The sequence below is a fragment of the Musca autumnalis genome, unplaced genomic scaffold (assembly GCF_047663935.1).
Source record: "Musca autumnalis isolate F117 unplaced genomic scaffold, ASM4766393v1 scaffold_4, whole genome shotgun sequence".
Taxonomy (NCBI): Eukaryota; Metazoa; Arthropoda; class Insecta; order Diptera; family Muscidae; genus Musca; species Musca autumnalis.
In genome coordinates this window covers 30599580-30743758 of record NW_027411977.1, presented here as the reverse complement: position 1 = coordinate 30743758, position 144179 = coordinate 30599580, and the positions used below count along the sequence as shown (strand labels likewise).

The 144179-nt window shown below is 35.7% G+C and overlaps 9 protein-coding genes across 16 annotated transcripts; 5 read left to right on the top strand and 4 right to left on the bottom strand.

The window, feature by feature from the left end:
- Positions 1–45292: 45292 nt before the first annotated feature.
- On the top strand, positions 45293–46414 carry LOC141403368 (uncharacterized). Its single transcript, XM_073985681.1, has 2 exons — positions 45293–45365; positions 45493–46414. Exons 1-2 carry the CDS (start codon positions 45348–45350, stop codon positions 46147–46149), a joined length of 675 nt encoding a protein of 224 aa, XP_073841782.1. The 5' UTR covers positions 45293–45347; the 3' UTR covers positions 46150–46414.
- Positions 46415–52184: 5770 nt separating this feature from the next.
- On the bottom strand, positions 52185–53582 carry SrpRbeta (signal recognition particle receptor beta). The gene is made up of 4 exons (XM_073987240.1): positions 53336–53582; positions 52962–53268; positions 52740–52865; positions 52185–52663 (listed from the first exon to the last, which is right to left on the bottom strand). The coding sequence occupies exons 1-4, from the start codon at positions 53439–53441 to the stop codon at positions 52468–52470; spliced, it is 735 nt and encodes a 244-aa protein (XP_073843341.1). The 5' UTR covers positions 53442–53582; the 3' UTR covers positions 52185–52467.
- A 3359-nt stretch (positions 53583–56941) lies between these two features.
- alpha-Spec (alpha spectrin) lies at positions 56942–91041 on the bottom strand. Of its 7 annotated transcripts, none has more exons than XM_073982671.1 (9): positions 90863–90995; positions 78214–78303; positions 74108–78140; positions 72821–72898; positions 64111–66034; positions 63176–63779; positions 62993–63022; positions 57679–58279; positions 56942–57609 (listed from the first exon to the last, which is right to left on the bottom strand). In XM_073982671.1, exons 3-9 carry the CDS (start codon positions 78095–78097, stop codon positions 57481–57483), a joined length of 7356 nt encoding a protein of 2451 aa, XP_073838772.1. In that variant the 5' UTR covers positions 78098–78140; positions 78214–78303; positions 90863–90995; the 3' UTR covers positions 56942–57480. The 7 variants fall into 7 exon arrangements, with proteins under 7 accessions (XP_073838772.1, XP_073838773.1, XP_073838774.1 ...); XM_073982672.1 differs by lacking the exon at positions 90863–90995 and adding an exon at positions 78400–78541; XM_073982673.1 differs by lacking the exon at positions 62993–63022 and having other exon boundaries at positions 90863–91039.
- dlt (codanin-1 like protein dlt) lies at positions 83879–90994 on the bottom strand. Its single transcript, XM_073982678.1, has 2 exons — positions 90863–90994; positions 83879–88184 (listed from the first exon to the last, which is right to left on the bottom strand). Exon 2 carries the CDS (start codon positions 88047–88049, stop codon positions 84012–84014), a length of 4038 nt encoding a protein of 1345 aa, XP_073838779.1. The 5' UTR covers positions 88050–88184; positions 90863–90994; the 3' UTR covers positions 83879–84011.
- Positions 91042–100310: 9269 nt separating the features above from the next.
- On the top strand, positions 100311–104623 carry LOC141403986 (uncharacterized). The gene is made up of 9 exons (XM_073987133.1): positions 100311–100935; positions 101002–101049; positions 101741–102118; positions 102299–102421; positions 102851–102931; positions 103761–103838; positions 103893–104027; positions 104100–104159; positions 104224–104623. Exons 1-9 carry the CDS (start codon positions 100597–100599, stop codon positions 104431–104433), a joined length of 1452 nt encoding a protein of 483 aa, XP_073843234.1. The 5' UTR covers positions 100311–100596; the 3' UTR covers positions 104434–104623.
- A 2266-nt stretch (positions 104624–106889) lies between these two features.
- LOC141403859 (uncharacterized) lies at positions 106890–109926 on the top strand. The gene is made up of 10 exons (XM_073986902.1): positions 106890–107532; positions 107591–107641; positions 107697–107825; positions 107893–108012; positions 108082–108141; positions 108247–108621; positions 108697–108816; positions 108912–108980; positions 109422–109490; positions 109557–109926. Exons 1-10 carry the CDS (start codon positions 107173–107175, stop codon positions 109791–109793), a joined length of 1590 nt encoding a protein of 529 aa, XP_073843003.1. The 5' UTR covers positions 106890–107172; the 3' UTR covers positions 109794–109926.
- Positions 109927–120533: 10607 nt separating this feature from the next.
- Positions 120534–124732, top strand: LOC141404281 (uncharacterized). Of its 2 annotated transcripts, none has more exons than XM_073987716.1 (9): positions 120534–120969; positions 121032–121109; positions 122443–122829; positions 122899–123009; positions 123065–123145; positions 124008–124061; positions 124126–124257; positions 124326–124394; positions 124466–124732. In XM_073987716.1, the coding sequence occupies exons 1-9, from the start codon at positions 120637–120639 to the stop codon at positions 124703–124705; spliced, it is 1485 nt and encodes a 494-aa protein (XP_073843817.1). In that variant the 5' UTR covers positions 120534–120636; the 3' UTR covers positions 124706–124732. The 2 variants fall into 2 exon arrangements, with proteins under 2 accessions (XP_073843817.1, XP_073843818.1); XM_073987717.1 differs by having other exon boundaries at positions 120572–120969; positions 122446–122829.
- A 5097-nt stretch (positions 124733–129829) lies between these two features.
- On the top strand, positions 129830–130542 carry Lamtor4 (Late endosomal/lysosomal adaptor, MAPK and MTOR activator 4). The gene is made up of 2 exons (XM_073981743.1): positions 129830–130041; positions 130106–130542. The coding sequence occupies exons 1-2, from the start codon at positions 129908–129910 to the stop codon at positions 130335–130337; spliced, it is 366 nt and encodes a 121-aa protein (XP_073837844.1). The 5' UTR covers positions 129830–129907; the 3' UTR covers positions 130338–130542.
- On the bottom strand, positions 130480–135836 carry Ccz1 (vacuolar fusion protein CCZ1). Its single transcript, XM_073981741.1, has 5 exons — positions 135523–135836; positions 135359–135456; positions 134988–135300; positions 134728–134903; positions 130480–131227 (listed from the first exon to the last, which is right to left on the bottom strand). Exons 1-5 carry the CDS (start codon positions 135604–135606, stop codon positions 130498–130500), a joined length of 1401 nt encoding a protein of 466 aa, XP_073837842.1. The 5' UTR covers positions 135607–135836; the 3' UTR covers positions 130480–130497.
- Between the last annotated feature and the right edge of the window lie 8343 nt (positions 135837–144179).

Below are 144179 nucleotides of genomic sequence, written 5' to 3'. Positions count from 1 at the left end.
GAATTTTGCCAGGAGGCATGCACACAGACACACACACGCACACTCTAAATCGCAGCAGACATCATCAGACAACGGCTGAAATGGAAAGTATCAAATTATCGCATGAAACCAGACACAAAAGGTCAAAAACTGAACTGAACATTTAGTCGGAAAACGTTTAATGTGCTGATTTACCGTTAATTTTATGATAATTAAAAAAACATATTAAAGAACAAGCCAACTGAAGAGCACACATTCTCGATCGACCAATATAATAGTTCCGGCAGAAAAAAATTAAATAAATTTAAATTTATTGAAAACAAGTAAGAACAGACTATAGTCGGACGGGGCCGACCATGTGATACCCTATACCACTATCCCTGTGCACTAGCTTTCCGGGCTAGCTGTTATAAGATGTGCATTAGAAATTTTACCAATTTTCACACAAAAGTTTTGATCAATTTAACCCGCTAAATATTATCCGATCATACCGTTGACTTGCACGCTACTTCTTCATCTCAAACCAAAACTACGTTTAAAATTTCGCGCCGATCGGACTATTATTGCGACCTACAGAGCGGCTACAAAATCGAGCAAAAATTTTGTTTTTGGTCCATTTCATCCCTTTAACATTTCACGATCATCGCCAAAAACTAATCAGTTCTATTCTGGTCCAAACCCGACCTCCATACTAAATTTCGTGACAATCGGTCCATAATTGCGGCCTCTAGCTTGATTACAATTTTTAATGGACGGACAGACGGACGGACGGACGGACGGACACACATCGCTAAATCGCTTTATCTTGTCGAGATATGAGGTTTGGTATACCACATGAGGGGTCTACGACGAATATTTCGCGGCGTTACATGAATTTTTGGGAAAACAAACTTATTATACCCTTTTCCACATTGTGGTATAGGGTATAAAAATTGTTTTTAGGATTACTTAGGATCTAGACCTGACATAAGAAAACCTTAAGGAGGTTGTCTTAATTAGAAACGTTTTAGCACTTCAAGGTTTACAGCCAAGATACATGGTTATCAAAAATGGCCTATAGCAATTAAAAGTTGTTAAGTAATTTATCTTACTTGGCAGCTGATCCCTGGAAAAAAAAAATTACGCAAGTATTGTGTTGATTTAACAGAGATGGGATATTAATATTTTAGCTGGATTGCATGTTCATAAGGGATATACCACTGTTTCCGAATACCCTATGTCCCATAGGCTATGGGCAATAACCAAATTGTCCCAAATATAACGCTACATTCCAAGGTTACTTACTTACTTAGTTGGCCTAATACAGAACATTTGTCATATAAGCCTAACTAAGAAAAGATTTCCATTCCTCTCTGTTTGTTGCTTTGCTTTTTGGAATTGCGCGACTTTCCATCTCTTCTTCCATTTGCTTACTGCACTCCAACACCGAAGCCTTGGCCTGACAGTAGAGCAGGCCTACTATCGATAGTCAGACTATCGTTTTGATTGCTGTCTTAAAACAAAGCTGATGTCAGTCACCAAAACATATTGTTTGGGTTATCTGTCGTGTATTATTTAAAAAATAATTACTTTGAAGTCCGATATGAAGATAACTATACGACAGCTATCAAAACGATAGTCTGACTGTCGATATTTTGCCAGCTCAACCTGCCAGCCCCGCGTGTACCGCATAAGCAAGTAACCTGTGGCTATTGGTTAAATTGTGACATTTCTTCCAAGGTTGGCTATTTATAATAAAACATCCTACTAAGACGTAGGGGAGGAAATATACCAAGCAACGGTCCTGACCGGCTTTAACACGGCAAAGCCCAGGAATATCTTGATCCCCCTATCATTTCATGTGGACACTGACCTCCCCGTGGTGTCACCTGAGGAGCTGCTGTTAACACCCGTTAAAGGTTGTGAGCTAACATGAGGGAGTTGGATTAGGAACTTATCCTTCCAAAAAGCGACATGCTATGAAAAAACAAATGAAAAGAAAAACAAATTCCTCTAAAGCTGACGACCCCCGCACATATTCTAAAGACCATCATCTGCGAATCTGCACCTGGAATGTTCGCACTCTTTATAGAGATGGTGCAGTTTACTCCTTGGCAGATGTACTTGAAAAGTACAAGGCCGACATTACTGACATCCAGGAAATACGATGGAATGGGAAAGGCGTCACAACAACACCTAAAGGTGACGCACTGTATTATAGCTGCCATGACACAAAGCACGAGTTTGGTTGCGGATTTGTAGTTGGTCGGAGGTGAAAACATCTGGTCTCCAGCTTCACCCCAATGAATAAAAGACTCGCTGCAATTCGATTAAAAGCAAAATTCTTCAATATCAGCTTTATTTGCGCTCATGCTCCCACTGAAGACAAGGACGAACAGACCAAAGACATATTTTACGAGCGCTTAAAAGAAACTTATGACCGTTGCGCTGCCCATCACATTAAAATTATACTAGGCGATTTTAATGCCAAAATTGGAAAGGAGAATATCTTTGGCCCAACAGTCGGGAAATTCAGTCTCCACAGTGAAACATCTAACACAACATTTGCAAAGTCTATCAACCTCATACCATGATAGACTTTGCAGCTGCAAGAAACATGGTAGTTAGCAGTACCAGATTTAAGCATCTCGATTTTTATAAGGGCACCTGGCTGTCGCCAGATCAAAGAACACGAAATCAAATTGATCACGTTGTGATAGATGGAAGACAAGCATCAAGCATGTTGGATGTACGATCGTTCCGAGGTGCAAACATAGGCTCGGACCACTACCTTGTTGCAGCAAAGGTACGTACCAGATAAAACGTATCAAAGAAAGTGCGAACAGACACAACACGGAAGTTGCACATCGGTAAGCTGCAATCACAACAGATAGCCACATCATATTCCACTCAACTAGCCCAAGGCACTCCCCATCGCGATAATATATCAGGACAATAGCAAAACATTGCCCACTCCATGCAAACCGCCGCAAAATCAGTACTTGGATACCAGAGACCTCCACCAAGAAATCCATTGTATGACCAGGAGTGTCGTGCTGCTACCGAAGAGAAAAATGCGGCATATAGGGCTACTTTGCAATCAGTAGCAACGCATAGCGCACGAGAGAGGCATCGCGAGAAAAGGAGAGAGGAGAAACGTCTTTTCCGCAAGAAAAAGAGAGAGATGGAAAAGCGGGAGTGTGAACGAATCGAGATGTACAAGAGAGAGAATGAAGTCCGAAAAATCTACCAAAGAGTGAAACATCAAACTGATGGCTTTGGAACTGGCACATCCTCTTGTAGAGACCAGCAAGGTAATCTGGTAACTGATAGAGATAATGTGCTAGGGATATGAAAAGAGCATTTTTCCAAACTGTTGGTATCCAATAGTAGCGAAGTCGACGAAGATACCGCAGATCCAATCCCTGAAGATGGTATTGAATGTATACCACCCGCTCAAGATGAGGTAAAGACAGTAATAAACCGGCTGAAGAATAATAAGGCAGCAGGAGCTGATGACCTACCAGCCGAGCTGTTTAAAACTGGAGACGACACGCTGATAAGGTGTATGCATCAGCTAGTTGGCTCCATCTGGCAGAAAGAACGCGTACCCGACGATTGGAACCTGAGCATCCTTTATGCTCCAACTGTAGGGGCACAAGTCTTCTCCCTATCGCCTACAAGATAGTGTCAGGGATATTGTGCAAACGACTGAAGCCCATGGTCAACGAAATAATTGGACCATACCAATGCGGCTTTAGACCTGGCAAGTACACCATTGACCAGATATTTAACCTGCGGCAAATCCTGGAGAAGACCCAAGAGATGCAGATCGACAACTACCATATTTTTGTCGATTATAAAGCAGCCTTCGACAGCCCGCTACGTTCAAAGGTATTCCAAGCAATGTCTGAATTTGGTATCCCCGCAAAGTTCATTCGGCTTTGTAAAATGACCGTAACTGACACAAAATCTTCAGTTAAAATAGGAAAGTACCTCTCCGAAGAATTTTGTACCAAAAGAGGTTTCAGGCAAGGAGACAGCCTCTCGTGTGATCTCTTCAACATCCTGCTGGAAAAGGTTATTCGAGAGGCAAACGTCAGCTACATGTTACTTATGCTGATGATATAGACATCATGGGACGATCAGTAAAAGAAGTAACCGATACCTTTATGAAGGTCGAAGGAGAATCTGCTAAAGTGGGTCTGGTGGTAAACGTCGTGAAGACAAGCTGATGATGTCGACGCGCAATGCGTCCATTGAGATCGGACCAACTGTTGAAGTTGGTTCCTATAATTTTGAGGTAGTAAAAGACTTCGTATACCTCGGCACCGCCGTAAACACAACAAACAGCACAGTTGTGGAATAAGAAGAAGAATTGTATTGACCATCAAAAGCTACTTTGGCTTAAGTAATTGGTTTAAAAACAAAGCCACATCTCGTCAAACAAAAATAACGCTTTACAAAACACTGATACTACCCGTGCTGATGTATGGTTCCGAAGCCTGGGTACTTGCGCAAGCAGACAAGGCAGTGCTTGGTGTGTTTGAGAGAAAAATTCTTCGAAAGATCTACGGACCAATCTGCGTTGACGGTGAATATCGACGTCGTATGAACCACGAGCTGTATCTGCTATACAACGACTCCAGTATAGGTAAACCCATCGAGATGCAACGATTGCATTGGCTAAGCCATGTCATAAGAATGAGCGATGATGAACCCGCTAACAAAGCGTATAAACACGTCCCACATGGTGGTACATGCAGAAATGGCAGGCCAAGGCTTCGATAGAGCAAACAAGTGGAAGAAGAGATGACAAGGCGCGGTATTCCAAAAAGCGAAGCCACAAATAGATAGAATTGGAGATCTTGTCTTAGTTCGGTTTATGGAACAAATGTTCTCTTATGGACCAGCTAAGTAAGTAAGTTTGGCTCTTAGCCAATGTTGATATGCAAAATCAACTTCACCCTGCAAATTTACGAAAAATCCCATCTCTGTGATGTTTGTTGAAAATTATTTCCAAAAAAATCACTTTGTTTGCTTTTTGACAAATGATTGTCATTTCGAAAACCCACAATACTGAACAAACAAGAGTATGGGCGACTGGTTTTTTTTTTTCGTTGTCCTAGATTTGATGGATGCATAAGTAAGGCCTTTCATTTCGCAATTAATATTTCTTACGACCACCGAAACCTATAATCACAATTATTAGTAGCCTCAATTTCGTGCAAACAATGATGACAGCAGCAAAATGTTAGTAGATGCACAACAACAAGGTGTCCGTTCCCCCAAACCTTTTGCAAAAGGTGATATTTTAGGTTTTGTGGATTTTTGTAATACCTGAGCAGAGTGTAAACAAGGATGCTGGACGCTGGTTGCAACCAACATCGAAAAAAATAAATTAAATTTTTATTTCAACACATCGTTATGGCTAAGTGTGAGCCATACCACCAATGGCATATAAATCTTGACGCGGTTACACCATAATTATCACGTCACGAACAAGGCGACGAAAGTATTTCAAAACACCCCTAGGCAAGTGTCTGTGTGTAATTGGCGGTCATTTAGCACCTTGTTGAGGCAGCAAAGGCTGTCTGCTGTTTCCATAATCATCATCATCAACGGTATAGCCTTGTTGCAGAAAAACATCCTCACGCGGATGTTGAAAGTGATGATGATAATGAGCTTCACTAGAATTGCAATCACCATCACTGAGAAATGCTTGTACAAACCTCTTTAGGCCAAGTTATTGAAATTGAGCCGCCAAGCTCTGTAGCCCAATATTGATGAAATCACTTTTGTTTGCCATTCCATTTTTTTTGTTCCTTTGTGACGGCGCTTTCGCCATTTAAATCAGTCCATCAAAGTGTTGGCAAGTGGTGCGAATCGCATCCTTCCTTTTTTCGTGGCAACATTTGCTGCAAATGAGTTGCCATAAAAAAGAGAAGTGTTAAAAAGCCCACTTGTTGTGTGATCGCCCCATCCTAACGAGAACTATTATTATGTACCGATGAGTCCGACAATGCAAACGGTTTATCATTCATTCAATACCATTGCCACTTAACGCACACCCATTAAAATGTATGAAGTCGGTAATGTGAATTTCCCTTTTTTGTACATGGTTATGTGGAGCATCAACTGTGTGTGTGAGGGAAAAGTGATAAGTGAGACCACATTACTTGATTCTTTGTAGAAGAATACCTTGGTAACATCTATAACAATATATTGTTGTGGTGGGTAATAAAGATTTCCTTATGGTCGCCTATATGGACTTCTTTGTTAACGACTAAAAAGAAATTTCTTTAACCATGACGTTTATAAAAAGTCCCTTCTAGTTGTCTCATTCTTCTGCTTATTCTGACTCTGGGTCTATCTCCAGTTCTAGGAATGTGGGATGTAACCACCGACCTACTGGAGTTAGCTGAGTATGTTTGGCAGGGCAGTTGAAAAAGTGCAGTGTGTCGTGCGGGCAGTTGAAAAGGTGTAGTGTGTCGTGCAGGCCTGTGCCGCGTGCTGGGCAGATGTAATGCATGGTGCGATCGATCTTTGCCCTATAGGCAATACCCCAGCGTAGTTGAGCTACAACCACTGTGGTTTGTTGTGGGCGCTGACGCTTCTCAGGGGATGTACTCCAAGGACTTCATTCACACTATATCTGCTTATGGCCTTAGAAACTGCGCCCGTGTGAATGCTATGTAAACCTGCTTGATATGCCTGTTGATCTAGGGGTTCTCTCACCAGAGACCGACCTATCGCGTTATATGTGCTCAACAAGGTTTCTTCATCTGCACCCCAAATGCTGCTTCTCAGTTTGTCGCCGATAGTTGTGGTTTGTTCGCCCGACTTGAACGTTGTGTGGAATGTGACCCCGAGAATTTTGGGGCAGTTTGTGGTCGGAATTCTGCTACCGTCGACCACTACATTTAACTCTCTTCCAAACTGTGCCGTCTATGTCGTGAACAGAGTGGCCATAGATTTAGTGGCGGATATCTGCATATTCCTCGCGTGGAAAAAGGTGGTAAGATCGGTGAAATAGGAGTTCAGTCTCTCACAAATGTCACCAGAGAAGGTACTTGACGCCAGGATCGTGCAATAATCCGCATACGTTACGATTTTGATATCGTTTTGGGGGGCATGGGGCGGACTTGGGGGCTGGGAATACAGGAGAGATAGTGGTTAAACAGTTACGGAGATATCATCCCACCTTGGGTAAATCCCTGTTTCATTCTACGGCGTTTGGATTTCTCGTCCCTGAATTCGACGTACGACTGTTGTCCACACATATAAATGACTATCCAACGTTTCAAGCTTGGCCGCAGTGTTGCCTGCTCAATGTCCTCAAACAGCGTGGAGTGCCTGACAGTATCACTTTTCTGCCAAGCGGCCTGCTCTGGTTAAGTCCGCGACTGATATGTGTGGAGATGGCGTGCAGCACTGTTGTCATGCTGTGCTGCTTACGGAATCCATGCTGATGATCGGCAACTGGATAGCTATTTCTGAGGCTGCGGAGGACTACGACCTCAAGGGTCTTTGCTACGGGCGACAAAAGCCTTGCCTGGCTTCGGTAGCGGGACCACCCTGCCCATTTTCCAGCCTTCGGGAACATTGAGGGTGGTAAGCGACATATTGAGAACTTTAGTGAGAGACTTCACTCCCGCCTCGTCTAGCTGTTTCCGCATTACCATGAAGATTCCATCAAGGCCCAACGCTTTAGAAGATTTAGCGTTCCTGATTTTATTCGCAATCCTCGACAGAAAGATATCTGATGCGACATAGTACTTTTCTCTTTGCCCTATCACTCCCCGGGATGCTCGACAAACTGTTGATTGAAATAACTTGCGCACCACTTCGGGTCAGTCAATGTAACGTTCTATCTTCCCTCCTTCCAAGGTTCGAGTGTGACTTAACCGTTGCCCACAATTCACTTATTCTGACCCTAATATTGCAACACTTCAGATGATTTAACCACTTCTTCGTTTATGCTCACCAACCAACTTCCAGTATCAGCTCATTGACTCTGGGGTTGGCACGACGTACCTCATCACACTAATTTGCAAGTCCCGTCACCTCTGCTGGGAAGTTTGGTCTGACTTCGGATATTCGACCAGCAGGTATAAATTAAATTGTCGCTAACCCCTACTGATACCGCAAGGTTCAAGGTTCATAAAGACTCCCTTTCAGTTGTCTATAAAGGTCATTTCTAGGTTACCTACCTTGTACTTACTTACTTAGCTGGCCCATTACAGAACATTTGTTCCATAGGCCGAACTAAGAAAAGATCTCAATTTCTCTCTATTTGTTGCTTCGCACTCTGGAATACCGCGCCTTTCAATCTCTTCATCCAGTTGTTTGCGCCAACTATTCCTTGGCCTGCCAATTCTGCGTGCACCGCCAAGCGGTCCGTGTTTATACACCTTTTTAGCGGGGTCATCATCGCTCATTCTTATGATATGGCCTAGCCAACGCAATTGCTGCATCTCGATACATTTATCTATACTGATGTCGTTGTATAGCAGATACAGGTCGTGGTTCATGCGACGTCGATATTCACCGTCAACGCAGATTTGTCCGTAGATCTTTCGAAGAATTTTTCTCTCAAACACACCAAGCACTGCCATGTCTGCTTGCGCAAGTACCCAGGCTTCGGAGCCATACATCAGCACGGGTAGTATCAGGGTTTTTTAAAGCGTTATTTTTGTTTGACAAGTTGTGGCTTTGTTTTTGAAGTGCTTACTTAAGCCAAAGTAGCATCTGTTGGCCAATACAATTCTTCTTTTTACTTCACAACTGATGTCGCAGTCTTGATGACGATAAACTTTTAACCTTTCCAGCAGGATGTTGAAGAGATCACTCGAAAGCCTCTCTCCTTGCCTGAAACCTCTTTTGGTACAAAACTCTTCGGAGAGGTTCTTTCCTATTTTAACTGAGGACCTCGTGTCAGTTAAAGTCATTTTACAAATCCGGATGAGCTTTGCGGGGACACCAAATTCAGACATGGCTTGGAATACCTTTGAACGCAGCGGGCTGTCGAAGGCTGCTTTATAATCGACAAAAAGGTGGTAGGTGTCGATCTGCATCTCTTGGGTCTTCTCCAGGATTTGCCGCAGGGTAAATATCTAAAGCCGCATTGGTATGGTCCAATTATCTCGTTGACCATAGGCTTTAGTAGTTCGCACAATATCCCTGACACGATATTGTAGGTAATAGGGAGTAGACTTATGCCCCTATAGTTAGAGCATACAGTCTTATCTCCCTTCATGTGGACGGGGCACAGGATACTCAGGTTCTAATCGTCGGGTACGCGTTCTTCCTGCCAGATGGAGCTAACTAGCTGATGCATACGCCTTATCAACGTGTCGCCTCCGGTTTTGAACAGCTCGGCTGGTAAGCCATCTGCTCCTGCTGCCTTATTATTCTTCAGCCGATTTATTGCTGTCTTTACCTCATCTTGGCTGGGCGGTATAGATTCAATACCATCTTCTGGGATTGGATCTGTGGTATCTTTGTCGTCTACGCTGCTATTGGATACCAGCAGTTTTGAAAAATGTTCTTTCCATATCCTGAGCACACTATCTGTATCAGTTACCTTGCTGGTCACTACAGGAGGATGTACCTGTACCAAATCCATCAGTTTAATGCTTCACTCTTTGGTAAAATTTTCGGACTTCATTCTGGCTCGATTTTTCACACTCCCGCTCTTCCATCTCTCTCTTTTTTTCCTGCGGAAAAGACGTTTCTCCTCTCTCCTTTTCTCCCGATATCTCTCTCGTGCGTCGCTACGGATTTGTAAAGTAGCCCTATATGCCGCATTTTTCTCTTCGGTAGCAGCACGACACTGCTGATCATACCATGGATTCCTTGGTTGATGTTTTGGTATCCAAGTATGGATTTTGCGGCTGTTTGCATGGAGTGTGCAATACTTTGCCATTGCGCTGATATGTTATCGGGATGAGGAGTGCTTTGATTAAGCAATTGGGCCAGTTGAGTGGAATATGCTGTGGCTATCTGTTGTGATTGCAGCTTACCGATGTCTGACTTTCGTGTTGTGTCTGTTCGTATTTTGTTTGCTACGTTTAACCGGGTGCGTACCTTTGCTGCAACAAGAAAGTGGTCCGAGTCTATGTTTGCTCCTCGGAACGAACGCACATCCAACACGCTCGATGAATGTCTTCCCTCTATCACAACGTGATCAATTTGATTTCTTGTTTTCTTATCTGGAGACAGCCAGGTGCCCTTATGGATGTCGAGATGTTGAAATCTGGTGCTGCTAACTACCACGTTTTTTGCCGCTGCGAATTCTATCAGCCTCTACCATTGTCAGATGTTTCACTGTGGAGACTGAATTTTCCAACTGTTGGGCCAAAGATATTTTCCTTTCCAATTTTGGCATTAAAATCGCCTAGAATATATTCAATGTCATGGGCAGGACAACGGTCATATGTTTCTTCTAAGCGCTCATAAAATATATCTTTGATCAGTTCGTCCTTGTCTTCAGTGGGAGCATGAGCGCAAATAAAGAATTTTGAAGAATTTTGCTTTTATTCGAATTGTAGCAAGTCTTTCATTCACTGGTGTGAAGCTGGAGACCAGGTGTTTTAACCTCCGACCGACTACAAATCCGCAACCAAACTCATGCTTTTTGTCATGGCAGCTATAATACAGTACGTCACCTTAGTGTGTTGTTGTGACACCTTTCCTAACCCATCGTATTTCCTGTATGACAGTAATGTCGGCCTTGTACTTTTCAAGTACATCTGCCAATGCGTAAACTGCACCTTATCTATAAAGAGAGCGAACATTCCAGATGCAGATTCGCAGATCATGGTCCTTAAAACGTTTGCGGGGGTCGTCAACTTTAGAGGGATTTATTTTTCTTTTCTTTTGTTATTTCATAGTAGGCTGCTTTTTCTATGGGAGGGTTACTAACCCGACGCCCAAACACAAGTTTTTAACGTTCTTATGGGTGAACGCGCGGCACATGTTAGCTCACTACCTTTAACGGGTGTTAAAGGCAGCTACCCCAGGTGACACCACGGGGAGGTCAGTGCCCACTTGAGATGAAAGGGGGACCAAGATAAATCCTGGACTTTGTCATGTTAAAGCCGGTCAGGACCGTTCCTTGGTATCTTTCATCCCCTACGTCACCCACTTACCGTGTGGTCGTCAATAAAGATGACGTCGTCGCCCATGAAGGTTCCATAGTGCTCAGCAAACCAAAAGGTATTCCATCGGAACGAAATCAGCCCGAAATCTTGCTGCTTCATGCGCATTTGGATCCGAAATCGTGGAGGTTAACATAATTTCAGAACAGAATACCTGAGGGAAATGTGGTGTTTTTCCGACAGCTTGTTTCGAATTCGCACCGAAAATCGGATGAAACATCATAGGTCCCGGTCCACACTAGCGTGAATTTCATTAAAAAATTTCGTAAAATTAGGTGTTCTTAAATCGAATTCCCCACTACAACAATTTTATGATTTTACTTTACTATGGAGGTCGATCTAGAGACGCATAATTTCATGCAATTTTTTCAATGAAATCACTCTAGTGTGGACCGGGACTAGGGAGATCGGAAGTGAAATTTGTTGATACCAAACTCGGGCCAAATTCGGATTCTATATCTGAACGGATTTGCGATAAATGTCGTAAGGAAATTTTAAATTAATTTAGTTTCAAGAATTTTCTAGAACAAAACTAGTTCCATGTCTCAGCAGACCCTTCCCCATGGAACGCAAAGGCAAAAATTAAAATTTCATTTGTTCTTATTTCAGACCATTTTGAAACAAATTTCTGCCAGTTGATTTGCAGTTGTGTTCTGAGTTCATGGCTATGTTGTTGTTGTTATATTATCTAGACCTTTATTGAATGGATGATACACGTTTACAACACATCCAATATTATGGTTGTTAGCAACATAATTGATAATGATGCATTCAACGCGGAAACGAGGTCACCCAAAAGGATACAATTTTAACACATAAAAAGAGAGAAGAAGTAAAAAATTAAAAAAAGGAAGAATAAGTACTGTTTTATTGCGTCAATTTAGGGCGTAACAGATTTGCAACAGATAATTTGCAAACAATTATTGGAAATATGTACCAATACTGTAACTGAAATATAGTTATGACGACCTACACCACTAAAGGTAAATAATTCTAAATTTATAACAATCTGGTGTAGATTGCCCAGGAAAACACAAGCGAGGATTGATGAAGATGAGCCGGATGAGCAAATTGTCTCATTGTGATCTTATCTGATTGTTATATAACGTATTAGAATGGAGATCACTCTTTGTGGTTTTACGTGATGATTAGAGCGTTACTCTTGATCAACAACTGAACGACTTTATTGCATTTTATTCTTCTTAAGTGCTACTTATGAGAAGTGGCAATACGTCAAGTATAGAGTTATGTATTTTAGTAGTAATGGATAATAATTAGTTGTATTGTAATAGTAGTATAAACAATTTACACGGCTGCATTTAGCCAGTTGACTTTCAAATTAAATGAATCAATCACAATAGAAAATAGGAATAGTCACAAATTCACAAAAACATTTGTAGAAATGCTTTAAAACGGATACTATTGGAATGTAGAGGGTTAATAGTACAGTTACATTCGAGTTTTTGACGGGTTAACGCACTTCATGAGGGTTTATTTGACGTTTGTTCTATTGAATTGGCATTTGAGACCCAAACCCACTGCGTTACTACGGTTAAGTGTAACCGTGGTATTAAACTGTATGGTTTGCTTCATATTTCAATTTAGTTTGGTGCAAATTTTTGACACAATTTCAACATAATATTAACCCTTTTCCGTGGAATTCAATTCTACCTCCTATACCTCCCAATTTGCAAAATTTTACTGCAACAGGTCAGTGATCCAAGACGATTCTATGGATCTTTCATACATCCAACACATTCAATTGGTAGCTCTGTTCCTTAACGTGCAAGAATCTTCAAGTTTTACCACTTTTTACTCGAAAAGCGTTCCTTTACTTCATAGACCATACAATTCATATGGGAGCAGTTTACAACTTTTGCTACTTTTGCCGGTTTTACCACTTTCAAAAGTAAAGGAACAGACCAGTAGTGCGATTCTCTAACACATTTTTTGAGTTACCGACAAAAATCGGTAAAATTAAAACCCAAAATTATGAATGAAAAGTTCAAATAAAAGTTGACAACACTATTGCTATCCGTAGAACTGTACGATTGCCTTTTATTCGTCGCTAATTTAACGAAAAACATGGGTAGTTACCGAAATTATAAGCATTTTAATTTTACCGACAATTGTCGGTAACTCAAAAAATGAGTTAGAGAATCGCACTACAGGTATGTTCCTTTTGAAAATGGTTAAACCGGCAAAAGTAGTAAAAGTTGTAAACTGCTCCCATATGAATTGTATTGTGTCTGAAGTAAAGGAACGCTATTCGTGTAAAAAGTAGTAAACCTTAAAGATTCTTGCACGTAAGGACAAAATCTATAAATATGCGTGTTGCGTGTGCGTTAAAAAAAAAGAACAACAAAAACAAAATACATGTATTTCAATTTGAAATATCACAACATTAGTTTTGTTCCTTTCATTTTTTATTGGTAAAAGTGGCGGAAAACAACTGTTTTGTTGTTGTGTGCCCTGCAATTTGTTGTTTTCCTTGTGTCTCTGAGCATGAATTTCTCTCCCATGCACGATGGGGCCGATGATATGTTTTTGAGGCAAAAAATCACAGGGGCAAGCTAGACCTTCAAAATTTCGTGCAGATGTTTATAATCGGCCTAGAAGCTAATCTGCCAAATTTGGTTGATATCGGTTCATATATAGATATAGCTCTCATATATATGTTCGCCCGATTTCGAGTAATTAATGGACCAAACACGAAAATTCTGTCCAATTATGATGATATTTGCGGAATTTGGACTGGAAATGAGTTTGCCAAGTTATTTTGAAATCGGTTCAGATTTGGATATAGCTCCCTTATATATTTTCGCCCGATTTGAGGTATTTCGTGCAACAAACACGCAATTTCTGTCCAATTTCGAAGAAATTTGAAACGTGTGACAGGATTTGGTCTAGAAATATGTTTGCTAAATTATATTGAAATCGGTTCAGATTTGGATATAGGTCCCATATATATTTTCACCCGATTTTAGGTATTTGGTGCAACAAACATGCAAATTCTGTCCAATTTCGATGAAATTTAAAATGTGTGACGAAATTACGTCTAGAAAAAAAAGTATGCCAAATTATATCGAAATCGGTTCAGATTTGGATATAGCTCCCATATATATTTTCACCCGATTTTAGGTATTTCGTGCAGCAATCACGCTATATGTCCAATTGTGATGAAATTTAAAGTGTGTGACGAAATTTGGTCTAGAAAACATTATTGAGACATCATATTGAAATCGGCTCAGATTTGGATATATCGTTCATAAATTTTCTCTGTCGAAGTTAATTGTTTTCTCAATTTAGTTGGTTGATACCGAACTTCCGTGAGAACATAGTTTAAATATTTTTCTTTTGACAAATTGGCCGAAACAGAGGCGGCATGAATGAAGGATTTGGTACTGTTGCCGTGTTCATAGCAGACTTCCGAAGCAAGTTTTCTTCCTTCACTATAATCCACATTAGGGCGCCCTCTCTTCTTTTTATCATTACCTTGTTCTAGCGTAAATACTCTGTCGCTACCTAACCATAAGCTTTCAAATTGTAATACACGACTTTTTGACCTCCAATTTTTTATCCATTTTTGGTTAAGGCGTGCACAAATATTATAAATTTGCTTTTTAACTTCCGACATGAAGTTGTCTTTGACACCTCGATTAAATTTTTGCAGAAATCCATTCTATAAGGAGTTTAGGTTTTCGCTGATTTTCCAACCAAAAATTAAAAATATCTAAGTTTTTAAGTTTTACGAAATCTGGAAGTTGATAATTTTTTTATTCGCAAGTATACGCAAAAATTCTTTTCAAAATCTGTTAGCCGACATTGTCATCTTTCACCAGATACATATTTTTACGAGAAAGCACCCTGAAGTCGAAAGTTCTACTCCAAAGAACACATGGACGATACCACAGACTACATCAAAAACCATCACTTACTGACACAACAAATTATTGACCACATCTAATATTACATTTACACTTTTAATAATAATCTTAATTTACATAAAATTTCCCGTATTTTCAATTTTTAAAAAATAGATAATATCAACAGATCAGGTTTTGGCGCCAAAATACTTAAATTGTTTAATTACGACTGAATGTCAGAAATAAACGGAATCATAATTATGACATCTTTGACAGCTTGGCATGTCGCCGTGGGTCGTTGCCAGATTGTAATTTTTTGGTTTTGGAGGTTTGAAAGTGTTAAGAATATAATTCCGTTATTATTTGATTTCAATCGCTGACTTGAAAAAATGACTTTTTGCCTCAAAAACCTGCCATTGGCCCCATCGTGCCATGGTGGAATAATAAGGTGTAGCCCCAAAAACAGCTAATCTTCATACCAGTTGTCAAAATACGTTATTATGAATAAAATCACATACAAAATGTAAACAAGCAATTCAAAGTAATGCTAAGTTTACATTTACGAAATCCACTCGATTTCAATGTCAAATCCATAGGTTAAACGTCAAATGAAATCTCATCTGGATTTGACGTTTAACCTATGGATTTGACAGTTGAAATCGAGTGGATTTCGTAAATGTAAACCAAACATAATGCCATGGTACAATCATTACAAGGTAGGACACAGCAAACATCTGATTACAATGTTTTCCTATGGTCCTCCTATTGTGTCAAAACAGTTTTGACAAAATTGACAAACAACAAAATAAATTTATTTAAAATCAAATTGGAGATGTACAAAAATAAGTATAGAAGATGTACAATTTTGAAAACAGAAATAACTTCAACATTGTCGACGGGTGCTTTCATTAAACAATTGGGCCAGATGAGTGGAATAGGCTGTGGATATGTGTTGTGATTTCTGCTTACCAATGTCCAACTTCCGTGTTGTGTCTGTTCCTACTTTATTGCTACGTTTAATCGGATCCGGAACGATGAATGTCGAGATGCTTAAATATGGTCTATCAACCTGTTTCGTTTGTCAGAAGTTTCACTGGGGAGACTGAATTTTCGGACTTTGGGCCAAAGTTGTTCTCCTTTGGCATTAAAGCCGCATAGAATAAGTGTAATCTTATGGGCAGGACAACAGTCATGGGTGTCTTCTAAGCACTCATAAAATATATATACATATGTGTCTTTGATCTTTTCTTCCTTGTCTTCTGTGGATTCATGAGAGCAAATAAAACTGATGGTGAAAATGTTGCTTCTATACGAATTTTAGCAAGTCTTTCAATCACTGGTGTGAAGCTGGATACCAGACCCTTATAAATCCGACCAACTACGAACCCGCAAGCAAACTCTCGCTTTATGTTACAGCAGCTATAATACAGTGTGTCATCGTTGGGTGTTGTTGTGACATATTTCCCAATCCATACATGAAGGCAGTAATATTCGTCTTGTATTTTTCAAGTACATCTGCCAAAGCGTAAACTGCACCTTCTATAAACAGTGCGAACATTCCAGGTGTAGATTCGCTGTTTATAATCCATAAAGCTTTTGCGATGTCGTCAACTTAAGAGGGGATTGTTTTCTGTTTCTTTGTTTTTCATAGTACGATATTTGGAGAGATGGGTTATAACCCCAATATTATGAGTATATATGCTAGCTCACTATCCTTAACGGATGTTAAAGGTAGCTCCCAAGGTTGCACCACGGTGTGCTCAGTGTCCTCCCCCGTCAAGTTTTCTGAACTAAAATCTGCAGGTACGGTTATATGGGGGCCATAGACTAAAGAAACATAGACAAATAATCGCTCTCAATTTTTGTTTTCGAATTTTCGAAGATAGACAGATGGCGTTCGGGAGCAGCATTCTCTCATTAAAAAACATTGAGTGAGACTTTTTCAAAGAATTGAGTCATTTTGTGAAATAATGTAGATGGTATTAGTGTATTTTAGATAATTTTATCTTGATTTTGTTACTTTATTTTGAGGGGAAATTTAAAAAAAAACTTTTATAATAAAAAGCAAATGAACTGGAAATTTTAATATGAATTCGCACTTCGTGTTAAATGTAAAAAATAGCGTTTTGGTAAATTTTCATTTTGTGTTATAGAATATAAGGAAAAACATCACAACTTAATGACCATTATTATACATATGTATGTTTCCTTTTGTTTTTGGATGGATTTTCAATTGCAAAATAAACACAAACTTTAATTACAAGTTAATTCTGAGGGCGCCGCCCTAACATCTTAACTTAAAGATAACCCGAAAGCTATAAACCTTTTCGAAGAATCCAAAGTATAACAAAGGGAAGCATCTAACATCCTAACATCTTAACTTAAAGATAACCCGAAAGCTATAAACCTTTTCGAAGAATCCAAAGTATAACAAAGGGAAGCATGTAATAATTGGGGTAAGATGATGGATTTGATGGATTACATGTAATAAAAATAAATTGTTTTTGATAATTGTTCTGCGGATAATACTTTAGAAGGTGCAGAAAGCATAGACTAATAAAAACATAGACGTCGGGTATGTTCGAATTGAGTATGCTGAAAACGCACCTCAAAATAAAATGCCAAAATACAAGTTAATAAATATTTTGTTCTGGCAAAAGACAACTTGGAGTTAGTTTTTGATGGGAACAATATCCTCAGACAAAAATATCCAAGAAAATATTGTCATTTTCCCCAAAAATCGTCTTCGAACATTTTTTGAGTTTTCGTGTTTGAGTAGCTTGACGGCGCAAAATTGAGTATTCCTTCGTCTATGTTTTCTTTAGACTATACAGAAAGTAAGAGCTCGAACAAATTCTAAGCTGTTGATATTTGAATTACTTTTAACGATTCCGCAACATTTTGAGTTACAATATGGTTTCTAAAGTCATCCACCGGAATGTTAATAGTTGCGATAATTAAGTTGTTTAACTTCTTTTTTAATCAACAAACATCACAATTGTTGGTACTAAACTACTTTCCAAATGTGTGGTAAGATAAGTGTATTATGATATTTTCCCCAAGGTATCGTAAAATTGCTTTGAGATGGTAACCCTGTTGGCATAACAAATGTTTTATCTGAGCAAATAGATTCTCCTGCCTTTTGAGTTAATGTAAAATAACTCAATTCAAAAACATTTGTGTACAGATCTAACTCAATAGCTTAAGTTTGTAAGAGAGATATCAAAACAATTGGTCTGTTCCAGTACTGTAAGAATCTACTAATTTTTACTCTTTTTTCTATATCATAAAGAAAAATTGCTATGGATGTACAAAATAGCAGCTTCTTGCTGGTTCTGGTACATTGAAAAATGATTTGAAACTAAAAAAACTATTTTTGGAAAAATGTTAAAATTTTCGAGGGTTGGTCAAGGAGTTCGCCATATTCTCATGATTGTGTATGAGCCACATTTTTAGGTTCAACGTTAATTAAAAATAAATGGAAACCATGGAAGTAGATTGTTGGTGGAATTATGTATATTAATTTTCTAAAAGGTAGTATAAATGAAAGGAAATCGCATCATCGAATATTGCAATGAAAAAAGTTTTTTGGATAAAATAGTTTTTAAAACAAACTAATCTATGGTGGCATGAATAAAAGGCATACGAATAAGCTGGACGACATTCATGATTAAAGCTGGGTACACATTGTCAGTTTTGAATGACAGATTTGTTGTTGCTTGCTAGTGTGGCCGTTCATTTTTGTCATTCATCATACAACCACAAAATATTTTGTGGTTGCTGGACGTTTGGACAGTTATCGATAATTGCAAAAAATCGTCATTCAAAACTGACAATGTGTACTGTACTTAAGTCATCCTAATTAAATCAGTAATTCGACACTGTATGAGTTTGAAACTGACAGTATGTTACTTCAATTTCCGTCGGCCTATGACTTTAGCAAAAAGTGCTATTCTGATTATTTGGATTTTATTCTAAAAACACGTAAAAAATTGGAAACGACCAGCAAAATCAGACATTCAAACTCATTCCTTTTGAATTTCATAAATTGATGGTCGGCCATTCAGTGTTCTGTTCACAACTTTTGACTACAAACATAATACAAAGACATAAATACAATACATATGTATATGTCTTTGCATAATAGATTTTACATTATTGTGATTTAAGTTTCTTTGTAATTTAAATCACAATAATATTTTTGACATGAAACGATTATTTGTTAAATATCTGCCATAAGCATCATCTTTCGTCCTCGGCAGGCAGACCGGCTCTTAACCTCCAGCAATTTCAGGTGGTATGTCATTTACATTTATCAACAACAACACATTTAGATATCCAATGAGCTTGATGAACATGTGAAAATCCTTCAATGTATTCTCACATTGTGCCGTATGGTTTGCTGATCTTTGAAACTTTCCCATTTTGTGAATCCTTCTCTGATGACTAGGATTTGAAGCACAACTTCCACTTTTTGTTAATGGGTTTACATTGGATTCGAAATCTCTCTGAACTTTATACCATCTTGGAAAAAAACTATTCTGAAACATACAAAATTCAATTATTGTTTTGTCATGTTCATTTGGTAATTTCTGTTGTACCAATTTCATAACCGCTAGCGATGGTCACTTGTGTCTTTGTTGAGACAATAGTGCATATTTCAATAATAGATTCCAATGAATATAGATTTGGATTTTCATTTTGGAGAGCATACTTGTGACATCGCATTAATCCGTTTATGAGATTTGTGTGTATGGAATTTTTGTTAATTTTTCAATGGATTTGCTGCTTCCCACGAATATATTGGAGATTTATCGCCACTGCATTTACTTATTGTCTATTTTCCATCCATCCTCTTACTTTTGTCTTCGCCGAACACCAACAAAAATCAAACTTAAATAACTCAAACACTTGACATAGGGTTCTCTTTACACATTAAAACTCACTTGAACCATAGACTAATAAAAAGATAGACGAAGGAATGCCATAGACTAATAAAAAGATAGACGAAGGAATGCTCAATTTTGCGCCGTAAACCTACTCAAACACGAAAACTCAAAAAAGTTCGAAGACGATTTTTGCGGAAAATGGCAATATTTTCATGGATATTTTTGTCTGAGGATATTGTTCCCATCAAAAACTAACCCCATGTAGCCTTTTGCCAAAACAAAATATTTATTAACTTGTATTTTTTGGCATTTTATTTTGAGTATCTCTGTAAGCATACTCAATTCGAACATACTCGGTGAGAGCATTCCTTCGTCTATCTTTTTATTAGTCTATGGGAATGCTCTCACCGAGTATGTTCGAATTGAGTATGCTTACAGAGATACTCAAAATAAAATGCCAAAAAATACAAGTTAATAAATATTTTGTTTTGGCAAAAGGCTACATGGGGTTAGTTTTTGATGGGAACAATATCCTCAGACAAAAATATCCATGAAAATATTGCCATTTTCCGCAAAAATCGTCTTCGAACTTTTTTGAGTTTTCGTGTTTGAGTAGGTTTACGGCGCAAAATTGAGCATTCCTTCGTCTATCTTTTTATTAGTCTATGATTCCTTCGTCTATCTTTTTATTAGTCTATGATTGAGCAACGTTCGTATGCACAGATTTATTTTTGAGTATAGTTGCTGCGTAATATCCATCTGTTGGAAACTTGCCGCATTACACATTAGATGTCTATATATTTATTAGTCTATGATGGGGGCTATACCATAACGTGGACTTTATAAACAATTTTTGGTAGAAATGTTTTTTTTTACCTCTGCAAATACAAAATCCTAAATTGAAAAAGTCAAATTGGGCTAATATATTCAAAATTCATATATGTGAAAATTCGCGTTATATGGGGCTATACCAAAACGTGGACATACATACATAAAATATTTCATTTCAAATATTTCAATTTAAATATTTGACAATATTTCAAATAAACAAAACCTGTTGATTTTGTTATTATTCATTTGAAGTTATAAGCAAACCGGCATCAGAGTTGTTTTTTAATAATTTCATGAACCTGCCATGGCAGAACTACCAGGTAGTGGCATCACACCAGCTGATCGAATATGAAAAGTCAAATCCCTTTATAAAAAAAATATTTTTGTTGTAATTTCCCCAACAACATAAAGAAAGTTTTGACATAACATATTCAAACTTTTACGATGCCACTACCTGTTTAATTGTGCCATGGAACCTGCCCAACCTTCTAATAATTGAACCATGGTTAGATGTAATTTACAGTAGTTATCCCTGTTTATTTTTAAATGTTTACGTTCCTGGGCTTGAGATGTCGGGATGGAACCTGCCCTCAGAGAGTCGGCGTTTGTCAGGACATCTCCTAGCCGAGACAAAAAGGGACACGTAACAGTTTTGGAAATTAGTACTTATGTGTACGAAAAGCACTTAATAGTACTAAATTTGGTAAAATTTGGATTTGGGCGAACGTGTAGAACTGAAATCCTGAAATTTGGAATTAAGATTACTGTTGAAGTGTAGGATTGAGGGAGTTTTGGAAATTCGTACAATGGGTACGAAAAGTACTATATTGTACTAAATTTGGTACAATTAGGATTTAGGTGAACGGGTAGAGCTGGAGTCCTCCAATTTGGAATTTACATTACAGTAAGAGTGTAGGATCGAGAAAGTTTTGAAATTTCGAACTTATATGTTCGAAAAGTACCAAATGGTACCAAATTTGGTACGATTTGGATTTGGGCGAACGGATAGAGCTGGAATCTTGAAATTTGGAATTAGGATGACTATTGAAGTGAAGGATTGAGGTAGTTTTAGAAATTCGTACTTATGGGTACGAAAAGACTAAATGGTACTAAATTTGGTAAAATTTGATTTTGGTTGAACGGGTAGAGCTCGATTCCTGAAATTTGGAATAAAGATTATTGTTGTAGTGTAGGACTGAAGAAGTTTTGTAAGTTCGTACTTGTGGATACGAAAAGTACTAAATGGTACTAAATTTAGTACAATTGGGTGTGGGTGAAGAAATAGAGCTGGAATCCTGAAATTTGGAATTGAGATTAATGTTAGAGTGTAGGATAGAGGTAGTTTTGGAAATTCCAACTTATGTGTACTAAATGGCACTAAATTTGGTACAATTTGGATTTGGAATCCTGAAATTTCGAATTAAGATAACTGTTGGAGTGTAGGACTGAGGAAATTTGGAAATTTTGATTTGGGTGAACAGATAGAGCAGCAATCCTGAGATATGGAATTAAGAATATTGTTGAAGTAAGGATTGAGGTAGTAGCATGGCACAATTACCCAGGTAGTGGCATCGTAAAATTTTGAATATGTTATATCAAAACTTTCTTTATGTTGTTGGGGAAATTACAACAAAAATAATTTTTTTATAAAGGGATTTGACTTTTCATATTCGATCAGCTGGTGTGATACCACTACCTGGTAGTTCTGTAGTTTTTGAAAATCGTTCTTATGGGTACGAAGAGTACTAAATTGTACTAAGTTTGATACAATTTGGCATTGGACGAACGAATAGAGCTAGAATTCTGAGATTTTAAATTAAAACTACTGGTTATTTGGTGCTAATGTCAGTTTACGGTTGAGATATGCTGTCCAATATGTACCATAAGTATACCACACTTACAATTTGTTGTTGGGTGAAGGGACAGGTCTTAGTACTGTTGTTATACCCTACACCACTATGTGTGGGGGGGGGGGGGGGGGGTGATTATAAGTTGGTTTTGGCCAAAAACGCATCGAAATAATGGTCGTAGACCCATACTTATATATACCAAAATGAATGTCTCGACGAGCTGAGTCGGTGTGGCTATGTGTGTCCGTCCGTCCGTCTGTCCATCTAAACCTTGTAATCACGCTACAGGTCACAATTTTGATCGGATCATCACCAAATTTTGGGTGTTGATGGGGGTCCCGGAGGGGAAGAAGCCTATTTTGGTGATGGTCGGATAATATTTAGGGGTCGGAATGGGCAAAAAACTTATTTGGATAAAAAGACAACGTTTTTTCCAAAGCGAATATCTCAGCTTCTATAAGGGGTATACCAAAAGCAAACCTGACAATGAAAGTAGAAAATATCACCTTTCTAATGATGTAAAGTAGGTAGGTCAAACAACGAAGATATCACAATAGTCGCAAATTAAACCCAAATTTTAATTTTTGCGATTTTAGTTATAATGACGAATATTACAGCTTTGGTTGGCGACTTTCCGTCTTTACAATGATGCAAACTAGGTCGGCGTAGGTGACCAAATAACGGAGATATCTCAATAGTCGGTAATACATCCCATTTTTCCATTTTTTGGAAATCACGCTACAGGTCCCAATTTTGATCGGATCGTCACGAAATTTCTAGGATTACTGAGGGTCTCACAGAGGAAGAAGCCTATTGATTTTGTTGATGGTCGGATAATATTTAGGGGTCGGAATGAACAAAAACTTTATTTGGACAAAAAGTCAAAATTTTATTCCAAAGCATATATCTCGCCGTCTATAAGCGATATACAAAAAGCAAAAGTAGAAAATATCACCTTTACAACGATGTAAAGGTTGTCGTAGGTGGTCCAACAACGAAGATATCGCAATAGTCGCTAATAGAACCCAACTTTTAATTTTTGCGATTTTAATAATAATGACGGATATCACACCTTTGGTTGGGGACCTTCTAAAAGCAAAGCCTGACTAAGAAAGTAGAAAATCCCATCTTTAAAATTATGCACAGTAGGTTGGCGTAAGTAGTCAAATAATAGAGTCAAAGATAGATATCGCAATAGTCTTCAATGCGATCATCATCACGAAATTTTCTCACAGAGATAGAAGCCTATAATTGTAGGTGATGTCGAAAGTAGTCAAATATAAAATTAAATATTAATTATTTTGGATCAGTTCGCCTTAAATCATTTGGTATAAAAACTTTCGTATCTCCATAAAAGAAATGTTTTCGAGTGAAAAGATTATGCACAGAGGTAGTGGTGTAGGGTATCACATAGTCGGCCCCGTACCGACTATAGCCTTTTCTTACTTGTTTTTTCTTTTGTTTTGTTTGTTGCAGTCAGGGTGAGTGTTGTTGGTTGTAATGTTGGTATATGGAAGTGGTTTAAGAAACACGTATCATAAATTTACGAAAAGTACTAAATCGGTCCAATTTTGGTATTGGGAACAGAGGTGGAATTCCAAAATGTGTTCTTGGTGACAATGTTGGTAAAGGGGTGGGAATTTACAAATATTAAGAGGAGGTTTCGTGAATTCATACTTATATGCTGTTTATATTAGAGCTTTTTGCAGGGTTAACCTTCTTTGAGAGGATTTGTTTGAAATATAAGCAATGGAATTGACATTTAAAACCCAGTCGGTTTGTTAAATCCGGTTATATATAAACGGGGTATTATGTATTTATATGTAAAGTACTAAATACACTGCACCCCGGTTATCTACCTCTCTGCTTAACTGCCTTTCCCGTTTAATTGCCTCACAACTAAAATCCCCAAAGTTTTTTCATATAAATGAGTTCAAACTTTCCCGGTTAACTACTTTTCTATAAGTACCCAATTCGGATATTTGCCCGTCAAATATTTTCCCCAAAAGGAACATACAATAATACTTTTATCGGTTTATTACCCACACTGGTGTATTTTTGAGATAATCAATTTCGATGCCTACCTGAATTGTGATGAATATGTCCAGTGATATGTTATGTTCGCTGATGACTAAATTTCTTATGGGTTAAATAATATAACTTATACATATTTAGACTTGAAATGAACTATTCTACTATACACCGTTTTGTTTTTTGATGATTATGTTCCAATTGTTGTCATTTTTGTAAGGTTGAGATGAGATTTGTATAACTACCCATATGAGGTAGCTATGCGGGATTTTCGTAACTGCCTTTCCCGCATAACTGCCTCATTTTTTTGGAATTTTATGAGAGGTAGTTAACCGGGGTGAAGTGTAGTTTTACATTTGGTTTTGGGGGAATTGATAGAGTTGGAAATGATAATCGGGGTTGGTATATAGGGTATAGATATTTTTTTTTTTTTTTTTTTTTTGAAGGATATATACAGTTGTAGGAAAAGTACTAAATGTGGTACCATTTTGGTATAGCATGAACACTAATATAATGAGTTATTTTAATGCGTAAAAATTCTGAAATTTGGTATGGAGATCGCCGAGGGCTGAAAAGGTATTGGAAATAACTACTATAAAGCAACGAAAAGTATTAAATGGTTCTAAAATTGGTATTGGGTGTACGAATAAAGCTAGAATAATATATAATTTGAAATGACGCTGAGTACGTTAGACGTACTAATTAATATTAAACATTGGAGCACTGATATTAATTACCGAAATTATAAGCATTTTAATTTTACCGATTTTTGTCGATAACTCGAAAAATTAATTACAGAATTCTACTACTAAAATTTTTTATGAGGATCACTGTTGGGACTAGATCTGAATGGTTATGAAAATTCCCACTTAAAATGCTATGCTTATGCATTAATATCCATTGGTAGTGGGCGAATAAGTAGGGCTGAAGCTGTAACATTTGAGATAAAGTCCTGGGTTTTGGTCTGGTATTCTACCATTGGCTTTAGGTGAACCGTCTTCGGTTTCTATCTTTTCAACAAAATTGTTTCTTTATTCTGAACGGTTTAGTCATTTCATTCGTTTTTTTGGGTGAAATGCGGCTGGTTTTTCGAAAATCCGACTAAAGTGATACGAGCAGAACTTAGTATTTAGTAGAATAAAATGTTCAGTGTTCACCATTTCCGTATTATATATTTTTTATTTGTTTTTATATCATTTCCGCATACGAAGTAGCGGGCACTTTACTAGTGATCAGTAAAGTTTCCTGTAACTAGATTAGGTGGCAACCAAGTGACTTTGAAAACACCATAAAATGTCATATTTCTTTCGAGGCGTTCACAAAATAAATATTTTGTCTGGTCATAATTGTCTGCGGCTGCTAATTCCTTATATACCATTGAGAATCTGTACCAGATTAGAACTTTCTTTATAACATTTTCAAAAATCTTCATTAAATAAATAAATACAGTCGAAATCGCTTATAACGTCGGTCAAGGGACCGGCCAAAATCGGACGCTATAAGTGATAGTCGTTATAAACGATTTTTATAAAAGAGGTAAAGTTATATTATGTATAGTGACTTTTGGGTATAAATACGGTGTTTTATGAAGTAAATAAATAAAATTAATTCAATTGTTTACTTTTTCTCTATATATACCTAAGTATAAATGACTAAAAACAAAATAATAAGAAATAACGATATTAAATTCATTCTTCAGCAGATGTATCATCTTAAAATAGGATATGGTTCTATTTCTAATAGTCTGTTATTTTAGTTTGTGCTTTTGAATTCCGACATAAGTTTTAAATTTAACTCAGATTTTAAAGGGGGTTTCAAAATACATTTTTGTTTGTAACATCCTCCGACTAAATACACTTTTGAAGGGTTTCTACAGCTTGACATGCCTCTGACACTGACGGCCTTTGAAATCTCCGAAATCTCTTCGTCACACTTGCCTCCATCTAAAACTTGCAACATTATGTCGTCGTCATTATTTTTAGCAGATGTGAAAACGTTGTCATCGATGGCAACTAATTAATCAATCTCTTCTAAATTAGAATGTCTTCAGAATCGTTCAAAGGACCATTAACAATACCACATGATGAAAACAATTTCCAATAACAGAAGACGTTACATTTTTCCATGATTCATCTAAAAACAACACGCCATCCAACACATTTAATTTCGTACTTTGATACTTTTCCATTTTTGCCAGGATAGTGGATATTTGCCAATCCGGCAATGCGATTTTAATGATTTTATTCCACCTTGGTCACGGGTTGTAAAACAGATGTAACATTGGGTGCAAAAATTCAAGCTTAATTGACCGTCATCTTCGAACATGTTGTGCATAAGTTTGGTATTTTGTTGTTGTTTGAGTTTGAAAAAATATACATATTGAGAAAAAATTGCCTTCTTCGTATGATTCGACGTTATAACCGATAGCAAAATTCAAATATTTCACAAAAAAAACCGACGTTACAACCGATATGACGTTATAAACGATGACGTTATAAGCGATATTTATTTCTATGGAATATAAAGGGCAGAAATTCGGGACTTTTGGATTTCGTCGCTATAAGCGATATGACGTTATAAACGACGACGTTATAAGCGATTTCGACTGTAAATTGATTTCAATGAAACGCTTGCTCCACCTACAATTTCTAAATGGAACTATATTAGTTTTGCCTTACATTGGCAACTCACTCACTCATTGGTAACTCCATAGACTAATAAATATATAGACATCTAATGTGTAATGCGGCAAGTTTCCAACAGATGGATATTACGCAGCAACTATACTCAAAAATAAATCTGTGCATACGAACGTTGCTCAATCATAGACTAATAAAAAGATAGACGAAGGAATCATAGACTAATAAAAAGATAGACGAAGGAATGCTCAATTTTGCGCCGTAAACCTACTCAAACACGAAAACTCAAAAAAGTTCGAAGACGATTTTTGCGGAAAATGGCAATATTTTCATGGATATTTTTGTCTGAGGATATTGTTCCCATCAAAAACTAACCCCATGTAGCCTTTTGCCAAAACAAAATATTTATTAACTTGTATTTTTTGGCATTTTATTTTGAGTATCTCTGTAAGCATACTCAATTCGAACATACTCGGTGAGAGCATTCCCATAGACTAATAAAAAGATAGACGAAGGAATGCTCTCACCGAGTATGTTCGAATTGAGTATGCTTACAGAGATACTCAAAATAAAATGCCAAAAAATACAAGTTAATAAATATTTTGTTTTGGCAAAAGGCTACATGGGGTTAGTTTTTGATGGGAACAATATCCTCAGACAAAAATATCCATGAAAATATTGCCATTTTCCGCAAAAATCGTCTTCGAACTTTTTTGAGTTTTCGTGTTTGAGTAGGTTTACGGCGCAAAATTGAGCATTCCTTCGTCTATCTTTTTATTAGTCTATGGCATTCCTTCGTCTATCTTTTTATTAGTCTATGGTCTATGATTCCTTCGTCTATCTTTTTATTAGTCTATGATTGAGCAACGTTCGTATGCACAGATTTATTTTTGAGTATAGTTGCTGCGTAATATCCATCTGTTGGAAACTTGCCGCATTACACATTAGATGTCTATATATTTATTAGTCTATGATGGGGGCTATACCATAACGTGGACTTTATAAACAATTTTTGGTAGAAATGTTTTTTTTTACCTCTGCAAATACAAAATCCTAAATTGAAAAAGTCAAATTGGGCTAATATATTCAAAATTCATATATGTGAAAATTCGCGTTATATGGGGCTATACCAAAACGTGGACATACATACATAAAATATTTCATTTCAAATATTTCAATTTAAATATTTGACAATATTTCAAATAAACAAAACCTGTTGATTTTGTTATTATTCATTTGAAGTTATAAGCAAACCGGCATCAGAGTTGTTTTTTAATAATTTCATGAACCTGCCATGGCAGAACTACCAGGTAGTGGCATCACACCAGCTGATCGAATATGAAAAGTCAAATCCCTTTATAAAAAAAATATTTTTGTTGTAATTTCCCCAACAACATAAAGAAAGTTTTGACATAACATATTCAAACTTTTACGATGCCACTACCTGTTTAATTGTGCCATGGAACCTGCCCAACCTTCTAATAATTGAACCATGGTTAGATGTAATTTACAGTAGTTATCCCTGTTTATTTTTAAATGTTTACGTTCCTGGGCTTGAGATGTCGGGATGGAACCTGCCCTCAGAGAGTCGGCGTTTGTCAGGACATCTCCTAGCCGAGACAAAAAGGGACACGTAACAGTTTTGGAAATTAGTACTTATGTGTACGAAAAGCACTTAATAGTACTAAATTTGGTAAAATTTGGATTTGGGCGAACGTGTAGAACTGAAATCCTGAAATTTGGAATTAAGATTACTGTTGAAGTGTAGGATTGAGGGAGTTTTGGAAATTCGTACAATGGGTACGAAAAGTACTATATTGTACTAAATTTGGTACAATTAGGATTTAGGTGAACGGGTAGAGCTGGAGTCCTCCAATTTGGAATTTACATTACAGTAAGAGTGTAGGATCGAGAAAGTTTTGAAATTTCGAACTTATATGTTCGAAAAGTACCAAATGGTACCAAATTTGGTACGATTTGGATTTGGGCGAACGGATAGAGCTGGAATCTTGAAATTTGGAATTAGGATGACTATTGAAGTGAAGGATTGAGGTAGTTTTAGAAATTCGTACTTATGGGTACGAAAAGACTAAATGGTACTAAATTTGGTAAAATTTGATTTTGGTTGAACGGGTAGAGCTCGATTCCTGAAATTTGGAATAAAGATTATTGTTGTAGTGTAGGACTGAAGAAGTTTTGTAAGTTCGTACTTGTGGATACGAAAAGTACTAAATGGTACTAAATTTAGTACAATTGGGTGTGGGTGAAGAAATAGAGCTGGAATCCTGAAATTTGGAATTGAGATTAATGTTAGAGTGTAGGATAGAGGTAGTTTTGGAAATTCCAACTTATGTGTACTAAATGGCACTAAATTTGGTACAATTTGGATTTGGAATCCTGAAATTTCGAATTAAGATAACTGTTGGAGTGTAGGACTGAGGAAATTTGGAAATTTTGATTTGGGTGAACAGATAGAGCAGCAATCCTGAGATATGGAATTAAGAATATTGTTGAAGTAAGGATTGAGGTAGTAGCATGGCACAATTACCCAGGTAGTGGCATCGTAAAATTTTGAATATGTTATATCAAAACTTTCTTTATGTTGTTGGGGAAATTACAACAAAAATAATTTTTTTATAAAGGGATTTGACTTTTCATATTCGATCAGCTGGTGTGATACCACTACCTGGTAGTTCTGTAGTTTTTGAAAATCGTTCTTATGGGTACGAAGAGTACTAAATTGTACTAAGTTTGATACAATTTGGCATTGGACGAACGAATAGAGCTAGAATTCTGAGATTTTAAATTAAAACTACTGGTTATTTGGTGCTAATGTCAGTTTACGGTTGAGATATGCTGTCCAATATGTACCATAAGTATACCACACTTACAATTTGTTGTTGGGTGAAGGGACAGGTCTTAGTACTGTTGTTATACCCTACACCACTATGTGTGGGGGGGGGGGGGGGGGTGATTATAAGTTGGTTTTGGCCAAAAACGCATCGAAATAATGGTCGTAGACCCATACTTATATATACCAAAATGAATGTCTCGACGAGCTGAGTCGGTGTGGCTATGTGTGTCCGTCCGTCCGTCTGTCCATCTAAACCTTGTAATCACGCTACAGGTCACAATTTTGATCGGATCATCACCAAATTTTGGGTGTTGATGGGGGTCCCGGAGGGGAAGAAGCCTATTTTGGTGATGGTCGGATAATATTTAGGGGTCGGAATGGGCAAAAAACTTATTTGGATAAAAAGACAACGTTTTTTCCAAAGCGAATATCTCAGCTTCTATAAGGGGTATACCAAAAGCAAACCTGACAATGAAAGTAGAAAATATCACCTTTCTAATGATGTAAAGTAGGTAGGTCAAACAACGAAGATATCACAATAGTCGCAAATTAAACCCAAATTTTAATTTTTGCGATTTTAGTTATAATGACGAATATTACAGCTTTGGTTGGCGACTTTCCGTCTTTACAATGATGCAAACTAGGTCGGCGTAGGTGACCAAATAACGGAGATATCTCAATAGTCGGTAATACATCCCATTTTTCCATTTTTTGGAAATCACGCTACAGGTCCCAATTTTGATCGGATCGTCACGAAATTTCTAGGATTACTGAGGGTCTCACAGAGGAAGAAGCCTATTGATTTTGTTGATGGTCGGATAATATTTAGGGGTCGGAATGAACAAAAACTTTATTTGGACAAAAAGTCAAAATTTTATTCCAAAGCATATATCTCGCCGTCTATAAGCGATATACAAAAAGCAAAAGTAGAAAATATCACCTTTACAACGATGTAAAGGTTGTCGTAGGTGGTCCAACAACGAAGATATCGCAATAGTCGCTAATAGAACCCAACTTTTAATTTTTGCGATTTTAATAATAATGACGGATATCACACCTTTGGTTGGGGACCTTCTAAAAGCAAAGCCTGACTAAGAAAGTAGAAAATCCCATCTTTAAAATTATGCACAGTAGGTTGGCGTAAGTAGTCAAATAATAGAGTCAAAGATAGATATCGCAATAGTCTTCAATGCGATCATCATCACGAAATTTTCTCACAGAGATAGAAGCCTATAATTGTAGGTGATGTCGAAAGTAGTCAAATATAAAATTAAATATTAATTATTTTGGATCAGTTCGCCTTAAATCATTTGGTATAAAAACTTTCGTATCTCCATAAAAGAAATGTTTTCGAGTGAAAAGATTATGCACAGAGGTAGTGGTGTAGGGTATCACATAGTCGGCCCCGTACCGACTATAGCCTTTTCTTACTTGTTTTTTCTTTTGTTTTGTTTGTTGCAGTCAGGGTGAGTGTTGTTGGTTGTAATGTTGGTATATGGAAGTGGTTTAAGAAACACGTATCATAAATTTACGAAAAGTACTAAATCGGTCCAATTTTGGTATTGGGAACAGAGGTGGAATTCCAAAATGTGTTCTTGGTGACAATGTTGGTAAAGGGGTGGGAATTTACAAATATTAAGAGGAGGTTTCGTGAATTCATACTTATATGCTGTTTATATTAGAGCTTTTTGCAGGGTTAACCTTCTTTGAGAGGATTTGTTTGAAATATAAGCAATGGAATTGACATTTAAAACCCAGTCGGTTTGTTAAATCCGGTTATATATAAACGGGGTATTATGTATTTATATGTAAAGTACTAAATACACTGCACCCCGGTTATCTACCTCTCTGCTTAACTGCCTTTCCCGTTTAATTGCCTCACAACTAAAATCCCCAAAGTTTTTTCATATAAATGAGTTCAAACTTTCCCGGTTAACTACTTTTCTATAAGTACCCAATTCGGATATTTGCCCGTCAAATATTTTCCCCAAAAGGAACATACAATAATACTTTTATCGGTTTATTACCCACACTGGTGTATTTTTGAGATAATCAATTTCGATGCCTACCTGAATTGTGATGAATATGTCCAGTGATATGTTATGTTCGCTGATGACTAAATTTCTTATGGGTTAAATAATATAACTTATACATATTTAGACTTGAAATGAACTATTCTACTATACACCGTTTTGTTTTTTGATGATTATGTTCCAATTGTTGTCATTTTTGTAAGGTTGAGATGAGATTTGTATAACTACCCATATGAGGTAGCTATGCGGGATTTTCGTAACTGCCTTTCCCGCATAACTGCCTCATTTTTTTGGAATTTTATGAGAGGTAGTTAACCGGGGTGAAGTGTAGTTTTACATTTGGTTTTGGGGGAATTGATAGAGTTGGAAATGATAATCGGGGTTGGTATATAGGGTATAGATATTTTTTTTTTTTTTTTTTTTTTGAAGGATATATACAGTTGTAGGAAAAGTACTAAATGTGGTACCATTTTGGTATAGCATGAACACTAATATAATGAGTTATTTTAATGCGTAAAAATTCTGAAATTTGGTATGGAGATCGCCGAGGGCTGAAAAGGTATTGGAAATAACTACTATAAAGCAACGAAAAGTATTAAATGGTTCTAAAATTGGTATTGGGTGTACGAATAAAGCTAGAATAATATATAATTTGAAATGACGCTGAGTACGTTAGACGTACTAATTAATATTAAACATTGGAGCACTGATATTAATTACCGAAATTATAAGCATTTTAATTTTACCGATTTTTGTCGATAACTCGAAAAATTAATTACAGAATTCTACTACTAAAATTTTTTATGAGGATCACTGTTGGGACTAGATCTGAATGGTTATGAAAATTCCCACTTAAAATGCTATGCTTATGCATTAATATCCATTGGTAGTGGGCGAATAAGTAGGGCTGAAGCTGTAACATTTGAGATAAAGTCCTGGGTTTTGGTCTGGTATTCTACCATTGGCTTTAGGTGAACCGTCTTCGGTTTCTATCTTTTCAACAAAATTGTTTCTTTATTCTGAACGGTTTAGTCATTTCATTCGTTTTTTTGGGTGAAATGCGGCTGGTTTTTCGAAAATCCGACTAAAGTGATACGAGCAGAACTTAGTATTTAGTAGAATAAAATGTTCAGTGTTCACCATTTCCGTATTATATATTTTTTATTTGTTTTTATATCATTTCCGCATACGAAGTAGCGGGCACTTTACTAGTGATCAGTAAAGTTTCCTGTAACTAGATTAGGTGGCAACCAAGTGACTTTGAAAACACCATAAAATGTCATATTTCTTTCGAGGCGTTCACAAAATAAATATTTTGTCTGGTCATAATTGTCTGCGGCTGCTAATTCCTTATATACCATTGAGAATCTGTACCAGATTAGAACTTTCTTTATAACATTTTCAAAAATCTTCATTAAATAAATAAATACAGTCGAAATCGCTTATAACGTCGGTCAAGGGACCGGCCAAAATCGGACGCTATAAGTGATAGTCGTTATAAACGATTTTTATAAAAGAGGTAAAGTTATATTATGTATAGTGACTTTTGGGTATAAATACGGTGTTTTATGAAGTAAATAAATAAAATTAATTCAATTGTTTACTTTTTCTCTATATATACCTAAGTATAAATGACTAAAAACAAAATAATAAGAAATAACGATATTAAATTCATTCTTCAGCAGATGTATCATCTTAAAATAGGATATGGTTCTATTTCTAATAGTCTGTTATTTTAGTTTGTGCTTTTGAATTCCGACATAAGTTTTAAATTTAACTCAGATTTTAAAGGGGGTTTCAAAATACATTTTTGTTTGTAACATCCTCCGACTAAATACACTTTTGAAGGGTTTCTACAGCTTGACATGCCTCTGACACTGACGGCCTTTGAAATCTCCGAAATCTCTTCGTCACACTTGCCTCCATCTAAAACTTGCAACATTATGTCGTCGTCATTATTTTTAGCAGATGTGAAAACGTTGTCATCGATGGCAACTAATTAATCAATCTCTTCTAAATTAGAATGTCTTCAGAATCGTTCAAAGGACCATTAACAATACCACATGATGAAAACAATTTCCAATAACAGAAGACGTTACATTTTTCCATGATTCATCTAAAAACAACACGCCATCCAACACATTTAATTTCGTACTTTGATACTTTTCCATTTTTGCCAGGATAGTGGATATTTGCCAATCCGGCAATGCGATTTTAATGATTTTATTCCACCTTGGTCACGGGTTGTAAAACAGATGTAACATTGGGTGCAAAAATTCAAGCTTAATTGACCGTCATCTTCGAACATGTTGTGCATAAGTTTGGTATTTTGTTGTTGTTTGAGTTTGAAAAAATATACATATTGAGAAAAAATTGCCTTCTTCGTATGATTCGACGTTATAACCGATAGCAAAATTCAAATATTTCACAAAAAAAACCGACGTTACAACCGATATGACGTTATAAACGATGACGTTATAAGCGATATTTATTTCTATGGAATATAAAGGGCAGAAATTCGGGACTTTTGGATTTCGTCGCTATAAGCGATATGACGTTATAAACGACGACGTTATAAGCGATTTCGACTGTAAATTGATTTCAATGAAACGCTTGCTCCACCTACAATTTCTAAATGGAACTATATTAGTTTTGCCTTACATTGGCAACTCACTCACTCATTGGTAACTCCATAGACTAATAAATATATAGACATCTAATGTGTAATGCGGCAAGTTTCCAACAGATGGATATTACGCAGCAACTATACTCAAAAATAAATCTGTGCATACGAACGTTGCTCAATCATAGACTAATAAAAAGATAGACGAAGGAATCATAGACTAATAAAAAGATAGACGAAGGAATGCTCAATTTTGCGCCGTAAACCTACTCAAACACGAAAACTCAAAAAAGTTCGAAGACGATTTTTGCGGAAAATGGCAATATTTTCATGGATATTTTTGTCTGAGGATATTGTTCCCATCAAAAACTAACCCCATGTAGCCTTTTGCCAAAACAAAATATTTATTAACTTGTATTTTTTGGCATTTTATTTTGAGTATCTCTGTAAGCATACTCAATTCGAACATACTCGGTGAGAGCATTCCCATAGACTAATAAAAAGATAGACGAAGGAATGCTCTCACCGAGTATGTTCGAATTGAGTATGCTTACAGAGATACTCAAAATAAAATGCCAAAAAATACAAGTTAATAAATATTTTGTTTTGGCAAAAGGCTACATGGGGTTAGTTTTTGATGGGAACAATATCCTCAGACAAAAATATCCATGAAAATATTGCCATTTTCCGCAAAAATCGTCTTCGAACTTTTTTGAGTTTTCGTGTTTGAGTAGGTTTACGGCGCAAAATTGAGCATTCCTTCGTCTATCTTTTTATTAGTCTATGGCATTCCTTCGTCTATCTTTTTATTAGTCTATGGTTCAAGTGAGTTTTAATGTGTAAAGAGAACCCTATGTCAAGTGTTTGAGTTATTTAAGTTTGATTTTTGTTGGTGTTCGGCGAAGACAAAAGTAAGAGGATGGATGGAAAATAGACAATAAGTAAATGCAGTGGCGATAAATCTCCAATATATTCGTGGGAAGCAGCAAATCCATTGAAAAATTAACAAAAATTCCATACACACAAATCTCATAAACGGATTAATGCGATGTCACAAGTATGCTCTCCAAAATGAAAATCCAAATCTATATTCATTGGAATCTATTATTGAAATATGCACTATTGTCTCAACAAAGACACAAGTGACCATCGCTAGCGGTTATGAAATTGGTACAACAGAAATTACCAAATGAACATGACAAAACAATAATTGAATTTTGTATGTTTCAGAATAGTTTTTTTCCAAGATGGTATAAAGTTCAGAGAGATTTCGAATCCAATGTAAACCCATTAACAAAAAGTGGAAGTTGTGCTTCAAATCCTAGTCATCAGAGAAGGATTCACAAAATGGGAAAGTTTCAAAGATCAGCAAACCATACGGCACAATGTGAGAATACATTGAAGGATTTTCACATGTTCATCAAGCTCATTGGATATCTAAATGTGTTGTTGTTGATAAATGTAAATGACATACCACCTGAAATTGCTGGAGGTTAAGAGCCGGTCTGCCTGCCGAGGACGAAAGATGATGCTTATGGCAGATATTTAACAAATAATCGTTTCATGTCAAAAATATTATTGTGATTTAAATTACAAAGAAACTTAAATCACAATAATGTAAAATCTATTATGCAAAGACATATACATATGTATTGTATTTATGTCTTTGTATTATGTTTGTAGTCAAAAGTTGTGAACAGAACACTGAATGGCCGACCATCAATTTATGAAATTCAAAAGGAATGAGTTTGAATGTCTGATTTTGCTGGTCGTTTCCAATTTTTTACGTGTTTTTAGAATAAAATCCAAATAATCAGAATAGCACTTTTTGCTAAAGTCATAGGCCGACGGAAATTGAAGTAACATACTGTCAGTTTCAAACTCATACAGTGTCGAATTACTGATTTAATTAGGATGACTTAAGTACAGTACACATTGTCAGTTTTGAATGACGATTTTTTGCAATTATCGATAACTGTCCAAACGTCCAGCAACCACAAAATATTTTGTGGTTGTATGATGAATGACAAAAATGAACGGCCACACTAGCAAGCAACAACAAATCTGTCATTCAAAACTGACAATGTGTACCCAGCTTTAATCATGAATGTCGTCCAGCTTATTCGTATGCCTTTTATTCATGCCACCATAGATTAGTTTGTTTTAAAAACTATTTTATCCAAAAAACTTTTTTCATTGCAATATTCGATGATGCGATTTCCTTTCATTTATACTACCTTTTAGAAAATTAATATACATAATTCCACCAACAATCTACTTCCATGGTTTCCATTTATTTTTAATTAACGTTGAACCTAAAAATGTGGCTCATACACAATCATGAGAATATGGCGAACTCCTTGACCAACCCTCGAAAATTTTAACATTTTTCCAAAAATAGTTTTTTTAGTTTCAAATCATTTTTCAATGTACCAGAACCAGCAAGAAGCTGCTATTTTGTACATCCATAGCAATTTTTCTTTATGATATAGAAAAAAGAGTAAAAATTAGTAGATTCTTACAGTACTGGAACAGACCAATTGTTTTGATATCTCTCTTACAAACTTAAGCTATTGAGTTAGATCTGTACACAAATGTTTTTGAATTGAGTTATTTTACATTAACTCAAAAGGCAGGAGAATCTATTTGCTCAGATAAAACATTTGTTATGCCAACAGGGTTACCATCTCAAAGCAATTTTACGATACCTTGGGGAAAATATCATAATACACTTATCTTACCACACATTTGGAAAGTAGTTTAGTACCAACAATTGTGATGTTTGTTGATTAAAAAAGAAGTTAAACAACTTAATTATCGCAACTATTAACATTCCGGTGGATGACTTTAGAAACCATATTGTAACTCAAAATGTTGCGGAATCGTTAAAAGTAATTCAAATATCAACAGCTTAGAATTTGTTCGAGCTCTTACTTTCTGTATAGTCTAAAGAAAACATAGACGAAGGAATACTCAATTTTGCGCCGTCAAGCTACTCAAACACGAAAACTCAAAAAATGTTCGAAGACGATTTTTGGGGAAAATGACAATATTTTCTTGGATATTTTTGTCTGAGGATATTGTTCCCATCAAAAACTAACTCCAAGTTGTCTTTTGCCAGAACAAAATATTTATTAACTTGTATTTTGGCATTTTATTTTGAGGTGCGTTTTCAGCATACTCAATTCGAACATACCCGACGTCTATGTTTTTATTAGTCTATGCTTTCTGCACCTTCTAAAGTATTATCCGCAGAACAATTATCAAAAACAATTTATTTTTATTACATGTAATCCATCAAATCCATCATCTTACCCCAATTATTACATGCTTCCCTTTGTTATACTTTGGATTCTTCGAAAAGGTTTATAGCTTTCGGGTTATCTTTAAGTTAAGATGTTAGGATGTTAGATGCTTCCCTTTGTTATACTTTGGATTCTTCGAAAAGGTTTATAGCTTTCGGGTTATCTTTAAGTTAAGATGTTAGGGCGGCGCCCTCAGAATTAACTTGTAATTAAAGTTTGTGTTTATTTTGCAATTGAAAATCCATCCAAAAACAAAAGGAAACATACATATGTATAATAATGGTCATTAAGTTGTGATGTTTTTCCTTATATTCTATAACACAAAATGAAAATTTACCAAAACGCTATTTTTTACATTTAACACGAAGTGCGAATTCATATTAAAATTTCCAGTTCATTTGCTTTTTATTATAAAAGTTTTTTTTTTAAATTTCCCCTCAAAATAAAGTAACAAAATCAAGATAAAATTATCTAAAATACACTAATACCATCTACATTATTTCACAAAATGACTCAATTCTTTGAAAAAGTCTCACTCAATGTTTTTTAATGAGAGAATGCTGCTCCCGAACGCCATCTGTCTATCTTCGAAAATTCGAAAACAAAAATTGAGAGCGATTATTTGTCTATGTTTCTTTAGTCTATGATGAAAATGCCAACCAAATTTTAATTCAAGATAGAATCAAAGACCTATAACATGTATATGTTTTACACAAACAAATAACGTTGTTAACTGGCTTGCAATCAGGTTTCCGTGCGGGTCACAGTTGCATTACAGCCTTGGCAGAAGTTTCGGAGTCAATAAGAAGTAATATTGACGACAATATGGTATCCTTCCTCGTCCTTCTCGACCATTCAAAGGATTTTGACACCGTCGATCACCAAAATCTGCTTCTCAAACCTCGCAAATTTTTCCACTTTTCTTTGACGTCGACAAAGCTTATAAATTCTTACTTAATGAATCGCTCACAATCGGTATACATAGGAAACAAAAAATCTGAGTCTCTGCCAGTTCTCAAAGGAGTTCCACAGGGTTCCATAATTGGCCCGCTTCTTTTCTCTATGTATTCTAATGACCTTCCTCTACATTTATCCAACTGTCGAGTTCATATGTACGCAGATGACGTACAACTTTTTTTGAATTGCCACATAATTAACATGAATCAGTGCATTCAAAAAATAAACGACGACTTACTCCAGGTTCACGAATGGGCCAATGCTAATGGACTATTATTAAACCCGAAAAAATCAAAATGTTTAGTAATACACAATAATAAGCGTATATCCTTCCAAGACATAGGCATCTTTGTAAATCATGAAAAGATTGAACTCGTTACAAGTGCTAAAAATTTGGGAGTAACATTCAACAGTTCTCTTTCATGGGAAAATCATGTTAATGTAGTCGTTGGCCAAACATTTGCTAAACTTCGTGCTTTATGGCTGTCTCATTCTTATACCCCCATTAGTATTCGTTGCCTCTTGGCCAAATCATACCTAGTGCCTGGGTTGTTGTACGGTTGCGAACTATTTGCATATTGTGATTCGCTAAGTCGAGACAAATTAAATGTGGCTTTTAACAGCATCATACGATACGTCTATGGTTTAACTAGAACACAACATATCTCACATCTTACAAAGTCTCTTTATGGATTCAGCCTTAATACCCTAATGAAAATTAGGTCCTTGCAGTTTTTGCACAAAATTATTACTACACATTCACCTAACTATCTTTACCAAAGGATTTCATTCAGTAGATCATATAGAGGGAGAAACATCAAACCCAAAAGAAGAAAAAGTCTCGTCTCAAAATGGCATTTTTTTATTGGCGCTACACGTCTTTGGAACACTCTTCCACACGATTTACAACGCATCAACAACGTATCCACTTTTAAACATAAACTGGAACATTTTTTTCTAAACACATTATTATAACGTTTAATTTCTAATTATATTTTTTATTCCATATTGACTTCTCACAAATATCTGTAACTTTTTACTTTGAACATCCCTTAGGTTGTGATTTTAAAAATTAACTTCAAAAACATCATTATTTAATTTATACACTCAAAATATGTTCATATAAATTTATCTTTTATCTAATTTATCGTACAAGCTTTAGTTTAAGATGGACGTGATATTATTATAATTATAATCCTGAACTGTAATTTATAAGACATTGTCTTGTTGTTCAGGCATAAATAAATATATATAATACCAGCAAAGTGCCCGCTACTTCGTATGCGGAAAGGATATAAAAAACAAATAAACAATAATATAATGGAAATGGCGAACACTGAAAACTTTATTGTACTTATACCAATTTTAATCAATATTTATTGTTATTTTAGTACTGTTCGTATCGCTTTAGTTCGATTTTCAAAAAGATCAGCCATATCTCACCCGTACATATTAACAGCGAGACCAACATTGCACACCAATACTCACACTAAATCCAAAAAATACAGATTCCGGAACTGTCCCTACACCCAACAACAAATTGAGTGCCATTAAGTACTCTTCGTACCCATAAGAACGATTTTCCAAAACTACCTCAATCCTTCACTTCACCAGTAAACTTAGTTTCAAAAAACAGGATTTCAGCGCTATCAGTGCACTCAAATTCAAGTTGTACCATTTAGTATATTTCGTGCCCATAAGTACGAATTTCAAAAACTACCTCCATGTCTCAATCCTACACTCCAACCGTAGTCTTCCAGGATTCCAGCTCTATCCGTTCCCCCAAATACCCACTGTACCAAATTTTGTACTTTTCGTACCCATAATAACGAATTTCCAAAACTACCTTAATCCTATACTCCAACAGTAATCTCAATTCCAAATTTAAGGATTCCAGGTGTATTCGTTCACTCAAATTCAAACTGTACCAAATTTAATACCATTTAGTACTTTCCGTACCCATAAGTACGAATTTGCAAAACTACCTCAATCTTAGACTTCAACTATAATCTCAATTCCAAATTTCAGGATTCCAGATTCTAAATCCCAATTGTACCAAATTTAGTACTTTTCGTTTCCATAAGTACGAATTTCCAAAACTACCTCAATCCTACACTTCAACATTAACCTCAATTACGAATTTTAAGTTTCTAGCTCTTTTCGTTCACCCAAATCCAGACTGTACCAAATTTAGTATTTTTCTTACCCGTAAGTAAGAATTTGCAAAACTAACTCCATCTTACACCCCAACAGCAATTTTAATTCTAAATTTCATTATTCCAGCTCTGTTTGATCACCCAAATCCAAATTTGGTACTTTTTGTTCGAATTTTTAAAATTACTTCCATTTTACACTCAAAATATACCCTACGAAGTACTAATTTCACAATTATCTCAATCCCATACTCTAACATTAATGTTAATTCGAAATTTTAGGGCTACAGCTCTATCCGTTCAACCTAAATCTTTTCGTAACCTTAAGTACGAATTTTCAAAACAACTCCATTCTACAATCCAAAAGTAGTCATTCTTATAATCCAGCAGCAATTTTTATTCTCAATTTCAGAAATTCAGCTCTATCCGATGACCCAGATCTTAATTGTACCAAATTTATTACTTTTCGTAACCCATAAGTACGAATTTCCAAATCTCCATCCCATACTACAATATCAATCTTAATTCAAAATTTCAAGATTCCAGCTCAAATTGTAAAAAATTTAGTACCATATAGTACTTGTCGTACCAATAAGTACGAATTTTGAAAACTACTTCCATTCTACTCTCTAACAGTAGCCTTAATTGAAAATTTCAGGATTCCAGCTCTATCCGTTTGCCTAAATCATAATTGTAGCAAATTTAGTATCATTTCGTACCCATAAGCACGAATTTTCAAAACTACTTCCATTCTACTCTCCAACAGTAGCCTTAGTACAAAATTTCAGGATTCCAGCTCTATCTGCTCAACCTAAATCCAAATTGTACCAAATTTAGTACCATTTAGTACTATTCGTACCCATAAGTACGAATTTTCAAATCTACTTCCATTCTACCCTCCAACTGCAGCCTTAATTCAAAAATTTCAGGATTACAGCTCTATCTGCTCAACCTAAATCCAAATTGTACAAAATTTAGTACCCTTTAGTACTTGTTGTACCCATGAGTAGGAATTTTTAAGACTGCTTCCATTCTACTCTCTAACAGCAGCCTTAATTCAAATTTCAGGATTCCATCTCTATCCGTTCGCCCTAATAGTAATTGTACCAAATTTAGTACCATTTAGTACCTTTCGTACTAATAAGTACGAATTTTCAAAACTACTTCTATTCTACTATCCAACATCAGCCTTAATTCAAATTTCAGGATTCCAGCTCTATCCGTTCGCCCAAATCGTAATTGTACCAAATTTAGTACCATTTAGTACTATTCGTACCCATAAGTACGATTTTCAAATCTGCTTCCATACTACCCTCCAACTGCAGCCTTAATTCAAAAATTTCAGGATTCCAGCTCTATCCGTTCGCCCAAATCATAATTGTAGCAAATTTAGTACCATTTAGTACTCTTCGTACCCATAAGTACGAATTTTTAAAACTACTTCCATTCTACCCTGCAACTGCAGCCTTAATTCAAAAATTTCAGGACTCCAGCTCTATCCGTTCGCCTTAATCATAATTGTACCAAATTTAGTATCATTTAGTACTTTTCGTACCCATAAGTACGAATTTTCAAAACTGCTTCCCTTCTACTCTCTAACAGCAGCCTTAATTCAAATTTCAGGATTCCATCTCTATCTGTTCGGCCAAATCGTAATTGTACCACATTTAGTACTTTTCGTACTCATAAGTACGAATTTTCAAAACTACTTCCATTCTACTCTCTAACATCAGCCTTCATTCAAATTTCAGGATTCCAGCTCTATCCGTTCGCCTAAATCATAATTGTACCAAATTTAGTATCATGGAGTACTTTTCGTTGCCATAAGTACGAATTTTCAAAACTATTTCCATTCTACCCTCTAACAGCAGCCTTAATTCAAATTTCAGAATTCCAGCTCTATCCGTTCAACCTAAATCCAAATTGTAGCATATTTAGTACCACCTTTCGTACCTATAAGTACGAATTTTAAAACTACATCCATTTTACTCTCCAACAGTAGCCTTAGTTCAAAATTTCAGGATTCCAGCTCTATCCGTTCACCCAAATCATAATTTTACCAAATTTAGTACTTTTCGTACCCATAAGTACGAATTTTCAAAACTACTTCCATTTTACTCTACAACAGTAGCCTTAGTTCAAAATTTCAGGATTCCAGCTCTATCCGTTCGCCCAAATCATAATTGTACCAAATTTAGTACCATTTAGTACTTTTCGTACCCATAAGTACAAATTTTCAAAACTACTTCCATTTTACTCTCCAACAGTAGCCTTAGTTCAAAATTTCATGATTCCAGCTCTATCCGTTCGCCCAAATCATAATTGTACTAAATTTAGTACCATTTAGTACTTTTCGTACCCATAAGTACGAATTTTTAAAACTACATCCATTTTACTCTCCAACAGTAGCTTTAGTTCAAAATTTCAGGATTCCAGCTCTATCCGTTCGCCCAAATCATAATTGTACTAAATTTAGTACCATTTAGTACTTTTTCGTACCCATAAGTACGAATTTTCAAAACTACTTCCATTTTACTCTCCAACAGTAGCCTTAGTTCAAAATTTCAGGATTCCAGCTCTATCCGTTCGCCCAAATCATAATTGTACAAAATTTAGTACCATTTAGAACTTTTCGTACACATGTGTACACTTTTCCTAAACCACCTCCTTATGTCAACCGTACGTTTTAACCTTGATTCTCACACCAAATTTCAATATTTTACCTTTATCCGTTCACAAAATACGAATTGGTAAATTTGGTACCAATTCGTATTTTGTGCACTTAGTACTTTTCGTACACTTATAGTTCGAATTTCCAAAAACCCTTTAGCACATCTTTCCTACACTCCATCAGTGACCTTAATTCCAAATTTCAAAGTTCTAGCTCTACCGGTTCGCCAAATACAAACGGTATCATATTTAGTACCGTTTAGTACTTTTCGTACCCTTCCAGTTCGAATTTCCAAAAACCCAGCCTTATCTGACCCCTTCGGACCAAGAGTGATCCACACCCAAAATTTCAGGATTCTAGCTTCAGCCGTTTCGTCTGGGCGTTGATGAATCAATCAGTCAGTCAGTGAGTCAATCACTTTACTCTTTTATTAATATAGATTTCATTGTCAATAGATGGGGTTAACCTTGGCTGATAATGTTATACAAGGTAGGTTCGTTTACTTTTCCAGTAACATTTGCTCAGCAAGAAATCTGGCTTAGGGAACAAAATTTGGCTTTGATATTTCGTCCGATAATTTTAGCCAAGAATAAATTACGCTAATTATGACAGCGAGGGGAGATCTGCTTTGGTTGAACGCCAATAAACATGTGGCGCCCGAGGGTCAAAGGTGTTCCCTCCCCGTGTAATCTTGGAGAACCGGAAACAATAGTACATTTCATCGGTCGTTGCCCAATACTTAAATATGCCATAAGATGAGCTGACCAACTATGCTCTGATCGAAATGAAATTTTTATCACAGGTAGATCTCGTCCCCCAGATCACAATATATCATATATATAACATTTGTTGCGGAAGTCCATACTTCCCAAGATATGGGCCTTTGAAGTTCCAAAAATTCCTTTGTTAAAGGCCAGCTGATAAGAGAAACATTTTGAATTTAAAAATAAGTTGTTCCCGTGCCCTAGATTTGCACATGTCCATAGGAGAAAGTTTTAAATCACCGGCCGAAGGCCGGCTACTTAAAATAATTACAATTTCAAAAAAAAAAAAAAACTTTTTGAGCATAGTGCGTCAACTCAACTTGTTCCTTTAATATTTACGCGCAAGATTTTTTAATCAAATTATAATGTCCCCAAATGAAATAATATATATTTTCAATTTTTTATGTAAATTTATGCAAATTCCTCAAGCAAGCACTAAAATATAGAAAACTTTTATTAGAACAACTTATAATTGCTAATAGAAATTATAATTATAAATTCATTTGATTTATTCCAGAATGTTTTCCAATGAATATTTAATATAAAATGTAAACAAAAATTAATTAAGGCCTCGACACATAAGAAGCAAGAATGCCAAGTCATATCTGGCGAATGACTAAAGACCAAGTTCGACCTAATAAAAAGATTTCAGAATCACATTTAAATGAGATTAATGTGTAAAAACTTCTGGTAGGTATCCGATCGAACTAGATTGACCTTTTCTTCTTTATTCATTAGTCTTTTAATATCCCGTTTAGACTATGCTCGGTTTAGCAAACGTAAATATCTGTATTATAATATAATTAATTTAATAAAATTAATTAAATATACATAATTTAAACTTTTTTATTTAATCTCTGTTGGTTTTTTATTTAATTTTAATTATTTTTTCTTTTCATTTTTCAGGGAAAAATTTTCGAGATACGGACATTAATGAAGAAGTGTGTTAATGGTTATCAAACGATGTCCACCATCAAAACGTCGACGCCAGTAGATTTTTATTGTCCCTGTTTTCTGTGCCAGCAGCAGGCAGTAAAGAAAGAGGGTGAGGGCGAACGACGCCGAGTCAAGAGAGAGAAGGAGGGCGAACAACGCCGAGTCAAGAAGGAGCATGGTTGCCAGAACCATGTGGTTGCTTCAATAGACTTGACAGTGGAGGACGAGCCGCAGCAACAACAACACTTGCGAGAAGTGCAGGAACAGTTGCAGCACCAACAACAACAGCAGATTCAAACCCAACAACAACAACAGGGACATCAGTTGGAAATGCAACAAATGCAAGAACATTACTTGCAACAGCTACAACAGCAGATCGCTCAGTTGCAGTTGCAACAACAACCACAACAGCTGCAACAACAACAACAATCACTGCAACTGCAAGAGCAACTTGCTGGGATTAATTTGGACGAGCCGATGGAATCGGCTCCGGTAAAGGACGAGGAGGAAGAAGATCGGTTCAGTGCCAGTTGCAATAATGACCCTATTATTAATTTACGTGGCTTGGAGGAACTTCCTTTCTTCTTGGGCTACTCTCGGCTTCGGAATCGCTACTGTCTGAGGTAAAATCACTTGATGAATCTAAATTTAAAATAACAATTAAATTTGAAAATAACGTCATTTAATTGTGACAAGAAAAAAATTAACATTCTGTTAACGCAGTCCAAAGCAAGCAGCCGCAAAATATTCAACCAACCAAAGAGCCACAGAATAATCAACCAACTAAACAAAGGAATTAGCCACAAAACCAAAGGAAAATCATCGCAAAATAATCAACCAACCAAAAAGAAAGCAGCCTTAAAACAAGCAACCAACTAAACAAAGGAATTAGCCACAAAACCAAAAAATTAAGAGTACTTACTATATACTTACTAAAGTCTAGAACAATGTATGAATCTTCAAGGGTAGACGACAATGCTCCCATTCCCGCAGCATCATTTCTAGAAGCGCAGCTGTCCAGAATAGATGTAGGTTTTGATGAACAAACAACCAATATTTTAAGGGATTTGTTCAATGAAATGCATGAAAATGAAAGGCTATGTGTACTAACACTCGATGGAATGGAAGTACTATTTTTTCAAGATGTAAAGCGTATAGCATACGTCTTCCAAATACACGGCCTTCATTCTGATTGGGAACTTATATTAGGCATTCGTAGAGATGGGAAATGGGTAAATACCCATTATTTTGGGCATATTGGGTAAAAATGGGTAAGTACCCAGGTATTTACCCAAATTGTGGGTAAAAACTATTATATAAGTAATTTAGGACAAAATTCAGTCTGAAATATTACATGGTCCATTTAATAGTAAATTTTATTAATGTACATTTAAACGGCATACAGAACAAGTTAAAATGAACAATTAAACATATTATTTAAACACAATATTTTTGCAATATTAGATCATAACATCACTGTCACTATCAGTATCACTCCCAATACAAATTATGGAAGAGTTAGGCGTAGAGTGGGTAATACCACTGGACCTGGATGGTGATTCATCCAATATTGGAGATAAATTTAAGATTTCCTCCTCAGGGCATATATTTTTCTGGGAATTACACCTTTGATTTTTCGCTCTATTGCAGAGATTCCAATTGTGAGATATGAAACATATTTTTGCAGCAGTATCTGCACTTAATCTGTTTCTCTTTTTGGAGTGAATAAAACTGTGAGTGCTGAATGAGCGTTCTGTGGCTGCTGATGTGCATGGAGCAGTCAAAATACGAACCGCTATCATTGTAAGCTCTTTTGTGACGCAAACACTGTTCCACCATGTAGTAGGAGATACAGTGGCGGCCATATAATTAAGAACGACATCGTATTAAAAAGTATTTGACTTGCTACGTTCAAAATATTTGAATATTTATATGGAACAAAATTTGTAAATAAAGTACTCGGCAAGCACTTTCAAATAAAGCCAAAACATGTTTTAATTCTCTCTCGTTTATACGAAAGAAATCACGATTTATTAAAATAGTCATAAATCGACCTGGTCACATAATTAAGAACGATATAAGTAAAGGTTACTTTAAGGTAATTTTCATACACAATATGTGAATATATCGTTATGTATTTTAGAAATAGGTTACTTTGATTCATTTTTAGTATCAAATGTTCTTCAATGGTACATATTATTGCGTCTAAGTTTGATAAATAGGGCATACCTAACGTTTTCCAAAATTTGCCCATAATTTGACAAATTTATTTTATTTTTGGGATCTAAAGCCACAGTTTTTGCTTCCTCTCATTCCCTCAATGACGCTCTATATGATACCCTGTGACTGTCGTTCCATAGTCGGCGCTTACTTACCTTTAAATTGGCTTTTATCCCACTTCTTTGAGTCCTTTACGAGGAAATTGTCCGGGAAATAGTTTCGTATGAGCCATTTCCACCTTATAAATCGGCAGGATTGTTGTCTGCAGATAGTAGATAGGAAATAAAAAAAATAATTTCGTTTTGTACAAAAAATTGGCCTAACGGTGCACCGAACAAAAATGAAAGGTTTAATATTCTGAAAGATTTCATTGCACAATGTCTTTGTGGGTGTGGTAGGCATAGTTATGTACGACTTTTTAATCAATGAATCTCATATTAATATCAAAACCAGTCAAATCAATAATTTTTATGGATGAAATACAATTTTTGTATAAACTAATGTCTGATGTACATACACAAAATTATTGTGGAATTCGAGCATTCAAAACATTATGTTAATTAATGTTATATTCGGTGTGGAATTCTTCCAATTTTTGTATAGACCTTATATTATTGTTTCATTTCCTGTCTACTACCTGCACACAACAACCCTAGCGATTTATAAGGTGGAAATGGCTCATTCGAAATTATTTTCCAGACAATTCCCTCGTAGAGGACTCAAAGAAGTGGGGTAAAAACCAATTTAAGGGTAAGTAAGCGTCGATTATGGAACGACAATCACAGGGTATCATATAGAGCGTCATTGAGGGAATGAGAGGAAGCAAAAACTGTGGCTTTAGATCCCAAAAATAAAATAAATTTGTCAAATTATGGGCAAATTTTGGAAAACGTTAGGTATGCCCTATTTATCAAACTTAGACGCAATAATATGTACCATTGAAGAACATTTGATACTAAAAATGAATCAAAGTAACCTATTTCTAAAATACATAACGATATATTCACATATTGTGTATGAAAATTACCTTAAAGTAACCTTTACTTATATCGTTCTTAATTATGTGACCAGGTCGATTTATGACTATTTTAATAAATCGTGATTTCTTTCGTATAAACGAGAGAGAATTAAAACATGTTTTGGCTTTATTTGAAAGTGCTTACCGTGTACTTTATTTACAAATTTTGTTCCATATAAATATTCAAATATTTGGAACGTAGCAAGTCAAATACTTTTTAATACGATGTCGTTCTTAATTATATGGCCGCCACTGTATTTCTTGTACGCAGCTCCATACAAAATCTTTTGACCATAGATCCTCTCTAGCTTTATAGTTTGCTAGATCCGTCATTACATTTACATTAAATTTTAAACCCATATCATGAATAAATTCCATCACAATTAAAAATTCAGATGAATTTAAGTCATGCCCAACGCATATTCCCAGCATTATCGCCAGTGAGAGCTATAAACTTGTACTCACCGTAAACATTCATTACTTTAATAATCTCATCGGCGATATATGCTGAGGTGTGCTTGTTGTCTTCAGTTGCCAAGCTTCGGACAAAAAAAAGTTGATTACACCTTCACTGCGCACATTGCTCCAACCGTCACACTGCAGATGCATGTAACTTACTGCCTTCACTTGCTCAGTAATGTTTTTCGAAGTTTCATCATATATCTTGTTCAAGAACTTGCTGGAAATTGTCTTTCTATTTGGTAATTTAAATGAAGGATTCAATTCTTCGAAAAATTGCTGCCAAAGTGGATGCTCAACCATTGAAAAAGGAGCTCCAGATACAATAATTGCTCTGGCAAGTTTCTCTTCAAGGCTATCTTTGTAGTCATCGCATATTTTGAGGCTCGAGTTTGATGGTGGAAGGGAAGTTGATGCGCTTGAAACATCACTGTAGTGGTTCGAATTTTGCAATTGGGTGTTCTGTTCACTTGGAATCATTTCACTTACTTCACTTCTTAACGTAATTGGGCACTTGACGCAGTTGACCAAATGTTTTGCCATTTTATTAACATTTGGGAATTTGTAAACCGTGTTGCAGTATCTGCAAAGAACTGCCTTTGAGTTGCTTGGATTTGTTGCAAAATGCTTCCATATTCGTTCATTTTTAGGTCTTCCCATCTTAAAAACGATCAAATTTTATTTTTCCATTTTTAGCAGTCTTCACATTTTAACGCATACCTTATCAACAGATTAATCAGATAGATTAGTGTATTTTATACAGGTACAATGCTTTTTTAGCGGTTCTAAATTTTATTTGAAATAATTTTTTAGCCGACTGACAAATAAAAATTTTCAATTTTGTTTTTTTTTTTTTAAATACCCAAATAAACACCCTGAAAAGGTATTTACCCAAGTTTTGGGTAAATACCGGGTAGAATCCCAGCTATAGGCATTCGAGTTTTTTATGACACAGGTAACGCGATAAATATCAAAAATACTACGCATGAAGTTTAAATATCGCCAATAGCATAAACGCTAAAATTGTGTTGAACGTTTTAGATTACGCGGCAGCACATATGAAATTGATGAGAAGGACATTAAACCGATCGTTTAATGAAATTGTGCCAGGGTATATAATACCCATTGCACTTGATTTGATGCATATTATATGCACAATGACTATAACCTTCGCTAACAACGCAATGACTTTCAATAATATTAAAATATCTATGGACTTTATAAGACGTAAACTTCCATGCATAAGATCTGAGTATGAGTTCCGTTTATTCAAAATACGAAATTATGCCTCAGGAAGTTGTAGATTCACTTGTACACTCCACTAATCGTAGATATCTTCAAACAAAAAACTTTGTAAAAGGCATGATCGATTTAGTAGAGTTAATACAATTGCTCTGTTCCAGAACCTACAAGAAGCTACTATTTTTTACTACGATAATACTTTTTCCTTTATGTTATCGAAAAAAATAGTAGAAATTAGTAGATTCTTGCAGTTCTGGAACAGGCCATATATGAGGAATCTTATTCCTTAGAACAGAAAATGTTAAAATTAGAAAGGTTCATTGTATTTTTACGCAAAATTTAGGCAAATACAGCTAGGCCTTGGACAAAAACAATGAAGAATATCCTTCTCATATGGGAAACATATGGTGATGTTCCGCTAAAAAAATTAACTACACATCATAATGTCGAAGCGTTAATTGATAACATTCGACATAAACACAATTTCACGCCAACTGATACACAAGCATCATATTTGAAGTATAGATCTGATGCTGTCATAAAGTACACACGTACTTTAGATAGAAAACTACTGTGGTCTCATATATTTGATAATACATTGCCATCTGACAGGCATTTAGAAAATTAATTTTGCATAAGTTTTTAATTTCACAGATATTTTTGGAAAATGACAAGCGAAGATATTCAATTACTTAAAGAAAAGAAAGAAAGGATATGAAATAAAGGAAAAGAAAGCAAGACTAAGGTAAGTAAGATACAGGTAAGTAAAGAAAGGTAAGTATAAAACGGTAAGTAAAAGTAATAAATAGTACATGTACGAAATCGAGTGGATTTCAACTGTCCATTGGACTTCATCTGACGTTTAAGGAACGGAATTGACAGTTGAAATCGAGTGGATTTCGTAAATGTTAAGCAACCCTTTCAATATCTAATTTCTTATTAATTGAAGCTGCCAGAAGAGGCAAACACAAGGATTATTATTTGTATTATTTTGTACAAAGGCATCCAGGAGATTGAGCTTTATTGGAATGTTTCTTTTAGAACTGGAATCGTTTTATTTAGCATCAAATGCACTATGAGATTCTGGAATCGTCGAAAAATTGCCACTTGCACAATTCAAAATATGGAACTGGCATTGGAATAGGAGGTAAGAGGATACGTTTGGTGTAAACTATTTGAAATTAGTATATAAGATGATTTTAAATAGGTAAAAACTCTGTGGACATAGTCCCCAAGGAAACTGAAGAAATATTTCAAGGTATTGATGTTAAAAATGGTAAGTTTGAAAGTGAGATTGTTTGCAGTCTACATTGCCTACCCGTTTAAGTATTATCAATCATTTGGGCATAGTCGATGGAGAGAAGGGCATCAAATAATAATAAAAAGATTTCAGAATCACATTTAAATTAGATTAACGTGTTAAAGTGTAAAAACTTTTTAGTTCTGGTAGGTGGTATCCGATCGAACTAGATTGACCTTTTCTTATTTATTCATTAGTCATTTAATACCCCGTTTAGACTATGCTTGGTTTAGCAAATCCAGTGGTTTTATGTTGTCATTTTCATACAATATATTCGTAGCAACGTTACCTGGTGATGTTGCACTATTTTCGAGAGCTTTTTAGAGCTCTGAGATTAAAAGTAGATGTGCCAATTTTGTCGTCCTTTCTGGGATCCTCACAAAATAGTTTCTTTATACACAATATCCTTTCAGTATATACATATTTATATTTAAAAAAAATCGTAATTTTATTTAACAAAGAAAAAATATTCTTTCAATTACATGAATTTCGAAATAATTTAACAATTACATGCTAAATTTTGTTGTTGCCACATGCATATTGCCTTAGGGAACATAATCTATAATCGGGATTGTTACTTAAGTAAGAAGTAAAAAAAAAACACTCACAAAAATGCTACTCCCCATAAAAAATGGGAGACAAAATACGTGATGGAGTTGTTTAGGAAAACGGATAAACAAAATGCTAAATGATCTAAGAGTATAATTTACAACAGCTTTTCAATCCATTCCTTTAAGTCACTGAATTCACCATCTTTGGCTGAACCTTCATAGAATTGTATGTTCTGTTGCAGGTGGGACCATTCAAATTCTTTGCCGGGTTTACCCAAATACAAGGGTTTGCTGGCATCATCGTCAGAGGTGGATTGCAGTTTGCGACTGCGTGTATCACGTACCAAATTTCTGTTAAGAATAAAACAACAAATTTTTGTTAAATCTATGATTCACTTACATATTTTTTTTGTAATGTTATACTTACAATTCCTTTTCCAAGGAAGATTTGATAACTTCAACACCCTTGGCCGTTGTTGAATCTTGTTTATTGCAAAATACACAAATTCTGCAGGGACCTGTTGCGGCATCGGTAAGTATGGAATACAGGGCACTAAGGGCAACAAATGGAAATCAGTCGTACGTTAACACATAATCAAATCACTCATTAAAATTCAAAATTTTTTTGTTGTTTTTGTTGACAACTTACTCGGCCACATCACGTATTTCTTTTTGTACTGTCACTGAATCAACCACAAATGCAATACCTTTAGCTGTACGCTTGTATTTTTCAAAACATTTATCACGCACTCTATAGTGACCAGGAATATCAATTAGCCTTGTGCTAAGATTGCCCTTTTTATAGGTACCAACATTTTCGGATATTGATGTAAAAGTCTCGGGGAATTTATTGTATAGAATTTGCATAAACAATGCACTTTTTCCTGCCTCACTGATGCCGCTTAAGAGGATATCTCGTCTGGCAGATGATTTTTTGCGGAAGATTACAAATAATGCTAAAATTTAGAGCAATAAAAGATTGGATTTATTTATAAACAATTCATTCTTCTTTATAAAACTTACCAACAGCAATGAAGCCTACAATCAAAGCCACCAGAATAGGTGTCATATTAATTTCTGTTAATTTTATGGGTTCACCCCGATGTGTTGCCCTTTGTGCTTTATCCATTTTGTGTGGAGTTTTGTTTTTTAAAACTGTATTCAATCAATCAAACTCTATTTTTTGCAAATAAAACAAAATATTACAACTGCATTCCCTCCTCTTGACCAACTTGTGTTTTCTATTGACGATGTATGAAGAACAAGCATTGAATTTTGACGTTTTAACGTCATCAATTGTTCGGTGATTATTTAGATATGGAGTAATCGAGTAATCACTTTGTTTAGCTTTGACATTGCCATAAAAGAGCTGCCAGATTTGAATTTCTGTGTGGAAATTTGGGAATTAAATAAGTCCCGGTCCACACTAGAGTGATTTAAATGAAATAATTTTATGAAATTAGTCGTTCTTAGATCGAGTTCCCCACTACAGCAATTTCATAAAATTACTTTAGTATGGAACTCGATCTAGGAATGCATGAAAATTGTTCAATGAAATCACTATAGTGTGGATCGGAACTAAAAAACTACTAATCTGTGACACTTGGATCCTGGGAATCTAAAATGCAAACATTTCAACGCAGACTTGTAGCCTGTTTCTTTCACACACACTATACTTTCGTTTAGTTTGGCTTTGGCCCATGGTAGAACAAATACAAGTTAATACTACAATAAATACAACTCGAACAACAACCACAAAGGAATTTGTTTTTGTTTGTAAACCTTAGTGTCAACGTAAATGTAAACAAAACAAGGAAATGTCTATAAATTATTGGAATTTAAAAAACTAATAATTTTTCACATTTGATTGAATATTTTGGAAAACATGAATGAAAACTCGTTAGATTTTCAATTTGAATGTTTCCATATCATTCCACTAAATGCATAATTTCTCGCAGAAAGTAGAATACTTGCAAAAATGTTTCGGTTCGCTGGTAATTCATTGAAAAAAGAGAAGATGTTTCAATCATTTGCTTTTGAAAACAAAAAAGCACATGTTTATTAGGGCTTTATTCTTTTCAAGTTTAAGAAAATACCACACATATTAACAAATATTGTACCGCCTCTATAAGCGGTGTTTTAGTGTGCGGCATGTCGTTCGGACCTGGAGGAGGTTACATGTCAATGATATGAAGCCGTCTTTATGGGAAATAGTTTTTTTTCTGATGAATAAATTTGTTCTTCAAAAATATATATCCCTAATATACATCGAACATAGAAATAAATACATAAAATGTCGAATGGAATTTGACACTAACACTACAACCCAGTTCAGTCAGCTGGGTATTGCTGCTACCTTTTCTTGTTCTACCATGGCTTTGGCCTTTAAACGCCGGCTACGCGTTAAAATTTCCTTTTAAAAAGTTTTCGTAGAAACATTGAAGGCCCATATCTCGGAAAGTATGGACTTTCGCAACATAAATTGTATACCGTTGTAATCAGGGCCCCAAAGGCTACAACCAGTACATATAACAAGGTGATAGTCTGTATTTCGGTGCGTTTGATATTTTTTAGCGTGGATACTTGCTCTTAATGCATGAATTTGACATATGCATTTTTATTACAGAGTATGTACTGATTTGCGGAGGGAACAAGTAAAAAAGTATCAGTCAGCTTTGCTGACAGAGATATACCCTCAGCCTGTGTATATTGAAACAATTTTTTCCCAAAAAACGTATGTATTTAGAGGATTTTAAAAATTTTGGATGTATGAACCGACCAAAATGTTGATTAGGATTAAAGATCAAAAGTTTTGCGGAGGAGATACTTAAAGGAATGGATCGACATTGACCATTATGGAAGTGGATCTCCAACCACTATATATGGTGCCATAGGGGGTTTTTACACCCTTCGGGCTGTTTGCTCAAGAAGTATGGACTTGCCCCTGAAAAAAATTTTCCCATCGTAATTGAGGCAGCGAATGCAAGTTGCTTCAACAAAAATCTACGTGATTCGATTGCAGGTCTTAAAGTGAACTTATCCGAAATTTTGTGTGGGAGGTACCGGAAGGAGTGGACAAATATAGTCCACATTTGAACCTGATCTATATCTGTTAGATATAAGCTCTGTTCCTTTACGTGCAAGAATCTTCAAGTTTTACCACTTTTCACTCGAAAAGCGTTCCTTTAGTTCAAACACCATACAATTCATATGGGAGCAGTTTACAACTTTTGCGGGTTTTACCACTTTCAAAAGTAAAGGAACAGACAAAAATTAGGATGTGTAAAGTATGGACCAATTCGGCCACTCCCTTCAAGAGTTACCGTACGAACAATTTTTCCGAACATTTTTGAACTATTGTGGGGGAGGTACCTGAAGGAGTAGACCGGTATGGCTTATCTTCGAACTTAAACTATGTTTGGACAAAATATTACTAAGGCCAACTTTTGGACCGAATCGGCAAATCCGTTCGAGAGTTATCTTGCACTCCAACCACCTCACACGGTGTCACAGATTTTTTTTGCTATTTTCTCAGGAAGTGTGGACTTGCCCCTGATGAAACTTGTACCGTCGTATAGGAGGCAGGGAATACAAGTTGCTAAAACAAAAATCTAAGCGATTCGAGAGCAGGTCCTAAACTGAACTTATTCCAAATTTTGTGTGGGAGGTTCCCGAAGGAGTGGACCGATTGAGTCCATATTGGAAACTCATCTAAGTCTGGTTGACATTTCACGATTTGCAGAGTATGGACCAAATCGGTTACTCCCTTCAAAAGTTATCGTACGTACAAATTATCCGAACATTTTCGAACTTTTGTGGGGGACAAATATTGGACAAAATATTACGAAAGCCAAATTTTGGATCGAATCGATTGATCCGTTCGAGAGTTATCGTGCGCTCCAGCCAGACAGACGGACGGACATTTCGTCCAAACATACTTGGGGTCTAAAACATTATTTCGATAAGGCACATTTTGCCCGTATGAAAGAGTATATACCCTCGTTAGCATAAATGCTGAGGGTATAAAAAATAGAATCCAAAGAAGAAACGAAAACGCATTAGAGAATATCAATTATTTCATTTTTCTAACGCATCGCAATACAGAGAAACCCCCAGGCCTTAAACCTGACTTATGCTTGGTTTACATTTACGAAATCCACTCGATTTCAACTGTAAATTCCTTTGCGTATACGTCAAATGAAAACACATCTGAAATCCATTGGATTTCGTTTGACGTTTAATCAGTGGAATTGACAGTTGAAATCGAGTGGATTTCGTAAATGTTAACTTACTATTAAGCCTTAAAATCTTCCAAATTTGCATGTATGGGTGGGAGAATTTAATCCCTTCTGGCCGAATAAGAATTAGTGTAGAAATACGTTCAGAACAATTATACATGCTAACTAGCACCCGAAAGTTCGATGAAACTTTGATGATTAATTAGCATTCTTAATGTAATATTAGAGAAGTCAAGGTCTAATTGGCCGTTAAATGCGAGCAAAGTCGGAGAGTTGTCCAAAAGCTTTTAGTTGACGTTAAGAACCTAGAGTTTTCACAAAACAATTCTGAGAGTTTTCACAAAACAATTCAAAATCAAGCCAAAATAATTACACCAAAAAAAGCCATGAATTATTCTATTATTGGAATTGATTTATTTTGAATAAATAACACATATATCCTTTGCAAAGACATATTGTCAAGTAGTTTTCATCTTTATATTGATTAGGCAAACTTTGAATGCTGTAGATAGATGGTTGTTAATATAATTAATATAGCCATTGGTAGCAGTTTATAAGTTACTTATTACGGAAGTTTGTTATGCATGCGATTGATAAAAATGTAAACACCGAATAGTAGTCGTCTTTGTATTTTGGATTATTATAAGAAAATGATATACTTGAAGATATGAATTGCAGAATTGAATGCTTGATATTGTTTCAATTTCAAAATGTTTATAGATTTTTTTTGGCTAATTTTGCCATACAAAATTGCTAGTAGGTTTTTTCCCTATTTTGTGTATACAATAAAAAATGGTGCTGGTTTTTTTTTTTTTGTAAGAGCATAAATTAAATATAAGCCATATATATTTTTTATATATTGTTGGGGGTTTTTTAAAGTGAAATTATAAGATTAAAATTGTATTGTAGAAAAAATATATAAAAGCAAATTTAATTTTGGAAAAGAGTTCGTGTAAACTCAACATAGTCTAAAGCATCTTTAATGGGTTGTCCAGAGCGGGGTTCGTTATAAGGCTTCATTCGTTGCACACAATAGTCCGCCATGTCCTTGGTAAGATTCTGTAAAATAGTAAAGTAAATTACAAATTTGTCTTTTGTTCCAATCAATGTTGTTCTTGTTGTACTTACGCAATATAATTCTTCCTTGGTAACATAGGGACGATCGGAGGCAGTTATGGCGCGGAAAGCATTTTCGATTTCTTCGTAGGATTGTACATTTTCAGTTTCCTTGGAAATCATAAATGCAATATATTCTTGCAGGGATACATAGCCATCGCGGTTAGGATCGACAATATCAAGAATGGCCTCAAATTCTGGATCGGGTTGTCCCTCTTCAACCATGGGCAGATCATAGCCGAGAGCACGTAAGCAGGATTTGAATTCTTGTTGATTTAATTTGCCGCTCTTATCCTTGTCGAAATGTTTGAACATCATGGAGAATTCCTTAAGGGAATCTTCCGATACACCCGAATGATTGCGTGCCTGTATTTGTTGTTCCAAATTGTGTTGCATTCTCATTGATAGTTGATCCAATTGATCCCATTGTTGGGCCAAACCGACAGTTGAATGTTCCGTATAACGATTATCCAAGATCAAATGTTCTTCAAGTAGGGCGCCAAGTTCTTCGATTTTCTTTAGATCAACACGACGGGCACGTACTTCTGTGGCTTTGACGCGAAGTGCTTCCAGTTGTTGTTCCAAAGAACCGGAACCTTCCATCATAGATGTTCTAAGCAGAGGCGCGGGTAAGAAGAAAACAAATGGGAAAAATTAAATGTTAGTAAGTCTTGACAGTGAAGAATATATTGAGGTTAGAATGAAGGCCAGTGTTTATTTTTGTGCTATGGTTAATAATTGTAATAATTGTTTGGCAATGTTATAAATAGGCTGTATATTTATATGTATATAAATTAAGAATGCCTAATACTAAAGTCATTATGAACAAGGGTCTGTAAAAACACTTCTCTAAACCTAATCAATATCTTATACATATATAATATTTTTTATTGGTTATATTTTATTGTTTATTGGAGTTATTGATGAGATCAGATTTACTTTAGACAAGAGTCAGTTTTGAGGAGAAAGAAATTGTTCTCTATCCCTCTCCTCTCTCTTTGAAACAAACGGAAAGAAAGCAAAATTGTCTAATGTATTTCTCGACTAAATATTATTTTATAAAATATGTATTAATAAAATGGTTACATACGATATTTTAAAGGAACAAAAACTAATCTCAATGTAACATAACCTAAAATAGCCTATAAATAATACACTAAAACCTCGATATACGCTGTTTCGATTTGCGTTAACAAAAAATAAAAGATTTGCGTTATAAAACATAATGTGGCTTTGAATCTCCCGAAGAGGACATTCACGTCTCACGAAGAAAGAATTAGAAACATTTATTGTCCTTTGCCTCGCAACATACATTAGAGGAAGAATCACCTGCATCTAATAGTTTTACCGCAGAAAAAAGAGGTTTAATGGTCACTGAAATATCAGAAGCTATGCAACTTATTACCAAAGCAATCGATCTATTTTTAGACAACGATCCCATGAAAATTGCAGCGGCAATTTCAATGGAAGCTATTAACCAACATAGCGCCGAGAATTTTTTTGCGAGAAAACTTAAAATTGTTTATGAAAATTAAAATTAACAACAATGGGATTAAGCCAGACTATTTTGAAAAACGAAATTGTATTAGCTATCCCAATAAAAAACGACGCCACCAATGTTCGATATGAAAGTTATATTTTTTCTCTAAAACGTATAGTTTTCCCGCAATCGGGCCTACTTTTTAAAGTAACAAAAACTTTTAAAGTGCCAAAAAAAACGATTGTTGAAGAAAAAAAAAATGAAAATAATTTTAAGGAATGAATTTATAATATTCTTTGTTAAGTTTTTCATAAATGGACTGATGTTGATCTGTTTTATATGCTAATAATAATATTTTTTATATACCAATTGTAGCAATGAATGATAAGAATCACATTTGTTTGAATTTTTAATGCACAATTTAGGAATTAAATTCCAAAAAAATATTTTTGGAACCAATTAAAAAATTCTTCAAAATTGTGTTTCGATTTGCCATGTTTCACATTGCGTTGAAGTTCGCCGGAACCAATCCTTAACGCAAATCGAGGTATTACTGTAGTTGTTTAATTGTAAATTGTATATTTTTACACAAGCATGGACTCGTATGAATAATATTGGATAAATTGGACGTTAAATATGTTGGTTTACATACATAACCTCAAAAAAAAAAACAGAATGGGATTTAAGAGACAATATCGATGACCAACCTTTATCTATCGTAAACTCTTTATTAATTAAACATCTTATGAAATACAAAATATAAAAAGAAAATTTACACCATTTGTTTTTGTTGAAATAGACCCAAAGCATTAAAAATGATCCTATTCAAAATTGATAAGGTTTTGCTTGGTGAAAACTTGCAGGAATTGGCATGTCACTGAAGAAGAACGAGTTCACACTGAATCTTTCGGTCCTTCCTGAATTTCCGGTCGTTCTCTTTACAAAAACAGCGATAAGAAAGTGGTATATGTTATGTTATATGAGAACAAACTAAAGTATGGTATATAGGCAAAGAGGAAAGAAGAAGAGACATTCAACGCAGGGATGGATGCGTTAAGCATCTCTATTCCCACATTTGCCTGTTTTTATACCCTCAGCATTTATGCTAACGATGGTATATACGCTTTCATACGGGCAAAATGTGCCTCATCGAAATAATGGTTTAATCGAAATAATATATGTGTTTCAGACAATTTGGAGTCGATTTACCTCCCCCACAAAAGTTCGAAAATGCAAAATTTGTGCGGACGATAACTCTTGAAGGGAATAACCGATTTGAACCATACTTTGCACATCGTGATATTTCTACCAAACTTAGATGAGGTTCCAATATGGACTCAATCGGTCCACGCCTTCGGATATCTCCCACACAAAATTTCGGAAAAGTTCAGTTTAGGACCTGCTCTCGAATCGCTTTGATTTTTGTTGCAACAACTTGTATTCACTACCCCCCATACGACGGTACAAGTTTCATCAGGGGCAAGTCCATACTTTCTGAGAAAATAGACTAAAAGTTGCAAAAAGCCCCTATGACACCGTGTGTAGTGGTTGGAGCGCAAGATAACTCTCGAACGGATCTGCAAATTCGGTCCAAAATTTGGCCTTCGTAATATTTTGTCCAAACATAGTTTAAATTCGAAGATAAGCCATATCGGTCCATTCCTTCAGGTACCTCACCCACAAAAGTTGAAAAATGTTCGGAAAAATTGTGCGCACGATAACTTTTGAACGGAGTGACCTATGGAATCCATACTTTGCACATCCTAATATATCTACCAGATATAGAACAGGTTCGAATATGGACTATATTTGTCCACTCCTTCTGGTACCTCTCACATAAAATTTCGGATAAGTTCACTTTAAGACCTGCTCTCGAATCACTTTGATTTTTGTTGAAGCTATTTGCATTCGCTACCTCCATTACGGCGATAAAATTTTTTTCAGCGGCAAGTCCATATTTCTTAGGAAAACAGCCCGAAAGGTGTAAAAATCTCTATGTCACCATATGTGGCTTTCGGAGAGCACGATAACTCTCGAACTGTTCAACCGATTTGGTCCAACATTTGGTCTTCGTCATATTATATACAAACTTAGTTTCATGGGGCAATACCGGTCCACAACTTCCGGTACTTCTCCCAAAAATTTGAAAAATGTCACTAAAATGCTAGTACGATATCACTTGGTTGCCCCAACCAATTTGGTCCAAACTTTGGATCCCCAAATATGTCAAAATTTAGTTTAACTTCTAAAATGGCCCATATCGGTCCTCCCTAGGGGTACCTCCCCCACAAAGGTTCAACATTTGTATCTTAGTGCAGTTAATTCCTAATCCACATTCTTGTCGGCAATTTCAAATTTCCAAAAAGGGCCACAAAATTCTGAAGAGACCTTAAATACATTCGATCTGTCCGAAGGTGAAAGTTTCACTTCACATTGGCTGAGGGTATATATCTGTCGGCATAGCCGACTGACACTTTTTTACTTGTTACTTATTAATTGCTATGTTCCAGAACCTGCAAGAAGCTACTATTTTTTACCACGATAACATTTTTTCCTTTATGTTATCGGAAAAAATAGTAAAAATTAGTAGATTCTTGCAGTTCTGGAACAGACCATTTATTTAATACTGCTTAAGTTTTTCTCCTGCAATCCTCTCAATAAACTCCCTCTTTTAATTGACATTCTTAATAGTACCTTTACGAAATCGAGTGGACTTCAACTGTCAATTCCATTGCGTATACGTCAAATGAAATCTTATCTGAAATCCATTGAATTTCATTTGATGTTTGAGCAATGGAATTGACAGTTGAAATCGAGGGGATTTCACAAATGTATACCTAGCATAAGTCCTTGGTCACAATAGAATGGTTTCATTAAGTAATATTTTTGTGCTAATTACTGTAGTGGGGAACTCGATCTAAGAATTCTTAAAGTTTCAATGAAACCACTCAGTGTGACCTTCGACTAACAATATCAAAGACATAGAACTAACTATAAAGAATGTTAAAATACCGATTAAGCTCAATTCGGCTTATACAAATTGTAGGAAAGCAAAAATTTGGACTCAGAATTGTATTCCATTAGCAGTTTCGAGTTCATTGAGTATGATCTTAGCGGTTAAAATCGCCTGAAATGGTTAACTAATTAACAGAATACTGTTATGATATCGCAACAACAGAGCTTAACTCCATCTATTGACAAACGTTACAATTGAGCTTTCCAATCTTTATGTATTTGTATCTTTGACAAGATTTGGCACGAAATTCTAGGACGCTTTACACATTGTATATCACATATTCAACACATTATTCGTGGTTTTATAAACACGATTATCAGTTGCAGGACTTCGCTGTTGCTGTTTATGATCTTTATGGTATTTTCTAAACTATTTCTGCATTAACTTGCTCATCGACAAAATACTATGTCAACATCAAAAAATTAAAGCCAAACGTAAAACATGCAACATAAAATGATTAAAATAAAGCTTCAATTAAACCGCATATTATATAAAAAATATACAAATCTCTTCTATATACAAATCTAGTAGATATCCATTGTATTTATGTACACGCTTTATTGCTGTTGTTAAGGGCATTATTAACTCGGCGAGGCTATTTTTGCTTGAAGTTGGAACAAAGTCCATAATCAGCTTAAATTCCACAATGAATTTGGAATTTGTTGTTAGTTTTTGTATAGCTTGAATTTGTACAAAATTGAAAATTGTTAGAAAAACAACAACAGACACATATGAGGTAATATATCTTTAAGAAAGACAATAGACTTAGTTAACATTAGTAAAACACACTAATGTCGTTTGCAAAACATAATAAAATATTTGATGATTACCCTTGACCATTATAACCCAGCATATAATACCTAGAATAAAATATATAATGGAAATAAAATAAAAATGTTCAGTGTATAGTGCATTTTTTCTGGTGCGTTTGTGGGTGCCGCCGCTGTCCATTAAATTCCTTCACATGTTTCTTCAGTATAAATTCGTTTGCTTCTTTTTAATGACAAACTTACCTAGTCTCGGTTAGCCACTGATGGAATAGATTGGCATGTTTAGCGAATTCTTTGCGTAGTTTATCGTTTTCTTCCTGACGTTTGGCCTCCTTGGCCAATTCGCCATCTCGTTCCTCTATGATCTTTTGTAAGTTGCGCCAGGTTTCCTCAAGAGCTTCCATGGTGAACCAGGTATAGGGGTTGGGTCCAACATTGAAGCTCTTTATCTTTTGGTCAAGAGCTGCCAGGGCCTTAAAGTCAGCTTCGGCTGATGACAACGATGCCTGGAATTGGGCATGGGCATCGCGTAAGGCGCGAATTTCTTCGATCGAATTGCAACGAACAGGATCGGTAAGATCTTCTTCGGCATTTTCGAACCAAGAATTAAAGGCCGAGGCCTTCTTGGCGAATGTCAAGTAGAGTTCTTCGATTTGACGGAATTGCTCCTGCATGGCCAAGAGGCGTTGCTTACGGGTCTCGGAGGCATCACGCAATTTCTGCCAGCGTGAAATGACATCTTCATGACGTTTCAAAATGGCTGGGGATTGGGCATGATTGGCATTGATAAGTTGATCCTTAAGGGCGGTAATGTTATGGATACCCTCTTGTTCGAAAGCGTTAAGACCTGTGGGAAGAAGAAGGAAAAATTAACAATTTATTAAAAGAAATTCATCAAGAAGGCATATTTCACATAACAGAATTACGATATTACCTAATAGCACGTTAACATTGCAGCTTTAGGCGAATTAATTTACAATAATACACTGGATTTACTAACAATGTAAACGTACTATTGGTCATTAATTGTACAAGAATAAAGTACTGCCAGATCAACATTTGATTTTGGTGGTATTTGCGCTTTATTCTTTTGCAGCTAATGACTTTAGCGAGACTATAATTTTGCTTATTTTATTTGCCCCCCTTTTCCATTCTTCTTCTTGTTCCACACAACTTACCAGCATCAAATGTCTCCTGTTTGGTTAACAAAGTTTGCACAGTCGAAAGATCACGTCCATATTCATCGGAACGCACATAGTTCTCCTTATCGGCAATCCAGGATTCCACAACATCAGCCTTCCACATGAATTGCAAATAGGCCGAATTGTCCAACAACGATCCCTTGCGTCTGGCAGCCAAAGCATTCAAATTGTCCAATTTGTTGCGCAACTGTTGGCAACGTTGGCTAATCGAATCACCATGATGATTCTTGGCCTCAACCAAATCGCTACCCTGTTCACAGATCAAGGCACAACGATCCTTGTGGGCAGCAAAATCGGTTTCGAAAGCATCGTGTTTCTTCAAAAGACCTTGAACGGCAGCCATGGAATCACCATAATCATCAACGGACAACAATTGTTGTTTCTCAGTAATCCAGGCTTCCTCTTCTTCGACTTGAGCCAAGAATTGTTGATAGGTCAGTGATTCGTCCAATTTCTGACCACGAGTGGCAGCCAAATTCTTCAATTCAGCCCAAGCTTGGTTGAGAGCCTTGAGACGTTGTTCAATTTCTGGCACACCCAAATTGGAAACATCCATCAATTTTTCACCGGCCTCTTGAACAGCCTGGATAGCTGGTTCATGGGAAGCCAATTCAGCTTCAAGACGCTTATGTTTCTTCTTCAAGTTCTGGACACCGGTCAGATCACGACCATAATCATCAGAACCAACCAACAATTTCTTTTCCTTAATCCAGCTCTCCTCGTCGGCAATATCACGGAAGAATTGATGCAAAGTCAATGCCTCGTTAAGTCTGGCTTGGCGATGGGCAGCCAAATTGCAAATACGTTCATAACGTTCATTGATGCTTTGACGTTTCTCTTGAATGCCGGCACTGTCGAATTGACCACTCTCAACCAAGGAATCAGCTTGCTTGTTCATGTCCTTAATGCGATCTTCATGGGCCACAATATCGGCCTCAACCAATTGATGTTTCTTCATTAGGTTTTGTACGGAAGCCAAGTCCTTGCCAGCGTCTTCAGTGGTCAACAATGATTCAACTTCACCCAACCAGAAGTCCAAATCCTTAACGGCAGCAATGTAGGTACGTTGCTTGTTGGCCTCCTTCAATTTCAATGATTTCTCAGTGGTCTTGTGGGTCAAGTATTCCCATTGATCAGCAATTTGGGTAAGTCTCTTTTGAACGGCATCTTCAGAGCCGGAACATTGTTTCTTGTCAATCAAGTTCTCACCCATGGCCAAAACACTTTGGATACGATCAGCATTGGCGGCCAATTCAGCTTCAAAGGCTTGATGTTTTTGATGTTTCGATTGAATGTTGGCAGGATCCTTGTAGCTTTCCTCAGTGGCCAATTGCAATTTCTCGGCAATCCAGTTTTCGATTTCATCAGCATCACGTGAGAATTGTTGCAAGGTTTGTTCATCTCCCAAACGAGAACGTTTGGTAATAAGACCATCCTTCAAATGACGCCAGCGTTCCAAAACTTGCTTGCGCTTGTCGTCAATTAAATCGGAGGCATAATGATTTTGATTGATCAAGGTATCGGCCAAGACTTGCAAGGCAGCAATTTTTTCCTCATGACCATTAATGGCCTTATCGAAATCTTCATGTTTCTTGATCAAAGCCTCAACATTGTCACCTCTATCGTCAACATCATCGGCATTAAGGAAGGCTTCACGGGCAGACATCCAAGCTTCAGCCAACTCACAATCACGCATGTACAACTGCAAGTCGAGATTTTGTTCCAATTGCAAACGACGTTCGGTCCAGGCCTTTTCCAATTCTTCGCGTGTTTTAGCCAAATCTTCAATTTTCTCCTTAATTTCAGGAGAAGCATAATGGTTGGCTTGCAACAACTCATTGCCAAATTGTTCGAAGGCAGCAAAGGTACCAGCTCTGGCATCGATTTCGGTACGATGTTCCTAAATAAGCAGTTGAGGGGGCGGAAAGAGTTAAAGAAAAAATGCGAATTAACAAAACGAAAAATTTTAAACTGCAATAACAAAAAGGGTGTATCCCAGTGGTTAGACAACAACATGTATATATATGTATAAAGATCTTTGGTTATTTATAAAAATAGAACAACAACAACATATATTTGACACCACACATTGTAGTTTAGTATCCTGCGTTCATTATTGTTATTAATTACACATAAGGATTTTCTTTTTCTTCTTCTTTTTTTCCTTTGGAGCGTAGCAACAACATGTTTTTATTCCAACAGTGATAGATAATGTATTGACATGTATGGATGGATGGATGTGTGGCATGGCATGGCATTGTACAAATTGATGAAGGGTCTTTATGCTTTGTGATTATGTGTATCGGATGTAAAGAAAGGTTTTCTTCTATGTGGCATCTACCTACATAAGTATGTTAAATAGGAAAAAATTACGTGGAAATTCAATAAATTTCTATAGTTGGGTGGTTGAGGCTTGGAATTAATGTGTTTGTTTTTGAAGGATTCATTTGTATTAAATTAAATATGTTCAAGGTACAAAATGACTGATGACACTGTGTGATTTTGAAAACAATCGTAAAATGAAGAACGAATAGAACATGGTAAATTTATCAAGGTGGCACAGAAGGCGAATTCAGGCAATATTCTTCCTTTCCTATTTCATTTTATTGCTAACATTAGGTGTGTACGATAACCCAATAATTTGTACAAATTCGTACAAATTTTTACTGAATGCTGTTCGATAACAAAATTATCCAGCAAAAGAGAGAGAGTTTGGAGAGATTTTGGAGAGTTTTGTGACTGAGAACTTGCAAATTTGTGCTGGGAAAATGTGTCCCGCAAAAATTTGCAAGTCTGATCAGCTGACTTTTAATCACCTGTTCAATGTAAACAACTCGAAATGTTAACATTTTTGACCAAGAAAATTTCACAATTGCTCATTTTTTTAGATTCTAAAGCGTTGTTGATAAGATTAAAGCATTAAATAAGTAAACTGCAATTTTAAAATTTATGTTTTTGTTCCGTTTGGTTTAAAATATCAAAAGAAACAAAAACAAATTTCATACATTTTCGGAAACAGCTGACTTTCTTGCAAGTTTTTGCAAAATGCTGTTTGATAACATTCTGCAATTTTTCTTGCTTGAGAGAGTAAAATTCACTGAGAGAGGTTGCTGGAACTGACTGAGTAATTCTTGCTGGGAAAGTTATCGTACACACCTATTATGTCCCAATCTACATTAGTGAAGTTAACTTGCGACAAGTCTCTATGTTAGGAGAGACACGTAAAGGGAATGAAAGTAGAAGATATTGCCCATACTAGCAATACAAGGCCTGCAGGAACGGAATTGCAGGGGCAATTTTATAAGGGAGTGAGAAAAAAAATATAAAGAAAGTGAAGAAATTTAAATGAAAACAATGAGAAACAGCATATTCCGTGAGTGGTTTCATTCATCATACCACACAACACTTTCCAAACAAATAGATCTTTTTAAATGGGATCCCTCTGGAAAAATCTTAAGTATTTTGCTATCTTTGGTTTCTCACCCCTAACGACGACAAAAACGTAGTTTGGTATAGTATCTCACCCCAAATAAAGTATAAGGAAACAACAGACTTTGCTTTCAAAATTATTGCAGAAAAAAGTCTTAAATATTTTGTCATATTTGGTAGTCCTAATAATTTTTAAAATTATCGGTGCTGATTGGTCATAGCATGCAAAGTTCAAAATTTATCTTGGGTCATCTTTTAACTAGAGTTGAGCAATCCAGTTCCCGGAGCGGATCGATCTTTCTAGTTCCTTTTCCCAAAAGGAACTAGTTCCTTAATGTAGTTCCAAATAGTTCCGAGATCGATATAGTTCAACGAATCTTTCTCTTTCATCGTTCTTTTCATTCCAAATAGTTCTGATACCGAAATAGTTTAACGAATCTTTCTCTTTCGTCGCTCTTTTTTTTCGTTCCAAATAGTTCTGAAACCGAAATGTTTTCATTTTTTGGTGGATGAATTGACATAAAAATAATAAAATTGCAGCGAACAAACACCAACAACGAAAGATCGATGTAGGCGTTAAATTGAAGGAACGAGAAAAACGAAAGGAACTATATAAACGCAAGAGCTGGATATAGTTCCAACAGTTCCTTGTCCGGAATAGTTCCTTGGAACTAGTTCGTTCCGGAACTACACAACTCTACTTTTAACAGTAAAAAAATCAAATAAAGCTTTAAACAAGTAAAAAAAACTATCAGTTGGCTTTGCCGACAGAGATATACCCTCAGCCTATGTGAATTTTGGACATTTAAACTTGCCGACAACAATGTGGATTAAAGTGTTGCGGAGGGGGTACATAATAGGGATGGACCGACATAGTCCGTTATGGAAGTGGACCTTATTTTGAGAGTCATATCTTTTTGATATATATTGGGCTCACTATATATAACCTATAACTTTTGGACAGTATGCCAGAAAGCATGAACTTGTCCATGAAAAACATAATATGGATGTAAACAGGACCACAACGAACAGCATCGGTATTCATTTCCAAAAGATCTTCGAACCTTCGTAAATGATGCAGCGAATGCAAGTTGCTTTAACAGAAATCAAAGTGTTTCGAGAGCAGGTCTCCGAAATTTTGTGTGGGAGGCACCCGAAGGAATGAACACGTCTAGACTATATTCGAAACTGATCTATATCTGGTAGATATATCAGGATGTGTAAAGTATAGACCAAATCGGTCACTCCTTGCAAGAGTTACCGTGCGCACAATTTTTCCGAACATTTTTTAACTTTTGTGGGGGAGGTACCTGTAGGAGTGGACAAATATTGATTATCTTCGAACTTAAACTAAGTTTGGACAAAATATTACGAAAGCCAAATTTTGGACCGAATCGGCAGATCCATTCGAGAGTTATCTTGCGCTTGGACCACTACACACGGTGTCATAGGGGGTTTTCACCTTTCAGGCTATTTTCTCTGGAAGTATGGACTTCCCCCAGATGAAACTTGTACCGACGTATAGGGGGCGGTGAATACAAGTTGTTACAACAAAATTTAAAGCGATTCGAGACCAGGTCCTAAACCGAACTTTTCCAAATTTTTGTGTGGGAGTTACCCAAAGGAGTGGAGCGATTGTGTCCATATTGGAACCTTATCTAACCCTGGTAGAAAATTTACGATATGCAAAGGTTGGACCAAATCGGTTACTCCCTTTAAGTGTTATCGTGCGCACAAATTTTCCGAACATTTTCGAACTTTTGTGGGGGAGTTACCGGAAGAAGTGGACCGATATAACCCATCTTCGAACTTATACTAAGTTTGGACAAAATATTACGAAAGCCAAATTTTGGGCCGAATCGGTTCATCCGTTCGAGAGTTATCGTGCGCACCAGCCAGCCAGGCAGACAGACAGACGGACGGACATTGCTAAATCGACTCCAAATTGTCTGAAACACATTTCGTCCAAACATACTTAGGGTCTAAAATCATTATTTCGATGAGGCACATTTTGCCCGTATGAAAGTGTATATACCCTCGTTAACATAAATGCTGAGGGTACAAAAATCAAATTCATTTTATCCTTGATCTTCCTAGGTAGAAGATTTATCTTGGTTCTTCTTTCACCTCCCGGGGACACTGACTTACAACACAATTTTTGCACTACCAAATACATCCGACATGCCAGGTAACATAGCTAACAGCTGCCGGAAGGATCCACAGTCTGTGGATAGTTAAATGTCCATGTATATTTTGAATAAGGGTCGAGCGTGAAGTAACGTTTCAGAGTAAATTTGCGACTGCACTGAATTTCAAAAATGTCCAATGTCACTATCGAAAACTTTAGAAAAGAACAATCACAGTGGATTCCTACTAACTTTCCATCTAAGGGACAGATAGTTCATTTAAAAAGTATAGTTGTTTTCGATTTATAGGGGGTTAAAATTCGAAACTTGCGACCAATTGAACGTAACGAATAAGGACGAACGAAAGCGATGGCTTGACATAGGAATGCTGTCATCTGTCTTGGGTCTTCAGAGGTCTTTGCCAAAAAGTCCATAGTACGACCTAGAATGTCATGCACTGCAAACTGTAGCAACACGTAACACAAGAAAAAATTAATAGCGATATTCACTTAAGGTGGTAAAGTGGCATTGTAGATCTTGTACATGTTGTTAATATTGTAGATCTACAACTATTTACAATATCGGTAACATAAAGGAAAAAAATGTTATCGTAGTAAAAAATAGTAGCTTCTTGCAGGTTCGGGAACACAACAATTGTAAACATTTCACTGTACTTTTACAAGGGTGTAGAACAGATGATTGTTTTGCCGCCACTTCGTTGTGAGTTTTATTTTATGTCCGAGTTTTGTTTTGTGGTAGAACAAGTAAAAAAGGATCGGTCGGCTTTGCCGACAGAGATATACCCTCAGCCTGTGTGAATTGAAACACTTTTTTCCAAAAAAACGTATACATTTAAGGGGTTTTGAAAATTTTAGCTAATATTATCGAACTTTGGTGGGGGAGGTACCGGAAGGAGTGGACCTACAAGCACCACCTTCGAATTTCATCTAGTATTCGAATAAATATTACGATATTCAAAGTGTGGATCAACTCAGTATTTGGTTCGGGAGTTGTCGTGCTCTCCAGCCACTACATGGTGCCATAGAGGGTTTTAACATTTTTAGGGTTGTTTTCTCAAGAAGTATGGACTTGCCCCTGAAAAAACTTTTACCGTCGTAACTGAGGCAGTGAATGAAAGTTGCTTCAACAAAAATCAAATTGATTCCAGAGCAGTTCTTAAAGTGAACTTATCCAAAATTGTGTATGGGAGGTACCCGAAGTAGTGGACAAATGTAGTCCATATTCGAACCTGATATATATTTGGTAGATATACTGGGATGGGTAAAGCATGGACCAAATCGGTCACTAACATCAAGAGTTATCATGCGCAAAATTTTTCCGAACATTTTTGAACTCTTGGGGCTTATCTTCGAACTTAAACTAAGTTTGGACAAAATATTACGAAGGCCAAATTTTGGCCCGAATCGGCAGATCCGTTCAAGAGTTATCTTGCGCTCCAACCACTACACACGGTGTCATAGGGGTTTTTCGTAACTTTCAGGCTATTTTCTCAGGAAGTATGGACTTGCTCCTGATGAAACTTGTACTGTCGTATAGAGGACAGTGATTAGAAGTTACTACAACAAAAATCAAAGCGATTCGTGAACAGGTCCTAAACTGAACATTTCCGAAATTTTGTGTGGGAGGTACCCTAAGGAGTGGACTGATTGAGTCCATATTAGAACCTCATCTAAGTCTGAAAGAAATTTCACGATGTGCTAAGTATGGACCAAATCGGTTACTTCCTTCAAGAGTTATCGTGCGCACAAACTTTCCGAACATTTTCGAACTTTTGTGGGGGAGGTACCGGAAGGAGTGGACCGATGTTGCTCATCTTCGAACTTAAACTAAGTTTGGGCAAAATATTACGAAAGCCAAAATTTGAACCGAATCGGTTCGTCGGTTCGAGAGTTATCGTGCGCTCCAGCCAGCAGGACAGACAGACAGACAGACGGACGGACATGGCTAGATCGACTCCAAATTATCTGAAACATATTTCGTCCGAACATACTTGGGGTCTAAAACCATTATTTCGATGAGGCACATTTTCATCGTATCAAAGTGTATATACCCTCCTTAGCCTAAAGGCTGAGGGTATAAAAATGGGAAAAATAAAAAGAATAAAAGAATGGAAGCAAAGAAAAAATATTTTTTTTATGAAAAAATGTAATAAAACTGAAACTAAAAGATAGACTGACGATTATGTTATGATGTGTTGATTTGTTTACAATATTCACAAAAAAAGACGTTCACATTTCGTTGTAAAAACCCTAGTACATATAAAAGAGTTTTAAAGTTAGCACCATGAGTGAATACCGCTAATATGTGAGAAGAAGATGATAAAGGAACAAGACCAACTGAAAACCAGGGGATGGGAACATCGGAATTTTCCCTGACTCAGACAACAACATCAATAAATGTTCAGACGGCATTGCCCACAACTGTGCTTTGACGTTGAAGTTCTTCTTAGTGCTTATATGCAAACCATTAGAGTTATTGAAAAAAAAAAAAAAAAAACGCCCAAATCAGAAACAATATCTTAACAATTAACTGATGTTCCCTTTGCAAACAGTCGCTAAACTTTGCATTAAATTATATACCTATAGTTTTTTAGATTATTTTCGTAAGTAAGCTGTTCATACCCTTGAATTTATTCCGAAACACCCCACCAATTAAACGAAATATAAATAAAATGAAGGCAATGCAGTCTCGCAGGATGAATGGCAGACAGGCGAAAATACTATAAAACTGTTTCATGACTCGAGCTAGATTTATTTCAATTGCAAAATTATTAGATGAAATATATACAAATCATTTGCTGCGTTAAATTTACAAACCAACATATGTATTACATATGCAATATAGGCCAATTTGCAATGAGGAGAATACATGGCATGATGATGGGTGTGCATAATGTGATGATACGAGTATTAACAAAATAGCTAGCCAGCCAATAAACAGCAGCCACAGATTGTGGCGCAAATAATTAGCAACATTTATAACAAAAAAAAAATACAAAAAAGGAACCCCAAGAAGAAATTTTAACCAAAAGAAACACACAAGGATAGAGGGGAAAATGAAAAACACAAACTTATAAGAAAATAATGATGCATGTGTATGGGAAAAACTACCTCTTCTTTTGGTGTTGGATGGAAGAAGCTTTTGGCGCTACTATTTCCAAACATGTATTCGATTTCGGAACGATGAGCCTAGGATAAGAAAACACACACGCCACACAATATATGTATATAAAGTTATGTAGTAATGATTGAGAATTTATGTTTGTATACAATATAGAAATGATGAAAGTTGTTGTTTTTGTTCGCAATAAAAAATAAAAATGTTTTCAATGAGAGGCGCACACAATTTGTCGATAGAAAATGTGGTTGGTTCAGGTTTGGTGGGTGTGGTGGTGGTTGTTGCAGTTGATTTGTGTTGCGACAAGTGTAGATTTGAAATAGTTGTGATGAATTCAACGACGACCACGATGATCACGAACGACGAACAATATCCAAATTAACATTTCCCACGTTTGGATGAAAACGCGTTGGGAAATCATCACAAATGACCCGCCAAGTTGATGATAAAAGCCACAAACAAAAACAAAAACAAGTAAGAACAGACTATAGTCGGACGGGGCCGACCATGTGATACCCTATACCACTATCCCTGTGCACTAGCTTTCCGGGCTAGCTTTTGATAAATGATAACTTTTATTTAAATGTATACACAAAAGTTTTGATCAATTTAACCCGCTAAATATTATCCGATCATACCGTTGACTTGCACGCTACTTCTTCATCTCAAACCAAAACTACGTTTAAAATTTCGCGCCGATCGGACTATTATTGCGACCTACAGAGCGGCTACAAAATCGAGCAAAAATTTTGTTTTTGGTCCATTTCATCCCTTTAACATTTCACGATCATCGCCAAAAACTAATCAGTTCTATTCTGGTCCAAACCCGACCTCCATACTAAATTTCGTGACAATCGGTCCATAATTGCGGCCTCTAGCTTGATTACAATTTTTAATGGACGGACAGACGGACGGACGGACGGACGGACACACATCGCTAAATCGCTTTATCTCGTCGAGATATGAAGTTTGGTATACCACATGAGGGGTCTACGACGAATATTTCGCGGCGTTACATGAATTTTTGGGAAAACAAACTTATTATACCCTTTTCCACATTGTGGTATAGGGTATAAATACATGTTTATAAATCAGTATGTTCCATAGAGATATTTAAAAGCGCTTGCTGGCACGTAAATCACCACTCAGAGCAGGAGGGTCGTCTCTTTTACCATTTACCAACCCCCATCACATTACGTAAGTACTTCCGACCACAAGTAGAATAAGCATTTCTTTTATGGCAAATACAAACTAAAACAAAAAATGAATCACCATCTTACCTGATGTCTTTCAATGAGGGCCTCAGCTCCGGTCACATCATTAGCCAATTCATCCGAGGTAACTAAGCTCATCATGGAATTAATCCAGGCCAAGAGATCACGATAATCACTAAGGAAACGTTGCAAATCATAAGAATCCAAAAGTTTCTCTTTACGAGCCGTTGCCTTGGTAATAATTTGATCCCACATTTCATTGATTTCCTTTTGTTTGGCATAGGTTTGTTCAGCGGTATCGGGATGAGATTGCATTAAACGATTGGCAGTTTCATCCAATTGACGAATCTTATCGCGCAAAGCAGCCAGATCACGTTCAACACCTTCGTGCTTACGTTGCAATGTCTGAACGCTACGCAAATCCTTACCCAAGTCGTCGTTGTTGAGAGCATTCTCCTTTTCGGCAATCCAATCCTTGGTTTCATCAATATCACGATGGAAACGTTGAACTTCATGGGCAGAACCCAATTGACTGGCCTTTTCTGCAGTCAAAGTTTGCAAGTTGTTCCATTTTTCATTCAAATCTTGCATTTGGGTTTGGATCTTCATGGCAGCCTCGGTTTGACCCAACGAGGTCAATTGAATGGCAATTTCATTCATGTTGGCCAAACGAACCTCATTGGCCTTAAGGTCATCATTGAAATCATCGAATTTCTTTTGCAAGACCTCAACTTCTTCCAAGTCTTCACCAACAACATCAGCAATTTGGGCATGATTTTCCTTGTCCTTGATCCAGTTGGCCAAATCGGCAGCTTCACGTACCAAAACGTAAGCCTTAACGGTTTCGTTCAATTTATTCTGACGTTCGCGGGCCAGAGTCAACAAATTGTCATATTGAGAGTTAATTTGGGCTTGACGCTTAGAAATGGAATGATTGTCAACCAAATTTTGCTGGCTGGCACTAAGACCGGCTTCAATCTTCTTGATGTAAGCAGCTGGGACAAAACCTTGACGATCGTTAACCTCAACCTTCCACCAATCCTTGTTGTTAGAGTTCAACAGGGTCAAGACATCACCCTTCTTCATCGATACCTCACGTGGGCTCTTCTCGGTGTAGTCGTACAAGGCAACAACACATTCCTTGCCGGTAATATCGACAACTGGGGTTTCTTGTTGGCGGCAGTTCTTGGCTTGTTCTTGCAAAGCTTGGATGGTATTGCCGAAGGCTTCCAAATCGGAAACCAAAGCTTCATGTTTCTTCAAAAGGGCTTCAGAAGAATCTTCATCCTTGCCGTAATCGTTACCAGTGGCAATGGGTTCCTTTTCACGCATCCAGGACTCAGCTTCATTGGCATCGGCAAAGTATTGATGAGCCTGCAAAGAGTCATCCAAATCTTGTTTACGTTGATTTGCCTTTTCCTTCAAGTTGTTCCATTGTTCTTGCAAAGCATCGACACGTTGACGGATATCTTCACTGGCGAAGGGTTGATCCTTCAACATGTTTTCTCCCGAGCTGATGACATTCAAAAGTCTGGGTTCGTGGTTATTGATTTCAGCCATAACAGCTTGATGCTTCTTGATTAGGTTTTGGACACCAATCAAATCGCGACCACGATTGGTTGAGGCAGCAATGGGTTCCTTTTCTCTGATCCAGGCAGCTTCATCTTCCAAATCGCGGAACAATTGTTGAACTTGCAATGAATCGGTCAAGTGTTGTTTACGCTCAGCCATGGGAGCAGCCAAGGCAGCATAACGGGTAGATAAGTTGTTTTCCTTCTGGCGGATATTATCGGCGTCAAAGTGACCAGATTCAATGAATTTATTGGCAGCTACCTTAATGCTTTCAATGCGATCTTGATGAGCCATAACATCAGCTTCCAAGAGGGCATGTTTCTTTTGCAAATTTTGTACAGAAGTCAAGTCTTTGCCATGATCCTCAGACAACAATTGACCCTCAATTTCACTCAACCACAACTCAATGTCTTCAATGGTGCGATTGAATTGTTGTTGTTGGCAAGCTTCATGCAACTTGCAACCCTTCTTATCAGAGGCCTGGACCAAAGTTTCCCACAAGACAACAATTTCCTGCATGCGAGTGTTGATTTGATCGGCAGCATAATGTTCCTTTTCGATGAGTTCAGTTCCCACAGTGGTGATGTCTTCAATGCGCGACTTATTGGCATTGAGTTCATGTTCGAAGTTTTGATGTTTTTGCATTTTGCCATTCAAATTAGTGGGATCTAAGTAACTGTCATCGGTGGCAAACTTCAATTTCTCACTAATCCATCCCTTGGTTTCATCACAATCACGTTCGAATTGTTGGTAACGGTTAGAATCTTCCAATAGCTGACGACGTCTGTTGGATTTCTCCAAAAGGGCAGAACGACGGGCCAACAACATTTGACGACGTTGGGCCACATCATCGGCAGCATAATGTTGGCCATCAATAAGCTTGGTGGCAAAGATATCTAAAGCCTTGATTTTCTCTTCTTGGGCAGCCAAACTCTTTTCGAAATCTTCATGTTTCTTGATTAAAGCTTCAACAGAATCCAATGAGTCTCCCAAATCTTCATTGGCCAAGAAAGCCTCTTGTTTGGCCATCCAGGTATCAGCCTGTTCAGTGTCACGGTAGAACAATTGTAAATCCATGCACTGTTCATAGAGGATGCGTCTTTCTTCCCACAAGGAAAGCAAAGAACTTTTGTCATTTTCCAAAGCAGCCAATTTCTCTTGGATTTCAGCAGCGGCATAATGTTCACGCTCCAAAAGTTTTTGTCCAGATTCGGTGGTCAAACGGAAACTATCTTCACGTGCATCAATTTCACCCTTATGCTCCTGATGACGTTCCAAAAGGGCTTCGGCACCGGCAACATCCTTGGCCAATTCATCGGCCGAGATAATGGCCTTCATGCCATTGATCCAGGAAACCAAATCACGGAAATCAGCCAAGAAACGATGCAAGAAATAGGATTCGTCTAATTTTTGTTTACGTTCTCCAGCCTTGGCCTTCAAGCTTTGCCAGTAATTGGCAATTTCGGCTTGCTTGTCGCGAATCTGATCACTGTGATCAGCATGGATGGAACACAAACGTTGGGCTTCGGCACCCAAAGTGGAGACCTTATCTTCTAGAGCTGCCAAATCACGTTCTACACCTTCATGTTTACGTTGCAATGCTTGGACACTGGCCAAATCACGGCCATAATCGTCGGATGAGAGGACAACATCTTTTTCGGCAATCCAGGCAACAGTCTCATCAGCATCACGATTGAAACGTTGGATTTCATGGGCACCGAATAGCTTCTCTTGGCGTACAATGGCCAGTTGTTTCAAACGCTGCCAAGCCTCATTAAGATCATCTTTGCGTTTGGTAATGGTATCACGATCGGGATGGGCATCCTGAATCAATTTATCGGCCAATTGATTGACCTCGGTTACACGATATTCCTGAGAGGCCATATCTTTTTGGAACTCATCGAATTTACGTTGCAATACCTCGACATGTTCCAAATCTTGACCGAATTCATCGGCAGTAACAAATGCCTCCTTGTCCTTAATCCAGAACATTACCTCCTCACATTGGCGCAAGAATTGCACAAGCACCAAGGCCTGTTGCAATTTTTGGCCCTTTTCAGCCAAACGGCTCAACAACAACTCCCACAAACGATGGAGTTCATCGAGACGACGGCGAATGGTTTCCGAGGCGAAATGATTTTGATTGATCATTTCCTGGCCGGTATTGTCCAAAGAGACAATGGCATTGCTATGAGCCGATACCTCAGCCTCAAATGCTTGATGTTTTTGAATTTTAGCTTGGAGATTTGTGGGATCACGATAGCTCTCCTCGCTAGCTGCCTGTAGTTTCTCATTAATCCATGATTCCAATTCATCGGCATCACGTTTAAAGTATTGGAAACGACGTGAATCTTCGAGTTTCTCACGTTTTTGACGTGTTTCGATTTTAAACTCATTGTAACGTGAAAGAACCTGTTCACGTCGCTCTTGAATATCCTCGACTGTTTCGAGGATTTTTACCTCCTTGGGAGTAAAATTCTCCATGGTCGTTCGCTGTTGTTTTTGTAATACAAAAAATGGGGTCGTTCTGTAAGTGAAAAAAATGAGAGGTTACAAAAATTAAGTTCATTGATGACAGTGTTTGTTGTTGTAATGCTTACCAAAATTTGCTCTCGTTAATTAAATACTGCTGTTTTTTCCTTTTGTTTGTTATTTCGATATTATATCGAATCGAATTCGGTTTAACACACCTAAAATAGAGCAGAAGAACAAGAACAAAATTAATTTCAATTCAAATTTACAATGGCAATGAAATCTAATTAGCTGTGTGATAAACTAAACTCAACTCATCAAGCGACCAGTAACGAATGTGTCAACGTTTCAGAGAGAAATGACAAAAATGCCATTGCTCTTAAGCCAGCGATTACATAATTTCCACCGCACACACTCTTGAAATGCTTGAAAAAAAAAAAAACAACCCAACACAACAAACAAAATCCATAAAAAATATCCAGAGAATTCATGTACGTTGACTATGATGAGTTCATACATTCAGTTAGCAATATTGAGTATGGGGAAATAAGTGAGTTAGCTGCTGGCAACTGCACCACATATCGCCCGCCCGCCTGCCTGCCCTTTGTTGCTGGCTGGTTGTTTGCTTGAATTTTTCTCAAATGCCATAAACCACACACATGTAGAGAGTTGCGAAGAGTAGGTAAACCAAAAAAAGAGCATAAAAGCCCATATGAGGCCCCCAATCTAATGGCTTTATTATTGTTTATACAAATTAATGTTGATGGCACAATTTCACTTAAACAAACTATTTAAGGGGAAAAACAAAAACAGCGAAGCGAAGTTCTTACCATTACCGCACCCTATATCCGAATGAAAAGCAGCAGCAGTAGAAATTTGGCGTGACTGTTATGAATTTCAAAATATTAAATAGACTTTTTGAATATGTGTGCGAATGCTGTCATAGTTTAAAGGCAGAGCGATAAATTGAAAAAGTGTTATTCTTGAACTGTAGATATGACGCACTCTAAAACGCCTTTATCACTTATCAGAAAAAATAACTTTGAAACCTTATCAATTTCTGCCATATAGCACAAGCAAACAAATTGCTAAAGGTATTTACTAAAACCCCGAAATACTAAATGAAAAAAGTACATTATTTAGTCATATAACCTTCAATATTTCCCTTTTAGGTTTCAATAAAAAAATGTTATTTTGAAAAAACGTTGTGTGGAGTTGTATGACTTACATTGTACGACCTTTTAAGACGTTAAGATTGCGGATAAAGATTACTTTCTGTAGCTACAATATAACAATTCACTATTTGAAATGGATTTAAGTGAGTCAAGTAAAAGAGTCAGACGGCTTTGCCGACACCTATATAACCCTTATCCTATAACAGAGCCCACAAACATCCCCAAAAGGTGGCCACAAACATCCCGATTCATATTTTCTCATTGATAAGAGACCTACTTGAAGGGAAGTTTAACATGGCTTAAATACTCAGGAAATGTCGCCAATATTACGCGGAGGGATATTTTTGCGACCGTTATGATGTTGCCTAGTCTTGGAATCGAACCCGAGAATTCTATGTGGCAACCACCCTCAGCCTATAAGACTTGACAAAAAAAGTTATAGGTCCATCACTAATGAATGAACTCTAAACTGATACCTAATTTTCGTGACAAAATATGTTTTTATACCCTCAGCCTTTAGGCTAGAAAGGGTATATACACTTACATACGGGCAAAATGTGCCCCATCGAGATAATGGTTTTAGACCCCAAGTATGTTTGGGCGAAATGTGTTTCAGACAATTTGGAGTCGATTTAGCAATGTCCGCACGATAACTCTCAAACGGATGAACCGATATGGTCCAAAATTTGGCTACCGTAATATTTTGTCCAAACTTAGTTTAAGTTCGAAGATGGACCATATCGGTCTACTCCTTCAGGTACCTCCCCCACAAAAGTTCGAAAATGTTCGGAAAATTTGTGCGCACAATAATTCTTGATAGGAGTAACCGATTTGGCCCATACTTTGCACATCGTGAAATGTGTATCAGACTTAAATAAAGGTTTCAATATGGACTCAATCGGTTCACTCATTCGGGTACCTCCAACACGTACAAAAACCACTGTTTAAGCAGGAAGGTAAAAATCGCTATGGTGCGTATGTGGCTGTAGCGATTTTTACCTCGGAACAATTGGCATCCCTGGTTTAGGGCCTGCTTTCGAATCGCTTTGATTTTTGTTGTAGCAACTTATATTCACTGTCCCCCCATACGACGGTACAAGTTTCATCAGGGGCAAGTCCAGTCGTCTTGAGAAAATAGCCTGAAAGGTACAAAAACCCCTTTGACACCGTGTGTAGTGGTTGAAGCGTAAGATAACTCTCGAACGGATCTGCCGTTTCGGCCCAAAATGTGGCCTTCGTAATATTTTGTGGAAACTTAGTTTAAGTTCGAAAATAAGCCATATCGGTCCACTCCTTCAGGTACCTCCCCCACAAAAGTTCTAAAATGTTCGGAAAAATTGTGCGTACGATAACTGTTGAAGTGAGTGACCGATTTGATCAATAAATCAATGTGTAAAGTACACATCCTAATATATCTACCAGGTATAGGTCAGTTTCGAATATGGACTATATTTGTCCACTCCGTCGGATATGCCCCACACAAATTTTTGGATAAATTCACTTTAAGACCTGCTCTCGAATCACTTTAATTTTTGTTGAAGCATCTTGCATTCTCTGCCTCAATTACGACAATAAAATTTTTTTCAGGGGCAAGTCCATACTTTTTGAGAAAACAGCCCGAAAAGAGTAAAAAACCCTATGTATGGCACCATATGTAGTGGCTGTAGAGCTCGAACCGAATACTGCGTTCCTCCACACTTTGGATATCGTAATATTTCTTTGAATATTTAATGGAATTCGAAGGTAGTGCTTAAAGGTCCACTGCTTCCGGTACCTCTCCCACAGAAGTTCGAAAATATTCGCTAAAATGATAAGAGCAATATCTCACAAAAGTAGCAACCGATTTGGTCCAAATATTTTGTCCGAGGTTAGTTTATGTTCAAATTTGGGCCCTATCGGTCCATACAAATGTTCAACATATTTGTGTACTTAAGGGTCTGTTCGAGAATCCTTTGGACATTTTTACCGAAGGCTTTCCTAGTGGCCCGATATTATGCTTTTCGTAGGCTAGTATGGTACAAAAGCCCTATCTATCGATATACCCCGCAAATGTTTGAGCTTTAATCCAATCCATATTTCTGTCCGTTCATACTCTTATACATACATTAAAAAAAGTATTTCAATCCACACAGGCTGAGGGTATATCTCTGTCGGCAAAGTAGACTGATACTTTTTTACTTGTTTTATTTAATTTCTAGCGTAAATTGTTAGCCATTTGCGAAGTAGGTATCATAAACAGTGGGACTAATTATTCCACTGACGGACCCAATAAACACAGTTCAAACAGTCTAAAGGTAAGGTCAACATTAGACATAATTTTAATGCATTATTTACGCTTACATGCTCTCAGTAAGCGCACACTGCCGGTCGCTTTCGTGCGAGAGTTTTGGCCTTTGGGTCATTATCACAGGAAGTATTGACTTGCTCAAAAAAAAAAAAAAAAACAGTAAGGAAAGGATCACAGGATATGATACCCTACACCACTGTAAATGTGTAAAATATGAATCGGAGCTATATCCAGATCTTAACCGATTTCGATATAATTTGGCGCATTTATTTCCAGACCAAATTCAGTCACACATTCCAAATATCATTGAAATCAGAATAATATAGAGTGTTTGGTGCAGCAAATACGCGAAATCGGCCGAAAATATATATGGGAACTATATCCAAATCTGAATCGATTTCGATATAATTTAGCACATTTATTTCTAGACCGAATTCAGTCACAGTTTCAAAATTTCATCAACATTGGGAGCTATATCCAAATCTGAAAAGGAATAGCGTCCTTCCTATGGCTAAAAAAGTGTAGTCCCCAATTTTCAGATGAATCGGACAAAAAATGCGACCTGTACGTTGCGAACAAAAAAAAAATGGACAGACGGACGGACGGACATGCATAATTTGACTCAGAAAGTGATTCTATGTATATCCCCAAAAGGAACTATGGGTTTATTTCGTTTCCTTTTGCATGTTACATACAGATGCACAAAGACATAATACCCCTTACCACAGTGTGGTGTAGGGTATAAATAGCATCATAGTAGGCACACTTATTTCTAGACAGAATTTAGTCAACCATTCCAAATTTCATCAAAATCGGACGTATGTAGCGTGTTTGGTCCGGCAAATACGTGAAATCGGGCGAAAATATATATGGAAGCTATATCCAAATCTGAACCGATTTCGATATAATTTAGCACACTTATTTCTAGACCGAATTCAGTCAAACATTCCAAATTTCATCAAAATCGGACGTATGTAGCGTGTTTGGTGCAGCAAATACGTGAAATCGGGCGAAAATATATATGGGAGCTATATCCAAATCTGAACCGATTTCGATATTATTTGGCACATCTATTTCTAGACCGAATTCAGTCACAAATTCCCAATTTCATCGAAATCGGACGTATGTAGCGTGTGTGGTACAGAAAATACGTGAAATCGGGCGAAAGTATATATGGGAGCTATATCCAAATCTGAAACGATTTTCAGCAAAAGCAATAGCGTTCTTCCTATGGCTAAAAAATATGTAGTCCACAATTTTCAGCTGAATCGGACAAAAAATGCGACCTGTACGTTGCGAACAAAAATAAATGGACAGACGGACGGACATGCAGCATAACTTGACTCAGAAAGTGATTCTATGTATATCCGCAAAAGGAACTATGGGTCTATTTCGTTTCCTTTTGTATGTTACATACAAATGCACAAAGACATAATACCCCTTACCACAGTGCGGTGTAGGGTATAAATAGCATCAAAGTAGGCGTCGCAATGACAATCTGCTCTAAACAATTAAAAACTGTACCCTCGACGGTTTTTAATTGTTTGGAGCAGATTGTCCTGGCAACGAATATGTTATTTTAATATTATTATTATTATTATTATTTATTTATTTATTTTTTTTTTTGAGCAAGTCAATACTTCCTGAGATAATGACCCAAAAACGCTTGGAATATCGCTAGTTTGCCAGCCCTAAACACACGAAGGCGAGGATTTTCCAGAAACAATGGCATACTAATCATTTTTCCCCATATAATTTACAGGTGTGTGATGGAAAACGATTCGACTCGTTTTCCTAAAAATCGAAATCGTATATTTCGAATCTTGGAGAAAATTTCATTGAAACTGAAATTGGATTTTAAAAATATTATTGAAATAAGGGACGTTTGCCAGGGAAAACTATATATATCATTAAAGGAACCCCGAATATAGACCATTTAGATTCTGCAAATCGAGTGGATTCGGATTTCATCAGATACCTGTTAGTATATGTTGGTGTAAAAGGCCTCATTTTTAAAGATAGTACCGGCAGCATTCGATGTAAGTTTGTGTATTTTTTTCTATAACCTCATATTTTTATTTTTATGAATTATTTTCTCTTTAAAACCTGTTAGAAGATAATTTAAGAATTTTGAATATATATTTTTTTTAAATTACTATGCATGGGAGTTCAAAGTTTATTATATACGACTATTTTTAGCAAGTAAATAAAATAAAAAAACAAAAACAACGGCAGACGCCATGTGAACAAATTAACTGAATTTGTTTACATTTCAAATTCTTTCTCTTTCACCAACCAAACCAACCAACAATTATTAACACACAAATATCGTTTTGTTTAAAAATATATGTGCTTTTTAGCAGCAACAAAAAAACCAAAAAAAAAAGTTTATTTAAGAAAATCGAATGAAAAAATAATGAGTCTTATAAGTAACTTAAATGTACACAAGTATAGACATTAACATTTAATATAAATCAATATCTCTTGATAAATCAGCCAACATATCCATAAAAAGATTTGATTTATCATCATCCTCATCAGTGTTGTTGCTGTCGTTGTCCGAATCATTTTTATAACCACTACAAGATGTCTTTGGAACATCTGTGGTATTTTGGGCAATAGTTCTTAACATAATTGAGATTTCATTTAGTTGCTGGGGATGCCAATCATATTTGAAGATGTTGACAAACAAACTGTTGGTGTAACTCAATGTGATGATTTGCTTTTTAATCATGGCAATAATCAATGTGCCAAATGCCGAATAACACTCCGTACGTATGGACAAACTTTGAAGAAATGAAATTGTAACCAAGCCATCATAGATGCTGTGCACCTCAGTGAACGATAATGATGATGAAGACTGTTGGTCTGCCAAATCTTTTATGGAATTCACTGAAATTTCTAATGCTTTACACATATTTGGATGTTGCAAAACTTGACAAGAGGCCTCAATTAATTCAGTGGTAAGATGTTTACAATTCGCCGTGATTATATGCTGCAGTAGTTGAATAATATTTGTGGCCATTAGACGATAACAAATTGTGGGTAATATATTGTCAAATGACTGCAATATATTATGCATGAGATCAACAATGGGTTTGGAATCTTTGAACAATTCAATTCGCAATGAGGTGCAATGCAACCAATATTGTAAATTATCAATAAGCTCCGAAACACTGGGCACATCTTTAACTAGCTTCAGTTCCGATGGTTGTTTTGACTTATTGGCCGAACACAGCTTATTGGCCATGGTGTCTAGTTCCACACAAAAGTAATTATCCTTTATAATGTTGCCATAGAACCATTGGCTAATCCGTTTCTCGGCATCTTTTTTGATGATCATAAAATAGGTTTTCTTTAAAATATCTGACGTTTCTTCGGGCAAGAGACTGTCCAAAGAGTTTTTGATACGTTTATCCAACATTTTGGGAACACATTCATTCCACTTCTGGATGGCATTTGTTCGAGCAGTGGAATAGATTTTGCGTATTTGATTGAAAACCGTTTTGAAATCGCAGGAGTTAATTTCATTTACCTCATTATCAGCATTGCTTTTGGCGGGCAGCAATATTTTCAATTGGGCATCCTTGACTACACACTTATAGGATCTTTCACCACAAAAGAATAAAATGTGTTTGGTTGATGAATTTTGTGATTGAATGAAAGCATGCATAAGATTTTTCTGTGTTGTTTTTGAGTTCTGGTCTAGTGGAGAACTCCCCGAAGGTTTGTTCTCTTCTTTGTCCGTGACTGCGTTGGAAGGTAATTCAGCGAGTCTAGTTGTAATGTGGCGATAGCGTCCCGTTCTTGAGGCATATTTTGTTTGGGCATACTTGGCTGGCATTATAGATACCCTAAATTCCCCCAAAAATGGACAGGCCACTGGCAGTAAAGATTCCAATAGAGGATTTAAAACTATATCATGTGTATTCGTAGCAAGCTGTTGACAATCTTCTTGGTGATTTTCCAATTTTGCTTTTAAATAATCCAAAAACTCCCTGCTTTCGTTAGGATCAGAACGAAATTGATAATATTGTTCAATTAGATATTGTTGAGAATCAAACAACCATCCAAGGCAAGAGGCAATGATGAAACTTGACGCTGGACTCAATAGATTATTGCGCAAATCGGCATTATTTCCAGCACCCAAATACCAATACAAAGCAAACATTAGCTTTAGAGCTTTAACGTGTACTTCCAATTGCAGAGTAATATTATCCAGCATGCAAAGGTATTGAACCATCCATGGTATGGTAATTAACAGTTTGCCCTGTTCTATTCCTTCCTTTAATACTACATGTAAATCGAAGCTGGGCTGTATTAGAGATCTTAAAAGTAGCTGTTTCTTTTCCACAGCTGGGGGAATTATGGTGTTACCATTAGCAGGGTTGGTAAATGGCAAACTAATGGTAAATCCCAAAAACTTGGCCAAAATTAACATGGAATTCAAAATCTCTGGGCGTACAGCAACCTGTTCATTTTGGGCCATGTCGGCAATCAGCGAGTTGTCATTGTTGTCTGCCTCATTTTCGCCCTTATTTATGTTTATGTGATCAAATGTGGAATCATTTAGGGCCAATAGTTCACTATATAGCTCCATTTTTAATTGCTCTGCAAATGCCAAGGAACGTGCATTTAAAATGAAATCACGAAAGAATGCCTGGGCCCTGGGAAACTGGTAGTCGACACTGAATTGGCTTGGAGCTATGAGACGTTGTGTCAATTTAGAAAATTTCTGTAAATCAACTTCGAGGCCAATTTCTTCGGGTGTTGCAGCACTTGAAGCGGATAGCAGCAATTGAGATACAAATAATTTGGCAAAATGGGCCATATTTACACAATTCTCGGATTGTTGGAAAATTTGACGTATTATGGGTTTTATTTCAACACTAAATTTCCAATTCGGATTTAAATGATTGGTCTCCCACATTTTCAGACATTTACAAAACAAATCTCGTTGCGGTCGAAAATTCACAAATTCCTGATGTGAGCTAAAGTTTTGTCGAGAATCCTGTTCCTGCTGAAAGTAAACATTATTTTGTCCATGGGTTTTAGCATCCAAACAAAATGAGGCATCATGCATGGGATTTTCGCTGATTACTTGTTGTTTCTTTTGATAGGTTTCTAGCAGGTGATTACGTATGGTATCGGGAAAATAGGAGAAACGTTCATTTGTTAGGACAACCTTAAGGGTTTTGCCATCAAGATTGGCTAAACGATCCTTAAGTTGGCAAAGACATTGTAGGGCAAAGTATATGGCATATCTTAAATTTTCCAAACATTGCAAGCTTTTAGAAGTGGGGTTTCCTTCAAATTCCCGTAGTTCGAGATTTTTAAAAGCATCAGCCACATTGTCGGTAGAAATACAAGGTGTGGCATTGAGGAGATTCAATAGGAACGATAAATCATTTAAGAAATTTATTGTTAAATGATTATCAATTAAAATAACATAAATATCAGCCAGTCGATGCAATAATTTATTATCCACCAAGTCCTCAAAATCTAGAGGCATGTCATCCGTTTCTGGGGAGATTTTAGTTTTTGTAGGAGTACTGGCAATTAGGGGGGCTGTTGCGGCCAGAGGATGTGTTGCTGATGGTGCTGGTGATGTTCCCACCAACTCTTTGGTTATTTCACTGGCATTCGATTTGAGGATCTTGCGTGCTGCCAAAATGGCACATTGTTCTTTGTCTTCAACTTCACAATGGGAAATTTTTAAGATATTATTTTCATTGCTAAATGAACTTTGACCCGCAAATACAGATGTGTTAGCAGCAGATTTGTCCACTTTCTTGCTAATGCTTATGGGTTGTACACGTTTTTTCGGCTTCTCTGCAGTTCCAGCGGCGCCACTACCACTTGGCGTCGTTACATTTGTGGCTGAGGTATTTTTCTTTTTATTGGAACGATTGTGATTTGTTGGTGTATTCGCAATCAGAAAATCACCCAAACATAAACTAGATGAGGCGCTTTTATTTGTTGAGCCTGGTGTGGTGGATAGGCGTCTTGAGTTATTTCCAGATACATTACGTTTAACTGGAGTTGATGTTAAATTTCGTTGTGAGTTGACGGAACGATCCACAGACGTACTTAGACGTGGTACTGAATGAGTTGTCCAATCTCCAAATGATGATTGTGTTATTTCATTTCTTAGACTTTGATTAGGTGTTGAGGCATTGTTATCATGATGGCTCGTTACAAATCTTGCAGCCAAGGAATCATCATGTGTTAAATTGATGGGTTTTGGTGTTTTTACAGGCGTTTGGCATTTGGGAGTATCAGCACCACCAGTCGCCGTGATATTGCTGACTTTTAAATGTGCCTCTGTATGGTGTCTTACTGAGTTGAGGAAAAACACCGTGAAATCTTCCAAGCTACAACTATCCGCAGATGTCTCTTCAAACTGCTTTAAGAACCATCCACGAAATTCCTTGTGTTCCAATGCAGCATTATCATAAGCTATAATTGCTTCTAACTTTTCTTCTGCTTTTGAGGAGGTCATTTTGAAGACACCTTGTTTTTTTTTTAGTTTATTCTGGACGGTGTGCGGTTTTGTTAAGTTTCCTATTATGGCATTTTATAATTTTAGTGCATCTAACATTTCTCTTTTTTTCCAACTACCGTTTTGAAATTGTATCTGAAACGGAAGATGAATAAAGAGAATATGGTTGGTTGGCAAAAAAAGGAAAGAAACAAAATTCGAAATACATATTCACTCAAATTACTTTGTGGTGGACATTTGTGAACTTTGCATATCATCATCATATCACACACCACCACTAATGACATCATAATCTCATCATCACAATTTTTGTCAATTGAATTAAATAAACGTTAACTACATTAGAGTGAAATAATTATAATGAAGACAAATTTTAATTAGTTTAATTTCTACAATGATTCTGATTTTTATATTAAAAGGGGTAAGAGAAGAAATAAGTTTTAATGGTTGATCATTCAAAATCGCATAATACGGACAAAATACATTATACCTAGGTAAGTATTAGTAACACAGTGATAAATTACAATTTGCAGAAATTCTAACCAAGAGTTAGATAGAAAGACTTCTAAAAGCTCGGACCAGTTGTGGCAGGTGAAAACTACTACATACCTATTTGGAAATTTAAAAGGAACAAGTGTCGTTTAGGGACTCCACTCGGATCGATCTGAAATTTTTACCATAGATAGCCCTTGGGACCCTGATTCCAAACGACATATAATTTTCCGGGGGGAAGACCATACTTCCCGAAGCAGCCGGCTTTGAACAGGAATTTAATACATTCTCCTATAAACAGACCCATATCTCGGGAAGGATGGACTTCCCCCCAGCAAATTATACATGGTTGTATTCAGGATGCCAAGGGCTATCTACTGTAAAATTTTCAGACCGATCCGAGAGGTGCCCGTAAACAACCTAAAGGTGTGAAAGTACGAAATTTCCAAAATGTCAAGACCCATATCTCGGGAAGTATGGATGGAAAATTATATATCATTGTATTCAGGATGCCAAGGGCAATCTACTGTAAAAATGTCAGCCCAATCCAAGAGGTGCCCCTAAACGACATTTAAGCCAAATCTTAGATCTTCCCAAATATTTACTCCATAACATTATGAATCTACAAAAGGTTACTACAATTATTTTCATTCATTTCAAGGATTACAATTTAATGCATACGTTTTCCTACGGAATGACACTACGTACTGTGAAAAGTTGTCGTCAGTTCAAATAGTCTAAGCCTATGTTTACATTTACGAAATCCACTCGATTTCAACTGTCAATTCCATTGCTCAAACGTCAAATGAAATCCAATCGATTTCAGATGAGTTTTCATTTGACGTATACACAAAGGAATTGACAGATGAACTCGAGGGGATTTCGTAAATGTAAACATAAAGTAGTTTAATTTCCATTATAATTATAATTTCCACTTGCAATAGTTATTTTATTGGCTAATAAATACCACAAAAAGACAGAAGAGAAGAACAAGAGAGCTACACCTTACACTTTAATTAAAAGTTGTTAAATGATTACAATAACAAATTATACTACAGAGAAGAGAAAGAGTACCACATTCGTTCGTACATTCGTGTTTTGTTAATCATTTTCTATAGTTTGCTCTGATGGTCTCCAAAATGTCAATTGGGGGAAATAAACTAATTTGACTTTTACTGAATCATCATTGCCTAACGTACTTAACTTATGGTAAGTATATATGAACGTGTATAAAACAAAAAAAGGAAATTCATGTTGAGACTCTTAATTAATCCAATTGGCAAACTTGTAAAGAAGAAACATGTAAAACATGACACAAAAAAGCAAAACAATTGTCTCATATTGAGAAGGTTGTGTGTTTTATAAGTACGTGCCGTTTTTTTCCACCCTTTTCATACTATAAAAAATAGGCAACAGCAACAAACCAATCATGAAATATAAAAATGACGTAATGCTCTAAACATGGAGAAAACACACAAAGGCAATAACAAACAGAATAAGACCAAAGAATGAGGCAACAGAAAAAGAATTGATAACTCAATAACCAGAGAATGATATTCTCCAACAAATTAAAATACCAAATGTTAGGGGGAAATGGATGTTGAGTACCGGTTGTTTATTTCGTTTAGCATTTGCTCTCATAAGAAGAAGCAATGTGTAAAATCTATAAATAACCTAAATAAGTAAACAAAAATACTAAGGCGAAAGGAAACATTTCAGAAAGTGAAACATCAGATACTTTGTTGGTGTTAGGAAATGCAACGCATGAATCTAGCAGCAGATACATTTTTAAACGACATCCAACAACAATTGCATTAAAAAAATAATTACAAAGGTGAAATATAGAGATTGAGTTGGATAGGGAGCGAGAGAGAGTTATTTTTCATAAACACCATAAAGTTTTGTTGTATTCCACAAAATGAGAACATCTTCCAAATCAAAATACGAACGGGATGGTGGGATGACGTCGTCGCTATGCTCACACACACTCATACACACACACAAATACATTCCAAATGAAGAAAAAAACTTTCTTCTGGATTTTTTCAATAAATACAGACAATTTTTTGAAACTTCTGTTTTTTAATTGTATTCTTTAATTGAAATTTAAACGATTTTCATTGAAATACTCCATAAATTATTTTAGTAAATTAATATATTTTCCATTTTTCACTCGTTTCAAGAGGGTGTGGCGTGGACTTTTTCTCAAGAAAAAATTTTCGCTTAATCAATTCAATTTCACTTCTAGCAGTTCTTTAATAGTTGATTTTATTATAATAACGTTTTTTGAATAAATTTGTTTATATTTCTATAACACTTACACTTATTTAAAAGCGTTTTATTAATATAAATATTTCACTTTTAGTTCTTTTAGTTTCTTCCGAAGGCAACCACGCAACGAACCGACTTCTTCAAGAGCAAAATAATTAATAAAAAATTAGATCGAAAATTTTCAATTAATCGATTACTCAACTATTCAATAGAGCTGGCAAAAAATCGATGGCACTATCGATAATATCGATTATTTGTGGAAAATTCAATATCGATAGATAGTTTTGTCAATCGATATTATCGGACTAAAATAACCTAATGCCTTTTTCAGACTGACGGTAATTCGCTCTCTATACGTCGTTCGAACCCATATTACGATACAATTACTTCATTTCCCATTCAAAATTTTGAGAACGAACAACGATTTTTGTACATTGTTCAATTTAAATTACTCTCCGAACGACGATAAAATATGTCCCATCTCTAAAGCTGTGTACACATTGTCAGTTTTAAATGACAGCTTTGTTGGTGCTTGCTAGTGTGGCCGTTCATTTTTGTCATTCATCATGCAACCGCAAAATGTTTTGTGGTTGCTGGACGGTTGGACAGTTATCGATAATTGGGAAATATCGACATTCAAAACTGACAATGTGTACTGCACTTAAAGTGGGGTACACACGATCAGTTTTGACTGTCAGTTTTGCTCAAATAATCTGTTGCTTGCCAGTGTGGCCGTTCATTTTTGTCAGTCATCAGGCAACCACAAAATATTTTGTGGTTGCTGGACGGTTGGACAGTTATCGATAATTGCAAAAAATCGTCATTCAAAACTGACAATGTGTACTGTACTTAACAAATGAGAGAATTTATCGAAATAAATTAAATATGACAGGAAAAATACAAATTTAAAATTTATTAAAAACACAAACATTTTTAGAAAAACTGCAAAACATGCATGAAAAGTAGACGGTTTAACGACTAGTATACATTCAAATTATAGCAAATTGTCTCTTCTCTTTTATTGCAGTTGCATTTCTTGTCCATCGTTTCAAATTCGCATACAAATTTAGAAACAAAAATCAAATGCCTGCCAGAAAGTCTGTATAACAAAAAATTATTTTGGCAGGTATCTCTCTCGTTAATTTTGAAAGTAGAAAAATTAAAAAATTGCTTAAAAAACAAAATTGTGAGAAAAAATAGAATATAGCTTTGTTCCTTTACTTTTTTAATGGTAAGGGTGGTAAAAGAGAAAAATGTCAAAATTGCTCTCTCATGAACATTTTTACCAGAAAAGTAAAGGAACGGAAAAATGGTAGATCAGGCAGCAATGTCAAAAAGAAACATAAAAAATCAATTTTCGTCTTTTATTGCACAGTTTTTAATTTAGTTTTGTCAGCGTTCGACTTTTTCTTCTGCTTTTCGTCCGTTTTCTCCTTCATTGTGAAATAATCGTCAAACAAAAGTCGAAAAATCAGTTCTGCCATTTTTTACCTGCAGAAATTTTGCTGGTAGCCTGTGGTAGAAGAGAAAGCCATTTTCGCTCTCTCTGCCCTCTCACTCTCTTAAAAACGGCTTCCATTTTTGCCACTTTTCGGGGTTAAGGAACGCTTTGCAGGTTAAAAATGGTAACAAATGTTAAATATGGTAACCTCAGGTAAGTAAAGGAACACACCTTATATGAATGAAAATAATATAAGCTCTGTTCCAGAACTAAAAAGTTTTTACAATTTGTATCATGCTAAGTTTACATTTACGAAATCCACTCGATTTCAACTGTCAATTCCATAGCTCAAATGTCAAATGAAATCTCATCTGGATTTCATTTGACGTTTAACCTATGGATTTGACAGTTGAAATCAAGTGGATTTCGTAAATGTAAACCAAGCATCACTTTTACACATTTTGCGTTCCCGTACACAAATTTTATATAAAAATCGTTTACGACTTTTACAACTTTTACGACTTTTACCACTTTATAAAGTACGGGAACAGGCCAATAATTAAATACTAATTAGATATCTCAAATGCTCTGTTCCAGAACCTGCAAGAAACTACTATTTTTTACTACGATAACATTTTTTCCTTTATGTTATCGGAAAAAATAGTAAAAATTAGTAGATTCTTGCAGTACTGGAACAGACCAAAAGAAGGACAAATAGTTTTTCAGTTCATATCAATTAATTTTACTTTTTGGACGGAACTTTCTTTAAAATCAGTAAATAAAAAGTATGGAAATATGAATCATGTTGCTATGAATTGTGTGCCATGTCGTATGAACGGGTTAATTCGTGTAATTTGAGAACGAACGACGTGATTCAAATGCTGGTATGAACATGGCATAAAGTACAGTACACATTTGGTCTGTTCCAGTACTGCAAGAATCTACTAATTTTTATCGTGGTTTATTAAGAAAGGTTAGCTAAAGCTTCCTGTCAATTTAATTTTTTTCTTTCGACTGTTCCTAAAACGTCAAAACAATATACACAATCTTTGTATGTGTGTGTGCTGTTTGAATAATATGCCAACAATTTTAAAAACAATCGAATTCAATGATTTTCAAAATTGTTTTTAGAACATTTATATGAAAGAAATTCGTCAGCTTATCATTGAAACAAACATTTTAACATATCCACAACTCTATTATGTGGAGAAACCTTGGCCCTTCATTCATTTTTCGCGTTTTTTATAAAATGCTCAAAATTGGTATTGTAAACAAACACACTTGTTGCTTTTTTGTTTACTAAGTCCCAATGTAAATTGGGACTAATTTTGAAGTTTTATGAATTCAAGGAAAGCAAGGGTTCTATAGAGTTTTTTCAATTAAATCTACCTCTTTACTTATACCATGATTTTTACTTTTTTTTTTTGATAACATAAAGGAAAAATTGCTATCGTAGTAAAAAGTAGTAGCTTCTTGCAGGTTCTGGAACAGAGCAATTTTGAATGACGATTTTTTGCAATTATCGAAATATTTTGTGGTTGCATGATGAATGACAAAAATTAACGGCCACACTAACAAGCACCAACAACGCTGTCATTCAAAACTGACAATTGATCTGTTCCAGTACTGCAAGAATCTACTAAATTTTAATATTTTTTCCGATAACATAAAGGAAAAAATGATATCGTAGTAACAAATAGTAGCTTCTTGCAGGTTCTGGAACAAGCATAATGTGTACCCAGCTAATGGGTACTTTACACGATATGTATTTTACATATGGGCTGTCACTTTGCGTATACATTTTGTATATAAAAAGTGACAACCCATATGTAAAATACATATCGTGTAAAGTACCCATTAACATAGAATCTATTGAAATGAATAGAAACTAAAGCTGGTTCATTGTCAGTTTTGAATGACAGCTTTGTTGTTGCTTGCTAGTGTGGCCGTTCATTTTTGTCATTCATCAAAATATTTTGTGGTTGCTGGACGGTTGGACAGTTATCGATAATTGCAAAAAATCGCCATTCAAAACTGACAATGTGTACTGTACTTAAAGCTGGGTACACATTGTCAGTTTTAAATGACAGCTTTGTTGGGGCTTGCTAGTGTGGCCGTTCATATTTGTCATTCATCATGCAACCGCAAAATGTTTTGTGGTTGCTGGACGGTTGGACAGTTATCGATAATTGCAAAAAATCGTCATTCAAAACTGTCAATGTGTACTGTACTTAAGTACAGTACACATTGTCTTAAGTACAGTACACATTGTCAGTTTTGAAGGACGATTTTTTGCAATGTACGATGTACTTATGTACAGTACACATTGTCAGTTTTGAAGGACGATTTTTTGCAATTATCGATAACTGTCCAACCGTTCATATTGGATTTTTAAATAATAATAGATATTATCGATAGTACCATCGATTGTTTTGCCAGCTCTAGTACACACGTTCAGTTATCTCTTGTGCCAGACTATGAAAATTTTCATGAAAATGGTTTGAGCTTATGGGTAAGAAGGGAGAAAGGGAGCTCCTTCACCTCCTCTCTCTCCTAAAAGCTAAAAAATTTTCATGTGTTATTTTCACTGTCTGGCACAAGAGTTTGCTCAAAAAATCGGTTGCTTGCCAGTGTGGCCGTTCATTTTTGTCACTCATGGTTCACACATACGCAACAGTTGCTTCAATTTTACAATTCCGTTTTGACCTTTATTTTCACATTCTGCAGGGGTAGAAAAAAAGTAGCAAACGTGGGTAGAAAACGTACAATGAAATTATGGAAATTCTGGCATCACTCATTTTTTGAAGAATTTTTACCTGCATGATTGATTTTCATCCGAATTCATCCGTTTTTATTTCATAAAAATACAATTTTATTTTTTATTACAGGCAATTCAAGTTGTTCTGGTACATGAATAGTACTTTTTTGTTCACAAAGTACGTTTGTTACAAAAATTCTAAAAAATGCAAGCCTTCTGTTAAACATAAGAAAAACGGTCAAAACGGAATCGTAAAATTGCAGCAACTGTTGGGAATGTGTGAACCATGAGTCAGTCATCAGGCAACCACAAAATTGGTGTGTTCGTTTACTCAACAATTTGTACAAGTTCAGTAACTTCTTGTAATCGGCTAAGGTCTTTTGCATTGTACTGTAGAGTAAAGGGCTGTTTACACCATCTATCAATGTCATATGAGCTGCCATTTCTTTCACCCATTCGACATTCTCTATGTTTGTCAAAATTGACGTCATCCATACAATTTTCAATTTGTGCGTTCATACCTACAAGTGTTATTTTCGTATGACATAACCTAAAAATATAAAAACAGCTGTTTTTATCATTATTTACATTTATTGTTGAATTGCAATTTTGCGCAAATTTTAATTTTGGTTGAAGGAAACTGAATTGGTGTTTGGAGTTATAGAGGCATTCATGTTTTTGCCACCAAACAATCATTTCAAAGACGGCTTCTTTCGACCAATCGATCTGAAAATAATATTATAAACGCCATTTATTTACTTTACTGAATAATTAAATATACACACCTTTCCATTTTCTTTTTTAAAAGATTTTGTTTTTCATTTTTTGTTTGAGAATGTCAGAAAACAGCTGATAAATTTATGTTTACATACGAGAATGCCGTATCAAATAGAGCGCTCCCTAAATGAAAAAATTACATATGAGTTGCCAAATCATTTTGATTGATGAAAATTTTCATAGTGGTTACACTATGTGTACAACATTCGCAGGTAGAAAATTTGGCATCTCATACGACATTGATAGATGGTGTAAACAACCCTTAAACGAACAACATCCAGTAACAATTTGTACAAATTTTGAGTAAACGAACACACATAATATTGTGGTGTTCCTGGACAGTTATCGATATTTCCGAAAAATCGACAGATCGTGTGTAGTCGAAGGTCACACTAGAGTGTTTCATTCAAACAATTTCATAAAAACAAGGGTTCCTAGGTCGAGTTTCACAGTAGAGTGATATCATAAAAGCTTCGTTCCCGTACTTTTTAATAGTAAAACTCGTAAAAGAGAGGACTGCAAAAAATTTGTTCTCACACAAACGTTTTTTTGAAATAGTTCGGGAACGGAAAAATGGAAAATACGTAAAAAAAAACTGGAACAAATGTCAAAGTCGGCGTATCAGCCAATCAAACGCCGGCAACAATGTTCCTATCTTTTTACTTGTCGTGTAAAAAGTTTTTAAAGAGAGCGTCATTCAGCACCATTTTTGTTAAAGAGAAGTGAACATTTTACAACTTTTTTGTGTACGGGAACGCTTTTTCGAGTAAAATGTGTAAAAAATTGTAAAAACTTTTTAGTTCTGGAACACAGCTAAAGTTGCTGTAGTGGGGAACTCGATCTATAAATACCTAAAAGTTTCAATGAAACCACTCCAGTATGACCTTTGACGTACTAGAGCTGGCAAACCATTGATATTCCAAAGTCCCGGTCCACACTAGCGTGAATTTCATTAAAAAAATTTCATGAAATTAGGAGTTCTTAAATCGAATTCCGCACTACAGCAATTTTATGATTTTTCTCTACTATGGAAGTCGATCTAGAGACGCATAATTTCATGCAATTTTTTCAATGAAATCACTCTAGTGTGGACCGGGACCAACATTAGATATTTTCGATATAATATTTTAAAATATCGATTGCTACCCATATTATCGCTAAGTTGTCAACACCATTAATTTGGAGTTGAAAATGGGGGAAATGTCAATGCTTTTCTTGACATTTTGCGAAAGTAGTTCGAAGAAATGTAAAGGAGAATAAACAATTGCTTTTATTTTATAAAAATATTAAAAAAAAATGCATTTTACTTTTCCGAAGAATGTGTACGTGTAACTACGGACTTATAGCACGGTTACACTACAGCTTTTTGCCGGGTTAATCCACTTCATGAGGATTTATTGCTTAATCTGGTCAAATCTGACCAGATTTGCCATACAAAAATTAAATCCTCTCACGACTGGGTTTATTTTAAATCCGGCACAAATCCACCAAAAATACAGTGTTGCATGGTTTAATAAGAAAGGTTAGCCAAAGCTTTATGTCAATTTAAATTTTTTCATTCGAGTATGCCTAAAACTTCAAAACAATATAAACAAACTGTGTATGTATGTGTGGTGTTTGAATAATATGCCAAACAATTTTGAAAACAATCGAATTAAATGATTTTTAAAATTATTTTTAGACCATTTGCATGGAAGAAATTGGTGAAATTTGCATTGAAACAATCAGTTTATCATATTCACAACTCGATTATGTGGAGAAAACTTAACTCTTTATTCATTTTTCGCGTTTTTTATAAAAATGCTCAAAAAATGCATTGTAAACAAACCCACTTGTTGCTTTTATTTTGACGTTTTAGGAATTCAAGAAAAACAAGGGTTCTATAGATTTTTTCATTTAAATCTACCTCTTTACTTATACCATGCAGTGTTGTATTCGGTATTTGTGCAAAAAAATCCAACTCTACTCAAAAAGTACCAAAAGTTGCAACTGTTTTTGCAACAGAGTTTGTCGTGTTTTACACGTTTACGATTGGTCGCATGAGATTTTATGGAGTTTATAAATCTTAAGTTATTTGGAAATCATAAAATTATTTATTTTTTTCATTAGACACTTTTTTAACAAAAATTACGATTGATACCATGATACAAAAATGTATCCCTGTGTGTAAAATATACCAATATGAGGAAAGAGGGGAAGATATCTCATACAAAAAATTGTAAAAGTGTAACACACGACTTTATTAGTTATTTTGTATGTATATGTAAACAAACATCAGCTGACAGTTTATATCCTCGAAAAGCTAAGTGTAACCAGCAAAGATTAACCCACTGGATCTATTAAACCCAGTGGGTTAACCTTCAATAGTGTAACCGGGGTATTACTTTCTCACTCAAACAAAACCGAAAAACAGCGAAATTTCTATTTATTTCAATGAATTTTAGGTTGGGGATTTTTGTTTCGTTAATATCGATAGGCAAAACTATCTATTGATATTTAATTTTTAATAAATAATCGATTTTATCGATAGTGCTCTAGTGTGTACCCCGCTTAAAATATCTATGGTCTGTTCCAGTGCTGCAAGAATATACTAATTTTTACTATTTTATTCCATAACATAAAGGAAAAAATGTTATCGCAGTAAAAAATAGTAGGTTCTTGCAGGTTCTGTCTGGAACAGAGCACTAATGCTAGGAATATCGATAGTTTGCCAGCTCCACTATTTAAACAGGGTACACATTAGAACTGGCAAAAATAGATGGCACTAACGATAGTATCAATAATTTTGTAAAATTCAATATCGATGGATAGTTTTGTCTATCGATATTATCGGATTAAAAACCCCTAACCTAAAATCTATTGAAATAAATAGAAATAACGCGGTTTTCGGTTTTATGGATGTGAGAAAGTAATGCTAAGTTTACATTTACGAAATCTACTCGATTTTAACTGTCAATTCCATAGTTCAAACGTCAAATGAAATCTCATCTGGATTTCATTTGACGTTTAACCTATGGATTTGACAGTTGAAATCGAGTGGATTTCGTAAATGTAAACCAAGCATAAGTCCATAGTTAAACGTACACATTTTTCAATTCCAATTTTTACAGTCTGTTTTTGTAAAAAGTTTTTGTCCATTCGTTCGTCGATTTCATGAACGAAAACCCATTTTGGTTTTCATAGCAATTGACGTTTGTTGTGACAAACAAATGATAGCTTATTTTCATATTCGTAATTTGTTGGTTCTCGTAACAAAATCAGACGAACGAATACGTCAGAAATAAACGAATAGAAAGGACCCATCGTTATGAATAAAAATTTAATTATTTGAGTAATAAATGGGACAAAACACATGAAAACTGGTGGGCAATGTCATTTTATTTATTTTCACAGAAGCACAGAAGAAGAAGTACCGCCGATTCTTCATATTGTGCGAATTATTTTTTGACAAATTTGTTCATTTTTTTTTATTCTTTGTCGGGGTTGCCATCAAGCAACACATATTAACTACAGATGCAGATTCAAAATTCACAAAATAAGCATTACGGAAACCCTGAAATATAAAAGCTTTTCCGAAATAGACGAAAGCTTTTAGATAAAGACGAATGGTTCGTAATATTTTACAAGAACCAAATTTTGAACGTATGCGTTTTATTACGAACGGTTCGTGTGACAGGCGAGCATTTTTACAAAAACAGGCCGTTAATGCCCAGTTTTTCGATTTCAGATGAGTTTTCATTTGAATTGGAATTGACAGTTGAAATCGAGTGGATTTCGTAAATGTAAACCAAGCATTACGTTAATTCCCTAGAAGGACATTTTTATAGTGACGTGGTTTACATAAGCAATAAATCAATTTTATTTATGTTTTATTCAATAAACAATTCATTGTTTAATTTATTTTAATTATTCTAGGGTGTTTACACCTAGTACGTTTAGATTTACGAAGTCCACACTATTTCAAATATCAATTTCATAGCCTATACTTCAAAATGCGAATATATACAACATATACGCAATGGAATTGACATTTGAAATCCAATGGATTTCGAAAACTATCCCCCACAAACAAAGCCAAATTGTTCACGTTTAACACCAAGATCTGAAAATAAGGTATGTGCAAGATCTATGTACAAGTTCACGTAAGTAGCACAACAACAACTCTGTTTTGGCCAAAAATTCTTCAATATGTCAAAATGTTTGTTTGCGATTTCATAAATTTATTCACAAAAAAATTAACACATTGAAACCACCACGTTTTACGCCACCTTATAATTTCATCATTAGGCCTGTTCGATAACTTCGCAAGTAAAAAGTATTTTCAAGTTCTTGCAACTACTTGTAAGCACTTATCATTTCTCTTTTACTGAACAAGTTTGTTATCAAACAGCATTTTGTAAAAGTTTGTACAAATTTGTACAAACTTTTGAGTTATCGTACAGACCTATTGTTATTTGCGTTTCAAAAAACAAATAACTGACCAGTGCTATCATTTTTCGGTGATTAGCAAAGCAATTCTGTTAGAAATGATAACTCTAATCACTGCTACCTTTCAACAATTTCGGCATGTGAAACACAACAAATGAAATTGCATTCACTCTAGAATTTTTCTGTTTGTAAACTCGCAACTAATTTCGTTTCAGTAAGACTTTATAATAAAAATATACTTTCAATAGTGAAATATTTCATGATGTGACTGCTGTGATTTTCAATAAAATACGGTTACAATTTAAGAAATAAAAACAAAACAGATTAAAATAAAATTTGCGTACAAGTGAAAAAGTGCATACTAATAAAACATTATTACAATGAAGCCCAAACTATGGAATCATGAAAAAACACAGGAGCTTATTCGTTGTGTTGAATCCAATCCTTGCCTCTATAATGTAAAAGGAGGAGGGAATTCATGTTTGAAACAGAAGGATAAGGCTTGGAGTAACATATTGAAACAGTTGCAGTCTATAGATTCTTCACTAACGATCGAAGAAATTAAACGTAAATGGAGAAATATTAGAGTGCAGTTCATGCATGAGTTTCGGATGATCCACAAAGTGAATGAATATGTTCCAAAGCTTTGGTGCTATAGTTTATTGGGCTTCCTTAAAGAACATGTCGTAGCTAAGAAAAGCAAAGAAGAAGATGAAGAGGTAATGGAACATTTGTAGAACATATAGCCATTAAATTGATGTTTGTATTCACTTGTATATTTTCAGGAATTCGAGAGTCGTAAATGTGCTAACGAAACAAAGTTTAGAAAAAAGGTACTTATCTATTTGATCCAGAAAGGATTCTTCAATGTTTGCTCAGCTCTAGTCTATCATTTTTGGAAACATGCTTGTAAACACTTTGCAAGTTTGTATGGCTTATATTTCCTTTAACTACAGTTCTAAGAAAAATTTAACAATGTTGTACTGATTTCAACGAAATATTATTTTCTTCTGGAAATGTATAGTTCCAAAGATATGAAGTTTCCTTGTTAAAGGCCGGCAGCATTTATTTATTCATTTATTGCGATTAAAGCTTTTAAGCCAATAAACATCGCAATGCGCAAAACTACTACAAAATCATATTCTGCAAAACAAAAAATCTTAAAACTATTAAGTAATTAACAATTTTTAAGCAAAAACAAAGTATAGTATAGGCTCCCCAGCCATAAATAAATAACTACGTATACAAATTACATCTATTGCTGATGGTTCAAAAATGATCAAATCAATGCCAGAGCAAATTTAGAAGATATTTTGTTTCCCTGCCCGACATTTGCACCTGTCCATAGGGGAAAGTCTTAAATCTTAAAAAAAACTACAGGGTTACAAAAGGAAAGAAGTTCCGTTTGTATTTAAAGACATTTTAATTATTTGGGAGTACAATGGATAAGATCATACACCTCCCGTTTCTGGAGTAAATGTTAGTTTGAATATCTAATAAAATTCCTCATTTGTTTTTTTTTAGAAACCGCAAAATACAAGAAAACTCTGGACCAGAGAAAGCGTTGTAGCATTAATTAAACTATATCAAAAATATGAGCATTTATATAACGTTGATAGTCCCCTATATAAGGATCAAGATATGCGAGACAATTCGCTCATTGAAATTTGCAATAGATTGAAAAAATTTAACAAAAGTATAACTGTAGATGAGGTCAGGAGAAAAATGCGCAACCTAAGAATACAGTATGGACAGCAATTACGTGATATGGAAATTGCTAAGAGCAATGGTGAACGATTGGAAGAGGCCAGGTTGTGGTGTTTTGACCGTTTAAATTTTTTGAGAAAATATACGGTCGTAAAGAAAACATATTCATCAGGAGTTAGTACATCTTTAAGTGAGGTAAGAAGTGTCGTCATAATCGGTTCGTTGAGCGCCATGTTAAAACAACTTCCAGAAAAAACTTGGAATCTGTTACGATATTTTCACATGGATTCCGACACACAACAAACCAATTTTGTTTAATATTTTAAGAGCAGACCAGTAATACTTTGCTTTAAACTTATGAGTTTTCATTTGTAGATATCCGAATACAGTGACAGTGGTGATGAGGACGAAAATCCATGTAATGATTTCATGGTGTATGAGGACACTAAAGATGGGCATAGTGAAGAGGAAGTTGTGCAAGCAGAATACAATGAAGATGTAAGTATATGTGGAAATGATAAAAGTAAGGATCAAGTCTAGTTAAGGTCTCCATTTTGACCAGTTAAGTGTTTTTATGCAGCCAATTTGCGACTTCACATAGGGACCAATCAAAGTTCATGTATCATGAGACTAACGGGTTAAAAACCGTCCATTCCGTATCAAATTAAAAATTTGTTTCGGTTAATCAAAAATGAGGAACAGTCGTATGTTTGAATGTCTGTATCTCGAAAAAGTATGGAACGTACCTCCCAAGAAGTCTGCATCGTTATTGTAATCATAAGAAGGTATACCTGCTGTATAAGTAAGAAAATGACTCAAGCAGACCCCCTAAACTAGACTACTCTTGCCAAGTTTATAATTTTCTTGATTGTTGTATTAATAATTTATATTATATTGACTAATTATTTTATTTGTTTTCTATTCCAGTCAATATCTCCTTACTTAGAAGAGACCATTGACGGCACATTTACGGAACCTGCTATACAACCATTATGTGAGGAAAAAGAGGTAAGTGTATAATTATATTAAATTTTAAAAGTCAATTGGACATTGTGTGAATCGAAATTGTATTTTTTCCTCAATTGTCAGATAGAAAAGACATTTGAAGCTGTGTCCCACGTTGCTCAATTGAGGCTACTCAATTCTGTCTGATAGGCTTGTTAATAATGCAGTTATATTTTGTAACTCTAGATTATGAAGATCCTACCTGTCACGCGTGGTTTGCGTTTCCTATCCACCATGTGGGATGATGTAACGACAATATCTTCGTCTCTTCATGTAAATGTGTCATGAGGAGGCACCCTGTTGTAATTTCAGGGCGCTATTCTGACAGGTGCTTCTGACAGTCCTACTGTATTGCACTTGCATCCGCATCGATTACGATATCTATACTGTCTAGTGGCATTTAAAAAAATTTAGAGATTTAATTGTTCCACTTGAGAGCTCATTTTTGACTTCCACAAACGCGTGGCGTCCACACATAAAGGTGAATATCTAACTAAATTGTCATAGGGCGAAATGAAATTTAAAAGCCTACCCACCTTTTCGCTTGTGATCGCCTACCAGCCTATGTCACATAACTCATAATGATCTGCTGGGATTTTTTTATTTTTCCTTATTACGGAAAATTCTAAAATTCTTATCTATGGGATTAGATAGTTCCCTAATTGACAACATGTATTTTTTTATTTATTTATTTATTTCAATTTTCATATGCCCAGTATTTATTTCCATGCATCTGCCACCATATCAGAATGTTCATTAATATTTTGTTGACCCTAGCCATTATTGTCTAAAACTTTATTTGATTACCCGCATGTATTATTTTTTATTACAGATAAAATCTTATTATATTGATGCAGAAATAATTGAATGTAATGAGCCTGAAGATGTACAGGAAGTTCATAACGAAGCCGTAAGTATTTTATTAACATGTTGTGTCAAAATAAAAATATGTCCATTTTTGCAGGGAGATGATATGCAGAACAATGACCCCTTTACAGCGTTACCTGAGCCATACGAAAAAATGGTGGCTTCTACGTCTAATACCAAACATAAGCTTCGAGATAACAAGCCTCAAACTCGTAAAATAAACCATAAGAAGGTATGTTACAATTTCTGAAACCGAAGCTTCTTAATAATTTCTGCTATGTTTTACTTTGTTTTGCATTTGCAGGCAACACATATGAAAAGAGTTAGTAGCTCAGAAGTACATCCGGTAAATATGAAGAAACGAGTAAGTCATTCAAAATATCTTGTGTATTTCAAGAATTGCCTATATACGTCTACTTTTTTTTCAGAAAATTGAAGTGGATCAGAAATTACTTAATATCCAATCTGAACAAAGCAAAAATTATGATTGGCTCGGTAATCAAGTGGCATTTGAAATAAATACCATAAGGAATGAACGAGTACGACGTGATACAGTATGGCGTATTCAAAAGCTCTTGTATGACTCTTTCCAGAGAGAAAAAAGAAAGAATTATCCAGATCCGCTGAATAATAAATGAGCTTATTAAAACTATATATACTGGTTAATTTTTATTATAAATTTCTTAATTAGTTCCCTCTGTAATTAGTCTTATTATAAAAGCGCTAGCTGATGGCCTTAGTAGCCAATGCTATCTTCGTTTTATTAACTTTGTATTTACTACTATAGTTAATGTAATAAATAGTTCCCTCTGTTGTTTAATGTACACATATCCTTGTCTTTCGTTTCTAAACTGGGGCTGGATTCTTGTGCTATGAAAACATTAAATGAAATACATACATATATTTTCTTTATAATTTTTTTTTCATTTGGCATTTATTTCCTTTATACAAATTTTCATTTCACATTTTCATACAAATAGAATTGACCACCTGACCTGGGGCTCAATTCTGTTTCTATGAAAATAGCTCTGTTCCAGAACAAAAAAGTTTTTACAATTTTTACCACTTTTAAACGTTTTGCGTTCCCGTACACAAAATTTATATGAAAATCGTTTACGACTTTTACCACTTTATAAAGTACAGGAACAGGCCAAATGTGAAATGAAAACTTTTAGGGCGAAGCTCTGCGTGTGCGCAGAGTACGTATTTTTAAATAAAATTTCCAATCGTTTCGTTTCGTATTTTCCATAGGAACAATACAAAACGAAACATAACCCTCGTTGGCCGAGCTCGCTGTTTAGTTTCGTTTTGTTTACATTCGTGTTCAATCGTGACCTATACTGACCAGAAAACGAAGGTCAAACAAAATCGGCCTTTGAGCCAGAAAAAAAAATTAAGCCGTGCGTGAACGGATAATGCAAGATTTCTATGTTATATACCGTGAGATAGAGGCATCCTTTGACATTGCTTACAACATCAAATATTAGTATATTTGATATTGCACGAACACATGGCCGCAAATATGGATTTTTCTCGTTAGATCCGGCAAAATTGGACAATCGCTCAAAAATTTCTCTTTTGAATTCGTGCAAAAAAAATTGTGAATAAAAACTAACGCGGTGCTTCAAACGACGAGTAAAAAGTGGTAAAACTTGAAGATTCTTGAACGTAAAGGAACAGAGCTTTTGTAACAAACGCACTTTGTAAACAAACATGTACTATTCATGTACCAAAACAAATGTAATAAAAAATAAAATGTTATGTTTTTAGTGAAATAAATAGGTTCAAAATTATGTGTTTGCAATTTTTAGAATAGATTAATTCGGATGAGAATCATACATACGGGTAAAATTGGCTGGATTCAGGTAATCATGTGAGATGTGAGGACTTTTTCGTGCGTTTTCTTCCCTTGTTTGCTACTTTTCTTTCCACCCCTGCAGAATGTGAAAAGAAAACGGAATTGTAAAATTGCAGCAACTGTTGCGCATGTGTGAACCATGAATACCTTAATTGACAACAAAGAAATGCCGTCACGGCGAAAATAAATTTTCCCCCTCTGTTTATGAATTTTTGCATTACCTGTATTATTGGCCCATGGCATGGTACAATAAGAAAGGTAGATGCATCGGCGAATTGCTACAACAAAGCAACATTTTTTGTAATAGGTGTGTTCGTTTACTCAACAATTTGTACAAGTCCAGTAACTTCTTGTAATCGACTAAGGTCTTTTGTACTGTAGAGTAAACGTACTGTAGAGTAAACGAACAACATCCAGTAACAACATAACAGTAACAATTCGTACAAATTTTGAGTAAACGAACACACATAATGTAAACTGTCAAAATTTTCGCCAAATGGTCTCTTGTTGTCTCTTTTTATCGCATGCTATCTCTTACTTACCGAATCATATGGTTTTTTGTTTTGATTTTTCATGGCGAATTCATAGTTTTTTGACGTTTTAGATTCGATCAGCTGGGCTGAGGCATCTACCTTTCTAATTGTACCATGCCCATGGCACAATGAAATAGGTAGATGCTTCAGCCCAGCCATGGCACAATAAAGCTATGTTTACATTTACGAAATCCACTCGATTTCATCTGTCAAATCCATAGGTTAAACGTCAGATGAAATACAATGAATTTCAGATGAGATTTCATTTGACGTTTGAGCTATGGAATTGACAGATGAAATCGAGTGGATTTCGTAAATGTAAACTTAGCATAATACAGGTACAACGGGAAAAAAGCTGATTATCACATTTGTTGTCAAAATGCATTATTGTGAATAAAATCACATACAAAACGTAAACAAGCAATTCACAGCAATGCGTTATTGTGAACAATTTTGACGTTTGGTATGATTTGATGTAACACCTTCTTATTCCACCAGCAATCATATGGTTTTTTGTTTTGATTTTTCATGGCGAATTCCTAGTTTTTTGACGTTTTAGATTCGATCAGCTGGGCTGAGGCATCTACCTTTCTAATTGTGCCATGTTCATGGCGAATTCCTAGTTTTTTGACGTTTTAGATTCGATCAGCTGGGCTGAGGCATCTACCTAAGTAATTGTACCATGACTGGAACAGACCAACTGTGGTGTTTTCGATTTTTTTCTAAGAAAATAATCGATTTCGATAAATTGAAAGTCGACTTGTTTATGTATAGCAACGCTCTGAAATTTCACGTTGGCAAATTTTCAAGCATCCTAATTAATTTCATGAAAGTTCATAAAATAAAGTTTCAGAGAAAATATTTTTTGAATGTTTAATGTAAAGTTGAATATTGTAAATACAACGCTTAACGGTTTAAAAGAAAACTAGAAGACAAAAAAACCTACCGATTTGCTAGTGAGCAATTGAAACTTTTCTTAGCAGGAAATGAAGCCAAAGCGTTGGAGTCATGAAACTACTCAGGAGCTTGTTCATTTTGTTAAGGACAACCCTTGCCTTTATAATTTAAATTCAACAGGATATTTAAGCGTGAAGAAGAAGGAACAGGCATGGAACAAAATATTGCAACAGTTACGAAGAATGGATCCATCCCTTAATATGACTGAAATAAAGCGTAAATGGAGAAATCTTCGAGTACAATTCACACAAGAGATTCGAAGGATAAATTTGGCGAATGAGAATTCATATGAATATATCCCAAAGTTATGGTGCTATAACCAATTAAGGTTCCTTGCAGCACACATCATCGCAAGAAAACTTGGTGACAGTGAATGCGAAGAGGAGGAGGTATGTAAGTAATGGATTTACAAAAGTTATACAAATATAACCTTCTTTAAATACACAGATTACCAAAAACGACGATGAGAGTTCCATGGAAGTTTCCTATATAAACGAAGTATGTTATGACCACCTGTATAGAGTGTTTTTTTAAATCTAAACTTATCTTTCAGATTTCAGAAAGTGACAAAAGAACACAGGATCAGAAAGTTGTTGGAAAGAAACAAATTAAACCAGATCCCAATGTACAAAATTTCCAGCACGATGATGAGAATTCGGCGGATGTTACCTATGCAAATGAAGTACGATATGAGCACTTACATTAACACTTGTACATATTTAATGTTAGTATTCTCATACATCTTACAGATCCTGGAAAATTCTATTAGTGCAGAGGTTTTATGTAATGTAAAATCTACAAGAACGAATCAAACTACAACTTCAGCAAATGATGATGACAGTTCGCCTGATGTTTCCTATCTGAATGAAGTATGTAATAAGAATCCCCTGAATACATGTGTATCTTTTGTTGGTATTTAAACTCGCCTTATTTTATAGCATACGGAAAATGATAACAGTGCGGAGGAGGGTTTTGCTACAATATACAGATATAAAGGGGTAAGTAAATATTGTTCGTGGATTGATTTTATATATGTATGAAATTAGAACAATGGTTTCAAATCATTGAATTTCGATTTTTAATGTGAGAATTTTTTCTTTTAGAAGCCTCTTATTGTGGACAAAATATGGACGACTGAAAGCATAGAAGCTTTAATAAAACTGTTGAAAAAACATGAAAATTTATATAATGTTAATATTCCCTTATATACACATTCTGATATGAGAAAATATTCCCTTTCTACCATTTGCAATGAACTGAAGAAATATAATGAAGAAATAACTGTAGATGAAGTCAAAAAGCAAATTCAGAATCTGAGGAAGCAATATTCAAAGGAATTGTGTGATATTGAAGTGGCAAAGAGGATGGGAAAGGGAAATCTGAGTTCAAAGTGGTGGTGCTTTAACAAATTACATTTTTTGGGTCCATATACTGTCGTTAAAATACCATCTTTTGCTGTATCACATCATAGTCCACCGGTAAGAGAGATAAGATGTATTCTAAATCCGAGATGAGGTGCCTATTTCAAGCTTTGAGAAATGTTTCATTTGCAGGTTTCTGTGCATAGTGACAACAGTGATGGAGATGAGAACCCATTGAATGAATATGTAGTGTATGAAGAAACTTTTGACGTCAATAGTGAAGATGATGCAAATGATGAACATAATGCGAATGTAAGTAATTGTTGTTCCATAGATATATTAATATGTATTATATGCAATATTTAGCTACGTTAGTCCGTTACTACACTAAATGTTTCTTATTTCAGACTAGATACATAGATGAGAATATTGAAGTCATATATGGCGAACCAGAAAGTCAACCAGCAAATAAAAAGGTGAGTTAATATTGTTAGTTCATTATATTCAATATTGTGAGGTCATCACTGCTGTGCATCAGAAGATCCTTTCCTAACAAGCGAGATTGTGAGTGTCTGATCTATTATATGATTATTAGAATTATTCTCTTGTAACACCCAAAACTGGTACTGCAATGAGTCTTCTTGTTTAAATTGTCCAGTGGTCACAAGTACGCATCCTGTTTTAGACCTCAGGACGGGGACTTAAACACTTTGTTCAAATGTTTGTCGTTGCCACAGGTATCACTCGTGTCATGTGTCAGTAGCGCCAATTTTCTTGGCTTCCAGATAGCTAGGTCGATATTGATCAGGAGGATATTGAGTTATGGCTGTTTGCATCTATATCTTCAAAGCACACAGTTGATGTACTGCAATTGCCATTTATTTAACTAATTTAATTTTAATTTTTTATAATTGCAGAAAAGAGTTATCAACAGAGCTGATGGTCTAAGAAGATCTGAAGTATCCCGTTCAAATATCAAAACGAGAGTAAGCCCCGCTAAATGCCTTGCACTTTCTAGCAAATACTATTTCTTAATTTTACTTTCATTTCAGAAAATTGCAGTGAATCAAAACCAACTCAATAAGAAGCCACAAAAAAACACAAATTATGATTGGCTGGGTAAACAGGTGTCATTTGAAATAAGTAGCATGAAGGATGAACAAATACGACGTGATACAGTTTGGGGAATACAAAAACTTTTATATGAGGCGTTCCAAAAAGATAGACAAGAAATTTATTCAGATCCATTGAATGCAAGTAGAGCGGAGGATGAAAATTCGTGTACTTAATGTGTGTCGTTTTACGTGCTACATGTCTACATTTATCCAGTAAAAACAAGCAAATTTTCAATGAAGAATAGTCGAAGTGTTAACATTTGCTAGCAATTGTTTTGATAGTCGAATAAAAATATTGACGAAGAAATACTCATGCTATAATCTCACTCTAGTGTGGACCAGAACTAAGTTATGAAATTATTTCAAAAAATCTTATTTCAATGAAATCACGCTAAATAGCATAATGAAATTATTTAATTCAAATCAATCTACAAAGTGCGGACCGGGACATGATTAATTAAAATGAAATTGTTATAGTCGATGGTCAGACTAGCACCATTTCAACATGGCAACGTCAAGTTTGTAGGCGAGGGGTATGAAGTAGTGAAACCCATGTACATGTTTTTTTGTGTTTGTTGTGTTCCCTTTTCTTCTTATTCGTTGCAAGTTTTTTCTTTCATTTTTATTTTCTCAAGCAAACGTTAACAACAAAACAAGCATAAACATATTTAATAAAAACATTTAATTAATGAAATAGTGAAAATTTAACTATTAATATTAATTTAATTATTTTGTGTTGCTTTTTAGTTTATTTATGTATGTTTGTTTTGTTTTTATTGGTATGAGAAACACAACAAACTTGAATGGCAATATAAAGAGGACACGCAAAAAATTCCACGTTAATAGTACGTTTATATATAACCCGATTTAACAAACCCACTGGGTTTCAAATGCCAATTCCTTTGCGTAAACGTCAAATAAATCCTCATTAAGAAGGTTAACCCTGCAAAAGGCTATAATATAAACACGGCCTAACGTGTGTAGACTCAAACTAAGTCTGAAAAGAAACTTTAACGAAATTGGTTTCAAGAAACCTTGCTAGTCTGACCATCGACATAGTGTGGAACTCGATCTAAATCGCTGTTCATTGGAAACAATTTTATGAAATTATGCGTCCCTAGATCGAATTCAATAGTCCCGGTCCACACTACAGAACTTTCATGAAATTGCTGTAGTGGAGAACTAAAGGCCTGCGTACATAAGCTGCTTTGCCTGATTGCCTTGCTTACCTGCTTCATTTCTGACGTAATAAAAATAATAGAATAAAGACGAAATTTCGAACTGGGTTGCCATCAGTTGGAAATTGGGTCGGCCTTCTTTGTTCTTTTATTTTTTTATTGAAGCAGCAAAGCAAGGCAATCAGGCAGAGCAGCTTATGTACGCAGGCCTTAATTCTAAGAACGGCCAATTTTATGCAATTTTTGTAATGAAATCACTCTAATTAATGTCATGTGGCTGCGGGCTAACGAAATTTCTCGACAACGTAGCTACGTTATGGCTATATCAAACTCTATGCTTTTTTACATGTTCAAGTTCGATCAGCTGGTATTTTCTGTTTCGTCAAACAAAAATAACTACGGTAACAATCACAGTTTATACAGTTGGACACTATGCCCACCTGATTGTTATGTTTGTTGTCAAAAACATTAGGTTTGTTCGTTTACTCAACAATTTGTACAAGTCCGGTAAAGGCCTGCGTACATAAGCTGCTTTGCCTGATTGCCTTGCTTTGCTGCTTCAATAAAAAAATAAAAGAACAAAGAAGGCCGACCCAATTTCCAACTGATGGCAACCCAGTTCGAAATTTCGTCTTTATTCTATTATTTTTATTACGTCAGAAATGAAGCAGGTAAGCAAGGCAATCAGGCAAAGCAGCTTATGTACGCAGGCCTTAACTTCTTGTAATCTACTAAGGTACTTTGCATTGTACTGTAGAGTAAACGAACGACATCCAGTAAAAATTCGTACAAATTTTGAGTAAACGAACACACATATTATTGTCAAAAAAACTCAAATCAAATATTAGGTGTGCGTTTACTCAATAATTTGTGCAAGTCCAGTAACTTCTTGCAATCAACTAAGCTTTTTTGTATTGTACTGTAGAGTAAACGAAAAACATCCAGTAACAATTTGTACAAATTTTGAGTAAACGAACACACATATTATATAAAATCTATTATGTTGTCAAAAGTTGTTTACAGAACTCATGGCAGAACTACCAGGTAGTGGTATCACACCAGCTGATCGAATATGAAAAGTAAAATCCCTTTAAAAAAAAATTATTTTTGTTGTAACTTCCCCAACAACATAAAGAAAGTTTTGACATAACATATTCAAAATTTTACGATGCCACTACCTGGGTAATTGTGCCATGACAGAACTCTAAATGGCCGACCATCTATAGGTCTTGGTAACAACTTTTTCTCGGAAAATGTATTGTATGTATCTACCTGAAAATAAATTAGCTGTTTATGAATTTTGACATTTAAAATCTTTGTTTTTCTTTGAATTCGCTTGCTAGAGGACCATGACCCAATAATAGGTCATTCATCAAGCGAATTCAAAGAAAAACGAAGATTTCATGGTACAATTAAAAAGGTAGATGCATCGGCGAATTGCTACAACAAAGCAACTTTTTTTGTAATGTAAACTGTCAAAATTTTCGCCAAGTGGACTCTTGTTGTCTCTTTTTATCGCTTGTTTGTCTATAAAAGTGTAGACATGCTATCTCTTTCTTACCGAATCATATGGTTTTTTGTTTTGATTTTTTATGGCGAATTCCTAGTTTTTTTGACGTTTTAGATTCGATCAGCTGGGCTGAGGCATCTACCTTTCTAATTGTACCATGGAAGATTTTAAATGTCAAAATCATGGTACAATAAGAAAGGTAGATGCATCGGCGAATTGCTACAACAAAGCAGCTTTTTTTGTAATGTAAACTGTCAAAATTTTCGCCAAGTGGACTCTTGTTGTCTCTTTTTATCGCTTGTTTGTCTATAAAAGTGTAGACATGCTATCTCTTTCTTACCGAATCATATGGTTTTTTGTTTTGATTTTTCATGGCGAATTCATAGTTTTTTGACGTTTTAGATTCGATCAGCTGGCCTGAGGCATCTAATGTAAACTGTCAAAATTTTCGCCGAGTGGACTCTTGTTGTCTCTTTTTATCGCTTGTTTGTCTATAAAAGTGTAGACATGCTATCTCTTTCTTACCGAATCATATGGTTTTTTGTTTTGATTTTTCATGGCGAATTCATAGTTTTTTGACGTTTTAGATTCGATCAGCTGGGCTGAGGCATCTACACATGGTACAATAAGAAAGGTAGATGCCCCAGCCCAGCTGATCGAAAGAAAGAATTCTACTTTATGAATTTAGTGGAATGATGTGGAAACATAAAAATTGAAAATGTAACGAATTTTTATTCATGTTTTCCAAAATATTCAACCAAATGTGAAAAATTATTATTTTTTAAATTCCAATAATTTATAGTCTTTTCCTTGTTTTGTTTACAAATACAACTGGAGTAACGTTACAAACAAAAACAAATTCCTTTGTGGTTGTTGTTCGAGTTGTATTTGTTGTAGTATTAACTTTACCTTGTATTTGTTCTACCATGCCAACAACACAAAGAAAATTTTGTGCTCTGTTCCAGAACCTGCTAGAAGCTACTATTTTTTACTACGATAACAATTTTTCCTTTATGTTATCCATGGTAGAATAATAAAAGGTAGTCGCATCTGTCAAATTTGGGAAAATACAACCCTGTATGTATGTACGGGAGCGTGTCAAATACAAAACAACAATATTACGATATGACATTTCTTAATAAACATACATTTGTTGGTAATTGTTTAAAGAGTCTATAAAAAAAGATATAGAAAATTAAAGAAAAAATATTGAACATTTCTTCAAATCCACGAGCTGGTAAGCGCTCTTTTAATAACCACTTCTGCCACCAATTAGTCTAAACTATCTTAACTTATAGATACTGTGGACGATTCCTTAAACCTCAATAACAGCAGAACATGTACAAAGGCAACAACACGGAACATATTTAAAAGAAATACGCCATTTAGCAGAAGACAATGAAGAGGGAATCTTACATTTCATTCGATTCAAGAAGATTGAATGCACAAGGTCAGGTTGGATCAAAGAATTCATTAATTTCTGAACAGCAGCATCCACATCAATTTCAAACTTCTCAACCGCAGCAACAACAACAATTTTTTATTTCTTCAAGGTCAATCGTCATACAAATCTGAATCACCTCTATGTTACCCAAGTATTTTTGCAAACAACAACAACTAATTGCCTATGATCAATATTGTTTGAACCGAACCATCATCTTCAACAACAAACACATATACAAACATTCACCACCATTCCACAATTGGCTAGGACAATTCTATATTGATAGATCTTGTTAATTTTTGGTGGCTTTTTATTAATAAAAAAAACTTAAACATAACAAATGTTGTTTCGCTGTTTTAAATCTATCATAGGTAAGTCTTATATTTGGTAGTGTTGTTTAAAAACCGTTATCATCAACAGTACATCTTAATACATCTTAACTGCTTTGTATGAACTGTTCCTTGACGTCATCCAAAGCTCGAGTTTCTTCACCGAAATCCTTGACAAGAGCAGAGTCGGCCAAATTTGTAAGTGGCTTCCTTTCCTTTCCGAGTTTGCTCAAACAGAACGTTCAACTTGAGGGAATTGACATCTCTTCGTTAGTGGCAGGAACAACATCGAGCTTCCAGAATACATAAACCAGTGCGATAAAGTTTATCCAAATCTTTACATGCTGCCTGGGTGAATACTGTGGCCATCGTTGGATGGATTTCTTCAAGATTTTTTTCAAGTTTGATTAATATCCATAGCACCACTAACAGCGGGATCATATAAATCAATATCAACCAATTTTAATGAAATATTGCTTGCACTTTTTGACCACCGGAAAGGAAACTTATTTTTAACCAATTTTTTGTTTCAATTCGAAAAAATGAAATAGGAAATTTATTTTAACTGACATTTGTACTACATACATGTAAACACATACATACACATATAATCATTCTGCGTCAAATTCAGTTTGACAATGAATGTACGTACTTCAAATTCAAAATTTAAAAAAAAATTTAAATCAGCTGTGGGCATGAAACTACCTTCTTATAGCCTTTACCTAATTAAATGCGTGTTGCGTGTGCGTTCAAAAATACAAAAACAAAATACATGTATTTCAAATTGACAACAAAAACAAATACATGTATTTTGTTTTTGTTTTTTTGAACGCACACGCAACACGCAGTTGAATAGGTAAAGGCTTATTATACCATGTATGTTATCGAAGAAAATAGTTAAAGCCTTTACCTAATTAAATGCGTGTTGCGTGTGCGTTCAAAAATACAAAAACAAAATACATGTATTTCAAATTGAAAACAACAACAAATACATGTATTTTGTTTTTGTATTTTTGAACGCACACGCAACACGCATTTAATTAGGTAAAGGCTAAAAATAGTAGATTGTTGCAGTTCTGGAACAGACCATTGACCATGGCAGAATTACCAAGGTAGATGCATCAGCCAAGAAATACAACAAAAACCAGTTCAGAACTGTGAAATGTCAAAAATGTTTTCCAAAAATAAAGCGATTCACATAATTTTTTCAACAAAATTTCATAAGGTAGGTATTAATAAAGGAATTGGCTGACTTCATAAATGCAGTATGATGTGTCAAATGACATTGTCGCGAATTCATAAATGCAGCATGTCTTTTTATTGACATCGTCTCGACTTCATAAATGTCACGCGACACATCACACTAGAGCTGGCAAACCATCGATATTCCCAACATTAGATATTTTCGATATAATGTTTTAAAATATTGATTGCTATCGATATTATCGTTAAGTTGTCATCACCATTGATTTGGAGATGAAAATGGCGGAAATGTCAATGATTTTCTTGAAATTTTGCACAAGGAGTTCACAGAAATGTAAAGGAGAATAAACAATTGCTTTTATTTTATAAAAAATATAATAAAATACATTCTACTTTGCGAAAAATGTGTTGGTTATCGAAAAGCAGCGAAATTTCTATTTATTTTAATGAATTTTAGGTTAGGTTTTTTGTTCCGATAATATCGATAGGCAAAACTATCTATCGATCTTGATTTTTTAAATAACAATCGATATTATCGATAGTGCCATCGATTTTTTGCCAGCTTTACATCACACAGCGAATTTGTGCAGTATTTTTAAGTGGACTACACACCAATTGACATTTCATTAGTACTGTAATGCCTGATTTAGACCATGCTGAATTTAGCAATTATCTGGTTTTATTTGACATATATTGTATCAAAATGACAACTTAAATCCACTGGGTTTGCTAAATCCAGCATAGTCTAAATGTACTATTATGCCAACCGACATTTGCAAAGAAAACAGGAAAAATACATAAGAAACTATTATGGGTACTTTACACGATATGTTTTTTACATATGAGCTGTCACTTTTTATATACAAAATGTATACGCTAAGTGACAACACATATGCAAAATAACATATCGTGTAAAACACCCATTAGAAATGGCGGATTTGTGGTAATTATTCAATATAATCCCAGCAAAAAATTTTGGAAGTTGTGCATTTGGAGTTATGATTTCACAACATCCTTCGATGTAGTCCAACAGAGTTATGAAAAATGCACTCCGTTCGATACATTTTATAAGCAGTTGCTGTAGAGATCCCTAAAGAAAAAAACAGTTTGTTGATCCCTACACATTTCTTCAAAAGATAAAGAAGTGTGTATACATTTCGAAGAATTTGTTATAAAATAAAGAAATAACAACTTAAGTTGCGAACATTTTTGCCGTAATTCACGAGACGGAAATTTTTAATGGAGTGGAGTTGGTGTCCTTGTCGAAAGCTGAACTAGTGATGGGAAGGCAACATAAAATAACTTTAAGCGGGGTACACACGATCAGTTTTGACTGACGATTTTTCGGAATTATCGATAACTGTCCAACCGTCCAGCAACCACAAAATATTTTGTGGTTGCCTGATGACTGACAAAAGTAAACGGCCACACTGGCAAGCAACCGATTATTTCAGCAAAACTGACAGTCAAAACTGATCGTGTGTACTCCACTTTAGGATGATGAAAGAAAATCTGATGCCATTGGATTAAATCGAGAACGGATGAAGTAAGCTCAAATGTGATTAAATTTAATGGAAACTTTTTTTAATTTGTGTTTATATAATAAAGTTCTTTTCCGAAAATCCTGGCCAAAACTCTAAAAATGAGCATGGTACAAATACACAGGTAGCCGCATCGGCAATTGTTGGTAACATAAGATGTCAAAATTTGACATCAATTCAATGCGATTGACACATTATGTTACCATCAGCTGGCATGATAATGCTACCTGTATTATTGTACCATGAAAATGAGTTACATTTTTGATATTATTTAACCCTCAGGCGGTCATTTGAGGGGTCTTTTTGGTCCCTTCTCCTATAAAATGTGATCTTATCGGATCAAAATATTCTACAAATTTGTTCGCCATCAATTTTTACTATGGGTCCTAGAATACACCAAAACTCTATACCTTACCTAAACTCCAGAAATATGCAAAATTATAAACACATTTTAGGGTTAAGGGCGTACTTCATGTGTGTTTTGGCAAAATTGTCATACAAAGCATCATTTTAGAAGAATGCCGTCAAAGACAAAAATGTTCTCTGCTAAATTTCACTATAAGTTACGAAAGAAAAGAAATCTCTATTTGCATTACATACCAAGAAAATATTGGTATCAATTTTGCCAAAAACCAAGAAACTAAAATAGGGTTGCAAGCTTCCACCATTTCTACAGTTTTGGAAATATTTGATATAATGTATTGTATTGTATTTGTATAATGTCTTTGGTAACTATACTGACAAGAATGCAAGGAATATTTTTCTTAAAAAAAATTAACCCTCATGCGAGTCATAAAAGGGGTCCTTTTGGTCCCTTTTTCCACAAATCTTTAAAATCTCCTATAAAATGTAATCGGATCAGACTAAAATATTCTAGAAATTTGTTCGCCATAAAATTTTACTATAGGTCTTAGAATATACCAAAACTCCAAATTATACCCAAACGCCAGAAAGTGACCCTATACTATATTCTGACATTCTGAATGAAAGAAAATCTGTACATACATGCAAGTCAAAATATCGCATAAAAACAAAAAGTGCAAATATGTGCAGGATGTTTCGATGGAAATTGGTAAAAAACCCTTTCTTTTTATGAAATGATATTAACTATTTTCATAATTTATTGTGAAAATTGATTTTGAAAAAAATTAACAAGTACGGACACCAATTATTAAAGAACGCACAATTCATTGGCGACACTGAACATATTAAATACGTTTCACATACCTTTCATTACAATTACAAAAAGAAAATATTTAATAACCGTTGTTTATTTTGCATATTATTATAGATTTATAAACAACTTAAATATTGAAAAGAAAAAAATTCCAAATAATGTCACTTCTACCTGCTTTTTTATACCCACTTATTAAACAAGAAATGTATATATTTTTCATAACCACACGCACTGGGATCCTATAAACAATAGTTGTGTCTTTTTACTTTTTCAGTAATAATTATTTAGTAACTTGTTTTCAGAGAGTAAGAGAGATTTTACTCTTTGATACGAAAATAGAGAAAAAAGTAAAAAGACAGCATTTAGTAAACTTTAGCAAGATAACAGTTGATTACTAAAACAAAAACATTGGCGTCAATGCATGAAAGGAAAACTAACTCCAAAGCAATGAAAAAGTTCTTCAATTTTAAGCAAAATAAATAAAAAATAATGAATATATTAATAAAATAATCAATAAATATAGCTGAATTGTAATATTTATAGTATTTTTCCACAAGAATAAGATAAACATTGAGCAACTGGCCATTAGGAGATGATTAAAAAACAGCTGATCGAACTTGCCAAATGTTGCTGGGAAAAATTCTTTCAGTAACTTTTAGCAATTTCTCAGCAAACAACTGTCAAAATAGTTCTCTCACTTCGCTCTCTTTTACTGAACTTTTGTGTAAAAAGACAGCATTTAGTAACATTTCGTAATAATTATTACAAATTATCACGTTAAAAGACACACCTAATATCTGGCACTTTTTAGTGTAAATTGATAAAATTTTTTTTTTATTTTTGGCCAGGTTTTTTGGAAAATCGGACACTGTGCAATGGCTTGTATTTTTATTACAGCTTTAGACTGATTAAAAATGCAATCCGAAGAATGCATATAAAATCAATCCAAAACTCAACATCAAAGGCTGTGATTTGGATCGAAAATGGAGTGCATCCTAGCTGTGTGCTGTGGAAGCAAAAATGGAGTGCATCCTAGCTGCGCGCTCCCTTGTAAAATTCATAAGTGAATTCATAGAAATAGATGTACTCCAACGGCACTTGTAATGTTCACTTGTAGTGATTCAATTGCATCCACGGATGCAAACTTTTTGCTGGGTAGAAATAGATGTACTCCAACGGCACTTGTACTGTACACTTGTAGTGATTCAATTGCATCCGCGGATGAAAACTTTTTGCTGGGATAAATTTATTTTCAAAAAAAACGGAATTTTACAAAAAGTAAAGCAATGTGTGCGTTCATGAATGCAGCAAAATGACACGTCTCGTTTTTCACAATGTCGGTGTTGCCACACATATTTACTTCATCTTTTTATGATATTGTCAAGAAACCAAGAAACTAAAATAGGGTTGCAAGCTTCCACCATTTCTACAGTTTTGGAAATATTTGAGTTAAGATCACTTGGATTCCTTGCACTTTAGGTGTATAATGTCTTTGGTAACTATACTGACAAGAATGAAAGGAATATTTTTCTTAAAAAAATTAACCCTCATGCGAGTCATAAAAGGGGTCCTTTCGGTCCCTTTTTCCACAAATCTTTTAAATCTCCTATAAAATGTAATCGGATCAGATTAAAATATTCTAGAAATTTGTTCGCATTAAAATTTTACTATAGGTCTTAGAATATACCAAAACTCCAAATTATACCCAAACGCCAGAAAGTGACCCTATACTATATTCTGACATTCTGAATGAAAGAAAATCTGTACATACCTTCAAGTCAAAAAACTAGAACTTCGCCGTGAAAAATCAAAACAAAAACCATATGATTCGGTAAGTAAGAGATAGCATGTGTTCACTTTACTGTACAAACACAAGCGATAAAAAGAGACAACAAGAAACCATTTGGCGAAAATTTTGACAGTTTACATTACAAAAAAAGTTGCTTTGTTGTAGCAATTCGCCGATGTTTCTACATAACATGCATGGTACAATTAGAAAGGTAGATGCCTCAGCCCAGCTGATCGAATCTAAAACGTCAAAAAACTATGAATTCGCCATGAAAAATCAAAACAAAAAACCATATGATTCGGTAAGTAAGAGATAGCATGTCTACACTTTATAGACAAACACAAGCGATAAAAAGAGACAACAAGAGACCATTTGGCGAAAATTTTGACAGTTTACATTACAAAAAAAGTTGCTTTGTTGTAGCAATTCGCCGATGCATCTACCTTTCTTATTGTACCATGCTACCTTAGTAATTGTACCATGCCTAAAGTAAAATGTTGAAATTTGTAAACAAGGCGGAAAACAAAACAATTCGCCTTGGCATATGAACTTCGCTGCCAATTTATTTGACCAATCAGAACGTAGGTATTTATTTTTCATGGCGAATTCCTAGACTTTTTGACGTCTCAAATTCGATCAGCATACGCATCTACCTTGGTAATTATGCCATGATACCACAACCTGTTCCATTTGCGAAAAGGAACTAAATGAATGAAAGTGATGGACATAGTTTTGATCACTCTTTCAACGGAATCGTTCCCTTGAACTTTTGGAAAAACTCCAAGATTTTGTTGACATTTGTTAGTGTGAAATTAAATCTTCTCCATTGAATGTTGTTTGAGAATCATGGCTGCACAAAGGCAAAAGGAATCGCTTTTTAGTTTTATTGAAGCGTATAAAAAACATGAGAATTTGTGGAATAGGGATCATGTGGATTATTTTAATAAGTTTAAACGAGAAAAATCTGAGCAAAGTATTAGCAACGAGATGAAAGATATATATCCAAATATGACTGTTGCGGACGTTAAGAGAAAATTCCGTTCAATAAGGTCTCAGTATTGCAGAGATTTAAAATACAGGACACCAAGAAGTTCGTTCTTCGAAAAATTAGAATTTTTAAAACCTCATGTGGTAGCGAAGACGAAGACTTCGAAAAATGGTGTATCAAACTTAAATGAGGTAAATTGAATGTTCAAACATACTTGATAAAAGTTTATTGAGAACTTAATTATAACTTACAGAGTTCCATGGAAGGCGAAGATGACGGCAATGTGGTTAAACGTACAAGTAGAGGAACTGCACGGAGAAACAAAAAAGGAGTATGTAGAATTGGATTTAGAGAGTAGGAGAGAAATTCGGTGCAAGTAGAGTTTAAGCATTAAGCTCGGATAAGATTATAATTTTTTTCTAAGTAGCCGGCCTTCGGCCGGGGATTTAAGACTTTCTGCTATGGACAGGTGCAAATCTAGGGCACGGGAACAAAATTTCTTTTAAATTGAACATTTTTTCTAAGTAGCCGACCTTTAACAAGGGAATTTTCGGAACTTTGGAGTCCCATATCTCGTGTGTGGACTTCCGCAATAAATGTTATACATATTTGTGATCAGGGTAACGAGACCTACCTGTGGGACAAATTTGGTCCCGATCCGAGCTTAATGCTTAAACTCATCTTAAGCCAGAAATTCCAGTTCATGAGACTATGTACATTTAGGGTGACCCCAAAAAAAGGATTTTTAACGTTAAACCGTGTCCCCCGACCGTTGCTTATTACATTATCCATAGTAATTGGTATGAGCACTAAAATCGCTTTATAGGCCACAAATATCCATTGTTGTGGTTGAAAAACGCTTCCTACAAAAATTTATCAAAATCGGTCCAGATTTTGCTCAAATATGCATATTTGGTCAATTGTTTTGGTTTGGCCTATATAACTAATATTAAAATCCGAACTGATCTTCACTAATTTTTGTGGGATGTGAAACAATTTTTTCGGCAACTTTTTCTTTATACAACTGTCAAAATTTGAAACATTTTTTAATAATTATTACAAATTATCGAGTACGCAGACACATGCTCTGTTCCAGAACCTGCAAGAAGCTACTATTTTTTACTACGATAACATTTTTTCCTTTATGTTATCGGAAAAAATAGTAAAAATTAGTAGAATCTTGCAGTACTGGAACAGACCAAATATGAACTGGCCCTTTTCTGCAAATTTTCAACAACATTAATCATAGATAAAATATTTTCATTCATTGGTTAATAATTTTGACCTTAGAGGTTTTTGGATCAAATGGAAAAATAAAGGGAGAGCCTTTTAAAAAAAATCCTTTTTTGAGTCACCCTAAAGTTCATACATGTTTTCTTATCTGTATGGCGATTCAATAACTCGTTTTTGAGTTACCGACAAAAATCGATAAAATCAAAATGCCTTTCGGTAATAAACGATATTTTTTTGGAAAGTAGTCGTAAAGTTCTATCGATAAGAAGAGTGCTGTCAACTTTTATTTAAACTTTTCATTCATAATTTTAATATTACCGATTTTTCAGTTAGAGAATCCCAATACAGATGGTCTTAATAGGTCGCCTTGTTGATTGTACCGTTCGATGTACATACATGCGAAATGAATGACAAAGTTTTCTCTTTTCTAGCAGTCACAGGTTGCAGCAAGAGGAATGCAATGGCCGAAACCATTAGCGGAAAAATTAATAGAACTCTTTAAACAATCTTCTAGCTTATACAATGTTAATGATCCAAAATATAGAGATGCTGAATCGCGAGAGATTTCTCTTGCAAATATTTGCAGTAAATTGAAGAAATTTAATGATAAAATAACAGTGAATGATATCAAGTCAAAAATTCACCTTACGAGAACTCGTTATGTACAAGCTTTACGTAAGGTTGAGATGGAAAAACAACAGGGAAATAACGATTATACTCATACGTGGTGGGCCTTCAAAAAACTGAGTTTTTTGAAACCGTATTATGTTAAAACTACAAATTCTGTTATATCACACGTTAGTCGACGTTTAAGTGAAGTAAGTTGTAAAAGAGAAGGTTTGTAATTCTCATGAGCTATCTGAAACTTTCCTCTCCATCTTTTGCAGATTTCAGAGTATACTGATGAAGATGAAAATGCAACAAATGAATATACAATGTATGATGATTTTATCGAAGAGTTTAGTGAAAGTGACGTAGAGCAAGATTCCAGTTCAAAAGTAATTTATTTATTTATGTGTCATGCAAAATTATTATTAAATTATTACATTTTAGGCAATACAATCACAACTTGATGAAGACATTGATGATTTACCTTCCGAAAAATCGAAAATGCTTCCTACAAATTTTGAAGAGGTAAGTTGGCATGATAAGATGTAAGCGTAGTGAAATGGCTGTATAAATCGGAACAAAGAAGATTTGAGAGTATTTTTTTCGGGTGCAATTTTGTTGTGTCGAATTCACCCATGTTGGTTTAAAACCCTTTGATATAAGGTCGGTTGCATTCGGACGGGCACCCTCCACCATGTTTGTAGTTAATATATAATAATTGTTCCACAAACATCCCATACGAGACAAGGGAGACTTCTCTTATATCAATGAGTGCACCCCGATTTATATTAGCTCAGTGATAAGGGACCTACTGTTTATTGCCGAGTCTGAACGGCGTGTCCTACGACACCACTTATGGAGACGTTTTACATGGCTGAAATACTCAGGAAATGTCGCCAACATGTATTTTGCCACCGTTGAAAATTTGATGTTGCCTGACCGGGGAATCGATCGGTTTTCTACATTTTGATATTTTGAGGGGTATTTTGCCACAATTGAAAATTGTTTAATGTTGCTTGGCCGGGGAATCAAACATACGACCTTCAGCGTGCAAGGCGGGTGTGTATACCATTGCACCACGGTGGCACCCACCGACCACGAGAAGTTCTACATGGCTGAAATACTCAGGAAATGTCGCCAATATTACTGAGGGGTATTTTGCCACCGTTGAAAATTTTGATGTTGCCGGGCCGGGGAATCGAACCCACGACCTTTAGCGTACAAGGCGGATGTGCATACCATTGCACCACGGTGGCACCCTTTCAAACGAGGTTACCTTTATTTTTAAGGAGTAATGAAAAATAAATTTCCTTCGGTTCCCATCAGATTGCATCATGAGTAACGTATATTTAATAGTAAAACATTTAATTTTTTTTATTTCTTTTAGACACAATGTAATATTTCGCAAGACATAAAACTAGAACAAGATGAAGATGAAACTGTAAGTATTTCAAAGATACATATGTCTGTATATTACATTCAAAAATGCATTTTCAATTTTTTAGCATGATATAGAACAAAATGAGCACATGCTACCTTCACCCGAAGAAAAAGAGACGGTATTCAAAGAATTGGAGTCTTTTATTCAAATTAAACCCAAAATAAACAACAAACCAAAGGAAAAAATCAATGATAAGGTACGTATTTTTTGTGTACTGACAACATAAAAACGTATTTTCTCATTAATTCCATTGAATATTTACAGCCAATGGCGAAAAATAATGATAAGATTGTTGAAGATACTCTTAAACATCCCGCGAACAAAAGAACAAGAGTGAGTTATTCATTCTAAATTTGATAATATAACAAACATCGTAACGTTTAATTTTTTTTTTATAATTTCAGAAAATTGAGGTTAATAAAAAATTACTTAACATTCCGTTTAAAAAAGAAGATACCGGTTATGATTGGCTGGGTAGACAGGTTGCATTTGAAATAAATTCTATAAAAGACGAAAACATACGCAGTGCAGCTGTTAAGAAAATTCAAAAAGTTCTCCATGAAGCTTACGAACAAGTAAAGATAAATAACTGTTCCGACCCCCTTAGTACAAGTCCGCCCAATAAAAAGAGAAGAAAAATATAATATGCTTAATAAAATGCCTTAAGAAAACATTGCAGACATTTTATTTTTGTTTGGCGTTTGAACCTCGTGGCAGTCCAAAGTAACAGGTACATAATAAATAGCATACCGCAGGAATAAATGTATCAATTATAAATGGCTTATGAATAATTATGATGGATTATCCACATGAGGTGATAGTCGCATTTATATCTAACAGGCTTCATAAAACATGGTGCCCGGACACCCAAAATGACATAACTCCCCACAATTTTTTTATGGTACAAGGTAATGTAAATACTACAACGCATACCTATATATACAGGCATGTCACAGATTCCGATCGGAATGGTTTCAATTCCGTAATTTCATTTCGATCGTTTTTGGTTTAGCTTCTTCAGATTCCGATCGATTTTGTGAAATCGGAAAACTTCATTATTAAGTTTAAATATGAAATTATATGTAATTTTTTTAATAAAACAACATTTTTGTTATTTCTAAGTGTTTTTAGAGTATTTTAAAGTGGAAAATTAAAAAAAAATAAAAATACAATTCCGTTGGCAAAATTAAAAGTGGTTTCATTCCGAAAAATTCTTCGTTTTTCGTTTTCTGAAGAAGCTAAATACGGAATTAATTCCACTTTCGATAGGAATTCGTTTCTGTGACATGCCCGATAAGCGGTGTTTTAATTTGCGGAACGTCGTTCGGACTTGGAGCAGTTTACATGTCATTTACATATCACTTATGTGAAATAGTTTTTTTCTGAATGATATACATATTTATTCCTCAAAATAGAAATGAATATATAAAATGTCGTATGGAATTTGACACTAACATTAGAGCCCACTTTAGTCAACTTGGTATTGCTGCAACCTTATATTTTTCTACCATGTTCAAACCAGTAAGGAAAGGATCAAAGTCGGGCGGGGCCGACTATATGATACCCTACACCACTGTGAATATGTAAAATATATATGGGAGCTATATCCAAATCTTAAACGATTTCGATATAATTTCGCACATTTATTTCTAGACCGAATTCAGTCAAACATTCCAAATTTCATCAAAATCGGACATATATAGCGTGTTTGGTACAGAAAATACGTGAAATCGGCCGAAAATATATATGGGAGCTATATCCAAATCTGAACCGATTTCGATATAATTTGGCACACTTATTTCTAGACCGCTTATATTCGGAGATCGAATATGCAAATAAAGAAGAAGATTTCTAGACCGACTTAAGAAGTCACACATTTAAAATTTCATCAAAATCGGACGTATATATCGTGTTTGGTGCAGCAAATACGTGAAATCGGACGAAAATTTATATATGGGACCTATATCCAAATCTGAACCGATTTTCACCAAAAGCAATAGCTTCCTCCTATGGCTAAAAAAAAATAGTCCCCAATTTTTAGCTGAATCGGACAAAAAATGTGACCTGGGGCCTAATTACGTGATTCGATTCGATCGAGTATTTGCTCGTGAAAAAGATTTCGACACAATAAAAAAGCGGCATGACGAGATTCGATCGAAATCGTTGATCGAATGTTTCGAGAGTAACCGGTAATCGAACTATGAAAACCTATGTGTACTATAGGGAATATTATGAAGGTAGATGTAAAAAAGGTGTTTTTTTAAAGCAAGAACCAAAAAAAAACTAATTTATGAATGAAAAATGTAAATATTTGTGGAATTTGTTGAACAATACATTCAATAATAATTTCGGAATGAAGTTGTGCTATGGAAATAAGAAAATTATTAATTCTTGCAAAATCTTTTTGACATTGTTGTAACGGATTGCTGATACATCTACCTTAATAATCCTCTCTCAAAATAAATGAGAGAGAGTTTGGTGGATGTTTTGCATTAGCCTCTCTGAGAGAATGTTTCCTTTGGTAAACAACAGGGGATGAAATGTTTAAAATGTACTTCCCTTATACAATAAAGGCTATTAATTGCTCTGTTCCAGAACCTGCAAGAAGCTACTATTTTTTACTACGATAACATTTTTTCCTTTATGTTATCGAAGAAAATAGTAAGAATTAGTAGATTCTTGCAGTACTGGAACATACACAATATTAAATATTTTTTTTTCTTTTTTCCAGAAATGCTTATTTTTCAACTTATTTTTTAACGACTGCAAAAGTAATTTTTGGTTAATGATTGCATGTATTTTAATTCTAAATTTATCACAATTTCTCAAAACGACTGCAAAGGACTTTTCCCAATTTCTCTTGTTATATTGTCTAAAAAAATGCTACCAATTATTTACTAACATCGTTTTTCTTCTATAAAACGACAACAAACAACAATTTTTACATTTTAAACAAAAAGACAATAAGGAAATCTTTCATTTTATTTGTTTACGATAGGTAATTTGGCCTCGAGAAATTACTTGCAAATTTATGCTCAATTTCTCGATAATTTTACTCGATAACGAATGTTGTCATCCCAACTTTGAGTACTCAGGTCGAAACAACTCGATATCGAATCACATAATTAGGCCCCTGTACGTTGCGAACAAAAATACATGGACAGACGGACATGAAGAAATCGACTCAGAAAGTGATTATATGTATATCCCCAAAAGGAAGTATGGGTCTATTTCGTTTCCTTTTGTATGTTACATACAAATGCACAAAGACATAATACCCCTTACCACAGTCCACAGTGCGGTGTAGGGTATAAAAATTAAGTGAAAACCAGAAAATGCATTTTTTCCCACTGTATTTGTATTTCATTTACCTGAAAATGAGTTTATAGGTAAGAGGTGTGAATGGGGGAACCCTATGTGTGCGGACGTCAATGAAAATTTAATTATTAGCTGTGTCTTTTTACGTGATAATTTGTAATTAATTATTACGAAATCTTACTAAATGCTGTCTTTTTACACAAAAGTTCAGTAAAAGAGAGCGAAGTGAGAGAACAATTTTGACAGTTGTTTGCTGAGAACTTGCTAAAACTTGCTGAAAGAATTTTTCCCAGCAACATTTAGCAAGTTCGATCAGCTGTTTTTTAACCATCTGCTAATGGTCATCTTCTCAATGTTTATCTGATTTTTGTGGACAAATACTCCAAATATTACGATTCAGCTATATTTTTGATTATTTTATTAATATATTAATTTCTTTTTTTACATATTTTGCTTAAAATTGAAGATTTTTTTCATTGCTTTGAAGTTAGTTTTTCTTTCATATATCCCGTTTAGACTATACCCTTATACGATGATTAAGGGCATTATCTCGATTTAAGTGCTTAATCCACCCAAATCCACCCTGATTTACAATACAAAATTAAATCAACTGAAAACTTGGATTTGTTTTAAATCATGGCACAATCATACAGGTACCCGCATCAGTACAGCTGATGTACTGTGAACTGTCAAAAAAGTTGTTGCAATTGAAAACACAAAAAAAAAAACAAAAAAACAAAAATTTAAAAGAAAAATTGTGAATTTTTGTCGGATTTTTGTAATAATGTGTTTATTAATAACTGCCTAACAAAATTTTGTTGAAAAAATTGTGTGAATCGCTTTATTTTTGGAAAACATTTTTGACACAGTACTGAACTCGTTTTTGTTGTAGTTGTTAGCTGATGCATCTACCTGGTAATTGTACCATGTTTTAGTCCCAATTTACATTAGGCGAGTTTACTTGCGGCAATTGTCAGTTTGTTGGTGAGAGAGGGTGTTGAGAGGCAAAGGGTTACCATATTCCTCACCCCTCTCTTCATCAAACTGACAATTGCCGCAAGTAAACTCGCCTAATGTAAATTGGGACTTAAATCAAATGTTAAATGGAAATATTTTGATATACAACACTGCTTTTTGCTCCTAAAAATGCAACTATTGCAGTCGATACCAAAATTGGCAACTATGTTCATGTGTCGTTTATTTACTAGGGTTATGACTTTTTGACCTTTTTTCTCAAAAATGATTTCCTGTAGCGAGAGTGAATGGACTTTTGCCTATTAAAAATTTGCTCCAAAATGTTTTTCCTGTTGCACGAATAAGTGACATTTTGCCTATTAATGAATAAAATAATTTTTATTCCATTTAAATATTGAAAAAGGTCCCACACAAAGCACTTTCAATTTATGTTATACATGGAATTAAGCTGTATATATCATATAAAATGATATATATGTAATAATTGGCCTGTTCCCGTACTTTATAAAGTAGTAAAAGTCGTAAACGATTTTCATATAAATTTTGTGTACGGGAACGCAAAATGTGTTAAAGTTGTAAAAATTGTAAAAACTTTTAACTTCTGGAACAGAGCTAATATGACGATAAAATTGGTGAGAAACAAAAGCTTATGTCATTCTGGAAATGTCCTGTGGCTTTAACGATTGTTTTGAGTTATTTATGTGCTTAAAGTGACTCCAAAATTTTTTTCCAAAAAGCTCGTCTATAAAAACTTTTTGTGAGTGAGCTTTTTTCTATCGAATCACCTTGTTATTAAGATTTTATCTAATCTTATGCCAAAGCTCATCAAAATATGACACAGGGATGTGAAGTTGTAGAAAAGTCATAACCCTATTATTTAGACTTTTTAAATAACTGTAAACACAAACACACAACACCAAACAGAAGCGGAAAAATAGAAAAAATATTAAATAAAAATAAAATGGATGCAGCTTTAATTTAATATAAATTGTAAACAACATATTTGTCAGATTATTTTTTGCATTACTCCACGATTTTTAATTTTCAAGCAATTCTTTTTGCAAATTCGCGTATGTATACGTAAACAAAGATCAGCTGACTGCCATCTTATATCATTTTAGACTAGTCTAAACAACTAGGATTTGAAAGTTGGGTTAAGAAATCGAATCGATTTAAAATGACTAGTCTAAACGGGCTAATATATTGGCGCCAATGTTTTTGTTTTGGTAATCAACTGTTACCTTGCTAAAGTTTACTAAATGCTGTCTTTTTACTTTTTTCTCTATTTCCATATCAAAGAGTAAAATGTCTCTTACTCTCTGAAAAGAAGTTACTGAATAATTATTACTGAAAAAGTAAAAAGACACAACTATTACTTTCATAGTCTGGCAGAAGACAGAATAAAACAAGGAACGCTTTTTACTCTGATACCACTTTATTTTAATTCTGAAAACTGGGCAACCCTACTCTGCCTTTATTTTTGTTTTTTTATCTCATTACACTACATTCGTCATTTCGCTTGAACCGTCTGCGATTCTTTGTTTTGTAAAAAAATGGAAAAATTCGCCAATCAAATTGGATTTTTGGTATTGAAAGATGATGGTGCTGTAATAGAATCTGGAGGGGAATTGGAGAATGATGAAAGAAGTGCCAATATATTCCTAGATCTTATCAACTTAACTGAGAGGTAAGTTGAAACAACCAAAGACACAAACAATACAGTGAATAATCAAATCTTCACAACTTTACAGTGTCGATGAAAATTTCATGCCAAACAGTAGCTGCGAAAGAATTTCGATTGTCTATGAGGATCATAGCTATAACATTTGCATGTCCAATAGAAAAATCTACATTGTGAAATTGCGCAATGGTTCAGCTGTAAGTCGTCTTGGTGGCGGTCTGGGTGTGTCTTCGAACAGCAGTGTTTATGTTGATGCCAGTGAGGGTAATATGAGTTCAACTGGAGCAGCTCTACTTACTTGAGGAGAATCAAGCACTGTCTGTTGCGTTTTCTGCGCCCATAGCATTCGCCGCCAGCGCAGTCCCATGGCGGACAGTGCTTGCCTCCCTACCACACAGAATACCAAGGATCGTTCGCGTAGATTTAATTGGAAAACACCTTTCATTTATTTAATTATTTTGTTTATTTGTCAGAGAATACACCATCTTTAATATCGTGTTCAGTAAATATGCGTTCAGCTTCTTTAGTCATATCGAGAAGGGTGGGTTTTGTACTGAAGACAATGACAAAACGTTGACGCCAATTGCCATGTCTCTTTACCACCCAAAAGTCATCAGTTGACTTTACCATTATTTCTTCTTGATTGGGAATGGACATGTCATTTGCACTACCATCGCCGGCCTCTCCGTTCTCGGCAAGAGTGAAGAGATCCGCAATAACATTTAGAATATTTTGAGATAATTTCGTTTTACGTTGTGTATCATCATCACCAAGATTCGTTATCATTTTGAGGGATTTATCATTTATGAATAAATATTTCGTACCATAGTCGCTGTTGTCACCATTTACGGGTGTAGATTTTGTGGTACTCGCCACTTGCTTACTTAAATAATCCTCGATATCACGCGATAAAATATATAGTTGTGTACTAAGTACATTGCCTATATCTTCAAGATATTGTTGGGTAATTTCATTACATTGTTGCTCAAAGAATAGACACAAAGTTGCATTGGTCGAGGGATATATGACCATACGATATGGCCGAATACCATCTTTAGTGTTGTATTTAATGAAAACTTTATGAACAGCATGCGTTGCATCACGTATGGGTAAATCGTCGCTGGGTGTTTTCAAATGGTCCATAACAAATTGATAGAGTGTGTACAATTGGGTGGAATGAAAGCGTCCGCAACTAAAAGAAGAATGGGGAAACATTTTATTATTTTTTTAAATGCCCAAAAATAACAGGAGACGAAGCCATTGATTTTTAAAAAGAGGTATATGTTTATATTCTTTACAAGAAACGGGTTTGAAGGCTACCAGCATCGCAAATAGCAAGGGGCAATAATTTATCTGTCGATAATTATCTTGTCGGTACTTTCTTGCAAGTGAGGAACATACAAATATCCTAACCGTGGAGGTTATGCAGCTACCAAATCCATTTAACTGCGGTTCGATTTTGTTGTTGTTGTTGTTGTTGTAACAGTGTTTTTGTTATGTTTATTTGTTCGTTCCTCTGTTCAATCTGGGTCTGGGTCTATCTCCAGTTCAAGAAAAGTGGCTGCTTCGATGGGATGTAGCCATAGATCCACTGGAGTTAGATGGGTAGGTTTGGCGGGGCAGTTAAAAAGGTGTTGTGTGTCGTGCGGGCCCATGCCGCATACTGGGCAGATGTCTTGCACGGTGCGATCGATTAAGAATTTAGGCGACTGCAATATCCGAGCGTAGTTGGGCCAAAACTACTCTAGTTTGTCGTGGCAGCTGACGCTCCTCAGCTGCGATAGATGGAGGATGTACTCCAAGTACTTTATTCACACTATAATTGCTTAAGGCCTTGGCAACTGCGTCCGTGTGAATGCTATTCAATCCTGCTTGATATGCTTGTTGATCTAGGGGTTCTCTCCTGTATCGTTGGACCTCTCCCTCTAGAGCATGGATATCCTTCCTGATCTCCCTGAATGGGCCGGGCCTACCCACAAGATGGTGATTGGGATGGCTCACACGATAACATCCAAGCAGGTACTGCAACGAAAGCATCTCATTGTGTTGCTTTACAGGAAGAATTTTTGCCTCCTCATGTAGATGGTCCACTGAAGATTTGAGGAGGCACCCTTTCGCTGTTCTCAGGGCTGCATTTTGGCAAGTTTGAATCTTTTTCCAGTTCGAATCACACAATCTCGGGGACCAGACTGGAGCCGCATAGCTTACCACAGACCGACCTATCGCGTTATATGTGGTCAACAAGGTTTCTTTATCTGCACCCCAAGTGCTGCCGGCCAGGGACTTGAGGACCTTGTTCCTACTTTTCAACTTGTCGCAGATAGCTGTGGCGTGTGCGCACGACGTGAATGTAGTGTCGAATGTAACCCCTAAAATTTTAGGGCAGTTTGTGGTCGGAATTCTGCTACCGTCGACCACGACATTCAACTCACGTCCAAACTGCGCTGTCCATGTGGTGAACAGAGTGGCTGTAGATTTTGTGGGGGAAATCTGCATATTCCTCGAATGGAAAAAGGTGGTAAGATCAGTTAAATAGTTGTTCAGTCTCTCACAGATGTCATCAGGATAGGTACCCGACGCCAAGATCGTGCAATCATCCGCATACGTCACGATCTCAATGCCGTCTGGAGGGGGTGGAATACAGGAGAGGTAGAGGTTAAACAGTTCCGGAGATATCACCCCACCTTGGGGAACTCCCTGTTTCACTCTACGGGGTTTGGACTTCTTATTCCTGAATTCCACGTACGACTGGCGTCCACACATATAGTTGACTATCCAACGTTTCAAGCTTGGCCGGAGGGTTGTCTGCTCAATGTCCTCAAACAGCGTGGAGTGCCTGACGGTATCAAAGGCTTTTGATAAGTCAAGAGCCACGGCCGTCTCTGGTTGAGTCCTTTACAGATATATGTGGTAACGGCGTGCAGCGCTGTTGTCGTGCTGTGCTGCTTACGGAATCCATGTTGATGATCGGCAACTTGATAGCTATTTCTGATACTGGGGAGGATCAAGGCCTCAAGTGTCTTTGCTACGGGCGACAAAAGCGAAATCGGTCTGTACGATTCACTTTTGCTGGCATCCTTGCCTGGCTTCCGTAGTGGGACCACCCTGCCCATTTTCCAGACTTCGGGAACTACGAGGGTGGCTAGCGACAAGTTGAAGACTTTGGTGAGATACTCGACTCCCGGCTCACCCAGCTGCTTCAACATTACCATGGAGATTCCATCAGGGCCCTACGCTTTGGATGATTTAGCGTTCCAGATGGCATTGGCAACATCATCCATTGTAAATTGTGGTGGTTCATCCTCGGCAGGAAGAGATCTGATGCGGCGTAATACTCTTCTCTTCGCCCTGTCACTCTCGGGATGCTCGACAAACTGTCGATTGAAATTACTTGCGCACCTCTTCGGGTCAGTCAACGTAACGTCGCCAAACGTGACTGAGGTCCTATCTTCCCTTCTTCCAGGGTTCGAGAGTGACTTAACCGTTGCCCACAATTCACCTATACCGGCTCCAATGTTGCAGCTCTTCAGATGATTTAACCATTTGTTCCGCTTATGCTCGCCGACCAGCCTGTTAACTTCCAGTGTCAGCTCCCTGACTCTGGGGTCATTGGGGTTGATACGACGAAGCTCATCACGCTCGTTTGCTAATCCCGTCGCCTCTGCTGGGAAATTTGGTCTTACTTCGGGTATTCGACCAGCAGGGATATGGCGAGCGGCTGCAGCAGTGATGATGTCCCGGAACGTCCTTTCCGCTACCCGAACATCAGAAGGATTGGGCAATTCTCTGAAGCGGTGATTGGTGAACTCTCTGAAACTCGGCCAATCAGCTTTTTTATGATTGACGAACGTGCGGCGTTCAGAGGTGATGAAGTCGGGTGGCCTGCTAATGGAGACAATTATGGGGAGATGGTCTGATCCAAGGGAAATGACGGGTTGCCAGGTAACGTCATTTGTCAGACCAGGTGACACGATGGTTATGTCAGGCGAACTGTGACACTCTCCTCTAATTCTGGTAGGGGCGTCCTCATTGACCGTGCAAAACGTAGAGCTATCAATCTGCTCAGCCAGCGCTGTACCTCTCTGGTCGTTTCCGAGGGCCGAATGCCACATCTCATGATGCGCATTAAAATCCCCCAGGACCAGACGATTATGACCTTGCAAGAGCGGGCTAATGTTTGTACATGTTCGATTTTGTGTATCGCATTGGCTGGTGAGCTTCAAAGAGGTGCTACTACCCCAGTAATTATATAAGGCCGATCATATGTTTCAGTGGTGCAGTAGAAAGAAATCACCGACTATTTGTTCCGAATTTTCTTTGTCCATGCCAGGATAGATCGGCATCTCGGTAATATGCAATTGATGCCTAGAATGAGTTTATTTTCGAATCAACTTTGAATTGATATTATATGAATTATATTCCAGTGTGTCTCTAACGTCGGAGTCCCTTGTACGAGAGACACCCGCAGTCTACTCAATAGCAATCAACGCACCTCTCCATAGTTGTCACCACCACACACATCTGTGGTAAACATTTTATGGTAATCCGGCTGGAGCGATTATACTGGAGATACATAAATATGTCCCTACAAATGTCCTCGAAGGGATAAGGGAGACTTCTCTGAACACATCTCCGATAATGTTGTCTATAATTACCCACTGATTGCTTTCATACTGATTTTGCTATACTTACGTAACAACAGTATTCTTGTAAAGGAATAGCGAATCTTTAATCGTCGGATATGTTGATTTAAGTGATTCCATAAAGTTGTGGACCCTTAGGAATAGTACCTTATCCAATGGTAAATATTGCAGGGAACGCATAAATTCAAATACATCTTCGGCTGGCAATTTAAGTGATGAAATGTACTGGGTTAAAAAAAAAAAAAATAAAAAAAAATTGATTATAATTATTTTATGTTATCCAAAACTTGCGCAGTCTCCTTAACTAACCTTATCAAAAAATTCCTCCAACTTATCCACCAAAATATCACGACCATTATCTGGATTTTCCTCTAGAATCATTTCGAATGTTCCCTCTTGCATACGGAATCGTTCATAGGCCATTATTAATACACGACGATAGATGTCATCATGTAACTCATACGGGTGATATTCAGCATAATCTACACCATCTTTGGTTAACATTTCTTTGGGTACATTTAATACCAAAACTAACCAGAATTTCGGTTCAGCTTGATACAACAATTGAACTGTTTTCTCGGTATGTACAACTTCACAGCTACCAGCTTCATCGGTAAATGTACTGAAGGAAGGTTGCAATAAGGAGGCGATAAACATAAAATGTTGACAAAATAACTTACTCTGTAAATGTTGTAAATGCTTGACTTAATCCTATGTCTGATATTTTGGTATTCAATTCAATATCCTTGGGATGATAGAAAAGAACTTTTTCTTTCTCCTGTATTTAAAGAGGGCAGGTTTGACACAAATTATTTATTTCATACAATATCTTAAATATACTCACATTTCCCTCCTTCAGGCCATATGTAGAATTGAAAATAAAGAAACTCCTTATGCTCATATCCACCTTCCTCTGTAAGTTATGCATTTTTATCGAAGGAAACTTTTAATACGTCTTTCAATGGGGCTTTTTATTTGTCCGAATCAATGTAGTGGCACCACAAATAAGTTTTGTAAGGAACTTTTTTTCCTATTTTATTTGGAAGAACGATTGGGATGACTGTTTTGACTCAATCATCACAGAAAAAACAGAAAAAAAATAAAAGTAAACACAGATAATTTGAATGTTTAGAATGGCATGAGAAAGAAAGAATAAAATTGCCACTCACATTGAAATGATAACACAGCTAACAGCACTAAAGCTGATATAGACTAATAGCCCGTTTGCACAGTACGTCGTTCGGGCATTAATTGATTTTACGAACACCTGGCAGAAAAATCTGAAATTTTTACCATGGGTATATCTTCTCGTCCTGACTACAAAAATATAAAGCTTTTCGGGGGATGTCAATACTTCCCGATATATGGGCCTCTGAAGTTCCGAAAATTGCATTGTTTACGTAGACCAAAATGTACAATTTAAAAGAAATTTTGTTTCCGTGCCCGAGATTTGCACCTGTCCATAGGAGAAAGTCTTAAATCCCCGGCCGAAGGCCTGCTGTTCGTTAAATCAATTTGTTCCGTCGTTCGTTCTCTATTCAATGTTCGATCCTTAAATACGAATAAATTACTTGATTCCAAATCTTTTGAGTAAACGAACACACATATTATGTGTGTTCGTTTATTGAAAATTTGTACGAATTGTTACTGGAAGTTGTTCGTTTACTCTACAGTACAATGCAAAAGACCTTATACCCCGTTTAAATATAACCGGATTTAACAAACCGACTGGGTTTTAAATGTCAATTCCATTGCTTATATTTCAAATAAATCCTCATAGAGAAGGTTAACCCTGCAAAAAGCTCTAATATAAACAGCATATTAGTCGTTTACAAGAAGTTACTGGACTTGTACAAATTTGTACAAATTGTTGAGTAAACGAACACGTCTTTTGGCGCCAATCCATGAAAGAAAAACTAACTCCAAAGCAATGAAAAAGTTCTTCAATTTTAAGCAAAATAAATAAAAAATAATTAACATATTAATAAAATAAACAATAATTATAACTGAATTGTAATAGTTATAGTGTTTTTCCTCAAAAATATGATAAACATTGAGCAGCTGACCATTAGCAGATGATTAAAAAACAGCTGATCGAACATCCTAAATGTTGCTGGGGAAAAAAACTTTTAGCAATTTCTCAGCAAACAACTGTGAAAATAAATGGTTATACTATGTTTACATTTACGAAATCCACTCGATTTCATCTGACGTTTGAGCAATGGAATTGACAGTTGAAATCGAGTGGATTTCGTAAATGTAAACATAGTATTAAACAACTTGGAAAAATTATGTTTTTTGTTTTTGGAATTAATTTATGTTAGTCCCGGGCCACACTAGAATATTTTCATTGAAACTTTAACATGAAATTATGAGTCTCTAGATTGACTTCCAAGGTAGAGTAAAATCATGAAATTCCTGGAATGGGGAATTCGGCCTAGGAACACCTAATTTCATGAAATTTTTTAATGAAATTTACTCTAGTATGGACCGGGACTTATTTGATACACATTTGTGTTGTGAAATTCCTATTTTTCTGAATAAATATATTGTCTGCGTGTGTTTGTGTTATTGTATATGTGTGTATGTGCGATTGTGTGCGTAAGTCCCGGGCCACACTAGAGTAATTTCATTGAAATTTTGACCTGAAATTATGCGTCTATAGATCGAGTTCCATAGAAGAGTAAAATCATGAAATTGCTGTTGTGGGGAATTCAACCTAAGAACACCTAATTTCATGAAATTTTTTAATGAAATTCACTCTAGTGTGGACCGGGACTAAGCAAATGACGCAAAAAAACAGATGTAAATGCACTTCATTTGATTCTAGGATTTCGTAAAACGAAATCATTTAATGTGCATATGTAAATTGGACTTAAGAAGGTGTTACATCAAATCATGTCAAACGTCAAATTTGCTCACAATTGGTCTGTTCCTTTACTTTAAAAAATGGTAACAGTGGCAAAAAATGGTAAAAGTGGTGAACTGGTCTCATATAAATCGTATGCTTGTTAAAGTAAAGGAACGTTTTGCAGGTTAAAAATGGTAAGAAATGGTAACCTCAGGCAGGTAAAGGAACAAAGCTAATAATGCATTGCTGTGAATTGCTTGTTTACATTTTGTATGTGATTTTATTCACATTAACGCATTTTGACAACTGGTATGAAGATCAGCTGTTTTTGGCGTTACACCTTATTATTTCACGATGGAAAATTACAGACAGCTGGGAGACAAACGACAAATGTATGTATGTATACGTTATTAAATCAGGGGCTGGATTCTTGTTCTATGAAAATTTGAAATGAAAAATATTTCCTTTATAATTTTTTTCATTTGACAGTTTTTTCCTTTATAAAAGTTTTCATTTCATACATATTTTCATAGAAACAGAATTGAGCCCCAGGGTTGTATTTCAAGACAAATTGTCTTGTGTAAACGCCTAGCGAAGGCTCGTTTGAGGCCACCTCTCGGATCGGATCTTTCCCGGGGAAAGTCCATACTTCCCGAGATATGGATCTTGATATTTCGGACATGTATTACTTTAACACTTTGTTACCTTGTTTATGGACCACTCTCGGATCGGGTGTCATTTTAAAGTTTATGGAGAAAGTCTAAAATCAACAGCCAAAGTCAGGCTATTTAAACCAAAATATACAATATTGAAGAAATTTTTGTTCGATTAGCCGACTATTGCACCTGATCTCTGTCGAGGGACAACCACCATAATTTATAACGCTAAATCACCAAAGCGTTGGGCCCTAATGGGCCCCATGATAATGTTCAAACAAATGGATGAATCGGGAGTCGTTCCCGAAGTCTGGACAATGGACACGGGTGGTCCCCTACTGAAGCCAGGCAAGAATGCCAGCAAAAGTGAATCTTACAGACCAATTTCGCTTTTTCGCCCGTAGCAAAGACTCTTGAGGCTACAATCCTCCCCAGCTTTAGAAATAGCTATCCCGTTACCGATCATCAGCATGGGTTCACGTATGCATGGCGCTTGATTTATCAAAAACTATTGATATTGTCAAGCACTCCACGTTGTTCGAGGACATTGAGCAGACTACCCTCCCGAAATGTTTGAAACGTTGGATAATCAATTATATGTGTGAACGTCAATCGTATGTGGAATTCAGGAACAAGAAGTTCAAGCCCCATAGAAGGAAACAGAGAGTTTCCCAAATTGAGGTGATATATCCGGTGTCTAATTTCTGGCTCTCCTGTATGCCACCTCCTCCTGACGGCAATGAAATCATAACGAATGTGGATGATTGTAAGATCTTGGCGTCGGAAGTCATTTGAGAAAGACTGAACTCCTATTTTTTGACCACATAACGCAATAGGTATGCTCGTAGTAAGCTATTCGTAGCCAGTGTGGGTCCGCGAATTTAAGTGCAACGCCATGGCAACATATTCAAACCTGTCAGAATACCGACCTAAGAATTGCAACAGTCTTCCACCCAATGTCTTTAGTGGACCATTTACATGAGGAGACAGAGATTCTTTTTGTACACCAACACAATGGTATGCTCTCGTTAGAGTATTTGGTAGGGTGTTACCGCGAGAGCCACCATAATCACCATCCCAGGAATGTCAGAAGAGATCTTCATGATCCAGATAGACAGGTCCAACTTTACAAGACAGAATCCCTAGATCAACTAGCCTATCAACCAGAGTTAAATAGCATTCACACAGATGCAGTCACAGATGCCATAGACAACTATCGGGTGAATGCGGTCATCGGAGAACATTTCCCATCTATTGCACCTAAGGAGGGTCAGCTGACACGACAGACCACACATGTCAACTATTCGATCGAAATGGCATGATGGCCCAAGAATTGTTGAAGGCCTTCAGTACCGTGAATTATGAAAATCTCTCTAAGCTCTTCCCATTATGAGAAGTTAAAGCCATGGTACAATCATTAAAGGTAGGGCACAGCAAACATCTGATTACAATTTTTTCCTAACCCCCCGTTTACACATGCAAGTGGCAGTTCGAAAAACACCAATACACTCACACATATTCATTGCCACACCAACTAACAACCTCACTGCCGACAAAATTTTCTTGTCAGTAATCAATGTAAGTGCTTTGAAAGTAACTTCAATTTTTTCCGAACGTCTACACATGCAAGTGTCAGTTCGAAAAAATTGAAGTTTCGACTATAATATGTATACACAACTGTCTGTAAGTTACTTGCATGTGTAATCATTGGGTTAGGTCCTCCTATTGTGTCAAAACAGTTTTGACAAAGTTGAATTTATTCAAAATCAAATTGTATACATACATACAAAAACAAATATAGAAGATTTACAATTTTGAAAACAGAAATGACTTCAACATTGTCGACGTGTGCGTGCATTAAACAATGGGGCCAGAGGAGTGGAATATGCTGTGGCTATGTGTTGTGATTGCAGCTTACCGATGTCCAGCTTCCGTGTTGTGCCTGTTCGTAACAATATGGTGATCCGAGTCCATGTTAGCTCCTCGTATCGATGAATGTCGAGATGCTTAAATCTGGTATTGCTAACTGCCATGTTTTTGTCGCTGATTCCTTTGGCAGAAGTTTCACTGGGAAGACTGAATTTTCGGACTGTTGGACCAAAGTTATTCTCCTTTCCAATTTCGGCATTAAAATTGCATAAAATAAATGTAATGTCATGGGCAGGGCAACAACCATGCATTCTTCTAAGCGCTCATAAAATATATCTTTGGTCTGTTCGTCCTTGTGTTCTGTGGATATATGATCACAAATAAAACTGATGCTGAAAAATGTTGCTTCTATACGAATGTAGCAAGTCTTTCAATCACTGATATGAAGCCTGATACCAGATCCTTTTACATCCAACTAACTACAAATCCGCAAGCAAATTCATGCTTTGTGTCATGGCAGCTATAATACAGTGTGACACCTATCCTTATCCATCGTATTTCCAGTATGGCAGTAATATCGGGCTTGTTTGTTTTTTACAAGTACATATGCCAAAGCGGAAACTGCACATTCCAGGTATAGATTCGCTGTTTATGTTCTATAAAACGTTTGCGAGGTCGTCAACTTAAGAGGGGGTCGTTTTCTGATTCTGATGGGTTATTAGCCCAATGCCCAACTCAAGTTCTTATGAGTAAGCATGTTAGTTCACTAACCTTAACAGATGGTAAAGGTAGCTCGGAAGGTGGCACCACGGTGAGCTTTGTGTCCACTGGGCCGTGCGAACGTTTTATATCCTCCACCGTTAAGTTTTCTGAACTAAAATCTGCAGGTACCGTTATATGGGAGATATACCATAACGTGGACTTTATAAAAAATGGAAATGTGTTTTAATCTCTGCAAATACAAAATCTTATGCTAAGTTTACATTTACGAAATCCACTCGATTTCAACTGTCAATTCCATAGCTCAAACGTCAAATGAAATCTCATCTGGATTTCATTTGACGTTTAACCTATGGATTTGACAATTGAAATCGAGTGGATTTCGTAAATGTAAACCAAGCATTAAATTACAAGGGCAAATTGGGCTAATACATTCAAAATTCCTCAAAGCGATAATTCGCGTTATACCAAAACGTGGGCATACATATATAAAATATTTAAATTTAAATATTTGACAAAATTTCAAATAAACAAAACCTGTTGCATTTTTTGAAATTTTTCCTGTAAGGGCGAAGATCATTTTTAATGATTTTTTATTAATTTTCTCGTTTAGAGTTAAGCTTGATGATCGGAAATTATTTGCAAGTGAAAAAGGAAAGCCAAGGACTCGAACCCACATAGTCAGCAAATTACGTTACCTGGTTTCATTGGTGGTAAAGCAAATCTTCGGACGTATCGACTATGTAATGGCTTCTCTATCCTAGAACTTGTCGTTTTTCAAATGCAAATGTTGCATTTGCATTTGTTATTAGATATTTGAAGTTATAAGCAAACCGGTATCAGAGTTGTTTTTTTATAATTTCATGAACCTGCCCAACTTTCTAATAATTGAACCATGGTTAAACCCAACCAAAACTGAGTTGAACCACATACTTATTATGTATTTATTTTGAAATATCATTTCACATGAAAGAATTTTGATTATGAACAGACCAAATCAAAAACTCGAAGTTTCTCTTCCACAACACCACATACCACACGCAGGTGCCATGGTAAATTATCTCCATCATGTTGGTGAAAACGAACAAGAGGAAAAACGAACGAACAGGATTTGTTGAAGGATTTGGTTTTGTGGCAAAGAAAAGTTACTCGGATAGCAGTGACTGACTATTTGCAAATGTTGTTTTAATTGAATTTAAAGTTTTCGCTGGTAAACAAATTAACGTCGTACAACAGAAACTCTATTAAAACTAACGACATTATAAAGTCATACAAATGAACTTACGCACACACATACATATATGCACATACATGATGTAATAGGCGAAGGCTAAACAAAAAGGATGCAAAAACTAGATGTAAATTTACGTCTTTACAATCAGCAGGAGCAGCAGTGGCAGTAAAATTTGAATAGGTGCAAATCGAAACGACAACCTCAGTGTATCCTTATTACAAGGATATGTTGTACAAAATAGAATTGTAACTTTTCAGTTTTGTTTTTGTTTAAATAAATTAACAACATCCTGCATCCTCTTGTCAGAGGAGGTAGGTAGCAGCCAACAAATACTCCAGCTGAGAAATTTTATAACAATTTGCGCACAGAAGATGATACACTGTAAAGAAAGAGGGGAAAAGGAGACTGTTAGGGTTTCTATTAGAAATCCTATAGGACCGTTTTTGAATGCCTTTAAGGCTTCTTTAGTAAGGACTTTAGGGCTTTCCCAGGAATACCTTTAGGTCTTCCTTAGGAAGAGTTTTAGGGCTTCTTTTAAATAAATAAGTAAATAGATAGATAGATAAATAAATAGATAGATAGATAGGTAGATAGATAGATAGATTGATAGATAGATATATAGATAGATAGATAGATAGATAGGTAGATAGATTGATAGATAGATAGATAGATAAATTATAATTACGTATATATAAATAAATTAATAAGTATGTAATTAAGTAACTTAGTAAATAAATAAATAAATAAATAAATAAATAAATAAATAAATAAATAAATAAATAAATAAATAAATAAATAAATAAATAAATAAATAAATAAATAAATAAATAATAAAGAAAACACGATTTTCGTAGATGGTTTGGTTGATTCACTCTCTATATTGCGGTTGATGCTCTGCTATCAGTTTCAACTACTTAAGGAAGCACTGAGGTTGATGTACAGAGTTCAAGTGGCTCAAGAGGAATGAACGAATTTATTGAATTTTATTCTACTTAGCTTCACTTTTGAGAAGCCAAAAAGTCGTTTAGTCATGTATGATAAAATTTAGTAGTACATAGTTGCTTAAAGTAGTAGTATTAAATATATTTACAGAGGTGTATTTTTAGCTGTTAACTTTAAAAATGTAACGATCAATCACAATAGGAAATATGAAAAGGCATAAAATCACAATGACAAAAGTACAAAAGCTTAAAAGTGTTACTATTGAAATGTAGATGGCGTTAAACTGTAATTATTAAAATGTTGATTGCTTCAGTCTCCCCCTCTGATGCTGAAAGCGTCCCGATGAAGCATCAGAAATAAATGATGTGGGAACTGCTATGTCAAACTGTATCAGGAATTGGATTGTTGAATTTGTTACAATAAACTGCATGCGGGCTAATTGATTGTTAGATCTGCTAAGTAATGGGTTCTTGAATTTTGCTGAGGAATCAGTTTTTCGAATCTGCTAAAACTGCAATGATGGTAGAAAGATTGTGTTGAACTAATCGTGTTGGATGCTGAAACCATAGACTTTCTACGGAACCTCCCCCTGGAGTAAAACTGCATTGTTGTTGAAGTGAACGGCATGATTTGGTGGATCCAGAAATGATATTTATCCACACTCTGTAGGTACTGATGATGCACTATTATCGGTTTCATGTACTTCAGAAGCATTGAAGTTGATGGGTTGTGTCCAATTTGCGTGATGATGCACTGCTATCAGTTTCATGTACTTAAGGAAGCATTTAGGTTGATGTACAGTGTTCAAATTGCGTGATGATGCACTATTATCGGTTTCATGCACTTCTGGAAGCATTCAAGTTGATATGTAGTGTTCAAATTGTTCTACAGGAATAACCCGTCGTCTTATATGGCCATCTGTATAGGTCTTCTGTGAAACAAGACGATTGCGAAGACTGTGTGCTTTCACAAATTACGAGCCCTTTGTTGTTGTAGTCCTCGGCTGTTGATGGTAGAAAGTGGTCGTGTTACATGGCCACTGAGTTGGGCGCCAATAAAGAAAACACGATTTTCGTAGATTGTTTGGTTGATTCACTCTCTGTATTGCGGATGATGCTCTGCTATCAGTTTCAACTACTTAAGGAAGCACTGAGGTTGATGTACAGAGTTCAAGTGGCTCAAGAGGAATGAACTGTCATCTAATTTGGCCCCACGTTGCGTCGCCAGTA

What these genes read in the sequence shown, in the direction of transcription:
- LOC141403986 (XM_073987133.1), top strand. Translation starts at nt 100,597, where the DNA reads ATGAAGCCCAAACTATGGAATCATGAAAAAACACAGGAGCTTATTCGT. An exon ending in AAACAAAGTTTAGAAAAAAG is followed by an intron (nt 101,050 to 101,740) that starts GTACTTATCTAT and finishes GTTTTTTTTTAG; the next exon opens with AAACCGCAAAATACAAGAAA. An exon ending in CATTATGTGAGGAAAAAGAG is followed by an intron (nt 102,932 to 103,760) that starts GTAAGTGTATAA and finishes TTTTTATTACAG; the next exon opens with ATAAAATCTTATTATATTGA.
- Lamtor4 (XM_073981743.1), top strand. Translation starts at nt 129,908, where the DNA reads ATGGAAAAATTCGCCAATCAAATTGGATTTTTGGTATTGAAAGATGAT. An exon ending in CTTATCAACTTAACTGAGAG is followed by an intron (nt 130,042 to 130,105) that starts GTAAGTTGAAAC and finishes ACAACTTTACAG; the next exon opens with TGTCGATGAAAATTTCATGC.
- Ccz1 (XM_073981741.1), bottom strand. Translation starts at nt 135,606, where the DNA reads ATGCATAACTTACAGAGGAAGGTGGATATGAGCATAAGGAGTTTCTTT. An exon ending in GCATTTACAACATTTACAGA is followed by an intron (nt 135,301 to 135,358) that starts GTAAGTTATTTT and finishes ACCTTCCTTCAG; the next exon opens with TACATTTACCGATGAAGCTG. An exon ending in TGGAGGAATTTTTTGATAAG is followed by an intron (nt 134,904 to 134,987) that starts GTTAGTTAAGGA and finishes TTTTTAACCCAG; the next exon opens with TACATTTCATCACTTAAATT.
- LOC141403859 (XM_073986902.1), top strand. Translation starts at nt 107,173, where the DNA reads ATGAAGCCAAAGCGTTGGAGTCATGAAACTACTCAGGAGCTTGTTCAT. An exon ending in ATGTTACCTATGCAAATGAA is followed by an intron (nt 107,826 to 107,892) that starts GTACGATATGAG and finishes TACATCTTACAG; the next exon opens with ATCCTGGAAAATTCTATTAG. An exon ending in CAATATACAGATATAAAGGG is followed by an intron (nt 108,142 to 108,246) that starts GTAAGTAAATAT and finishes TTTTTCTTTTAG; the next exon opens with AAGCCTCTTATTGTGGACAA.
- LOC141404281 (XM_073987716.1), top strand. Translation starts at nt 120,637, where the DNA reads ATGGCTGCACAAAGGCAAAAGGAATCGCTTTTTAGTTTTATTGAAGCG. An exon ending in TTAGTCGACGTTTAAGTGAA is followed by an intron (nt 122,830 to 122,898) that starts GTAAGTTGTAAA and finishes CATCTTTTGCAG; the next exon opens with ATTTCAGAGTATACTGATGA. An exon ending in CCGCGAACAAAAGAACAAGA is followed by an intron (nt 124,395 to 124,465) that starts GTGAGTTATTCA and finishes TTATAATTTCAG; the next exon opens with AAAATTGAGGTTAATAAAAA.
- SrpRbeta (XM_073987240.1), bottom strand. Translation starts at nt 53,441, where the DNA reads ATGGATAAAGCACAAAGGGCAACACATCGGGGTGAACCCATAAAATTA. An exon ending in TGTAGGCTTCATTGCTGTTG is followed by an intron (nt 53,269 to 53,335) that starts GTAAGTTTTATA and finishes TCTAAATTTTAG; the next exon opens with CATTATTTGTAATCTTCCGC. An exon ending in GAAATACGTGATGTGGCCGA is followed by an intron (nt 52,866 to 52,961) that starts GTAAGTTGTCAA and finishes TGTTGCCCTTAG; the next exon opens with TGCCCTGTATTCCATACTTA.
- alpha-Spec (XM_073982671.1), bottom strand. Translation starts at nt 78,097, where the DNA reads ATGGAGAATTTTACTCCCAAGGAGGTAAAAATCCTCGAAACAGTCGAG. An exon ending in CTGGGTTATAATGGTCAAGG is followed by an intron (nt 58,280 to 62,992) that starts GTAATCATCAAA and finishes GCCTCTGCTTAG; the next exon opens with AACATCTATGATGGAAGGTT. An exon ending in CCAAGGAAGAATTATATTGC is followed by an intron (nt 57,610 to 57,678) that starts GTAAGTACAACA and finishes ACTATTTTACAG; the next exon opens with AATCTTACCAAGGACATGGC.
- dlt (XM_073982678.1), bottom strand. Translation starts at nt 88,049, where the DNA reads ATGACCTCCTCAAAAGCAGAAGAAAAGTTAGAAGCAATTATAGCTTAT.